Source organism: Rana temporaria, chromosome 3, assembly GCF_905171775.1.
Source record: "Rana temporaria chromosome 3, aRanTem1.1, whole genome shotgun sequence".
In the NCBI taxonomy this organism is placed as follows: Eukaryota; Metazoa; Chordata; class Amphibia; order Anura; family Ranidae; genus Rana; species Rana temporaria.
Window position 1 is genome coordinate 458,894,615 of NC_053491.1, and position 144,179 is coordinate 459,038,793.

Sequence of the window (144,179 nt, forward strand, 5' to 3'; positions counted from 1 at the left end):
GCAGAGCGTCGGTGCCCTTCCTTCCCCCCCCCCCCTGCAGAGCGTCGGTGCCCTTCCTCCCCCCCCCCCTGCAGAGCGTCGGTGCCCTTCCTCCCCCCCCCCCTGCAGAGCGTCGGTGCCCTTCCTCCCCCCCTGCAGAGCGTCGGTGCCCTTCCTCCCCCCCCCCTGCAGAGCATCGGTGCCCTTCCTCCCCCCCCCCCTGCAGAGCGTCGGTGCCCTTCCCCCCCCCCCCCCCTGCAGAGCGTCGGTGCCCTTATTACCCCCCCCCTGCAGAGCGTCGGCGCCCTTCCCCCCCCCCCCTTGCAGAGCTTCGGCGCCCTTCCCCCCCCCCCCCTGCAAAGCGTTGGCGCCCTACCCCCCCCCCTGCAGAGCGTTGGCGCCCTACCCTCCAGAGCGTAGGCGACCCCCCCCCTCTCTAGAGCGTAGGCACCCTTCCCTCCCCCCCCCCCCCCCTGCAGAGCGTAGGCGCCCTTGCCTCCCCCCCTCCGGAGAGCGTCGGCGCCCTTCCTTCATCCCCCCCCTGCAGAGCGTCGGCGCCCTTCCCTCCTCCCCCCCTCTGCAGAGCGTAGGGGCCCTTCCTTCCTCCCCCCCCCCTGCAGAGCGTCGGCGCCCTTCCCTCCTCCCCCCCTCTGCAGAGCGTAGGCGCTTTCCTCCCCCCCCCCCCGCAGAGCGGCGGCGCCCTTCCCTCCTCCCCCCCCGCAGAGCGTCGGCGCCCTTCCCTCCTCCCCCCCCCGCAGAGCGTCGCGCCCTCCCCCCCCCTGCAGAGCGTCGGTGCCCCCCCCCCCTGCAGAGCATCGGTGCCCTTCCTCCCCCCCCCCCCTGCAGAGCGTCGGTGCCCTTCCTTCCTCCACCCCCTGCAGAGCGTCGGTACCCTTCCTCCCCCCCCCCCCCCCCTGCAGAGCGTCGGTGCCCTTCCTCCCCCCCCCCCCGCAGAGCGTCGGTGCCCTTCCTCCCCCCCCCCCGCAGAGCGTCGGTGCCCGCCCTTCCTTCCCCCCTGCAGAGCTTCGGCGCCCTTCCTCCCCCCCCCTTGCAGAGCTTCGGCGCCCTTCCTCCCCCCCCATCAGAGCGTTGGCCCCCCCCCCCTGCAGAGCGTAGGCGACCCCCCCCCCCCCTCTAGAGCGTAGGCACCCTTCCCTCCCCCCCCCCCTGCAGAGCGTAGGGGCCCTTCCTTCCTCCCCCCCCCCCCTGCAGAGCGTAGGCGCCCTTCCCTCCTCCCCCCCTCTGCAGAGTGTAGGCGCTTTCCTCCCCCCCCCCCCCCCCCGCAGAGCGTCGGCGCCCATCCCTCCTCCCCCCCCGCAGAGCGTCGGCGCCCTTCCCTCCTCCCCCCCCCCCCGCAGAGCGTCGCGCCCTCCCCCCCCCTGCAGAGCATCGGTGCCCTTCCTCCCCCCCCCCCCCCCCCCTGCAGAGCGTCGGTGCCCTTCCTTCCTCCACCACCTGCAGAGCGTCGGTGCCCTTCCTTCCCCCCTGCAGAGCGTCGGTGCCCTTCCTTCCCCCCTGCAGAGCGTCGGTGCCCGCCCTTCCTTCCCCCTGCAGAGCGTCGGTGCCCTTATTACCCCCCCCCCCCCTGCAGAGCGTCGGCGCCCTTCCTCCCCCCCCCCTTGCAGAGCTTCGGCGCCCTTCCCCCTCCCCCCCTGCAAAGCGTTGGCGCCCTACCCTCCCCCCCCCTGCAGAGCGTTGGCGCCCTACCCTCCCCCCCCTGCAGAGCGTAGGCGACCCCCCCCCCCCCTCTAGAGCGTAGGCACCCTTCCCCCCCCCCCCCTGCAGAGCGTAGGCGCCCTTGCCTCCCCCCCCTCCGGAGAGCGTCGGCGCCCTTCCTTCATCCCCCCCTGCAGAGCGTCGGCGCCCTTCCCTCCTCCCCCCCTCTGCAGAGCGTAGGCGCTTCCCCCCCCCCCCCGCAGAGCGGCGGCGCCCTTCCCTCCTCCCCCCCTCTGCAGAGCGTAGGCGCCCTTCCCTCCTCCCCCCCTCTGCAGAGCGTAGGGGCCCTTCCTTCCCCCCCCCCCCCTGCAGAGCGTCGGCGCCCTTCCCTCCTCCCCCCCTCTGCAGAGCGTAGGCGCTTTCCTCCCCCCCCCCCGCAGAGCGGCGGCGCCCTTCCCTCCTCCCCCCCCGCAGAGCGTCGGCGCCCTTCCCCCCCCCCCCCCCCCTGCAGAGCATCGGCGCCCTTCCTTCCTCCCCCCTCTGCAGAGGAGCCTGTGTGTCTGATTTCCACAGACTATGGAATTATGGTCTCTGTGAGTGTTTCTGGTGTTAAATATTAAAAGAAGAACTGTACTTTTATAATCGCCTCTGACCTTCCCCCACCCCTCCAGATACAACCTGCACTAACACCCCTCACCCAACCCAGCCCAGTCCAGCCACCCCTCCAGATACAACCTGCACTAACACCCCTCACCCAACCCAACCCAGTCCAGCCATCCCTCCAGATACAACCTGCACTAACACCCCTCACCCAACCCAGCCCAGCCATCCCTCCAGAACTAACCTAAACCAACACCACCCACATCACACAACCTCCACCATCCTTCCAGATCCAACATGCATGAACACCCAACCCAACCACCCCCTCGGAACTAACCTGCACTAACCTTCCCACCCAACCCAACCACCCCTCCAGAACTAACATGCACTCCAGAAGTAACTTGCACAAACCCCCACCCCACCCCTCAAGAACTAATCTGCACTATCACCCCCATCCACCCCTGTCATCCTTCCGGGACTAACCTGCACAAACACCTCTCCACTCAACCCCCCCACCAGAACTAAGCTACACTAACACTCCCAGCCCTCCGTAATTAACCTGCACTAACGCCTGACCCAATCACCCACCACCACCCCATTAGAACCCAACTTACACTAACACCCCCACCTCACCCACACAACTTAACCACCCCTCCAGAACTAACCTGCACCAACACCCCCACCACCCCAATCGCCTCTCCAGAAGTAACTTTCACAAACACCCACCACCCTTCCAGAACTAACCTGCACCCCAGCCCATCCAACCACCCCACTCCAAGAACTAATCTACACTAATGCCCCCCAACCCACCACAATCACCCTTCCAGAACTAACCTGCACCCCAGCCCATCCAACCACCCCACTCCAAGAACTAATCTACACTAATGCCCCCCAACCCACCACAATCACCCTTCCAGAACTAACCTGCACCCCAGCCCATCCAACCACCCCACTCCAAGAACTAATCTACACTAATGCCCCCCAACCCACCACAATCACCCTTCTAGAACTGAGCTGCAAAAACCCTCCACCCAAACAAACCCAACCACCCCTTTGTCTTTTTAGTTTGACTTGGATTGTTTCATAACACTTTATGGCCCAGATTCTCAGAAAAACGCCTATCTTTAGGCGGGCGTAGCGTATCTCAGATACACTACGCCGCCGTAACTAAGAGCGGCAGGTCCCGTATTCAGAAACATCTTCCGCTCTAAGTTACGGCGGCGTAGTGTATCTGATACGGCGTAAGCCCGTCCAATTCAAACTAGGCTGGTAGGGGGCGTGTTGTATGTAAATGTTATGTGACCCCATGTAAATGACGCTTTTATCGAACGACGCATGCGCGCATGCTCAGTATCACGTTGAATTTTCAAATTAAATTGCGCCTGCTCAATGCCTAGTCGACGTGAACGTAACTTACGTCCAGCCCCATTCAGGGACGACTTACGCAAACAACGTAAAACGTGAAAAATTTGACGCTGTTCCGACGTCCATACTTAACATTGGTACGCCTCATAGAGCAGGGGTAACTTTACGCCCAAAAAAGCCTTACGGAAACGGCATAAAAAAATGCGCCGGCCGAACGTACGTTTGAGAATCGGCGTAACTAGCTCATTACCATATTTGACGTGTAAATCGACGGAAGCGCCATCTAGCGGCCAGAGTAAATATGCAACTTGGATACGACGGCGTAAGAGACTTACGCCGGTCGGATCTAATACAAATCTATGCGTAACTGATTCTAAGAATCCGGCGCATAGATACGACGCCTTACACTCAGAGTTACGACGGGGTATCTGGAGATAGGCCCAGATTCTCATAGGAGTTACGCCGGCGTAAGTGTCTACTCATGCCGTTGGGGACTGCGTCATTTGCTTTTTTAACTTTTTTTCTTGGAGAATTTGCATTTCTTTCTTTTTTACTTTTTTTTTTCCTTTCTTAGACCTCCACACTCACTCAGGGCCTGGAGCGGATCCCGGATCAGCAGGGGTACTTGGTGATTAACGAGGATGGCGTGTTGGCGGTAAATGTGATGACTCTTGGAAAGATTTGGGGAATGGTTACAAGCTCTGTTGGGATTTTATTTGCAGTCCCCGTCTCCTCAGGGAAGATTCGCCCCCCACTTCCTGGTGTGAAGTGTCTCCAGTGGGGAGAAAACAGCCGAAACAGCTGTTTGTTGCAGTTGAAAGACAGAAGGGTTCTCGGCTCTCCTCTCCTCTCCATGTGCAATCGGTGTGAGGAGAGGAATTCCAATAACTGGCACTTCCTATTTACACTGTGATTGGACACAGCTGGTCACATGGTAAAGAGCCCACGTCATAGGCTCTTAAAAACGAATTTCTCCCTCAGTTTAGGCCAATATATAATTTTCTACATATTTTTGGTAAAAAATCGCAATAAGCGAATATTGATCGCTTTGCGCAAAAGTTATAGCTGTGCAAGTATTGTGTGATGTATTCTCTAGGGCCTCTGCTTTAAAAATATATAATGTTTGGGATTTTTTTTTCTTTACATGTAAACAAAAGATTTAACCGCTTCGGCCCCGGAAGATTTTACCCCCTTCCTGACCAGAGCACTTTTTGCGATTCGGCACTGCGTCGCTTTAACTGACAATTGCGCAGTCGTGTGACGTTGTACCTAAACAAAATCTGTATCCTTCCCCCCCCCCCCCCCACAAATAGAGCTTTTTTTGGTGGTATTTGATCACCTCTGCGGTTTTTATTTTTTGCGCTATAAACAAAAGAACAGCAACAATTTTGAAAAAAACACAATATTTTTAACTTCCTAGTGGCCACAGGGCGAAGAGACATAACATTACGTAGTTTCACCGTAGTTGCCGCAGTAAAACTGCCGCGGCTGGTCGACAAGTGGTTAAACACAGCACCTTGCAAAAGTATTCATACCCCTTGAAATTTTCCACATTTTGTCATGTTACAACCCAGTGGCGGCTGGTGCTCAAAATATTTGGGGGGGCGCACCACTGTGCCATGCCATCAAACGCAGCCACTGTGCCATCAATTGTCACCACTGTGCCCATTGTCACCACTGTGCCCATTGATGCCACTGTGCATGTCACTGTGCCCTTTAATTGTCGCCACTGTGCCCTTTGTCGCCACTGTGCCCTTTGTCGCCACTGTGCCCTTTGTCACCACTGTACCCATTGATGCCTCTGTGCCCTTTGTCACCTCTGTGCCCATTGTCGCCGCTGTGCCCTGTAAAATGCACTTACCTTTCTGCTTCCATGTCCCTCAATGTCTTCTCCCGCCCTCGATGACGCTTCAGCCAATCAGGTTACCAATAACCAGAATCGGTGAACCTGATTGGCTGAGACGGCCGTCAGTCTTTTCCAAGGAACGCACAGCCATACGTTCCCTAAATAAGCATCCGGGAGACAAGGGCTGTACTCGGAAAGCCTATCAGTGCCGCTATTTGCGAGAGCCAGAGGGGGCCGCGCTGCAGTTAGTATTAGTAAAAACAATATAATTTTACGAAAAAAAAAAATCTTAAAGGGCCCGTTTTTTTTTTGTTTTTTTTTTTGTGACTACAGGAGGGGGGGCGACGCCCGAGCGCCCCCTATGGATGGGCTGCCACTATTACAACCAGAAATGTAAATGTATTTTATTGGGATTTTATGTGATAGACCAACACAAAGTGGCTCATAATTGTGAAGTGGAAGGAAAATTATAAATGGTTTTCAGCATTTTTTACAAATAAATATGTGAAAAGCCAAACTTTTCAGAAACTTGTAAAAAATGTGGAAAACCATTTATCATTTTCCTTCCACTTCACAATAGGGGTGCAACGGATCAAAAAACTCACGGTTCGGATCGTTCCTCGGATCAGGAGTCACGAATCAAATCATTTTTCGGATCGGCAAAAAATAAATAAAAAAAATTCTCCCCCACTGTAATATCCACATCTCCTCCTCCCCCCCCCCCCCCCCCACTTGAATATCCACATCTCCCCCCCACTGTTCACCTCACCCCCCCACCAAATATAGTACCCCCTCGGTGCAGACCTCCCCCCTCCTCTCCGTACAGAGACCCACCCTCCAGGTAGTACCGACAGACACTCTCCCCCCCCCCCCCCCCTCAGGTAGTACAGACACTCCCAGCGTGTGTCCCACGAGTGCGGGCTCCTCCTCTGTAGGTGTAAACAGAGGAGGGCCGCCGCCAGGTTTACCAAGATGGAGCTAGGCCGAAGCCGCGGCCTTTCCTAATGTTATTCCTGCGGCTCCGGAGGTAGGCCGAAGCCGCGGCCATAACGTTAGGAAAGGCCGCGGCTTCGGCCTAGCTCCGGAGCCGCGGCCATAACGTTAGGAAAGGCCGCGGCTTCGGCCTAGCTCCGGAGCCGCGGCCATAACAAAGAGAGGCCGCGGCTTCCGCCTAGCTTCCGGAGCCACGGCAATCCGCGGATCACAGTGGTGTTCCGATCCAAAGGGGGTGACCCGTTCGGATCACGGATCAACTGTGATCCGTTGCACCCCTACTTCACAATGATGTGCCACTTTGTGTTGGTCTGTCACATAAAATCCCAATAAAATACATTTATGTTTTTGGTTGTAACATGACAGAATGTGGAAAATTTCAAGGGGTATGAATACTTTTTCATGGCACTGTATACTGCTTTTTGTATTGTTGTTCTGTGTATGTTCTTTGTGTACAGCTGTGCTGTTTACATCTTCATTAGCGAGAATCTAATGTTGGTTGATCTTTCTCCATGCAGAGTGCCGGTGATCTAGAGAACGATGAGCACATTGCCAGTGTGATCCGGGAGATGGTGACGGCGGCGTGCAGCTTCCGGGGTCTCGGGGACCAGGTGCCATTTAAACGCATGAGCAGTGAGTAACCCGGGTGCTGATAACTGGGACTCGGGGGGGTTCCCTTGGTGTTCCATGATGATACAACACACCCTTTGTTTTCTCTCCTGCACAGTTGTGTTCGGTGAGCACTCCTTCTTCGTCACCGTCTCCGGACAAAAGATCTACGTGGTGAAGAGACACAATGTTGTTCGTGAACCAATCGTTGTTTGATCCCTTGTGACCACGCCCTCTGCGTTATTTTTTTTTTTATACATACTGGACTGAGCCCCGGTGAAGAGATGGTCGTTGTGGGAAGTGCTGCTTTCAGATTGTAAACAGAGGTCTCTCTGCTAACCTGTTTGTAAATACTGTGTTTCCCCGAAAGTAAGCCCGGGTCTTATATTAATTATGCCAACAAAAGACACAGTAGGGCTTATTTTCGGGGTAGGTCTTACCATGTAATGTGCTGTCTTCTCTCCCCCTCTCCCTCCCTGCCCGACAGGAATCCCCAGTGTAAACTGAGATAAAATGCTTGTAAAATCCTATAATACACTCTATTACAGTATTATATAATGTACAAAGTGTATGTTTCTGTAATATAATTGTGCCAAATACCTTCGTTATAGCGTCGCTCTCTGCTTCTGTTACCCGCCGGAGCTCTCTTCCCCCGCAATTATATTACAGAAACACACACATTGTACATTATATACCACTGTAATAGAGTGGATTATAGGATTTTACAGCATTTTTAACTAGGGCTTATTTTCAGGGTAGGGCTTATATTTGGGGAAACAGGGTAGTAAAGTTTTTTTTCTTTTTCTAGCAGATATTGGAGTGGATTACCTAAAAGCAAATGGACTGTGCACTCTGCAAGTGCAATTGCACGCTACAAAGTGCAGCTGCTCCAGAGCTTAGTAAATGAGAAGTATTGCCTACTTCCACCATCCAATCATCTGCAAGCAAAACTGCTATATATTTTTTTCCTAGCATGTGATTGGGTATTCTTTGCAAAGTGAAGCTTCATCTCATTTATTAAAGTTTTTTTTTTTTTTTTTTTATGTCACAATGTAGAGTATAAGATTTCCTATCATCTGTGCCCAGTCTTGCCACACAGAGTTAATCCAGCTCTGAGCAATCCTCTTTTATTGTTCAGTGAAAATTAAGACTTCCAGATAAAAACCTGTCTAAATAAAAAGTAATTTCCTCTCTCCTTGCTTTGAGTGACAGGTTATTTAAATATCTAGCTTAGACATGTTTATCATATGTTATGTTTATCATAATATGAGGTGATCCACAGTATAAAAAGTGAGAAATCCACCCCTCCCCCCACATAATACATCCTGGTAATATACAATGACCTGTGGATCACCTCATATTATGATAAACATAACCTAACATGTCCAAGCTAGATATGTAAATAACCTGTCACTCAAAGCAAGGAGAGAGGAAAGGACTTTGTATTTAGACAGGTTTTTTATCTGGAAGTCTGTTAATTTTCACTGAACAATAAAAGAGGATTGCTCAGAGCTGGATTAACTCTGTGTGGCAAGACTGGGCACAGATGATAGGAAATATTATTCTCTACATTGTGACATCAATGGTTTACATCCACTTTAAGTTCTGGAGCAACTGCACTTGCAAAGTGTTCAGCCTGTTTGCCTTTAGTAAACCAACCCTAAAACCGGTGCCCGTTCCCTCTTGGCAGCGATTTTTCAGGTGCAGTTGATGGGGAAGCTTCTTTTTTTTCGTGGTTGGCAGTCTTGTTTAAAGGGGTTCTAATTTTTTTTCCTAAATATCTTCCTTTACCTTAGTGCAGTCCTCCTTCACTTACCTCATCCTTCCATTTTGCTTTTAAATGTCCTTATTTCTTCTGAGAAATCCTCACTTCCTGTTCTTCTGTCTGCAACTCCACACCGTAATGCAAGGCTTTCTCCCTGGTGTGGAGTGTCATCCTCTCCCTTGAGGGGGGAGGGGGCGAGCAGGAGAGTCAGGACGCCCACTAACACACAGCTCCTTTCTCTATCTGCAAAGTAGAGAGTGTCCTGACTTGCCTGCTCGTCCCCTCCCCCCTCAAGAGGCTTTCTCCCTGGTGTGGAGTGTCGTGCTCGCCTCCTTCCTTGGACTACAGGAGAGTCAGGACGCCCACTAACACACAGCTCCTTTCTCTATCTGCAATGTAGAGAGCATCCTGACTCTCCTGTAGTCCAAGGGAGGGGGCAAGCACGACACTCCACACCAGGGAGAAAGCCTCGCATTACTGTGTGGAGTTACAGACAGAAGAACAGGAAGTGAGGATTTCTCAGAAGAAATAAGGACATTTAAAAGCAAAATGGAAGGATGAGGTAAGTGAAGGAGGACTGCACTAAGGTAAAGGAAGCTATTTAGGGGGGGGGGGGGGGGGGGAATTGTACCTTTACAACCCCTTTAAGGGCAATAATGATATAATAGTGAATAGAGCTGGGCTCATGCGTGTTTGGATCTCAATCGGAAACCCATGGACCCCCCCCCGTCCGGGAACTTGTCGCCTGTATTGGGCCAATTATCTGTGCCCCTGCCCTGCAGCCGCATGTATACAAGGGATGCCTTAGATCAGTGATGGCGAACCTTGGCACCTCAGATGTTTTGGAACTACATTTCCCATGATGCTCAGGCACTCTGCAGTGTAGATGAGCATCATGGGAAATGTAGTTCCAAAACATCTGGGGTGCCGAGGTTCACCATCACTGCCTTAGATGCTGATGATTAGCCCAGTATAGTGAGAGCTTGCTGGCTCGGGTGGGTTTGGACTAGGATCCGAGCCCAGCCTGAGCTCATTCCTAATAACAATAGAGAAGAGCTTTCTGCTACAACATTGTCAAGGGACAACTTGCATCTCTGTTTCAAGTTGCAATCTGGAGCCGAGAACCAAACGCAACCCAGTGTACTTTATTCCTTACATAGACAGTGGCTTTAGGGATGCGGCCTAACCCGTATAGAGATTGCAATGGTAGATTTACTCGGCCAGCAAGATCTTACTTTTGTGAATATTGCTTTATTTAAAAAAAAAAATAAGAAATTTCCGCTGCGCTTGTTAAAAGCGGGCATTGCACTTTCATAGAATAAAGAAAATGTTAACATGTTTGATGTTTTATTTCTGCCAGGGGAAGTTTATTAAAGGGGCTAGAGTCAGAGATCTACACTAGGGGCCAGATCCACAGACATGAGCGTATATTTGTGCGGGCGTAGCGTATCTTCTTTACGCCGCCGCAACTTAGAGAGGCGGCGTCGCGTAAATGGGCCGGCGTAAGGGCGCGGAATTCAAATGATGAACAGGGGGGCGTGTTTTATGTAAAACAAGCTTGACCCCATGTAAATTAAATTACGCCCGCTCAATGCCTAGACTACGTGAACGTAATTTACTCAAAGCCCTATTCGCGAACGTTTTACGCAAACGACTTGCACGACGGAAAATTCTACGCCGGCCCGACGTCCATACTTAACATTGCGTACGCCTCATAGAGCAGGGGTAACGTTATGCCGAAAAAGGCCTTACGGAAACTACGTAAAAAAAAAAGCATACGCGTATCTAGCTAATTTGCATACTCGATGCGGAATTCGACGGAAGCGCCACTTAGCGGCCGGCGTAAATATGCACCTTAGATCCGACGGCGTACTAAGACGTACGCCAGTCGGATCTAGCCCAGCTTCAGGCGTATCTTGTTTTGTGGATACAAAACAAAGAGACGCCGGAGCAACCTAGAAGTTACGCGGCGTATCAATAGATACGCCAGCGTAACTTCTTTGTGGATCTGGCCCTATATTACCAAAAGTATTGGGATGCCTGCCTTTTACATGCACTTTAATGGCATCCCAGTCTTAAAGTGGATGTAAAGCCACTCTCATCCTTTCTAAAATACTGCCATAGTGCTGATCTATAAGGATATAGACGCCTCCTGCATGTATCCTCACCTGTCACATGTCTTCCCTCTGTCTGCTATAAGAACTGAAAAACTGCAGATTCTGTGGGTGGATCTGTTGTCTGGAGCTCGGTGGGTGGAGTTGTGATGTCAGTAGACTCCCCGCCCTCCTCTACACTCCCTTTGTCGACATACATTTTCTCCTGTGTATTCCTTACACTAAATTCTGCTATGATCACTAACATCCAGTCAAAATCCAGAAAAGTAATCACATGACTTTAGAAAAGGAGTGGGGGTGGGAATTAAAAAATAATGCCTGTCTCCAGGCTAGTGCATGAGATATGTAAATAACCTGTCACTCACAGCAAGGGGGCGGAACAGACTAAGGTTTTTCTCTGTAAGTCCTGTTTTATTTCACTGAACAATAAGAGGATTGCTCAGAGCTGGATTAACTCTGTGTGGCAAGACTGGGCACAGATGATAGGAAATCTTATACTGAACATTGTGACATAAAAAATTTTTTTGGGTTTACATCCACTTTAAAAAAGTTGTAAAGGAAACATTTTTTTTTCCCTAAAATTAATGTCTGCAAGGTAGACAGACAGAATAGTGTAATGATTCTGTTAAAAAACAAGTAAATACCTATTAAATTCCTTCATCTATATCACCTCCTGCGTTCTAGTTTCTGTTCTCTCATTCACTTCCTGGTTTGCGGCGCTCGTTCATGTAACAACTACATTTCCCAGTATGAATTGCGGCACACCCAGTAATTCACACCTCTTTGAAGTCTCTAACACGTAGAGAGCGTCCTGCCACACAGATGTAGTTCCCAGGAGGGGGCGAGCACGTCACTGACCACCGCAGTAAACCCTCCCGTCACGGTGGTCAGTAACAATCAGACAAGCAGGAAGTGAACAGAACAGAGAAGAAATAGAGCAACTTCTAAACAAAAACGAACAATGAGGAAGTGAAAAGAGGAATGTCTGCAGGTAAAGGATCCTTATTATGAAAAAAAAAAATTCCTTTCCAACCCCTTTAAGCCTTGTGGACACGATCGGATTTGTCCGATGGAAATCCGTGGAATTTTGTGCGAAGGGCGTTGGCCGTGAACTTGTTCTGCATACAGACGGCAGAACTTTTTTAGCCAAAATACACAAAATTACGTGTTTTTTTTTTTTCTGCTTTTTAGCGCCACCCTTTGGGCAAGTTTGGAGAATGCGTGTTTGTACTTTGGACTTAAGTTCGACGGACTTGTGTACACATGATCAGATAATCTGACGGAACACATTTGTTGTCGGAAAATTTGCGATCATGACCATCCAACATTTGTTGTCGGAAATTCCGACAACAATTGTCCGGTGGAGCATACAGACGGTCGGATTATCCGTCAAAAACCCTGCCATCACACATTTGTTGTCGGAAAATCTGATTGTGTGTACGGGCCTTTAGTCTGTAGGGTTCAATATTGAGTTGGCCCCACCCTTTGCGGCTATAACAGTTTCAACTCTTCTGGGAAGGCTGTCCACCAGGTTTAGGAGTGTGTCTATGGGAATGTTTGACCGTTCTTCCAGAAGAGCATTTGTCAGGTACTGATGTTGAATGAGAAGGCCTGGCTCGCAGTCTCCACTCTAATTCATTCCAAAGGTGATCTATTGAGTTGAGGTCAGGACTCTGTGCAGGCCAGTCAAGTTCCTTCACCCCAGACTCGCTCATCCATATCTTTATGGACCTTGCTTTGTGCACTGGTGCGCAGTCATGTTGAAATTGGAAGCCAAAATGTCTTGGTATGCTGACACCTGAAGGCTCCATGCACACTGAAGCTGATAAACTGCAGTTTGTTGGCATTTTGGCTTTTTTTTTTTTAAGAAGCCCATAAACTGAACTCTATGTTAGCCTATGAGTCCATGCACACGTGGAAGTTTTTTAGTGTTAATGAGCAGTGGAGTTTATGGGCTTTTTTCTGAACGCCAGAAATTTGCTTTCAAAGTGTTGTTTTTCAGCGCCAAAAAACGCTGGTAAACGCTCAAATGCAGCTCGCCAGCATTTTTTTAGCGTTTTTTTATCCATTTAAAAAAAAAAAAAAAAAAAAGCTAATAAACGCTATTGCAAAAACGCTAAAAAACGTTGAAAGGCTCCCTGCAAAGCTGCTAGCTTTTTTTTTTTAGCTTCCAGTGTGCATGAAGCCTAAGAGTTCCCGTCACTGGAACTAAGGGGACAAGCCCAACCCCACACCGGAATTTAGAAAGAGAACATGCTCAGAATCAAGTCGACGCATGCGCCGAAGCATTGAAATTCATTTTCCTAGGCTCGTCATAGTGTTGTACGTCACCGCGTTCTTGGCGGTTGGAATTTGGTGTGACAGTGTGTATGCAAGACAGCTTGAAGGGAATTCCGTCTGAGTTTATCCGTACAGAAACACACACATTGTACATTATATACTACTGTAATAGAGTGTATTAAAGGATTTTACAAGCATTTTAACTCCGTTCACACTGGGGATTCCTGACAGGCAGGGAGGGAGAGGGGGGGAGAAGACAGCAGTAGGTAAGACCTACCCCGAAAATAAGCTCTACTAGGTCTTTTGTTGCCAAAATAATATAAGCCCCGGGCTTATTTTCGGGGAAACGCGGTAGCCCAGTGGTCATCAACCCTATCCTCAGGGCCCACTAACAGGCCAGGTTTTATGTATTACTTTGGGGAAATACAGACTAGAATACTGCAATCACTGAGCAGCAAATGATATCACCTGTGATGTATTTTGGTTATCTTGCAAACCTGGCCTGTTAGTGGGCCCTGAAGACAGGGTTGATGGCCACTGTCCTAGAGCATGAAATATCCACTTGAAGACTGCAATATATATGATTACGTTGTGGCTTTTAAAGTGGAGTTCCAGGCTAAAGTGCAACAAGGCCTTAAACAATAGAGCATCCTACACCCCCTCATTTTTGGATATCTTTATTTTTATCATTTTTTTGGTACCTTTTGTGTTATTTTCCTGCTGGACTTCCATCCTACCTTGCTGCGGTGGGGTACGTAATTTCCGCAATTCCATTGAGCCCTCCTCCTTCCCCCCTGCTGCCTTCTGGGGCCGGTGCCTGTCCTAGAAGATGACAGGACCATTCAGTAAGCGCAACACGACTCGTGCACGTGCAGTGGGAAACCGGCTGAGAAATCTGTTTCCCTTACTAGCAATGCCGGTGATCTGACGATATGGTTCCGGCTATCGAGATGGTTCCTGTAAGGACTGCGCAGGCGCAATCCTTGCCGACGGAAATCACCGAACCTCCAGGGCGATGTGGAATTTGAGGTAAGTGGCCAGTTGGCCTCACGTGTTCGCTCGGCCTCCTGGCTCTTTTTTTTAACATTCTCCAATCCACGGGGATGTTAAGGAATGAGCCTGGATGCCTGCCGAGGTTTCGGAGATTTCCGTCGGCAAGGATTGCGTCTGCGCAGTCCTTACAGGAACCATCTCGATAGGGGAACCATACCGACAAGTCACCGGCACCTACACCCGAAGCTGATGTATGGCTCGGTTGGGGTGCCGACGTTGCGGGATCCCTGGACAGGTAAGTGTCCATTAAAAGTTAGCAGCTGCAGTATTTGTAGCTGCTGACTTTTAAATGTTTTTTTTTTTTTTATAGAGGCTGAAACTCCACTTTAAGTAGTATTCTGGGAGGATCATCTGGGTATTGTCTTTGCTGCCGGCGATTGTCTTTTTTTGTAAAAGCAATCCTAGCGGCTAATTAGCCTCTGAATTGCTTTTACAGACGGCGGTAGTTGTTGCCTCCCCCCATCCCATCCGCTAGTGTCTCAGAGTTTTCTGTCTCACCGAAGAACCCAGTCCTTCTACCAGCTTATCATAGAGCTTTTTGAGGATCAGAAGGTCCCTGATCAGCTCTATGGTATAGAAACCGGTGTTGCATCAGATTAGGTATTGGAAGTGACATTCTGTCAGCTGCATACTTACTAAGGGCAGGGCAGGTTTGCTAATCTGCGATGGATTGAAAGCTGCATATGAGAGGATGGTTGTCATCTAAATGACAATATTTTTCATAACTGAATAAGCAACTCAAATGTATATCTTTTGTAAAAAATCCGCTTCGACTCGTCGGTCACCCCGTTTCATCATGTGACAGTGTGCAGGCCTGGTAACTGGCTACTCAAGCCTGAACACTGCATAACTGGAGAAGGTTTAGATGCTCTGAAATACCCAGAAGCTCTATTTTGTAGAGGCCGTGGCAGGGAAATATTTTTCTTTTGAAGTATAAGTGTCTCTCGCACCTCATCTCTGCCCCACCTTGTCGCAGCAATCGGGCAACACAGAAGAAAACAGGACTTCTCCGCCAAATCCTGTACATCTCCGTGCAGAGGCTCATCTCTTCTCCCCCCCTACCTTAGCAGTCGGCACCAGAACACCTACTCCAGATCCTGTGCCTTTCTGTGCACCCACAGCACTCCCTCACCTCCACCTCTCCAGCTCTCAGCAGACTCCGGCTGCTCATTCCAGACCCTGCACTTTCTGCTTCCCAGCAGCAGCAGCAAAAGGTAAGGGGGTGCACTGTGATGTAAGGGAAAGTGGGAGGGACTTGACTTCTGATGGTGGGGGACTCTTGACATCTGTTGTTGGGGGCGGGATACTCTGGACATCTAAACGGCCCTTTAAAGGCAACCATAATGCTGATGCAGTCCATGATGAAATTGAGGTTGACGCCCCTGGCTTAAAGTGGTTGTTAACCACTTAACGCCCGCCGCATGACTATTTATGTCCGCAAAATGGCACGGACAGGCAGATGGGCGTATATATACGTCCTTGCCTTTCCGCGGGTCGGGGGTCCGATCGGGACCCCCCACGCGGCGGGCGGCTTACCTCGGGGAGCGATCCGGGACGACGGCGCGGCTATTTGCTTATAGCCGCTCCGTCGCGATCGCTCCCCGGAGCTGAAGAACGGGAAGAGCCGTATGTAAACACGGCTTCCCCGTGCTTCACTGTGGCGGCGCATCGATCGTGTCACCCCCTTTATAGGGGAGACCCAATCGATGACATCAGACCTACAGCCACACCCCCCTACTGTTGTAAACACACACTAGGTGAAGCCTAACACGTTCAGCGCCCCCTGTGGTTGACTCCCAAACTGCAACTGTCATTTTCACAATAAAGAATGCAATTTAAATGCATTTTTTGCTGTGAAAATGACAATGGTCCCAAAAATGTGTCAAAATTGTCCGAAGTGTCCGCCATAATGTCACAGTCACGAAAAAAATCGCTGATCGCCGCCATTAGTAGTAAAAAAAAAAAAAAAAATTAATAAAAATGCAATAAAAATATCCCCTATTTTGTAAACGCTAATAATTTTGCGCAAACCAATTGATAAACACTTATTGCGATTTTTTTTTACCAAAAATAGGTAGAAGAATACGTATCGGCCTAAACTGAGGAAATTTTTTTTTTATATATGTTTTTGGGGGATATTTATTATAGCAAAAAGTAAAAAATATTGCATTTTTTTCAAAATTGTCGCTCTATTTTTGTTTATAGCGCAAAAAATAAAAACCGCAGAGGTGATCAAATACCACCAAAAGAAAGCTCTATTTGTGGGGAAAAAAGGACGCCAATTTTGTTTGGGAGCCACGTCGCACAACCGCACAATTGTATGTTAAAGCGACGCAGTGCCGAATCGCAAAACCTGGCCTGGGCATTTAGCTGCCTAAAGGTCCGGGGCTTAAGTGGTTAAGCCACTCTAACCTGTATACACCATCAGAACTGCCTCCTATTGTAGTATGCCCCCTCTGTGTGTGATTTAAAAAATATACGCTGCAAATACCTAATTTCACTGCCGAGATTGCGATCACATGACTGGCCAGCTTTCTCCTTTTCTCCTCTGAGAGAGGCAGTGGGGGGGACTGAGATTCCTCTGCTGTCAGTCTGGAGGGGAGGAGGAGAGAGCTGGCTGGTCATGTGTTTGCAATCTCAGCTCTTAAATTAGGTATTTACAGCATTTATATAAATCTATATATTAGTCATTCATAGAGGGGGACACTGCAATAGGAGGCAGTACTAATGGTGTATACAGGTTAATATTATGAGAGCAGCAGGAGGAGGGGAAGGGGCAGCTCCCACACAGAGAGGGGAGGAGGACATAGGGAGCAGATAGCAGGCTGCTAATGACAGAGGCACATAAACTGACCACGGTGTCTGATGTCAGCAGCCATGATACATTGTGGTCAGTTTACAGAGGGGTGGGTAGAAAATGGCAGGATCAGCCAGGTTTTTTTTAAGGCATTAAAGGGGGCCAAATGACACAGGACAAGCACTATATCATATAACAAGGAGCAGGATCAAATTTTTGGGGTTAACAAATGCTTTAAGCAACCTACCTTCCCATGCACGATCTGACAGTATACCATCAGGTACCGCACACCGTGGATGCCTCCCTTCTTCGTAGAGTGTTGTAAGCCAGTGTTTCTCAACTCCAGTACTTAAAGCGGGAGTTCACCCATAAAACATTTTTTCCCCTTAGATGGATGCTCGTTTTGTCTAGGGGAATCGGCTAGTTGTTTTAAAATATGAGCCGTACTTACCGTTTTCGAGATGCATCTTCTTCCGTCGCTTCCGGGTATGGGTCTTCGGGAGCGGGCGTTCCTTCTTGATTGACAGTCTTCCGAGAGGCTTCCGACGGTCGCATCCATCGCGTCACTAGTAGCCGAAAGAAGCCGAACGTCGGTGCGGCTCTATACTGCGCCTGCGCACCGACGTTCGGCTTCTTTCGGAAAATCATGGAAAATATGTATTTATTTGGAATCTGCGCTAAGGTAGAATACAAAATATCCTGCCTATGTTTCCGAAGGCCCTCATCTGCCCACAGGGTCTGCAACAAACCTGACCAGAATTGTATGTAGAGTTTTTCTTTATTTTACCCACTTTATTACATTTATATTGGGATCAACTATCTCCAGAAATAAACACAGCCAGACAATTTTCCTTTAAACTTCAGTGTGTATTTTTGCACCTTATTGTTCAAAATAAATTATAAACGCATACAATAAAACATAAAGTGCAACATGGGAAAAACATGTCAGAAACATCCATTTAAAAAAAAACAATGTAAAACCAACATAAAAAAAAAAATGTCCAGTGTAAGCGGATTGGCGGAAAGCACTCAAGTATCAGCAGGAATGTTGGAGTGACAAGTGCAGTGTGCGGCGGCGGCGTGCCAACGCGTACCGGCGACTTGGGACAACACGTGTAGCCGTGCTCTGTGTCCTTTATCCAGTGACAGCCAGGAAAAACAAAAAACAGTACTAAAAACATACAGACCCCAAAAGTTATCCAAGCAGGAATTGATTCACGGCTTTGTGATCGGCAGTGTCTGAAGGAGAAAATGTCGGTTGCCCACAATAACCAATTACCTGGAAGATGGTATTCAAGTCAACATATAGGTTTGGCTAGAGCAGGGGGTCTCCAAACTTTCTAAACAAGGGGCCAGTGTACTGTCCTTCAGACTTTAGGGGAGCCAGACTGTGACCATTGGAAGTAGAAAATGCCCTGACATCAGTGGGAAAAAACAATGCCTCGTCTTTGGTGGAGTCATTGGGAGGAATTGTGTCCCATCATTGAGTCATTGGGAGCAATTGTGTCCCGTCATAGAGAGCAATTGTGTCCCGTCATAGAGAGCAATTGTGTCCCGTCATAGAGAGCAATTGTGTCCCGTCATTGAGAGCAATTGTGTCCCATCATTGGGAGGAATTGTGTCCCATCATTGGGAGGAATTGTGTCCCATCATTGAGAGGAATTGTGTCCCATCATTGAGTCATTGGGAGGAATTGTGTCCCATCATTAAGAGGAAATGTGTCCCATCATTGAGTCATTGGGAGGAAATGTGTCCCATCATTGAGTCATTGGGAGGAAATGCGTCCCATCATGGAGTCATTGGGGGGAAATGTGTCCCATCATTGGGAGGAAATGCGTCCCATCATTGGAAGGAAATGTGTCCCATCATTGAGTCATTGGGAGGAAATGTGTCCCATCATGAAGTCATTGGGAGAAAATGTGTCCCATCATGGAGTCATTGGGAGGAAATGCGTCCCATCATGGAGTCATTGGGAGGAATTGTGTCCCATCATGTAGTCATTGGGAGGAATTTTACCCCATCTTTGGTGGAAGGAATTGCAACCCCATCATTGAGAGGAATTGTTCCCCATCATTGGTCAGATTATGCCCCATTGTTGGCATCAGTGGATAAAATAGTGCCCCAAGGGCCAGATAAAAGCTGGCAAGGGGTCACATCTGGCCCCTGGGCCACAGTTTGGAGATTACTGCGGCTAGAGGGATGACGAGTTAGTCCTTCTTTTGGGTTATTATCTCTGCTGGGGAGATTTCCTCACTTCCTGTACTAGAAATACCTAGAATATTAATGTAGGCTAAACTTGGTGCACCCTCTAAGGATAGTAGAGACAGTGTCACTGTCTGTACAGTTGAGTCTTTGGAGGAATATATGGAGAATTGGGGGAACAAGAACACAACAATGGCTTAAGTGACACCAGAAAGGAAGTGAGAGCATTTCACCCCAGGGGACACAAATAGCTATAAAATCCTGGCAGAAAAACAAACTATACTTTCTTCAAAACAAAGTTTTCTTTGTCTTTCCAGTTTGGGTGAAAATATAGGAGAATATATATATAAAAAATATAGAATTCCATTCTCCCAAGGACACACTAAGAAAATATGTCCCCCAGTTGCTTGAGACTTTAAAGGCAGAAATACTCCAGCTGTTTAAAAGATATTACCGTATATACTCGAGTATAAGCCGACCCGAATATAAGCCGATGACCTAATTTTACCACAAAAACTGGGAAAACTTATTGACGCGAGTATAAGCCTAGGATTCTTGTCGGGGGTCGTGGGCGTCCATTTTTCAAACGTCGCGGCTTCCTCCTGGTCCCGTTCAATGATAGGAGTTTGACACTGTGTTCCGCTACCGCCTATCACGGAGGTCTTCTCATCCTCGGACACTGCAGACACTGTGTTCAGTGTTCCGCCAATCACGGACCTTCTTTCATCCTCGGACAAGAGGACGTTCATGATAGGTGGAACACTGAACACAGTGTCTACTGGGAAAGTCTGAGGATGAGAGGACCTCCGTGATAGGCGGTAGCGGAGGAAGCCGCAACTTCTAAAAAAAACAGACGCCTGCGACCCGACAGGTACACTGACTCGAGTATAAGCCGAGGGGGCTATTTTATACTCGAGTATATACGGTACATTCCCCTAAGGACACTAAGCTAAATTGAGGGTGTGGGGTGAGTTAAAGCCTCAAGGGGGCTGGTCTTCAGTTTTCTATGTGCCTGATGTTGATTTCTCCTGTAGGTGGCAGCGCAACCCACCTGAGAGATATTTGCATATAGGTAAACCTATAATTAGGCTTACCTATATGTACTGAAAATATCTCCTGAACGTGCGCCGTTCAGGAGATATTGCATGTAAACTGCGCTGATGATGTCATCGGCACAAGCGTGAGCCGTTTCTTCTCCAGCGGGTGCCGTGACTGGCAGCTCCCATGCGCATGTGCAGGAGTGACATCACGTGGCTCTGGTCAGTCACAGAACCAGAGGCCTTGGCCCCCAGAAAGAAGAGGGGTGCAGATTCAATGCTTCCCGGGGACATTGCAGGCTTCGTTTGCAGGTAAGTGGCACATAATGTGCTAGTATGCGATTCAATACTTGTGAAAATACTCAGTATCAGCACTGCTACAGGTACCGGTGCAACACTAGTGAGTATAGTTTCACTTTATTGGAAGAATATGACACATCGACAGGGCAGCACAAATGGTTCATTCAAACAGTGTCAGTCATGAAGCCATCGTGAATCATCAAGTCCAAAAATGAAACCTTTTAGACATGTGAATGCCAAGAGAACAATGATCCTTGCCAGCAACTTGGCACTTAGCTATGGAAACATAAAAAAAAAAAATGTTTGCATAGCAAGCTATGGGTTTTAAAGTTAAAAAGAGACCATGCACACTCAGGGCCAGGTGACAGCGTCTTGTAAAAGGGCCCCCCGACCCATTTATACTTGCCTTGCCATCGCCATCTCAAAGCTGATCCCAGAAAGTTGGGTCTATGAGATGAATGATGGGATCTTCCCCTCCCCACCCCCCACTCTGGGACACTGTATTCTGACAGCGGGACCCGCCACTGTCAGAATTCACTCAACAGCTGCTGCAAACGCCAATGTACAAAAGTTTCGTAGCATGTCCCATTTACAGAAGTGGTCTAGTGATCGGTTTTCTGTTGAGCGGGGACAGCTGCATACTAATCAAAGGTTGGGTGGTCTCTGTGGAACCAGCCAAACTTTGATTGGTGTATTGCCAGCTTAGGGGAGGGGGTGACATCAGTCATGTGACAAGCGCTTGGACCTAATGATTGACTGCTAGATCAAAAAGGAGGGGAGGAGGTCAAATGTAGACAATTGTACAATCTGTTTTGCTCTGAATTCTTTTAATGAATTTCAATGAATTCGAAAAGATCCAAATTAACGAAAACCCGTTTGTCTAATTTTTTGAATATTCGTAATTTTGAAAATCTGAAATAATAACTTTAACTATTACGAACTATTAAATGATAGGTATTGGAATTTCCTTTCAAATTTGTCTGTTGGTGAACGTAACGAATACGAATTTATCCGAAGTTATGAATTATCCAAAATAACAAATGCCGCATCGAAACAAATGGAATGAATTAATAATAATAATAAAAAAAATAAGTATTTTATTATTAATTTGTTACGTTCTATTCATTTAGATGCAGCATTCGTTATTTCAGATAATTTGTAACTTCGGATAAATTTTGTATTTGTTACGTTTTCACTAACAGAAAAATTTGAAAGGAAATTCCAATACCTGTTAGTGAACGTAACGAATACAAAATGTATCCGAAATACAAATTAATAATAAAATAATAAATAATAATAATAATAAAAAAATAAGTATTTTATTATTAATTTGTATTTCGGATACATTTTGTATTCGTTACGTTCACTAACAGGTATTGGAATTTCCTTTCAAATTTTTCTGTTAGTGAAAACGTAACGAATACAAAATTTATCCGAAGTTACAAATTATCTGAAATAACGAATGCTGCATCTAAATGAATGGAACGTAACAAATTAATAATAAAATACTTATTTTTTTTATTATTATTTATTAATTCATTCCATTTGTTTCGATGCTGCATTTGTTATTTTGGATAATTCATAACTTCGGATAAATTCGTATTCGTTACTTTCACCAACAGACAAATTTGAAAGGAAATTCCAATACCTATAATTTAATAGTTACCGTATTTATCGGCGTATACCGCGCACTTTTTTGCCCTGAAAATCAGGGCAAAATCGTGGGTGCGCGGTATACGCCGATACCCGCGCCGAGTTTTGAATACTGCGCCGACATATACCGAGCGCAGTACACTCGGGTATAGTCGGGCAGTCTCGGCTCCTTCCGTGCTCACGTCCTGGATGTACAGGACGTCAGCGCGAGAGTTGCCGAGCATTGCCGACAATACACGAGTGTACTGCGCTCTGTATATGTCGGCGCAGTATTCAAACTCGGCGCGGGAAAGGAGCGGGGAGGACGCCGCAGAAGGACGCCGGACCTGACGAAGAGGACACCCGAAGCCGCAGACGGACGCCGGACCCGACGAAGAGGACACCCGAAGCCGCAGACAGACCCGACGAAGAGGACACCCTAAGCCGCAGACGGACGCCGGACCCGACGAGGCCGCCGCGCAAGACACCAAAACTGTAAGTACAAAAAAACTTTTTTTCCACAGGATTCGGGGAAACTTTAGGGGTGCGCGGTATACGCGGGAGCGCGTTATACCGCGATAAATACGGTAGTTCTTTTTTTCTAAATTTTCTTTCTTTTCTCAGATTTTTGAACTTACGAATTGCGATCATAACGAATGACCCGAAAAAATTAAAATAAAATGAAGAAATCAAAAAAATTTTTGGCAGTGCACATGTCTAGTCAAAGGCACCCCCCATACCAGACAGCACATGGTATTGTTGCCAGCTGCAAGAAGCATAGGCAGACGTGGCGAGGGAAGCTGGCAGGATGAGGACAGCTGGATCCTTACCAAGACACTGTCACTTTGCCCTCAATGGGAAGGTGACAGTCTCTGTAAAGAGAACCAGTCTTCAGCATACTAATGTTAAAGGAGTTATAAAGGCAGAAGTTTTTTTTTTATATCTTAATGCATAAGATAAAAAAACCTTCTGTGTGTAGCTCCCCCCTATTTACCTACCTGAGCCCCTTCTCTCTCCAGCAATGTCCACTAACCCCTCAGCCATCCAGGACACGCCTCCTGATTGGCTCCCGCAGCTGTCAAAGTCAGTCAGCCAATCAGGGGAGAGAGGGGGCGTGGCCAAGTCAGGGTTCTGTGTCTAAATGGATACGCAGAGCTGTGACTCGGCTTGAGTGCCCCCCGTAGCAAGCTGCTGGCTGTGGGGGCACTCAGAGGAGGGAGGGGCCGGGAGCAGCAAAGAGGGACCCAAGAAGAGGAGGATCCGGGCTGCTCTGTGCAAAACCAACTGCACAGAGGAGGGAAGTATAACATGTTTGTTATTTAAAAAATTAAAAAAAGAAGACGATGACTTTACAATCACTTTAAGAACACACTGTGGCTAACATGGTCCAATCTCTGTCTTTGCTATTGACTGAAGCAGACCGAGTCATGTCATGTAAATTAGATGTGAAGCTGGTTAATACGGTTTCTGGTGGGAGTCCCATCATTGGCAGGGAAGCCAAGTGCATTCAGCTCTATAATCCCAGAACCAGAATGAAGCCACCTTTGTTTGCCACTGGCTTTTTCATACCCACATGGCAGAGAATTCACTATACTAATATGCTCTCTCATGGAGAGAGGGTTACCAGTGGGGATTGGACGGCACCAGAGTACATAGGACAGGTTCTGTCTGCTCTTAGGAATAGCACATGGCAGAGTGGTTTCCAGGACACCTATCTATTATCAACGACTCTGCTATTATAACACATGGCAGATTGGTTCCCAAAAAAACTATTATCAACTCTGCTATTATAACACATGACAGCAACACATTGCAAACAGCATTTATTACCAGTTTTCATCCCCCAGCCTTGTCCTTGAAGTATCCAGTGCTGTGCTGGTGTTCCGTCAGATTAGGCGACCCGTCAAAACTTGTACTGGAAGAGATGTTCCGTCAAGGCCATCTTGGTACACCCCGCACTCAGCCTACAGTCTGAAGTCGCCAAGCGGACATCTTTTTACGCCCCCCGAAGTCTTGCATTTCACACTTATTTTTACCACTGCATATATCTTGAAATACAATGGGCCAGATTCAGGTAGAAGTGCAGCGGCGTAACGTATCGTAGATACGTTACACCGCCACAAGTGCCTGATTCACAAAGCACTTGCAAAGAAAACCTACGTCGGCGGCCTCCGACGTAAGCCCGCGTAATTTAAATGGGCGTGTGCCATTTAAATTAGGCGCGCTCCCGCGCCGGACCTACTGCGCATGCTCTGTTCCGTAACTCCCGCCGTGCTTTGCGCAAAGTGACGTCATTTTTTAGAACGGCGACGTGCGTAGCGTAATTCCGTATTCCCGGATGGCTTACGCAAACGACGTGAATTTTTAAATTTCAACGCGGGACCGACGGCCATACTTTTTACAGCAATACGATTGTACGTAGCGAACGCGAAAATCCGTCGTGGATCGCCGTAACTCCTAATTTGCATACCCGACGCTGGTTTACAACGCAAACTCCCACCAGCGGCGGCCGCGGTACTGCATTCTAAGATCCGACAGTGTAAAACTATTACACCTGTCGGATCTTAGGGATATCTATGCGTAACTGATTCTATGAATGAGTCGCATAGATACTCTGAGAGATACGACGGAGTATCTGAGATACTCCGTCGTATCTCGACTGTGAATCTGGCCCAATATTTAGAAGTCCTCAACACGGTTTTGATGTTGGATTTTTAAAAGCCGTGGTCTTCTGTCAGATTAGCAAACCTGCTTTTAAAATTCAAAATCAAAAAACAGTCACACAGACTTCTAAATACTGTATTTCACGATATAAGATCACTTTAGTGGTAAAAAAAAAAAAAAAAAGTGTGAAAGGCAAGATTTCAGTGGGTGTAAAAAGATGTCCGCTTGGCGACTTCAGGCTTAATGTGGGCAGGTGCGGGGTGTACCAAGATGGCGGTGACGAAATGTCACTTCCGTTCCGAAATCTGACGGAACACCTGCAGATGACTGTGTCAGCCATCTCCCCTACAGGCAAAAACTTGACACACCAAACTTGCCTGAAGGCATTGGGGGGGTTTAATAAATATACTATTCTAATCACATTCGCAAGAAAAAAAATTCAAATCTTTTCTCTTGTCTAATGGCACAGTGCCACCTGGTGGCTCGTTTATATTCTGCCAGCAGATTGAACTAAGAATCAAGTATTCAGAAAGGGAAGGTTGTCCTTTTTTATCACCTAAGGCTGCATTCACACCTGAACGCGGCGTATTTTACCGTGATTTGCAGCGACAAATTGCGGCGTTTTGTCCCGCGGTTTGCCGCGACAAAACGCTGCGTTTTTTACCGCGGTTTTCGCTGGAGGGGTGATTACACATTGTCGGCTATGGCCGAACGCCGAAGACGCCTGAAAAAAAGGGTCAGGGACTTGTTTTGAGCTTCAGGCGTACAGCGTTTCGGCGTGGAGATGTGAACCATCTCCATAGCCGACAATGTTAAATCACCCCTCCAGCGTATTTCAGGCTGCAATAGCGTCGCCCTACAGGCGACAAAACGCCTAGGTGTGAATGGAGCCTAAGTCTCAAACTTGCAGCCCTCTAGCTGTTCATGACTAACATTTCCCATCATGCCTTGTCATGTCTGAGTTGCAATGCCTCAAGGGACATGCAGTTTCCTCAACAGCTGGAAGGCTGTAGTTTGGAGATCCCTGACCTAAAAAGGCACAGGTGTCAAACTGGCGGCCCTCCAGCTGTTCAGGAACTACATTTCCCATCATGCCTTGTCATGTCTGAGTTGCAATGCCTCATGGGACGTGTAGTTTCCTCAACAGCTGGAAGGCTGTAGTTTGGAGATCCCTGACCTAAAGGCACAGGTGTCAAACTGGCGGCCCTCCAGCTGTTGCAAAACTACAAGTCCCATGAGGCATTGCAAGGCTACAAGCATGACTTCCACAGGCAGAGGCATGATGGGACTTGTAGTTTTGCAAAAGCTGGAGGGCCGCCAGTTTGAGACCCTTGAAGGGATCTGCTTTCATTATGGACAGTGAAATAGATTTAAGCTGCCAATACAGACCTCATAAAATCCTAGTTGCCCGGAAGTCATTCTGATCCACCAACGTCAATAATTTTACCACTGTAAGAACGCAGCAAATAAAGTCTGAATAAGTTGGTGATCCTGCCAGTAACACACTTCCTGTCTTAGGGTGACAAAGCTCACTGACTGTATTGGATCTATAGAGAGAAACAGAGTTGTCATCCTATGATAGGACTACAATAACACCCTCCTCTCCTCCATAACATTAAAGGGAGGAGCTCTATAGCTCTCAAGATAGCTGGGAACAATGCAGCTGATAAGAGCTTAGGAGAGGAAGTTATCAGCTGACAAGACAGGCATTTCTTGCACTTATTGAACAGATAATAAAAAACACTTCCAAGCGTATATTTAAAACCGGACCAAATAGGAGAAACTCACTGGTAGGGTTTATAAACCCCGTAACTCGGTATAACAGCCAGTCAGCCATGGCAGCCTACATTATTTCACATCTCATTTAAAAGTAGAGCTATAGGCAAAACTTTTTTTCCCCATTTTGGATAAAACAAAGGAGGGTTATAACTAGGGATGTCCCGATACCGATACTAGTATTGGTACCGATACTGCGCTTTTCCCCGAGTACTTGTACTCGGGGGAAATGCTCCGATGCCTCAGCCGATACCTGGGCAGGCAGGGGAGTTGCAAGTCTTCTTCTCCGTGCCGCTCTTCTCTCCCCCCCGTCCGTGCAGCTCTTCTCTCCCCCCCCCCCGTTCGCGCCGCTCTTCTCTCCCCCCCCCCGTTCGCGCCGCTCTTCTCTCCCCCCCCCCCGTTCGCGCCGCTCTTCTCTCCCCCCCCAGTCCGTGCCGCTCTTCTCTCCCCCCGTCCGTGCCGCTCTTCTCTCCCCCCCCAGTCCGTGCCGCTCTTCTCTCCCCCCCGTCCGTGCCGCTCTTCTCTCCCCCCCCCCGTCCGTGCCGCTCTTCTCTCCCCCCCCCCCGTCCGTGCCGCTCTTCTCTCCCCCCCCCCGTCCGTGCCGCTCTTCTCTCCCCCCCCGTCCGTGCCGCTCTTCTCTCCCCCGTCCGTCCGCGCCGCTCTTCTCCCCCCCCCCAGTCCGTGCCGGTCTTCTCTCCCCCCGTCCGTGCCGCTCTTCTCTCCCCCCCCAGTCCGTGCCGCTCTTCTCTCCCCCCCGTCCGTGCCGCTCTTCTCTCCCCCCCCCCGTCCGTGCCGCTCTTCTCTCCCCCCCCCCCGTCCGTGCCGCTCTTCTCTCCCCCCCGTCCGTGCCGCTCTTTTCTCCCCCCCCGTCCGTGCCGCTCTTCTCTCCCCCGTCCGTCCGCGCCGCTCTTCTCTCCCCCGTCCGTCCGTGCCGCTCTTCTCTCCCCCCCCCGTCCGTGCCGCACTTCTCTCCCCCCCCCGTCCGTGCCGCTCTTCTCTCCCCCCCCCGTCCGTGCCGCTCTTCTCTCCCCCCCCCCGTCCGTGCCGCTCTTCTCTCCCCCCCATCCGCGCCGCTCTTCTCTCCCCCCCGTCCGTGCCACTCTTCTCTTCCCCCCCCGTCCGTGCCGCTCTTCTCTCCCCCCCGTCCGTGCCACTCTTCTCTCCCCCCCCCGTCCGTGCCGCTCTTCTCCCCCCCCCCCATCCGTGCCGCTCTTCTCTCCCCCCCGTCCGTGCCGCTCTCCCCCCTCAATTTGTAGGAGCCGCTAAACCCGACTCCTACCTCCCCCGAATGGACAGAGTCAGTGATCACTGACTCATTCACGTAACTGAGCATCGTAAGCTGTGTTTACGATGCTTCAGTTTATGAATGGAGGAGCTTCCCTCCATTCATTTCAGCTGAGGCTGCAGAGAAAGGGACTGAGAAATCTGTGTCCTTAGTCCCTTTCTCTGTCTTAAAGGGGAGATTTCAGAGGTCTTTTAAGACCCCTGATATCTCACCAAAGACCCCCAACAGGGCTGATAAAAAAATAAATAAAATTGCGATAGATAAATATTTAAAAAAATTAATAAAAAAAAAAAAAAACACACTGACAATTTCACCCCCCCTCCCCCCCAAAAAAAAAATCACTGTAAAAAAAAAAATATATAAAAAAAAAAATACCGCCACTGTCACATGACATTAAAAAAAAGTATCGGTATTCGGTATCGGTGAGTACTTGGAAAAAAAGTATCGGTATTTGTACTCGGTCTCAAAAAAGTGGTATCGGGACAACCCTAGTCATAACCCCGGTCAGATTATTTGTCGCCATCTGTGTCCCACTGGGGAGATTTCCCTTCACTTCCTGTCCCATAGTCAAACAGGAAGTGAGAGGAAATCCTTGGGGACCCCCAGGTCCCCACTGGAAGATTTACCCTCTCTTACTTTTCTGGGGACACCCCAACATTTTGGATTTTCTTTTAAGGATAATGGTAAACAGGATAAATAGAGGAGGGTGAATCTCCATAACGGGGGGCACAGACGGCAATAAAAACCTGACAAGCCTTCTAATCCCTCTCCAAAAAAAAAAGTTTTGCCTTTAGTTATACGTTAAACATACAAAATATGCAACCCCTTGCCTTACATATAGGTGTAACTAAGCTGCAGTACCTAAAACATTCCTGAAGGTGGCAGAATAATCCCTTTTCCAGTGTTTGAAGGGATTGTGTCACAGAACACAGATGCCTCATGACTATCCCTTTAAGAGGTTCATTTGTTACTTATAATTCCTAAGTAAACTTCCAGTGAAAACGACTATTATTATATATCCATACGTTTTAGTGGTTTCATAGTCAAAGCGGAGTTCCACTCAGAAATAGAACTTCCACTGATCGGATTCCTCCCCCCTCCAGGGTCATATTTGGCACCTTTCAGGGGGGGAGGGGGAGTGGATACCTGTCAAATCCAGGTATCTGCTCCCACTTCTGAGCATAGATCGACGCACAACTACGCAATGTAATCGAACGCAAAAACCCCCGGGACCCTTTCAAAAACAGCACCCAAACCAACCCGGACATGTGTGAACCGTCTCCATTGGGAGTCGCTCCCATTCACTTGTTATGCAAATTGGATGTGGCTAAAAAAAAAACGCATCCATCTGTGATTGGACAAAGGGATATTGTGATGTTCATACGCCCTTTGTCCAATCACAGAACGCCTTGCATCTTTGAAAAGCGGTTTTCTCAATGGAGACACTACACTGTGAGCAACCCGCTGTGATTAGAGGCTGCGTGTAAAGCCTCGTACACACAATCGCATTTTCTGACGGGAATTGTGTGAGGACAGGCTGTTGGCGGAAAATCCGACCGTTGGACAATTGTTGTTGGATTTTCTGGACAAATGTTGGCTGGCAGGCATTAAAATTTTCCGCAAACAACGGTCTGCGCGTGTCCGTCAGACAAAAGTCCAAGGTACAAACAAGCATGCTCGAAAACAATGCTCACCACAACACAACATTAGCAGAAGGCGCCCAAAGGGTGGCGCTAATGAGCTGAAAAAACATGTAGGGCTAGATTCAGGTAGCTGCGCCCCTTCTTACGGCGGCGCAGCAGAAGGTGCCCAAAGGGTGGCGCTAATGAGCTGAAAAAACACGTAGGGCTAGATTCAGGTAGCTGCGCCCCTTCTTACGGCGGCACCGCGTATCGTATTTACGCTACGCCGCCGCAACTTACAGGAGCAAGTGCAGTATTCACAAAGCACTTGCTCCGTAAGTTGCGGTGGCGTAGCGTAAATGGGGCCGGCGTAAGCCCGCGTAATTCAAATGTGGAAGGGGGGCGCGTGTTTTATGCTAATATGTGATGACCTGAAGTGATTGACGTGTTTTACGACCGGCGCATGCGCCGTCCGTGTACATATCCCAGTGTGCATTGCTTCAAATGACGCCGCAAGGACGTCATTGGTTTAGACGTGAACGTAAATTACGTCCAGCCCTATTCGCGAACGACTTACGCAAACGATGCAAAAAAATTAAAATTTCGAAGCGGGAACGACGTCCATACTTAACATTGGCTGCGCCACCTAATAGCAGGAGCAACGTTACGCCGAAAAAGCCTTACGCAAACGACGTAAAAAACTACCGCCGGGCGCACGTACGTTTGTGAATCGGCGTAACTAGGTAATTTGCATACTCTACGCTGAAAACAACGGAAGCGCCACCTAGCGGCCAGCGTGAGAATGCACCCTAAGATTCTGAATACAGAAAGAAGATACGCCGGCGCAGCTTTGAATTTACGCGGCGTATCTATGGATACGCCGGCGTAAATCGTTGCTGAATCTAGCCCGTAGTTTTGTGTTTGTTGGCCAACAATTGTGTGCCGTTTGTATGCAATACAAGTTCACAGCCAAAGCCCTTTGGACAAAAGTCCTACGCTTTGTCTGCGGAAAATCCGATATGTATGTACCAGGCTTTAGTAACACTGGGGTAGATTCAGAGAGCAATTGCGTCTGCGTAACCATAGTTACGCAGTGCAATTGCTTACTTGCGCCGGCGTATCGAATGCTCCTGATTCAGGAACCTCGATACGCCGACTGCAGCCTAAGATATGCCTGGCATAAGGCTCTTATGCCGTCATATCTTAGGCTGCATGCTTACGCAGGCCGCTAGGTAGCGTTCCCGTAGTGGTCAGCGTAGAGTATGCAAATTGCATACTAACGCCGATTCACAACCGTATGCGCGCCCTGCGTACGCAGTTTACGTCGTTTGCGTATGTCAGTTTTTGCGTAAGGCTGCCCATGCTATTAGCAGGGGCAGCCAATGCTACGTATACCCGTCGTTCCCGCGTCACGTTTTTGAAAAATTACGTTGTTTGCGTAAGTGAATCGTGAATGGCGCTGGACGCCATTCACGTTCACTTTGAAGCAAATGACGTCCTTGCGACGTCATTTACCGCAATGCACGTCGGGAAAGTTTCCCGACGGAGCATGCGCACTACGTTCGGCGCGGGAACGCGCCTAGTTTAAATGATCCACGCCCCCTATGGGATCATTTAAATTGCGCACTCTTACGCCGGGCATTTTTCAGGAGCGCCCACGCAATTTACGGAGCTACTGCTCCGTGAATCAAGCGTAGCGCAGGAAATTTACGGAGGCGCAGCGGCAAAACGGTACGCTGCGCCTCCGTAAGAAATGGGCAAATGTACCTGAATCTACTCAAACATCATTAAGACGTACCTAACTGATGCCCCAATCAAGTTTTTGCACACACTTTTAAAAATGATTGTTTTTTGGCATAAAATGTAGTTCCCCACGCGGGCCACCAAGATTTTTTTTTTTTACCATTAGTTCCCCACACGGGTCACCAAAAAAAAAAGTACCATTAGTACGCGCTCTCATGCAGTTTGGGTTACAGTACTTGTGGTCTACAAACATTTCCCGCAACCAGCTGCCTTTCTATTTTTGCTTTAAGAAACAGAACTTTTCGATTGGCCCTTTCATACAAAGGATTTTTTTTTTCTACGCACCCTTTTGGCCAAGGCATTTTTTTTTTCCCTGCAGAAACCGTTACAGCTAAAAATGGCTAGTCTCTAAGTGCAAGACGAAAAACGGTAATTGGCGCAACTGGAAAACATTTGAGATCTGTGTCTGAAATGCCTGGTTAAAAACAAAAACAAAAAAAAAACAGCAAAAAAATGTAAACATAAAAAAAACCTGAATGTACGAGAGAGATGGTGGCAAAGAGAAAGGGATACAGTCCGTTCTCCCATCTCATTTCCTAGATCACATGGGGTGAGTCACTGACCCCATTTGTACGTTAAGCTCCTCGCATTCCATTCTTTGGTCCCAATGTCCCACCCACACAAGCTTCCCAAAGCTCCATCTGCACTACCAGTTGTTTGGCTTCAGTTACCCACCCCCGACAGCCTGCGTTTTTTTTTTTGTATTTTTTTTGCTCCCCCCGATCCCTCCCACCCCAAAGGCTGTGTCTGTTTGCTTTTTTTTTTTCTCCCTGCGCACACAGCCTGCGTTTGGCCCCAAGATCCCCCATTTGCTTAGGCCACTGGTGGCCCCCATCCAACCCAAGCTCTATTTGGCCCTGCTGGGCCCGAGATGTTTGGCCCCTTAATTTCCCATCCAGGAGAGGCTCTGTGTGGCTCCAATCTCCCGTCCAGTACAGGCTTGTTTGGTGTATGTCCTTTCTCCATCCCAAGCGTTTGTTTGGTTCCCCGAGTTTAGGAGGTTCCACTTCTGCTTGGCAGCTTTGGCAGAGGTCACTGCACTGGGTTAACCACCAGAACTTTGCACTGGCGCTTGGCTATTTTATCCAGCGATAGGGTGGCCCGCTCGGGTGGCAGGTAGAGGGGGCGGCCCAAGGGGGATCCTACAGGTGGAGTGATTGCGCGACGCTCCATAACGCTCCCGGTTCTATACAAAGAGAGAAAGAGGCGTGTTACTGGCCAGATCACCAGGTGCAAAAAAAGGCAAAGAAAAGAAAACAAATGCAGCCATCAAATCTAATTATTGGTAAGCTGTAATATATTACATTTTGGTTTTTATACTGCTATAAACATTTATACATAAAACAAATGAGAGTACCCATTCCTATAACTGTCCTGTACATGTTCAAGTCATAAAAAAAAAATAGCAGCCTAACGATTTTTTCCTAAAGCTTTAATATGCAGCCATTTATAGCCATCCTAATATGGATAGGATCACAAGTTTTTTTGTTTTCACGATAAAGCTGCTGACGAGTAGACATCTTGTAGAGCCTCAGTCGGGTACACACTAAGTGGTTGTAAATTCAGAAGTTTTTTTTATCTTAACTGGTTGTCGACCAGCCGCCGTCGTTTTACGGCGGCAGGTCGGCTCCCCTGCGCGAGAGCACGTAGCTATACGTCGGCTCTCGCGCAGGCCACTAGGCCCTGGCCCCCCGACTCCCGTGCCCGGCGGGCGCGATCGCCGCCGGGCACACGCGATCGCTCGTTACAGAGCGGGGACCGGGAGCTGTGTGTGTAAACACACAGCTCCCGGTCCTGTCAGGGGGAGAAATGCTGATCTTCCGTTCATACAATGTGTGAACAGAAGATCAGTAATTTCCCCTAGTGAGTCCACCCCCCCTACAATTAGAACACACCCAGGGAACATACTTAACCCCTTCCCCGCCCCCTAGTGTTAACCCCTTCACTGCCAGTGGCACTTTTATAGTAATCCAATGCATTTTTATAGCACTGATCGCTATAAAAATGCCAATGGTCCCAAAAATGTGTCAAGTGTCCGCCATAATGTCGCAGTACCGAAGAGAAAAAAAAAAAAAAAAATCGCTGATCGCTGCCATTACTAGTAAAAAAAAAGTTTTTAATAAAAATACCCCCTATTTTGTAAACGCTATAACTTTTGCGCAAACCAATCAATAAACGCTTATTGCGATTTTTTTATTTTTTTTACGAAAAATATGTAGAAGAATACGTATCAGCCTAAACTGAGGAAAAAAAATTTTTTTTATATATTTTTGGGGGATATTTATTAGAGCAAAAAGTAAAAAATATTCATTTTTTTCAAAATTGTCGCTCTATTTTTGTTTATAGCGCAAAAACTAGAAACCGCAGAGGTGATCAAATACCACCAAAAGAAAGCTCTATTTGTGGGGAAAAAAAGACGCCAATTTTGTTTGGGAGCCACGTCGCACGACCGCGCAATTGTCAGTTAAAGCGGCACAGTGCCGGAAGCTGAAATTTCACCTGGGCAAGAGGGGGGTATATGTGCCCAGTAAGCAAGTGGTTAATGAGTAACACCGAACCATAAAGCAGTTGGATTCCTCACCGGATCAGCTGACCGCGAGGAGGCTGCTGGTGAGAGAAAGACTGGGATCTCCCAAGAGCACCCCCTGCCTGCTGTCTCTCCAGATCCCTAAGTGCCGGACTGCTGGGACTACTTCTTCTTGAAACAGGACGAGCGTCTGGAGGAGCCTGGGACACACTGGCTGTGAACTGCAGCTTCAGCTTCATATGTTGGCTCAGCTAGAAGAAGAAAACAGAAGAGAAATCAAAAGTCTAGTTGAAGTGGTCATGGTAATTGTATATTATTTCCACCATTGCAGTCAAATTTGAGAAAACCCCAATATACAGGATGTTTGTTATGTGTTCCCACTCACACAGCATACCCATTTTTTTTTTTTTAATATATTTGTTACTGTAACGGTCAGGGGTTAACGCAGTTTACGATATTCCATTCCACCAACCCAAGACAGCTTATCGACACTCCACAATCCAGCAGACGAACATGGCCCATAGGATTCCCCAGAAAACGAGACACACAGCTCTGTTCTCTGGTTCAAAACGGATAGATTTTAATGACAAACTCAGGCTCTTTTTATACAGTCAGTAATAAAGTAACAATGGCTTAACTCCACCCACAACATGACACAAGGAGCCCAATACACATCTTTAGTCAGACTTTCTGGCACCGATATAATCCACATGAGCCAATTACTAATCTTTTTATCCAGACAAGGTGACTCCGAGATTAGCTCTTTTCACCTCAATACAATACACATTCCTTTAGTAAACATAAGTCAGACATCTGACCTTTTAGAGTGTGCTAATTCACATTCCACATCTATCATAAATAGAACTTTCACACAATACAGTGTTAATTAGCATCACACAATGAAAAGGTCTTTAGAAGCCAGGCTAAGGCTCGTTTCCATGACAGTAGCAGACTTAATTACCCCCTTAACAGCCTATGTTCCACATTGAATGAATCACTCTCCTATTGACCTGTTGGGTTCAGAATTAACCACCTGTAATATTTCAAGATATCCTGCAATACATTGTGAATTATCATTACTGTCCCATCTCATGTAATTCAAGATATCATTTCTCAGTCATCCTATGCCCCTAGTGGACATAGGATGACCCTAGACACAAGAGTCATTGGTGAAGCTGAAACAGGAGTACCCCACATCCTTCAAGAGCCTCTGGGTCCTACGGGCCATTCCGTTACAGTTACCTTTTAGCAGTTTATTAGGAGAAGGTGTCATTGCTTACTTCAAGATTTTTTTTTAAACAATGTTGGGGTGAGCCTACCCCTAATCTTTCCTCATTAAAGCAGAACTTCACCCAAAAGGGGAAGTCTGCTTGTTTTCCTCTCCCCTATTTAACAACTGGCACTTTTGTTGGGGGGGGCGACGACTGATCAGGTGACCAGCGTGCGGTTACTTGGTCATGCGATGAGCCCTGGGTTCAGCAGGCACCGACCAAGTTTCAGTCTGTGTATTGCAGTCCCTGGTCGGTGGAAGTCAATGGCATCTTCTGTCGAATGGACAAGCTGGAACACTTTTGTTGATCAGTGGCTGCAGTGTATTTTGACAGTGGAGAGTCCCGCAGTCAGAATTCAGAACCATCTGTGGCCAGCTTAACTGCGTTGCTGGTCTGTGCCACTGATGCATTTCAGTGAACTGAGAAGCTTCCTCTACCTCTATAGTTCCGTGCAAGAGAGCACAGGTTAAAATTTCTATGACCCCCCTTCCTCCCAAAGCACTACAGCCACCTAAAAATTCAATGCCAAAATCCTTTACCTTGAACTTTGGCAGAACAGAAAAGACTGTGAAGAACAAGACTGAGCTTATAAGAGAAGAAGTAAGTGTGACTACTAGATTTATGGTAAATTATTAGATTGTAAGCTCTTCTGAGCAGGGCCCTCTTATTCCTCTTGTATTATAACTGTATTGTCTTCCTGCAGGGAGAATACAGTGATTATTGCTAGCAGCTATAGCCATTGGCAATAATAAGCATATAAATCTGACATGCTGGTTGTACTGATGCTGATAAATCCCTGCTGAACTGGCATAGATGCAAACCATCTATGGCTGGTTTAAGTCTCTTAGGTTTAACCACACTTTAAAATGCATGTTAACCACTTCCCGCCCGGCCTAGCAGAATGATGGCCGGGTGGGGGTTCATTTATCCTAACTGGGCGTCAGTCTGACACACCGATCTCGGTAAAAGAGACTGAGGCCCTTTACCACATGATCAGCCGTGTCCAATCACGGCTGATCACGATGTAAATAGGAAGAGCTGATGATCGTCTTTTCCTCTGCGAGTAGAGGAGAGCCGATCGGCTGCTCTCCTGACAGGGGGGGGGGTGGTCTGTGCTGATTGTTTCTCAGCGCAGCCGCCCCTTGGATGCCTGCCCAGGACCACCAGGAATGGCAATTCCACTGGACCACCAGATATGAAAGAAAGAAAGTTACCGCACCAGGTGGATTGTGTGCTGTGACTTGTAGTGCATTTTTCCTTTTTTAAATAAAGACAACCATCAAGGTTTTTTGAAGTGCGGCTGTCCATATTTTCTTTTTCCATTTTGACCACCAGATATGCCACCCTAGACTACCAGGGAAATGCCAATCAGTGCCTAGGCAGCTTCCAATCAGTACCCATCCCCAGTGATGCCTATCAGTGCCCCCCATAAGTATCCATTAGTACAGCCTTTCAGTGCCCACCAGTGCCACCCATGAGCGAGGTGGGGTTCACCGCTCCAGGGAAATCCCAAGTGCAATTGTGGATAAGTCCAGGTGGATGTGGGTGCTGGCAATGCACTAGACAATGGAAAGTAGCAAAGGACGGATGGAGGGCCGCACACCAAAGAACTCTCGAGTTGTCTTTATTGAAGGAACATGAGCAAACACCGCAAATACACAGCAGAAATCAAAAACAGCCGACGCGTTTCACACTTAGTTAGTGCTTATTCATGGCCAGTCCGTCCTTTGCTACTTTCCAGTGCCACCCAGGAGTGCCTATGAATGCCCATCAACCCTGCATATCAGTGCCACCCATCAGTACTGCCTACCAGTGTCCCCCATAAGTACCCATTAGTGCAGTCTTTCAGTGCCCACCAGTGCCACCCATGAGTGCCCATCAACACTGCATATCAGTGCCCACCAGTGCCACCCATGAGTGCCCATCAACACTGCATATCAGTGCCACCCATCAGTACTAATCGTCAATGACCGTGAGTGCCCACCAGTGAAGGAGAAAACCTACTTATTTACAAAATTTTATAAACAGAAACAAAAGAAAAACTTTTTATTTTTTCTAAAATTTTAGGGCCAGATCCTCAAAAGGGATACGCCGGCGTAACTGCTGTTACGCCGTCGTATCCCTGTTCCTAACTATGGAACTGATCCACAGAATCAGTTTTCCATAGTTAGGCAGAAGATCCGACATGTGTAAGGGACTTACACTGCCGGATCTTAGGATGCAGTACCGCATCCGCCGCTGGGGGCATTTTGCGTCGAAATGCCGCCTCGGGTATGCAAATTAGCACTTACGGAGATCCACGAAGCTTTTCAGCTTCGTTTTTTCTCTGTAAGTTTTAGTTTGCAAAACGCAAAATTAGGGCTGCTTTTACAAAGTGTAAACTGTTTACACCTTGTAAAAGCAGACCTTTCTGTCCAGCGACGCGATTTTTTTTTTATTTTGAATTTTTTTTTCGCGCCGTATCTTTTTTTTTTTTCCCCGACGCAACTTTATTGACCCGTCGCAATCCACAAAGCTCGGCGTAACGTAATTTCGCGCTATGCACGTCGGGAAAATGACGTCACGAGCATGCGCAGTACGGCCGGCGCGGTAGCGCGCCTAATTCAAATGGGAATCGCCCCCATGAAAAAAGGAACGCCTTGCGCCGGCGGAATTTAAGTTACACAGCCCAAAATTTCTAGGTAAGTGCTTTGTGGATCGGGCACTTAGGTAGAAATTTTAAGGCAGTGTAACTTAAATGGAAAAAATTAAGTTACGCCGGATCTTTGTGGATTACCCCCTTAGTCTTTTTTTTTTATTTGTGAAGTGATCAAATACCACCAAAAGAAATCTCTATTTGTGGGAACAAAATGATAAAAATTCTGTTACAGTGTAGCATGACCGCGCTATTGTCATTTAAAGTGCGACAGCGCTGAAAGCTGAAAATTCCTGGGCAGGAATGGGGTGCGAGTGCCCGGTATTGAACGGGTTAAAGCAAAACCTGTGCTTCGCCTACTCATTGCGCAGAATAAAATTGTAACTTCCCTGGAACTGAGCAAGCATGTTTATGCAGAAAACTGGCCAGCCACCCGACTAGAATCCATTCCAGTTCCATGGCCACCTTTAACCATTACTATAAAATCAGCCTCGATAGTCCGGGTTACAGTTGGTTAATTCCAATGCCCACAGAAGCCAGATGCCCTTCCTCCGTAGACAAAGAATGAGTCATGAGATAATTGCAGACAATCTCTGGAATAATGAATCGTCTGGGAATATTAACAGTATGTCTTATGTTTTCATCAATGCGGAGGAGAGGAGAGGGTCATACACTGTACTATACAAGCACTTATCTCTTCACCGCACACACCGTCTCCCATAATGACAGGGTAGGCGCAGCGCTGGGGGACGGCAGGCTGAAGGTCAGACAAAGATTTTTTTATTTATTCCCCCCCCCCCCCCCCATCAGCAACAGATAACCTGTCTTCAGTCACAGGGGAATTGTGGGCTTTGGCACAGCTATGCATTACAAATGAACAGCAGGGCAGGGGAAGAGCTCTGTGTTGGACAAAATCAGCTTCAGTTCAAAGTGAATACCAAAGCAGAAAAGAAGGCGCTTCTAAGTGCAGTAATAAAACACTTTAACCACTTAACCCCCGGACCATATTGCTGGTCAAAGACCAGAGCACTATTTGCGTTTCAGCACTGCGTCGCTTTAACTGACAATTGCGCGGTCGTGCGACGTGGCTCCCAAACAAAATTGGCGTCCTTTTTTCCCCACAAATAGAGCTTTCTTTTGGTGGTATTTGATCACCTCTGCGGTTTTTATTTTTTGCGCAATAAACAAAAATAGAGCGACAATTTTGAAAAAAAATGAATATTTTTTACTTTTTGCTGTAATAAAATATCTCCCAAAAATATATAAAAAAAAGTTTTTTTCCTCAGTTTAGGCTGATACGTATTCTTCTACATATTTTTCATAAAAATTTTTTTTAAAAAAATCGCAATAAGCGTTTATTGATTGGTTTGCGCAAAAGTTATAGCGTTTACAAAATAGAGGGTATTTTTATGGCATTTTTATTAATATCTTTTTTTACTAGTAATGGCGGCGATCAGCGTTTTTTTTTTTTTTGGTACTGCGACATTATGGCGGACACTTTTGACACATTTTTGGGACCATTGGCATTTTTATAGCGATCAGTGCTATAAAAATGCATTGGATTACTATAAAAATGCCACTGGCAGTGAAGGGGTTAACACTAGGGGGCGGGGAAGGGGTTAAGCATGTTCCCTGGGTGTGTTCTAACCGTAGGGGGGGGTGGCCTCACTAGGGGAAATTACTGATCTTCTGTTCATACATTGTATGAACAGAAGATCAGCATTTCTCCCCCTGACAGGACCGGGAGCTGTGTGTTTACACACACAGCTCCCGGTCCCCGCTCTGTAACGAGCGATCGGGTGTGCCCGGCGGCGATCGCTCCCGCCGGGCATGCGCACGGGAGCGCGCACGTGCCCCTAGTGGCCTGCGCGAGAGCCGACGTATAGCTACGTGCTCTCGCGCAGAGGAGCCGACTTCCCGCCGTAAAACGACGGCGGCTGGTCGGCAAGTTAATGACAAGGAAGGGTTAAAAACACTTACAAGATGGAAGTGAAAAACAGGGATATCAATGAATCCATAACGTCCAGCGGGATGCCTCCTGGGAGTAAGACAGCTGCAGGTGGAAGTTTCAGCCGACCAGCGATGGTAAATACGGTCTCTCTGATCCAAGATAGAGGGCTTTGCTGTCAGGATTAGCATGGAATCCAGGCAACCCAGGAAGAGACGTCAGAGTGGACGGCACATGTTTTGGAGCATGCCTAGTCGCTCCTTCTTCAAACCAATCGTTGGTTTGATTGGTTTGAAGAAGGAGCATGCTCCGAAACATGTAACGGCCACTCCATTTTGGATCAGAAAGACCGCATTTACCACCGCTGGTCGGCTGGAACTTCCACCTGCAGCTGTCTTACTCGCAGGAGGCATCCTGCTGGACGTCATGATTCATGGCGTGTTTTTCACTTCCATCTTATAAGTGTTTTTAACCCTTCCTTGTCATTAAAGTGCTTTAAAAGCGCTAGCAGGGATTAAAAGCGCCCCGCTAACAGCCAAAAAGCGCAGCTTAACCACTTCCCTACCGCGTCATTGTGAAATGACGGCGGCAGGAACCCCTCCTCGATCCAGGAGGACGTCATGTGACGTCCTGGGCTTTGCGGGTGGATATCTGAATGATGCCTGCAGCTAGAGGCATCATTCAGATATCCTTCTCTTGTGCCGGCGATTCTGCACAACGTAAGAACGATCATAGCGGCGATTCCGCCGCTAGATCGTTCTTACAGGCGGCGGGAGGGGACATCCCTCCCCTCCCGCCGCCATCCGGTGCTTCTCCGGGCTCTCCCGTGCCATCGGGGGCCCGGAGAACGAATCGTCCGGCGCTGGCAGGAAGCATAGAGATGACTGGTGACCAGATGGTCACCAGTCATCTCTATGACCGTTGGAGGACCCGGGCGCGATGTGATGACGTCACGCCCGGGTCCCCGTAAGTAAACAAAGCCGCAATTGCGGCTGCTAAGCAACAGCAAGCATGAGATCGGTGAATTTTTTTTCACCGATTTCATGCTTTCCAGCCTGGAGGAGAGATGTGGGGTCTTATTGAACCCGCATCTCTCCATAAAGAGGACCTGTTACACACATTCCTATTACATGGGATGTTTACATTCCTTGTAATAGGAATAAAAGTGATAATAAAAAAAATAAAATAAAAAAAAAAAGTGTAAAAAAAGAAATAAATATGTAAAAAAAAAAAAGAAATAAATATTTTTTTTAACGCCCCTGTCCCCAGTAGCTCGCGCGCAGAAGCGAACGCACACGCAAGTCCCGCCGACATATGTAAACGCCGTTTAAACCACATATGTGAAGTATCGCCGCGTGCGTTAGAGTGCCAGCAACAATTCTAGCACTAGATCTCCTCTGTAAATCTAAACTGGTAACCTGTAAAAAATTTCAAAGCGTTGCCTATGGAGATTTTTAAGTACCGAAGTTTGGCGCAATTCCATGAGTGTGCGCAATTTTAAAGCGTGACATGTTAGGTATCTATTTACTCGGTGTAACATCATATTTCATATTTTACAAAAAAATTGGGCTAACTTTACTGTTTTGTTATTTTTTTAAATTATGAAACAATTTTTTTCCAAAAAAAAAGGCGTTTGAAAAATTATTGCGCAAATACCGTGCAAGACAAAACGTTTCAATGACCGTCGTTTTATTCCCTAGGGTGTCTGCTAAAAAAACATATATAATGTTTGGGGGTTCTGCGTAATTTTCTAGCAAAAAAATTATGATTTGTACAAGTAGGAGAGAAGTGCCAGAATAGGCCTGGTATGGATGTGTATAACTGCCCTGTATGGAAGTGGTTAACTGACAATTGCGCGGTCGTGCGACGTGGCTCCCAAACAAAATTGGCGTCCATTTTTCCCACAAATGGAGCTTTCTTTTGGTGGTATTTGATCATTTCTGCGGTTTCTAGTTTTTGCACTATAAACAAAAATAGAGCGGCAATTTTGAAAAAAAATAATATTTTTTACTTTTTGCTATAATAAATATCCCCAAAAAATATATATAAAAAAAAGTTTTTTTCCCTCAGTTTAGGCCGATACGTATTCTTCTACATATTTTTCGTAAAAAAAAAAAAAAAAATCGCAATAAGCGTTTGATTGGTTTGCGCAAAAATTATAGCATTTACAAAATAGAGGGTATTTTTATGGCATTTTTATTAATATCTTTTTTTACTAGTAATGGCGGCGATCAGTGATTTTTTTTTCGGTACTGCGACATTATGGCGGACACTCTTGACACATTTTTAGGACCATTGGCATTTTTATAGCGATCAGTGCTATAAAAATGCATTGGATTAATATAAAAATGCCACTGGCAGTGAAGGGGTTAACACTAGGGAAGGGGTTAAGCATGTTCCCTGGGTGTGTTCTAACTGTAGGGGGGGTGGCCTCACTAGGGGAAATGACTGATCTTCCGTTCATACATTGTATGAACAGAAGATCAGCATTTCTCCCCCTGACAGGACCGGGAGCTGTGTGTTTGCACACACAGCTCCCGATCCCCGCTCTGTAACGAGCGATCGCGTGTGCCCGGCGGCGATTGCTCCCGCCGGGCACGCGCACGGGAGTAGGGGGCGCGCACGAGCCCCTAGTGGCCTGCACGAGAGCTGACGTATAGCTACGTGGTCTCGCGCAGGGGAGCCGACTTGCCGCTGTAAAACGACGGCGGCTGGTCGGCAAGTTGTTAATGACAAGGAAGGGTTAAAAACACTTACAAGATGGAAGTGAAAAACAGGGATATCAATGAATCCATAACGTCCAGCGGGATGCCTCCTGGGAGTAAGACAGCTGCAGGTGGAAGTTTCAGCCGACCAGCGGTGGTAAATACGGTCTTTCTGATCCAAGATGAAGGGCTGTGCTGTCAGGATTAGCATGGAATCCAGGCAACCCAGGAAGAGACGTCGGAGTGGACGGCACATGTTTTGCAGCATGCCTAGTCGCTCCTTCTTCAAACCAATCGTTGGTTCGATTGGTTTGAAGAAGGAGTGACTGGGCATGCTCCGAAACATGTATTGGCCACTCCATTTTGGATCAGAAAGACCGTATTTACCACCGCTGATCAGCTGGAACTTCCACCTGCAGCGGTCTTACTCCCAGGAGGCATCCCGCTGGACGTTATGGATTCATTGATATCCCTGTTTTTCACTTCCATCTTATTAGTGTTTTTAACCCTTCCTTGTCATTAAAGTGCTTTAAAAGCGCCCCGCTAACAGCCAAAAAGCGCAGCTTAAACACTTGCCGCCCGCCAATGACAGATTGACGTCGGCAAAGTGGTTTCAATATCCTGAGTGGAAGTCGTGGACCCGGGGGCGCGCATCGCGGCGATCGTTGTTGCAGGGTGTCAGACTGACACCCCGCAACACCGATCTAGGTAAAGAGTCTCTCACTGAGACTCTTTACCACGTGATCAGCCGTGTCCAATCATGGCTGATCACGATGTAAACAGAAAAAGCCGGTAATCGGTTTTTCCTCACTCGCGTCTGTCAGACGCGAGTAGAGGAGAGCCGATCGGCTGCTCCTCTGACAGTGGGGGTTTGTGCTGATCGATTATCAGCACAGCCCCCCCGAGGATGCCCACAGGACCACCAGGGATGCCACTAGACCACCAGGGATGCAAAACCAAAACACAGGTATATGCCACCCTAGACCACCAGGGATGACAATGACACAAATAATGGATGCCAATCAGTGCCCGCAATGGATGCCAATCAGTGCCCACAATGGGCATCACTAATTGGCAGGCATTGTTTGGCACTGATTGGCATCCATTAGTACAACACATACGATAGTGCCACCTATCAGTGCACATCTATGCCCATCTGTGCCACCTACCAGTGCCCATCCATGCCGCCTACCAGTGCCCATCCGTGCCGCCTATCCGTGCCGCCTATCCGTGCCGCACATTAGTGCCCATCAATGCCACCACATCAGTGCCACCTCATCGGTGCCCATCAGTGCCGCACCATCAGTGCCCATCAGTGAAGGAGAAAACATACTTATTTACAATGTTTTATAACAGAAACAAAAAAAAACTTTTTTTTTCTAAATTTTCGGTCATTTTTTTATTTATTTTTTGCAGAAAATAAAAATCCCAGAGGTGATCAAATACCACCAAAAGAAAGCTCTATTTGTGGGAACAAAATGATACAAATTTAGTTTGGGTACAGTGTAGCACGATCGTGCAATTGTCAAAGTGCAACAGCACTGAAAGCTAAAAATTGGTCTGGGCGGGAAGGTGTATAAGTGCCTTGTATAAAAGTGGTTAAACAGCGACAACCTATCCCCCGCCACAGGGTGCTTGTAAGGGTACTTTTACACCAGGGCAGGGATACGTTGGCGGTATAGCGCCGCTAGCTTTACTGTCATTTTAGCAGCACTATTTGGCCGCTAGCAGGGCGCTTTTAACCTCTGCCAGCGGCCAAAGAGTGTTAAAATTGCCTGTGTTTTGCGGTGCTGCTCATTCATTTTAATGGGCAGGGTGTTTTGGGATGGGTGCATACAATGCTCCCAAACCACCCCAAAGATGCTGCTTGCAAGACTTTTTTCCCCCCATCCCGCAACTGCACAGCCCCAGTGTGAAAGCACATTTGGGCTTTCACACTGGGGAGGCACGAGAGGCGCTTTACAGGCCCTATTTTTAGCGCTAAGATGCCTGAAAAAGTCCCTTAGTGTGAAAGGGGTCTAAGAGACTCAAGGATACTATTAACAGAGATGCAGAACCTATTTAACCACTTAAGACCCGGACCAAAATACAGCTAAAGGACCTTGCCCCTTTTTGCGATTCGGCACTGCGTCGCTTCAACTGACAATTGCGCGGTCATGTGACGTGGCTCCCAAACAAAATTGGCATCCTTTTTTTCCCACAAATAGAGCTTTCTTTTGGTGGTATTTGATCACCTCTGCGGTTTTAATTTTTTGCGCTATAAACAAAAATAGAGCGACAATTTTGAAAAAATTCTATATTTTTTACTTTTTGCTATAATAAATATTCCCCAAAAATATATAAAAAACATATTTTTTTCCTCAGTTTAGGCCGATACGTATTCTTCTACATATTTTTGTTAAAAAAAAAAATCGCAATAAGCGTTTATCGGTTGGTTTGCGCAAAATTTATAGCGTTTACAAAATAGGGGATAGTTTTATTTCATTTTTATAAAAAAATTTTTTTTACTACTAATGGCGGCGATCAGCGATTTTTTTTCGTGACTGCGACATTATGGCGGACACTTCGGACAATTTTGACACATTTTTGGGACCATTGTCATTTTCACAGCAAAAAATGCATTGTTTATTGTGGAAATGACAGTTCCAGTTTGGGAGTTAACCACAGGGGGCGCTGAAGGAGTTATGTGTCGCCTAATGTGTGTTTACAACTGTAGGGGGGTGTGGCTGTAGGAGTGACGCCATCGATTGTGTCTCCCTATAAAAGAAATCACACGATCGTTGCAGCCGCCACAGTGAAGAACGGGGAAGCCGTGTTTACACGCGGCTCTCCCCGTTCTTCAGCTCCGGGGACCAATCGCGGGAGCCCAGCGGCGATCAGGTCCGCGGGTCCCGGAGCTTCGGACCGGGTCGCCCGCGACCCACGGCTGGGTACATGTACAGGACGTACCTGTACGTACATGTGCCCAGCCGTGCCATTCTGCTGATGTATATGTGCAGGAGGCGGTCCTTAAGTGGTTAATTACACATTAGGCTATAAAGAAAAAAATCTGGAACATGCTTCATGGTACAGATCCACATACTATGCACACCAGCCTGCTTCTACAAGCTTTGGGCTTGTGTTGATGGCATTCATGTAACTTCAGTTTCAGACAGTTCTGAGATCATTCAAAGTTTCTTGACAGGTGAAGCTGACCTGCAGATGATCTCCTTCAAGTGGGTTTTGCAATCCATAGACTCGGATGGGGATGCAAAACCTGCTTGAAGTGAACAAAATCCCAATGACTCTTAGATAAAACAAACTCACAAGATTATTACAGTTCCCTGCTGCTCACCTCAAACAAGCCGGCTTTTAAAGCCATGAAGGTGACACCGATCGTCACTGAGCTGCCTTTCCGACAGAATCCCAGACTATTAATTGGAGTGTAACACACCATGGCCTCCTGGGCGCCCTGCGTCATACGTCGCTCCTCTTCCGACAAGCACCGACCTGTGGAAGGCCAGACATTTAGCAAATCCTTATGCACTACATGTCTCTCTCCTCTTACTGGCTCCTTTTTACTCACCACCTGCTGCTGTGTTGACGTCCGGCGACCACACCAGTCGGACAGCTAGGAAGTCCTGCAGGTCATTCAGCAGAGTGTAGGTGACACGAAACGTAGAGTGCGCCTGAACTGGAGAGTCACAGCGAGCGGTCATGACAAACCGCGGTCTCTCCAGCCGAATACTTGGGAGCCTGGAAGAAAAGGGTAACACTGATCGCATATTGTAGTTACTGCCCAGAACAGTCTACCTGGCGGGTTTGAGAACTTACTTGTAGTGGGTGTAAATCCCAGATGTATGTGGCAGTTTCGAGGTTGACCAGTGAACTATAGCAACTAACGGAACCTCCAAACCCTAACAAAATAAAAAGGAGAAAAAAAATTACCTAACTGAGGTGACATAGACAGCAAGAGAGACTGTGAAAGACATACAGGCAGGCAGGTGCGTACAGGGGTCGCCATGGTGACCCAGACCCCCTGTACATCTGGATAGGAGGGCGGCTGCATGTAGAGGAACCGATCCCTCCATGCAGCCACTAAGATATCCTCTCCCTCCCAAAGATATTTAGCGGCTGCAAGAGGGAAATGGAGAGCATCGGCTCCGCCACATGCCGCTCCCACCACCTCCCTATGCCTGTTCTTCCACCCTGGGGCTCCTGTGTCCTTCCCTGACACCCCCCCCCCCCCACGGTGCTGCTGAATTTCCCGCTCACACCTCCCGCTGGCTACTGCGGGGGATCTGTCAGGATGGAGAGCGAGGAAGGAGCTGGTAAATGTGTTATTTACCGGTCCTTCCTTGTCTTAATAGATAGAGTCAGTGATCCATACCGATACACTGTGTTTACTATGCCTCAGTTTATGAATGAACAGGAAGCTCTGTGCAGAGCTATTCCTGTTCATTCATTCTGTGCAGCTGAGGCTGCAGAGAAAGTGACTGAAAAATCTGTCCTCTGTCCCCTTTTCTGTCTCAAAAGTGAGACTACAGGGGGTCTGTTTAGACTGATATTTCACCAAAGTCTCCCAATGGAGGATTGTAAAAATAAAAATAAATGGTAAACAATTATGAAAAATAAATAAATAAAATAAAAAAACTACCGACACCAGTGGCGGTGCATTGCCACGAAATGAGATTTGCCATCGGATGAGATGGTCCGCCTCCATCACATCCTATTGGCTCACTCCTGTCACGTGACATATTTAAACGTCAAGTATCGACGCGAACATCAGTCTCAGCTAGGCTATCATAGGGAGAGGATCTCCTCTCCCTGTGATAGCTGAAGCTGCACGGAGCTATTTGCGTAGTGCTGCGCCTGCGCACTACTACTTTACCTGCACCCGATGCTCTACTTTCTGTCCCCCGTTCCCTGAGCCTTAACGGGGGACGGGGAGTAGAGCTGCGGGCGCGGGGTGTAGTTAGCGCTGGCGGGAGGCACGCTGACAGCGCTATCGGGCATTGGGATCCCGATAGCGCTGTGGATCTATCGCGCTCGCGGGGAGGCATGACAGCGCTATCGGGCAGAGGGATCCCGATATCGCTGTAGATCCCGAAGTGACATTGTAATAAAGGAGAACATTTATTAGCCTAGTAAATGTATGAACTTCTGTGGCCCGATTCCGCTCTCGGAATCGGGCCACAGAGGCCATGTAAGCTCCGTGCACCAGCTCCGTGCAGCTTCAGCTATCACAGGGAGAGGAGATCCTCTCCCTATGATAGCCTAGCTGAGACTGATGTTCGCGTCGATACTTCACGTTTAAATATGTCACGTGACAGGAGTGAGCCAATAGGATGTGATGGAGGCGGACCATCTCATCTGATGGCAAATCTCATTTCGTGGCAATGCAGCGGAACTACCAGGGTCGCACTTGTAACTGGGCTCTGGCGTTCCGCCACCGCGGGGGGAACCCAAGACGGCAGGAGGGTGGGCCTGCTGCGGGACCATAATATAAGGGTCCCACAATAGGAGTAAAGGGCCCGGGATCAGTGCAAAGGGCCCTTCATTATTTCCCACCCTTCCCGGGGCCCTAAAGGTTCTGCATACAGGTGAATAAATCTGAGCTTAATACAACACATTTTCAACAGCAATGACTTCCAGGAGAGAGATTTTTTTTTTTTAGAAAATCTTTATAAAAAAAAAAAAAAAAAAACACAACCCACATCATCCCAGCCAAAACCTCTTAAATTTGTGAACTACAGGCACAATTTATATTATATAATATATATTTATTTTAGAGATCAATAGATCCAGACACTGCCGTCATGTCAGAACTTAATTAAAGCGGTGTTTCACCCTAAAAACTAATTTCTAGCATGCCATCAAGCATACTAGCGCGAGCTACAGTATGCCTTTCTTTTATTTTTTGGCGCCGTACTTACGGTTTACTGCCGTAGTGAAGTTTCAGACTCCCCGCGGCGAATGGGCGTTCCTATGCACAGGGAAGATGATTGACGGCCGGCTATGGCACGTCACGCTGCCCGAAGATAGCCAAAATAGGACTTGCCTCTTCACGGCGCTATACGGCGACTGCGCATGACAGCGGAGCTAACTGCGCAGGCGCTGTGAAGAGGCAAGTCCTATTTTGGCTATCTTCGGGCAGCGTGACGCACCATAGCCGGCCGTCAATCATCTTCCTGTGCATAGGAACGCCCATTCCCCGCGGGGAGTCTGAAACTTCACTACGGCAATAAACCGTAAGTACGGCGCCAAAAAATAAAAGAAAGGCATACTGTAGATCGCGCTAGTATGCTTGATGGCATGCTAGGAAAAAAAAATTTTTTTTTTAGGGTGAACCCCCGCTTTAAATTGGAGTTCCATTTAAAGGGTTACCTTTTCATAAAAAAAATTGAAAGGTAAGCCAACACTCTACAACAGGGGTAGGCAACCTGGGGCCCTCCAGCTGTTTCAGAACTACAAGTCCCAGCATGCCTCTGGGAATAATGGTAACTGCCAGCCTTGCAATGCCTCATGGGAAATGTAGTTCTGCAACTGGAGGGCTACTGGTTGCCTACCCCTGCTCAACAACCTTTGTACCCCGTTTCCCACTGTACGTTCCTCTGTGGGTGATGAGCTGTCAGTACCCACCCAGCCAGTGTAGCAGTCCAAGGATTTGAAATCCCTGCTCTTCCCCATCTTCTTTCTGCAGGAATTCAAGGACAGATCAGAGCGATTCTCTTTCTTGGCACTGACCAATCAAAATCACTGTGATCCATCACGGAAGCCCTGCAGAAAGAAGAACGGGGATTTCAAATGCCTGGACTGCTACACAAGTGTGGGCACCGACAGCTCATCACCTATGGATACAAGTACTGCAGGGATGAGTAGGGAGGGTGTAGGGTGTTGGCTCACCTTGTCATTTTTTTTCTGAAAAGGTGAACTTGCACTTTAACTTCCTCCTACTTCATTAAAACTAACAAATGAATAAATGCATTTAAATGCCTGTTGTATTTTCCGTCTCACCTCTTTGGCATCCTCAGGGGGGCGCTCTCTTGCCTGCAGCTGGAACAGGAAGTTGTGCTCCTCCAGGGAGCAGAGCATGCTGGGTAACTGGGAAGAGCAGCTGTGCAGTCGCAGGAATGAGGCCATACTGACGTCTCCTGACTGGTGACTGTAGACAGAGAAGAAGTCATGTTAAGTGTATGTTACCCATCCAAAAAATACCATTCTGTATATATCTGTGTGTATATTCATAAAGCTGTCAATCTTCTGTAGCTGATCCTGCCAGTTCTTCTTGGGTTTAATATGACCACGCCAAGCATGGAAGCAAATCTGTGAAGGCGTGGTCAGTTTGCATCCCTGGGATTGCTAGTAGAAGCATGGAGGAAGCATGGTGTGCCGGATTCTCCCGGTGTCAGTTTGCCGTCACGCTGCTGTGCCGTGAATTATCAGTCTACTGGATGCCATACAGGAGTCTGGCGCACTAAGCATAACGTTTTGAGAGTTTTTCCAGGCGTTTGTTTGCACATTATTTAATTTTTTTAGCAATTTTAAAAAGTTTTTGAGCTTTTGAATTTTTTTTTTTTTTTATTAGCCAATACAGAAAAATATAAAAATCGGTTTCATCAATTGTTTGATATGCTTTGTTTTTCAGGTTTCACATTCACTTTTTTTTTTTTTTTTTTTTTTTTTAAGGGGTAAAAGGTTATGGTTAGAGGTGAATTTATTTATTTTATATTATTTATGCATTTACTTATTTATTTAGTTAGATTAGGATTAGGTTTAGGGGTTATTAGTGTTTAGGTTTAGGATTAGAGGTCAATCGGATTAGTGTTATTTTATTTATTTATTTTTATAATTATTTGTTTTTATTTTATATATTATTTGTGATTAATATTCATTTATGTATTTTATTAAAAAAATATATATATTTATTGCGATTTTTATTTTTATTATTGCATTTGAGCAGAAAAAAGCTGAGAAACGCTTGGTTCACACTGCTGTGAATTCAAAACTGCGCGCTTTAACCGCGATTTCAGGTAATGACAATCTATAGAGCTGAATTCGCATCACACACAGATCAAACTCGCACAGGACCCTTTTTTCCCCTCAGCTTAGATTCGCACTGCACTAATGGAAAACAAAGTTATTTTAGTGAGTTGCGAATTTGAGAAATCGCAACGGCTCAAATTCGCAATAGAATTCGCAGCAGTGTGAACCGGGCCTTAACCCCCTTAGCGGTATTCCCGAGCGTGACTCTGGGTTGTTTTTCAATGCAAAAATCGGTAACCCCGAGTCACGCTGGGGGTAGATGTGCAGAGCCTGCAGCGCGCGCTGGCTTACATTTTCCAGGCAGGGTTACTGTACTTACCTTGTCCCTGAATCCAGCGATGCATCCCCGCTGTGTGAGCGAGCGGCGTCCTCCATTCGACTCACACAGTGCCCGCGTGCCGCGATCTCCGTTCCTGCAACGTTACGACGCACGGGAGCGGGAGAACGGCGGCAAATTCAAAAAAGTAAACAAACACATTACAACAGTATACTGTAATCTTATAGATTACAGTACTGTATTGTAAAAAATACACACCCCCTTGTCCCTAGTGGTCTGCCCAGTGTCCTACATGTACTGTTATATAAAAAAACTATTCTTTCCTGCCTGCAAACTGTAGATTGTCCATAGCAACCAAAAGTGTCACTTTATGTCAAAAATGGTTTTAGAGCAGCTAGAAAACAGCGATAATAAATTATAATCACTTGCAGAATTGTGCGATAGCGATTTGTGGGGAAATTCGTCATAAAAAAATAAAAGTAATGACAGCGACAATTCTGCAACTGAGCAAATTTCTGTGATTTTGATTTGATTACATTATTGAATAATTTTTATTATAATTATATTATTTGTTATAATATTTATAGCTATTTATTATATTATAATTTTATGATTTTGTGTTTCAAACTTTATTATACCCGGGATGCCTATTAGACTCTTGTTTGGTCAGATTTAAGCGAGTTATTCCTAAGAATTGCAGGCCTACAGTATAAAACGCAGAATTTCCATGCAAAATAATTGTACCGCTTTTGGTACGTAATTCCAGACAGAATCATACCGCCAGGGAGGTTAAACAACAACCTTCAAAAAACGCACCAACCTACCCGCTGCAAGCAACAACAAAAAAGCTGCAGAACTTTTTCAACTTTTAGGCGACTTGTAGTGGAGGTGTGAACCATCTCCCTAGAGATAATTGATTTTTTTTTCTCCGACGACGTTTTGGAGCTTTAAGCTACAAAACGCTGAGATGTGAATGGGGGCCCAACAGTCAGTCTGTGAGCCCCCGCTCACACACCGTGCGACTTGTCATGCGGTTGCATCACAAGTCGCACCCTAATGTCCGCATTGGAAGCGGTCAAATCGGTTTGACTCAGACCCTGTCGGCGTCGCACAGATTTTGAAAGTAGTTCCTGCACTATTTTTTGCAAGTTCAGGTGTGACTTGCACAGACTTATGTGCATCAAGTCTCACAGATGTCTTCCAAGTCGCACCGGAAGTAACACTGAAATGCTATGTGCAAAACAATAAGGATATGGACAGCCGCACTCCAGTAACTTGAAAAAAGACGTGCCCTTTATTGGGTACAGGAAAAAATGCACTACAGGTATCAGCACACAGTGGGATAAACAGCTGACGCGCTTTCGCATTGAGTGTCAATGCTTAATCAACACTGAAATGCTACTTTGAATTTGAACTAGTATGATTTCAATGTCGAGGTGTAAAAAGAGAGTGTCAAAGGATGTCAATCTCTTTATCCTCACCCACAGCCTGAGGAAGCCTCTGACTCATGGAGCTCAAGACATGTGATGTCAGTGCGAGGAGCCGAGCGTGGATTTGAGTATCCACCCGCAGTCCCCAGGGCTAGGAGGAAAGGATAGGACACAGTGGCTTCCTTAAAGTGATTGTAAAGTCTTGTTTTTTCCCCTCATAAAAATAACAAACCTGTTATACTTACCTCCTCTGTGTAATGCTTTTCCACAGAGCAGCCCAGATCCTCCTCTTCTTGGGTCCCTCTCTCATGTTCAGTGCCCCCACAGCAAGCAAGCAAGCATGCTATGTGGGCACCCGAGCCAAGTCACAGCTCACTGTGTCCATTCACACACGGAGCCCTGACCCGGACCCGCACCCTCTCTCCCTTGATTGGCTAGCTGGCGTTGATTCACAGCTGCGACAGCCAATGGCGCAGATCAGGAGGGAGAATCTCGGACTGTTGAGACACTCATGGACATCGCTGGACAGAGAGGGACATCAGGTAAGTGTTAGAGGGGCTGAGGGGAGGCTGTTACACACAGAAGGCTTTTTATCTTAAAGGGGTTGTAAAGGTAAAAGTTTTTTCACCTTAATGTATCCTATGCATTAAGGTGAAAAAACATCCGATGGTACCGCCCCCCCCCCCCCCGAACCCCCATTTTACTTACCTGACCCCTCAAAAGTCCCACGCGCGTCCACGTGATCCTCTTCTGTTCCCAGCCTGGCCGTTGATTGGCTAGGCTGGACGGATTGATAGCAGCGCAGCCATTGGCTGGCGCTGCTGTCAATCACAGCGGATGACACGGTGTGCCGGGGGGCAGGGCCGAGTGATACAGTCGGCGGCTATGCCCGCCGCTGTGTCACGGAAGTGCGCTCGCAAAAGCTTTTCACCATGCGATTCAGAAAGGACCAAATGATCGCCGTCGTATCTATGCACTGATTCATATAGGCAGTTACGCCTGAATTTTGGCCAAGATACGACCAACGTAAGTCTCTTACGCCGTCGTATCTTGGGTGCATATTTACGCTGGCCGCTAGGGGCGCTTCCGTAGACTTACGCGTCGAATATGCAAATGACCTAGATACGCCGATTCAGAAACGTACTTGCGCCCGTCGGGATTTAGCTACGCCGTTTACGTAAGGCGTCGGTCTGGCGTAACTTTACCCCTCATAAAGCAGGGGGTAAGTCATGTTAAGGTATGGACGTCGTAAACAGCGTGGTATTTTACATCGTTTGCATAAGTCGTACGTGAATGGGGCTGGGCGTATGTTACATTCACGTCGACAAAGCATTGAGCGACGTATCTTAGGGAGTATTTGCGACGTGACTCGATCGGTTCGATCGTTCAATCAGCCATGCATTTACATGGGTCACGCTTCATTACAATACAACACGCCCACTGCCTTGCTACTTTGAATTACGCAGGCTTACGCCTGAGAGCAAGTGCTTTCTGAATACAGTACTTGCCTCTCAATGTTACATCGGCGTAGCGCATAGGAGAGGCGTTACGCCCGCTCAAAGATACGACAATGTATCTGAATCGCGGCCTATTTATTTACTTTTAGTAAACAATGTGTTAGTGCGGAGGATTCCTCCATCCACCTCGATTGTGCGGAGGATTCCTCCATCCACCTCGATTGTGCGGAGGATTCCTCCATCCACCTCGATTGTGCGGAGGATTCCTCCATCCACCTCGACTGTGTGGAGGATTCCTCCATCCACCTCGACTGTGCGGAGGATTCCTCCATCCACCTCGATTGTGTGGAGGATTCCTCCATCCACCTCGACTGTGCGGAGGATTCCTCCATCCACCTCGACTGTGCGGAGGATTCCTCCATCCACCTCGACTGTGTGGATGGGAAAATCTGTTTGTTTTTTGGCACTTGATCCTTCTATGTCCAGCTTAAAAGCCAACACACTCTCCTCCTCTAGTAAATCAGGGTCAGGATTCAGATTCTTGTCCATTCTTTACCTATTCTCCTTTAACATACTGCAGTGTGTATTATACAGTGTGCAAACATGAACTTCTCACTTACCAGACATTGTCCACCAGCAGTACGGAACCATCCGGCATGACAGGAAGGTAACTGGCGTTGAAATTGGGGAGTATCCGTACATCCCGAATACAGAGGTCGTCCTGAGAGGAAGTGTTGAGCACTGAGAGGGGAAGAAAGATGGAGGGAGGGTGAGGGCAGCTGTATCACCTACTTCTTTGTTCACTGTGCCCTCTTCTCCCAGATCTCACCTTTCAGACCTGTAAGATGTTTCCCGGACACGTTGAACTGTCGGCACCTGAGGGTGGGAGGTGGGAGCACGGTGAGGAGGGTACTCACTGCCAGAGAGAAGAGAAGTCACTCAGAGAGGGGGACAGAGCAACTACTGGTTATCAAAGGGAAAGGGATTAGTGGAAGAGCTAAAAGGAAAACTAGAACATCTTAGGTAGACACATAAAACGTTATCCATATAAAGTAGTGGGGAAAATAATCATCCATCCCCTGCAGATTTTGTAAGTTTGCCCACTTACAAAGAATGAAGGGTCTATCGTAGGGGTCTCAAACTGGGTGGCCCTCCTGCTGTTGCGAAACTACAAGTCCCATCATGCCTCTGCTTGTAACTGTCAGCCTCGCAATGCCTCATGGGACTTGTAGTTTCGCAACAGCTGAAGGGCCGTCAGTTTGAGACCCCTGGTTTATAATTTTTATCATAGGTGTATTTTAAATGATAGAGACAGAATAAAAAAAATACAAAATGTTATAAATTGAGTTGCAGTTCAGTGAGTAAAAAAAAGTATTCGATCCCCAAGCAAAACATATCTTGGTACTTGGTGGAGAAACCCTTGTTGTCAAGCACAGAGGTCAGACGTTTCTTGTAGTTGGTCAACAGATTTGCACATCTCAGGAGGGACTTTGGTCCACTCTTCTTTACAGATCTTCTCTAAATCCTGAAGGTTTCTTGGCAACTCAAAGTTTCAGCTCCCTCCATACATTTTCTATAGGATTAAGGTCCGAAGACTGGCTAGGCCACTCTATGACCGCAATGTGCTTCTTCTTGAGCCACTGCTTTGTTGCCTTGGTGGTATGTTTTGGGTCATTGTCATGCTGGAGGACCCATCCATGACCCATCTTCAGTGTTCTGACTGAGGGAAGAAGGTTCTCATCCAAGATTTTACAATACCGTATTTGCCGGCATATAAGACGACCCCCTAATTTTCCAGCTAAAATGTTGGTTTTGGGATATACTCACTGTATAAGACGACCCCTCACTGTGCCATCATACATGTCTCACTGTGCCATCATACATGTCTCACTGCGCATCTATACATGCCTCACTGTGCCATCTATACATGCCTCACTGTGCCATCTATACATGCCTCACCGTGCCATCATACATGCCTCACCGTGCCATCATACATGCCTCACTGTGCCATCATACATGCCTCACTGTGCCATCATACATGCCTCACTGTGCCATCATACATGCCTCACTGTGCCATTATACATGCCTCACTGTGCCATTATACATGCCTCACTGTGCCATCTATACATGCCTCACTGTGCCATCTATACATGCCTCACTGTGCCATCTATACATGCTTCACTTTGCCATCTATACATGCCTCACTGTGCCATTCCATTACATGCCTCACTGTGCCATTCCATTTCCTTGCCTCGACGATCTCCCTACCTTCTCCTGTTTGGCAGGCTGTTCGCGATAGGCGGAACACTAATTTTCCCAGCAGAGCCTCTGTTCAATGTTCCGCCTATCACCGCATGTCCTCTGTCTGAGGATGAAAAGGCTCCGTGATAGGCGGAACACTGAACAGAGGCTCTGCTCTGAAAATTTGTGTTCCGCCTATCACGGAACAGTCAGAGGAGGAGGCGCGGCTTTTGAAATAATGGATGGCCCGCTGTCTGACAGACAGGGTACCCGGCGTATAAGACGACCCCCGACTTTTGGGGCATGATTTTAGATGCAAAAAGTCGTCTTATACGCCGGAAAATACGGTACATGGCCCCGTCCATTGACCCCTCAATGTGGCAAGTTGGCCCGTACGTTTAGCAAAGAAACGGCCCCAATCCCCAAAGCATACTGCTTCCCACCTCCGTGCTTGAATGAAGGGATGATGTTCCATTACGGTCATAGTCAGCATTTTTTCTTCCTCCAAACACGGCGAGTCAAGTTAATGCCAAAGAGCTCAATTATAGCCTCATCTGACCACAGCGCTTTCTCCCAATCCTTCTCTGAATCATTTGGATGTTCATTGGCAAACTTCAGACGAGTCTGTACATGTGCTTTCTTGAGAAGGGGGACCTTGCAGGTGCTGCAGGGTTTAAATCCATGGCGGCGTATTGTGTTACTAATGGTTTGTTTGGTGATTGTGGTCCCAACCGCCTTGAGATCATTCACAAGCTCCTCCCGTGTAGTTCTGGGCTGATCCCTCACTTTTCTCATGATTATCTTTACCCCATGGGGGGAAATCTTGCATGGAGCTCCAGACTGAAGGTTAGGGATGTCCCGATACTAGTATCGGGACCGGTACCGATACCGAGCATTTCCCGAGTACTTGTAATCGGCTGAAATGCTCCGATGCTTCACCCGATACCTGGGCAGTCAGGTATCGTGTGGTGGGGGGAGCTACAAGTCTTCTCCTGGCCGTTCTCCCTCCGTGCTGTCTTCTTCCTCTCATTCCCGCTCTCCCCCCGTGCTTTCTTGTCCCCCTCCGTGCCGCTCCTCCCCCGTGCTTTCTTGTCCCCCTCCGTGCCGCTCCCCCCCCCGTGCTTTCTTGTCCCCCTCCGTGCCGCTCCCCCCCCCCGTGCTTTCTTGTCCCCCTCCGTGCCGCTCCCCCCCCCCGTGCTTTCTTGTCCCCCTCCGTGCCGCTCCCCCCCCGTGCTTTCTTGTCCCCCTCTGTGCCGCTCTCCCCCCGTGCGTTCTTGTCCCCCCTCCGTGCCGCTCTCCCCCCTCAATCTGTCAGGATGGAGAGCTAAACCCGGCTCCTACCTTTTCCGAATGGACAGTGTCAGTGATCACTGACTCTGTCCATTCACATAACTGAGCATCGTAAACTGTGTTTACGATGCTTCAGTTTATGAATGGAGAGAAACTTCTCGCTATTCATTTCAGCTGAGGCTGCAGAGAAAGGGACTGGGGAATCTGTGTCCTTAGTGCCTTTCTCTGTCCTAAAGGGGAGATGTCAGAGGTCTGTTAAGACCCCTGATATCTCACCAAAGCCCCCCAACAGGGCGGATTAAAAAAAAAAAAAAAAATTGCAATAATTTAAAAAAAAAAAATGTAAATAATAACAATAAAAAAAAAAAAAAAAAACACACTGACAATCCACTACCCCCCCCTCTAAAAAAATAAAAAAAAAATAGTAAAAAAAAAAATTGTGTAAAAAAAAATAAAAAAAATAAAAACACCACTGTCACATGACATTAAAAAAAAGTATCGGTATTCGGTATCGGCGAGTACTTGAAAGAGTTTCGGTACTTGTACTCGGTCTCAAAAAAGTGGTATCGGGACAACCCTACTGAAGGTGATTGATGGTTATTTTGTATTTCTTCCATTTACGAATAATCGCTCCAAGTTGTCACCTTCTCACCAAGCTTCTTGCTGGTGGTCTTGTAGCCCATTCCAGCCTTGTGTAGGTCTACAATCTTGTCTCTGAAGTCCTTTGACAGCTCTTTGGTCTTGCCCGTGATGGTGAGGTTTAAATGGAAGAAAGATTCCATAGACATGTGTCTATAACGAGTTGTCGTTAGGAGAAACTTCTTTAATTGACAGGCCTAATCTGTGTACCACATGAGCACCTACTTTAGCCAGTCTATGGGAGCCAGAATTATTGTTGGTTGGTAGAGGATCAAATACTTATTTTACTCACCTGCAACTCAATTTATAACATTTGTATCGTGTTTTTTTCTGGATTTTTGGTTGATATTCTGGGGGTAATCCACAAAGATCCGGCGTAACTTATTTTTTTCCATTTAAGTTACACTGCCTTAAAATTTCTACCCAAGTGCCCGATCCACAAAGCACTTACCTAAAAATTTTGGGCTGTGTAACTTAAATTCCGCCGGCGCAAGGCGTTCCTATTTTCATGGGGGCGATTCCCATTTAAATTAGGCGCGCTCCCGCGCCGGCCGTACTGCGCATGCTCGTGACGTCATTTTCCCGACGTGCATAGCGCGAAATTACGTTACGCCGAGCTTTGTGGATTGCGACGGGTCAATAAAGTTGCGTCGGGAAAAAAAAAGATACGGCGCGAAAAAAAAAATTCTAAATAAAAAAAAAATTGCGTCGCTGGACAGAAAGGTCTGTTTTTACAAGGTGTAAACAGTTTACACTTTGTAAAAGCAGCCCTAATTTTGCGTTTGCAAACTAAAACTTACGAAGAAAAAACGAAGCTTAAAAGCTTTGTGGATCTCCGTAAGTGCTAATTTTCATGCCCCCAGCGGCGGATGCGGTACTGCATCCTAAGATCCGGCAGTGTAAGTCCCTTACACATGCCGGATCTTCTGCCTAACTATGGAAAACTGATTCTGTGGATCAGTTCCATAGTTAGGAACAGGGATACGACGGCGTAACAGCGGTTACGCCGTCGTATCCCTTTTGTGGATCTGGCCCTCTGTCTCTATCATTTAAAATGCACCTATGTTAAAACATCCCCTTCCACTCTTGTGAAACATTTCAGCACCTAGTTAGCCGCTAGGATTGCTTTTACAAGAGAGCCGACCACCGGCTCTATAAAAAAATAAATAAAAAAAATAACTGCAGGAATCATCCCGGTAAAACCACTTGAAGTCCAGTGATGTACAAGTACATCCCTGGTCGGCAAGTGTTAATATAAAGATAGCCCCATCTGTAAGTTCAGGTATTTTCCAAATGTACCCCTAAATCTCCTTCTCTCCCTCCATTACTGCTGGAAATCACAAATCTTGTATTTAACCACTTAAGACCCGGACCATTATGCAAGTTAAGGACGAGGCCCCTTTTTGTGATTCGGCACTGCATCGCTTTAACTGACAATTGCACGGTCGTGCGACATGGCTCCCAAACAAAATTGGCGTCCTTTTTTTCCCACAAATAGAGCTTTCTTTTGGTGGTATTTGATCACCTCTGCGGTTTTTATTTTTTGCACTATAAACAAAAAAATAAAGGGACAATTTTGAAAAAAATGCAATATTTTTAACTATTTGCTATAATAAATATCCCCCAAAAATATATAAAAATAACGTATTTTTTTCCTCAGTTTAGGCCGATACGTATTCTTCTACCTATTTTTGGTAAAAAAAGAAATCGCAAAAAGCGTTTATCGATTGGTTTGCGCAAAAAATTTATAGTGTTTACAAATCAGGGGATAGTTTTATTGCATTTTTATTAATAATTTTTTTTTTTTTACTACTAATGGCGGCGAACAGCGATTTTTTTCGTGACTGCGACATTATGGTGGACACATCGGACAATTTTGACACACTTTTGGGACCAATGTCATTTTCACAGCAAAAAGCGCTATGAAAATGCATTGTTTACTGTGAAAATGACAATTGCAGTTTAGGAGTTAACCACTAGAGGGCACTGTAGGTGTTAAGTGTGTTTCTAACAGTAGGGGGGCGGGGCTGGACGTGTGACGTCATTGATCGTCTTTCCCTATATCAGGGAACAGACGATCAGTGACACTGCCACAACGAAGAACAGGGAAGGTGTGTTTACACACACCTCTCCCCGTTCTTCAGCTCCGGCGACCGATCGAAGGACACCGGCGCAGGCACGGCGCAGGCACGGTCACGGAGCTTCGGACCGGGTCGCAAACGCGACCCCACGGCTGGGCTTAAGGAATCACGTACGGGTACGTGATTGTGCCCAGCTGTGCCATTCTTCCGTTAGGCGGTCCTTAAGTGGTTAAATACTAATCAATGCAATAAACAAAAAAAACAAAAAAAAACTTCCATGTAAATATATGAAAAAGTTATATTAAAACTACAACCATGAAAATCTTATGACTTGAAATGCATACTTATTGAATATATCCCATATAGTTTTCCTTTAACCTGTACAGAACATACAGCGATCTCTCTCGCATAGACTGACAGGAAATGAAGACGTTAGTAGGTTAGTTTGAAGTAATTGTATCCAGCTGTGTTCTCCTTATTGCAGTTTCACTTCTTTAGGGCCTTAAACTGGACACACAAGCTCTTAAAGTTATGAAGAATGTGAAAAGAAACCAGAAAAAAAAAATAATCACAGGAACCCCATATGAATATAAGGAAAGCAAACGTCATGCAGAGAGTGCCACTGACCGTAATTAAATGCAGGACCACATTGTGCAACTGCCCCCCATCCCTAAACATGTATCATTCTGCGCCCTCTCACCATCACTCAATGGGGGTTGATTTACTAAAACTGGAGAGGGCAATATCTGGTGTAGCTGTGCATGGGAACCAATCAGCTTCTAACTTCAGTTTGTCCAATAAAGCTTTGACAAAAAAAAAAAAATGGAAGTCGATTGTTTTCTCTGCAGAGCTCCACCAGATTTTCTACTCTCCAGTTTTGGTTTCTCTGCAGAGCTCCACCAGATTTTCTACTCTCCAGTTTTGGTTTCTCTGCAGAGCTCCACCAGATTTTCTACTCTCCAGTTTTGGTTTCTCTGCAGAGCTCCACCAGATTTTCTACTCTCCAGTTTTGGTTTCTCTGCAGAGCTCCACCAGATTTTGCACTCTCCAGTTTTGGTTTCTCTGCAGAGCTCCACCAGATTTTGAACTCTCCAGTTTTAGTAAATCAGCCCTCATGCTGAGCATAGGATTAAAAAAAAAAAAAAAAGGGGGGGGGTCACTTACAGTCAAAATGGCACGTGACAGTGATCAGTAGATCCAGAGATATTAGGCAGCTGAATCACAAGTTTTCCTGTAAAATTCAAGCTTGGCCACGTGCTCTCCTTATCCTGAACCCTGATATTGGCTCTTAAAGTGATTGTAAGGTTTTGTTTTTTTATTTTAAATTCATTGGATTTGATTAACAGCGGTGGGAGCCAATAGCTGCGATGCGATGCGATCAATCTATCCAATCAAGAGCCGAGACAACGGGCAGAGGAAGAGTGCGTCTCCTGTGGGGAAATACAGGACTCAGGTGAGTAAAATGGGGGGGGGGGGGGGCATTGCTGGGGGGCCGGTCAAATAGCAAATGCACAGATGTGCTGAAGGGTTCTATGGCAGAGCCCTTCCCCACATCTGCATATACACAGGTGACATCCTGCACATGCACATAGATGGCAAAGTCTGCTGACTTCCCTAACAGGTGTTTTTATGCATGTGTGGAAAACCCTGCATGTCTACAGATGGTCAGAGAAACCCGTGCGTGCACAGGTAAAATAATCACTGGAGGAGAGGCTTTAATATGATCAGCAGACTCATCAACCAATAAAGAGGCTTTGTAAAAAAAAAAAAAAAAAAAAAAAAAGGGATGGGGAAATGCTTACAGATAGCAATTCAGGATTTGCTATAAATCCAGCTGCCTAATTCTCTGGATCTGCTAATTGTTTTGATATGTCATTTTCATGAATATGCATTTTTCATAATATGCTCATTAGAATTTGTCCATTTATGTGCCGTGTTTATTTTCACAGGTCAACTTGTGACAAGTTTAATTCTCCTATATAAAGATTCTTAAGGTCACCTTGAGCCTTGAACGTGGCCTGTTCTTCTCGGAAAATTTGACCTGGGTTAGAATTGAGCAGAAGGGAGCGATACCCGAGAGCTTTCACCCGCGGCTGTTCTGTGTCTCGCTTCCAGACCGTCACTACAATCTGAAAGATAGAGAGAGAGAAAAGTGATAACGACCTCCAATGTTAACAGCAGGGGGGGCGGGGGCAGAGGAGTCAACAGCGAGGGGGGGGGGGACAGAGGAGAGGAGTCAACAGCGGGGGGGGGCCAGAGGAGAGGAGGCGACAGCGGGGGGGGACAGAGGAGAGGAGTCGACAGCGGGGGGGACAGAGGAGAGGAGTCGACAGCGGGGGGGACAGAGGAGAGGAGTCGACAGCGGGGGGGGACAGAGGAGAGGAGTCGACAGCGGGGGGGGACAGAGGCGAGGAGTCGACAGCGGGGGGACAGAGGCGAGGAGGCGACAGCGGGGGGACAGAGGCGAGGAGTCGACAGCGGGGGGACAGAGGCGAGGAGTCGACAGCGGGGGGACAGAGGCGAGGAGTCGACAGCGGGGGGACAGAGGCGAGGAGTCGACAGCGGGGGGACAGAGGCGAGGAGTCAACAGCGGGGGGGGACAGAGGAGGTGAGTCAACAGCGGGGGGGGGCCCAGAGGAGAGGAGTCAACAGCGGGGGGGGGCCCAGAGGAGAGGAGTCAACAGCGGGGGGGGGCCCAGAGGAGAGGAGTCAACAGCGGGGGGGGGGGGCCCAGAGGAGAGGAGTCAACAGCGGGGGGGGGCAGAGGAGAGGAGTCAACAGCGGGGGGGGCCAGAGAAGAGGAGTCAACAGCGGGGGGGGCCAGAGGAGAGGAGTCAACAGCGGGGGGGCCCAGAGGAGAGGAGTCAACAGCCGGGGGGGGCCAGAGGAGAGGAGTCAACTGCGGGGGGGGGGCAGAGGAGAGGAGTCAACAGCAGGGGGGGCGAGAGGAGTCAACAGCGGGGAGGGCCAGAGGAGAGGAGTCAACAGCGAGGGAGGGGGGGCAGAGCAGAGGAGTCAACAGCGGGGGAGGGGGGGCAGAGGAGAGGAGTCAACAGCGGGGGAGGGGGGCAGAGGAGAGGAGACAACAGCGGGGGGGGGGGGGGCAGAGGAGAGGAGACAACAGCGGGGGGGGGGCAGAGGAGAGGAGTCAAAAGCGGGGGGGCAGAGGAGAGGAGTCAAAAGCGGGGGGGGCAGAGGAGAGGAGTCAACAGCGGGGGGGGAGATGAGAGGAGTCAACAGCGGGTCAGAGGATTTAAATCAAACCCACCCTGCTGCAGACATAGTTTGTGACCTAGCAGAACGTTTAAGGCCACTTTCACACTGCCACACTGCAATTTTGCTGCGATTTCAGGAAATGCCTGTGTAAACTTGAGGTCCGTGGACCTCAACTCGCATGAAAGTAGTACAGGGACTACTTTGAAGTCGGCATGACTTGAAGTCGTACATATATTGTTATTGCACGTACTTGTATAGCGATGTCAATTTACGCAGCGCTTTAGATAAATATTGTACAATCACCTCAGTCCCTACCCTCAAGGAGCTTACAACCTAAGGTCTGTAACTCACCTCCATATACTAGGAGCAATTTAGACAGGATCCAATTAACCTACCAGCATATATGAATGGTTATGATTGGAAATCATGGGGAACGACTTGTCGTGTGACTTTGCAGCCTCAGGTCGCACAAGTGTGAAAGGGGCCTTAGAATTGTTGGAGGAAACCTGAGACATAAGAGGGAACACGGCAGGAGAACAGACTTTGTAAAGATAGCTGTCAATGCTGGAAATTCAACCAAGTACCGTATATACTCGAGTATAAGCCGAGGTACCTAATTTTTCCCTAAAAAACTGGGAAAACTTAGTGACTCGAGTATAAGCCTAGGGTGAGAATGCAGCAGCCACTGTAAGCGGAAAAGAGGGTCAACAATGCCCATTTGCGAACCTCACTGTGCTCATTTGCACGTCTCACTGTGCCCGAGTCAGTTTACCTGAAATTTGACAGGCTGCAGGCGTCTATTCATTGTTAGGTGGCGCTCCTGTTTGTATACGCGACGAATATGCAAATGAGGAGATCTGCTGATTAAGAAACGAACGCCCGCCGCTTTTTTTTTACGTCGTTTGCGTTCGGCTTTTTCCGGTGGATAGTTACCCCTGCTATATGCGGCGTATCCTATGTTAAGTATGGCCGTCGTTCCCGCGCCGAGTTTTGAATTTTTTACGTCGTTTGCGTAAGTCGGTCGCGAATACGGATCGGCGTAATTTACGTACACGTCGAAACCAATGATGTCCTAGCGACGTCATTTGGAGCAATGCACGCTGGGAAATTTAGCCGGCGGCGCATGCGCAGTACGATCGGCGCGGGGACGCGCCTGATTTAAATAGTAAACTCCCTCTAGCCGCGATCCGCTGGCGCAACTTTAGAGGCAAGTGCTTTCTGAATACAGCACTTGCCTCAAAAACTTGCGCTGGCGGATCGTAAATAAGATAGATTACGCGAATCTAAAAATCCGCTGGTCTATCTGAATCTACCCCAGAGTCTGCTGGGAAACGCCTACCACGGAAGGGACCAGGAGAAAGCCGCGACTTTTAGCCACTTAAGACCCGGACCTTTAGGCAGCTAAAGGACCTGACCAGTTTTTGCGATTCGGCACTGCGTCGCTTTAACTGACAATTGCGCGGTCGTGCGACGTGGCTCCCAAACAAAATTGGCGTCCTTTTTTCCTATAAATAAATAGAGCTTTCGTTTGGTGGTATTTGATCACCTCTGCGTTTACAATAAAGGGGATAGTTTTATTGCATTTTTATTAATTTTTTTTTTTTTTTTACTACTAAAGGCGGTGATCATCGATTTTTTTTACGTGACTGCGACATTATGGCGGACACTTCGGACAATTTTGACACATTTTTGGGACCATTGGCATTTTCAAAGCAACAAATGCATTGTTTACTGTGAAAATGACAATTGCAGTTTGGGAGTTAACCACAAGGGTGCGGTGAACGGGTTAAGTGTGACCTCATTTGTGGTTCTAACTGTAGGGGTGCGGTTGTAGGTGTGACGTCATCGATTGTGTTTCCCTATAAAAGGGATCACACGTTCGATGACCGCGCCACAGTGAATAACGGGGAAGCTGTGTTTACACATGGCTCTCCCCGTTCTTCAGCTCCGGGGACCGATCGCGGGACTCCAGCTGCGATCGGGTCCGTGAAGCTTCGGACCGGGTCGCGTGCACGCGCCGATGGCGTGCGTGACCCCACAGCTGGGCTTAACCACTTAACGCCCGCCGCACGACTATTTACGTCCGCAAAATGGCACGGACAGGCAGAAGGGCGTATATATACGTCCTTGCCTTCTAGCGGGTGGGGGGTCCGATCGGCACCCCCCCGCTGCGTGCGGCCTCCCGCGGGGAGCGATCCGGGACGACGGCGCGGCTATTCGTTTATAGCCGCTCCGTCGCGATCGCTCCCCGGAGCTGAAGAACGGGGAGAGCCGTATGTAAACACGGCTTCCCCGTGCTTCACTGTGGCGGCGTATCGATTGAGTGATCCCTTTTATAGGGAGACTCGATCGATGACGTCACACCTACAGCCCACCCCCCTACAGTTGTAAACAACCCTAACTCCTTCAGCGCCCCCTGTGGTTAACTCCCAAACTGCAACTGTCATTTTCACAATAAACAATGCAATTTAAATGCATTTTTTGCTGTGAAAATGACAATGGTCCCAAAAATGTGTCAAAATTATCCGAAGTGTCCACCATAATGTCGCAGTCACGAAAAAAATCGCTGATCACCGCCAATAGTAGTAAAAAAAAAATTTTTTTTTATAAAAATGCAAAAAAACTATCCCCTATTTTGTAAACGCTATAAATTTTGCGCAAACCAATCGATAAACACTTATTGCGTTTTTTTTTTACCATAAATATGTTGAAGAATACGTATCGGCCTAAACTGAGGAAAAAAAATGTTTTTATATATGTTTTTGGGGGATATTTATTATAGCAAAAAGTAAAAAATATAGAATTTTTTTCAAAATTGTCGCTCTATTTTTGTTTATAGCGCAAAAAATAAAAACCGCAGATGTGATCAAATACCACCAAAAGAAAGCTCTATTTGTGGGGAAAAAAGGACGCCAATTTTGTTTGGGAGCCACGTCGCACGACCGCGCAATTGTCTGTTAAAGCGACGCAGTGCCGAATTGTAAAAACGCCTTTGGGCATTTAGCAGCATATTGGTCCGGGGCTTAAGTGGTTAAAGAGCCACGTAAATGTACGTACCCAGTCGTGCCATTCTGCTGACGTATATCGGTGTGAAGGGGTCCTTAACCACTAGCCGACCAGCCACCGTCATTATACGGCGGCAGGTCGGCTCTCCTGGGCGAGAGCCCATAGCTATACGTCCTATCGTATAGCCGCCACTAGGGGGCGCGTGCGCGCCGCCACGCGATCGCTCGGTACAGAGCGGGGAACGGGAGCTGTGTGTGTAAACACACAGCTCTCGTTCCTGTCAGCAGGGGAAATGCTGATTTTCTGTTCATACAATGTATGAACAGAAGATCAGTGTTTCCCCTAGTGAGGCCACCCCCACCCCCCCCACAGTAAGAACACACCCAGGCATACTTAACCCCTCCCCCCCCCCCTAGTGTTAACCCCTTCACTGCCAGTGGCATTTTTATAGTAATCTAATGCATTTTTATAGCACTGATCGCTATAAAAATGCCAATGGTCCCAAAAATGTGTCAAAAATGTCCGAAGTGTCCGCCATAATGTCGCAATACCGAAAAAAAAATCGCTGATCGCCGCCATTACTAGTAAAAAAAATATTAATAAAAATGCCATAAAAATACCCCCTATTTTGTAAACGCTATAACTTTTGCGCAAACCAATCAATAAACGCTTATTGCGATTTTTTTTACGAAAAATATGTAGAAGAATACGTATCGGCCTAAACTGAGGAAAAAAAAAGTTTTTTTATATTTTTTGGGGGATATTTATTACAGCAAAAAGTAAAAAATATTAATTTTTTTTTAAATTGTCGCTCTATTTTTGTTTATAGCGCAAAAAATAAAAACCGCAGAGGTGATCAAATACCACCAAAAGAAAGCTCTATTTGTGGGAAAAAAAGGACGCCAATTTTGTTTGGGAGCCACGTCGCACGACCGCGCAATTGTCAGTTAAAGCGGCGCAGTCCCGAATCGCAAAAAGTCCTCTGGTCTTTGGGCAGCAATATGTTCCGGGGGTTAAGTAGTTAAGTGGTTAAACAATGGACGCTCGCAGCCCTTCAGGTACACTGACTCGAGTATAATCCGAGGGGGGGGTGGGGAAGGTTTATTTCTACAAGATTTTCTATTGGTAATACCCAACGGACTATACAGGTCAGGACACCAAACCTCACTAATTCAAGATTTACCTTGGCTTTAACGGTTGTTGGCGGCAGACGGTCCAAAGACACAGAGAGGGGGAAGATGACCTCATCGCTGGACACAACGGGATCTGTGACTGGGGTCTGAGGAAAGAAAAGAAATTCCGATCATTAGAGGAAAGCAACAAGATTAAAACAAAATCTCCCCGGGCTGGATATGATAGGACGGGAGGGGGGGGGGGACACAGTATGACTGGAGGTGCTGGGTATGATAGGATGGGGGGGTGGGGGGGGTATGATTTGTAGATAGCCCGCACACTGCCCATTATCTAGATCTAAATTGGTCCCATTTCTGGCCAATCACAGAGGGTCTCTAGGTAGGTGTTGGTAGGAGATGATAGTCAGCAGACATGGAGCTCCCGATACGACGCACCACTGCAGGCAGATAGCAGAAGGAGCCGCAGGGAAAATACGCATCGGACTGGAGACAGATTACTAAGCAAGACGATGGAAGACAGGCCAGCGAAAAGGAAAGCTGACACAGCAAAGCGGAAGCCAACAGAAAATGTGAATTATTCATTAATGGATGGAAAAGGAAAACTACAATGGGGGGAGGGGGAACAGAACGAGGACTAAAGAGATCCCATCAATGATATTTCATTTGCCAAAGAATGATGCCAGGAATGGGTTTAGGGTATTGCCATTACTCCATCAGTCCCGCTCCCGACTGCATCCAGCCCACAATACTCCGCTGTGCACTGCACAATAAACTGGGCATGTGCAGAAGAGTGACAGAGTCTCTTTAAACCACTTAAATACCGGACACCTACACATATGTAGAATGTGGTCCGGTGGCTACGCCCATATGCAGCATTGACGGGCACCCATAGGCTAACGCCCATATGCAGCATTGAGGGGCACCCATAGGCTACGCCCATATGCAGCATGACGGGCACCCATAGGCTACGCCCTATGCAGCATGGACGGGCACCCATAGGCTACGCCCATATGCAGCATGGACAGGCACCCATAGGTACGCCCATATGCAGCATGGACAGGCACCCATAGGCTACGCCCATATGCAGCATGGATGGGCACCCAAAGGGTACGCCCATATGCAGCATGGACGGGCACCCATAGGCTACGCCCATATGCAGCATGGACGGGCACCCATAGGCTACGCCCATATGCACCATGGACGGGCACCGATAGGCTACGCCCATATGCACCATGGACGGGCACCGATAGGCTACGCCCATATGCACCATGGACGGGCACCGATAGGCTACGCCCATATGCAGCATGGACGGGCACCGATAGGCTACGCCCATATGCAGCATGGACGGGCACCCATAGGCTACGCCCATATGCAGCATGGACGGGCACCGATAGGCTACGCCCATATGCAGCATGGACGGGCACCGATAGGCTACGCCCATATGCAGCATGGACGGGCACCCATAGGCTACGCCGATCGGCTCTCCCTGTCAAGCGCGATTACCGGCACTTCCTGGTTCACGCTGTGATTGGTCACAGCTGATCACATCGTAAAGAGCCTTAGTCAGAAGCTCTTTACCATGATCGGAGATGCGGCGTGTTAGAGTGACACCCCCCCCAATTGCCACATTCCCCCCCGCGGGCGTGCGATCGTGGCTTATCCTGCTGAACATCAGTTATCCTGCTGATAACTGAACCACTTCCCGGCCGTCATTCTGCTATAGGCCGGGCGGGAAGTGGTTAAAGCGGTATTAAACCCAAAACTTAAAATATTGCAGCTTAACAGTAGAGGTGGTGGCTGCATTCATTTTCTTTTCCCCTCTGTTTTCACCTGGTAATCTGGCCAGTAACACCCCTCCTGTATTAGAGTGCCTTCACTCTAGAGGAAAGAGCACCTTTGAACAGCAAAACTGGGGGGCGATTTTGCAGATTTAAATACACTAACAAATTGAAGGCAAACTCCAGCTCAAACTGCAGTTACAGCAACAGCCCCCCCCCCCCTTTCTAGTTTTACATGAATAAATAAAAGCTGATCATTGTAAGTAGAGATGACCAACATTTCAGTGGCTAAAACATATTGGCCGAAAATGGTGTAATGGATAGAGAAAAAGGTTGCCGTTATTGACGCCGAAAAACGCATTGCGATTTTACTGTGCTTATGAAAAATACATCATAGGTCATGTGACTCAAAAACCGCATCAAAAAGAAAACACGGGAGCGTTCTTGCTGCATTTCAATGGGCAGGTGCATTTTTGGTGTCGTGCTTGCCCCCTCCCTTGGACTACAGGAGAGTCAGGACGCCCACTAACACACAGCTCCTTTCTCTATCTGCAAAGTAGAGAGCGTCCTGGCTCTCCTGTAGTCCAAGGGAGGGGGCGAGCACGACACTCCACACCAGGGAGAAAGCCTCGCATTACTGTGTGGAGTTCCAAACAGAAGAACAGGAAGTGAGGATTTCTCAGAAGAAATAAGGACATTTGAAAGCAAAATGGAAGGATGAGTTCTGTTCATGAGTGTCTCAGCAGACCGAGCTTCTCTTTCAGATAAAAGTGGTCTCTGTGGCGGATTCGCCGCAAGATCACTTACATCGGGGGCGGGAGAGGGCCCCTCCTGACGCTTACTGGAGCCGTCGGTAGCACCAGAGACGATCAAACCCTGTGTGAGACTGGATGCTGAGTGAGGGAATGATGCCCCCTGCTTGGCTCCATACCATTGGATGACAGAAGCGCCGTCTAACGTCATTTCCGCCCATTCGTGTTTAAAAGGGATTTTTTGGGGTTTTCAAAAAAAAAAAAGACGACATTATTGCATTTAAGTGTAAATATGAGATCTGAGGTCTTTTTGACCCCAGATCTCACATTTAAAGAGGAAGTAAACCCTAATGGGTTTTACTTTCCCTTTAGCTCACTGCTGCAGCCTGCAAATGAAAAGCATAATGGACTAGTATGCATCACATACTAGCCCATTATGTGCCACTTACCTGCAAAAGAATCCAACGATGTCCCCAGAGTAGGCATTGTCCATCTTCTGTCTTCTCTTCCTTCCGGGACACGAACTCCGGCGCTGTGCGCGTGCGGGAGCAAAAATTCACGGCACAGGCTGGGGAAGAAACGGCACTTAGTTTTGTTTCTTCCCCGCGCATGCGCAGTGAAGAATTTCAGCGGACTACAAGTGAAATATCTCCTAAACGGCGCACGTTTAGGAGATATTTCCACTACCTATAGGCAAGCCTTATTATAGGCAGAAGTCAACAAAAAGGGTTTACAAGCACTTTAAGAGGACCTGTCATGCTTTTTTCTATTACAAGGGATATTTGCATTCCTTGTAATAGGAATAAAAAGTGACCCAATTTATTTTTTTTAAAAAGGACAGTGTCAAAAAAAATTAAAATATTTAAAGTGCCCCGTCCCACCCGCATATGAAAACGGTGTTTAAACCACACATGAGGTATCGCCGCGATCGTTTGAGTGGGAGCAATAATTCTAGCTCCAGACCTCCGCTAATCCAAAACTGGTAACCTGTAGAAATTTTGTAAGTGTCACCTATTTTTAAGGATCGAAGTTTGTCGCCATTCCACAAGCGAGCACAACTTGATAGCGTGACATGTTGGGTATCAATTTACTCGGTGTAACATTAATCTTTCCCAATATAAAAAATAAAATAAAAAATTGGGCTGACTTTACTGTCGTCTTATTTTTTTCCCCATTCAAAAAAGTGTATTTTGGGGGAGGAGGGGAGAGACCCCCCCCCCCCCCTCTGTTTTTTTTTTTTTTATGAGTAGGTTGTTTTGGGGGAAGGATTTGTGGAAGGGGGGGGGAACAAATGTATAGAACTTAGATAAAGGAATATGATTTTTATCATGTGTATCTGTTTATACCGGTTTATATAAAAAAATAAAATAAAGAAATACAAATAAAAGAGAGAGGACAAAAAGGTGTGTATTTTTCCCCCAACAAAAGTGTATTTTTTCCCCCCAAAAATGTGTATCCCCCCCCCCCAAATGTTGTACCGGTAATCCCCCCCCCCAAAATAATGTGTATTTTTCCCCAAAAAAAAAATTGTATTTCCCCCCCCCCCAAAAAATGTGTACCCCCCCAAAAAAAGTGTATTTTTTCCCCCGATTTTTTTCCCCTCCCCCCCCCAATTTTTTTTATTTTTCTCCCCAAAAATAATATTTTTCCCCCAAAGAATTGTATTTCCCCCCCAAAATTTTTTATTTTTCCCCAAAAAATGCGCTTGCAAAGACCGAAGCGCAAATATGGTGTAACAAAGTAATGCAACGACTACCATTTTACTCTCTATAAAAAAATGAAAAACTAATAATAATTTATTATATATATATATATATATATTATATATATACTATATATATATATTATATATATATATATATATATATATATTTATATATATATATATATATATATATATTATATATATATATATATATATATATATATATAATATATATATATATATATATATATATATATAATATATATAATATATATATATAATATAAAAATTCTCGTTGGAGGTTCTAAGTAAATTTTCTAGCAAAAAAATAAATAAAAAATTTAACTTGTAAACACCAAGTCTGAAAAATAGGCTTGGTCCTTAACTAGTTAATTTAAAATGTTTACCACTATACTATACAAATTAGTCCAGAGAGTCGACATGGGGAAAAAAAAAAAACCCTACACAATTTTTAAAAGTATTTACAAAAATCTAAAGCTAAATGTGTTCTGTTCATATGCAGCCACATCCCTCTGCTGTGAAAACCATGAGCGCGCTCTGTTGCCAGCAGATGACGTCAGAAACCTCATCATTGCTAAAAGCCACATAATTAGTTGAATGGCGTCAACAGCGTGCAATACGCATGACCTCAAAAACAAACACGCCGCATGATCTCAGTATACAGATTCCTGTATCTGGAAGGTCCCAGTGTGTATCATGAAGGTCGAGGAGCAGGATCCAACATTACAGGCCGTCCCCGGGGGTCCGGCTCCCAGGGATTTACCAATTCGGATGCACTGCTTCTATTGTTGTATAGAAGACAATGAAGGAAATGACTGAATAATTGATTACAGGATCAATAATAATAAACGAGTTAAAGATTATGTAAACCCACCATTTTCCTATCCCGATATGTGGCTGTTGTACCATGTACTTTCCTTTGTGTGAAATCCCTGGTGTTCCTGCAGTCCTTCTGCTTCCTATTAAAAACTGACCACACTAAGCAGGAGAGCACGCTGTGGTCAGTTTTCTAGCTGTGCTGAGAACTCAGCCTGCTCTCCTCCAATGGTCAGACTTGTCCTGAACACCACCCCCTCCCAGCTAATCACTTGGAAGATCAGTGTGCTGTGGTTTCTCCCTCTCCCAGCTCCTTTGCAGCTGAGAACAGAGAAAATGTGATCACTTATAAAAAAGGAGGAGAAGAAAGGTATTTATGTTTTTTTATTTCTTCACATTAATGTATTGGGCCGGATTCAGAGAGATTGGCGTATCTCTGTGCGGGCGTAGCGCATCTCATATGCGCTACGCCGACGTAACCTAGAGAGGCAAGTACAGTATTCACAAAGCACTTGCTCCCTAAGTTACGGCGGCGTAACGTAAATGGGCCGGCGTAAGCCCGCGTAATTCAAAGTAGGCTGGTAGTGGGCGTGTTGTATTATAATGAATAGTGACCCCATGTAAATGAAGCGCCATACGAACGGCGCATGCTCAAAATGACGTCGAATTTACGCCCTAAGATACGACGGCTCAATGGCAACGACGTGAATGTAACCTACGCCCAGCCCCATTCACGTAAACGACGTAAAAACATACGCTTGTTCCGACGTCCATACTTTGCATTACCTGCTCCTCATATAGCAGGGGTAACTTTACGCCTGACGTAAGGCCTTACGTAAACGGCGTTAGCTAAATCTGACGGGCGCAAGTACGTTCGTGAATCGGCGAATCTAGGTCATTTGCATATTCGAGGTGTAAATCTACAGAAGCGCCCCTAGCGGCCAGCATAAATATGCACCCAAGATACGATGGCATAAGGAGGACTTACGTTGGTGTATCTTGCAAAATGCTGGCGTATCTCAGTTCTGAATACGCGTATAGATACGACAGCGCACATTTGGACTTACGACGGCGTATCTGTAGATACGCCGTCGTAAGTCCTTTCTGAATACGGCCCTTTATCTTTAATTTCTATTTTGGACAATTTTATGTTCTCCACTTTGTGGGAACAGTTTGGGGACGGCCCCCTTCCTGTTCCAAAAATGACTGCGCACCAGTGCACAAAGCAAGGTCCTTAAAGGACATGGATGAGCGAGGTTGGGGTGGGAGGAACTTGACTGGCCTGCACAGAGTACTGACTCAACCGAGAGAACAGAGGTAGGCAACCTCCGCCCTCCAGCTGTGGTGAAACTACAAATCCCATCATGCCTCTGCCCTCTATGAGTATGCCTGCGATTGTCAGGGTCTTGCCTTGTCTCGTGGGATTATAGTTCCACACCAGCTGGAGGGGCGAGGTTGCCTACCGCTGCGATAGAACACCTGAATTGGAGCGGAGAACTGCGAGACAGACCTTCATGTCCAACATCAGTGCCTGACCCTCACAAATGCTCTTCTGGAAGAATGGTCAAACATTCCCATAGACACACTCCTAAACCTTGTGGACAGCCTTCCCAGAAAGAGTTGAACTGTTTATAGCTGCAAAGGAGGGCCAACTCAAATATTGAACCCTACGGACGAAAACTAGGGTGCCATTAACCAGTTCCCGACCCCCGCATGTACATATACGCTCCACAATAAGGCACGTACAGGCACATGGGCGTACATGTACGTCCTTGCCTTTTAGCGGGTGGGGGGTCCGATCGGGACCCCCCCCCGCTACCAATGCGGAGGTCAGGTCCGCTCGGGGAGCGATCCGGGACCACGGCGAGGTATTTGTTTATAGCCGCTCCGTCGCGATCGCTCCCCGGAGCTGAAGAACGGGGAGAGCCGTATGTAAACACGGCTTCCCCGTGCTTCACTTGGCGGCGCATCGATCGTGTCATCCCCTTTATAGGGAGACACAATCGATGACGTCATTCCTACAGCCACACCCCCCCTACAGTTGTAAACACACACTAGGTGCACCCTAACTCCTACAGCGCCACCTGTGGTTAACTCCCAAACTGCAACTGTCATTTTCACAATAAAGAATGCAATTTAATGCATTTTTTGCTGTGAAAATGACAATGGTCCCAAAAAATGTGTCAAAATTGTCCGAAGTGTCCGCCATAATGTCGCAGTCACGAAAAAAATTGCTGATCGCCGCCATTAGTAGTAAAAAATAAAAATTGCAATAAAAACTATCCCCTATTTTGTAAACGCTATAAATTTTGCGCAAACAATCGATAAAACGCTTATTGCGATTTTTTTTTTACTAAAAATAGGTAGAAGAATACGTATCGGCCTAAACTGAGGAAAAAAAACGGACGTTACTTACCGGTAACGGTTGTTTCTATGAACCTTCCAGGACGGCCACCGAGAGATGATGGCTCCTCCCCACAGGAAACACAATCACTTAAACAATTTAAAGTCCCCACCCTTCCCCTTGATCCTCAGTATGAATTAGAGTAGTCCTGAACTGGTTCACAAGGGACATTGTTCCGTATAGGTACTTACCACCTAGCGTTTAGCTTATCTTTTCCCTCCACATAGGGCGGGGAAGTAGGCCTGCCGTCCTGGAGGTTCATAGAAACACCGTTACGGTAAAGTAACGTCCGTTTTCTCTCATCACCTTCCAGGACGGCACCCGAGAGGATAGACGAGATAACCAACAGGCCCTTACATTAGGGTGGGACCCTTGCCTGCAAGGTCTTTTGCTAGATGTCAGAATCTGATTTTATTTCACCACTTCCACTTCCTAGTGTGTGATGAGGGTATCCTAGCTGGATCATGAAAATGACCTGCAGGTCTGCTCCACCTATGCTCCTGTCTCCTCTTTGGATGCAGAGTCTAGGTGGCACGTGCTCTCTAAAGAAAAAATTCTGAGAGCTTGAGTATTCTTTAGGATAGAAAGGTTGGCTGCGCCAATATTCTAGCCATCGTGGTTGATAGTGTCTTCAAAAGCTGCATATGACCATCCAAAGTTTAGTCAGAGATTTGTTCTGTGAAACAAAGACCTACTTTGATCAACCCAGAAAAAAGAAAAAACAAAACATGTGGTTTAAGCCACTAGTCTGTACAGGAGAATGGTTTAGAAAGAAACAGGGTCTCCCGACGTACAATCCTTGTGGGTCCCCCTTTTTTTTGTTTGCCAAAGTCCTGGTGAAACAAGGAAATAAACCCCACTCAAGGATACTAGATTAAGGGAAGTCTATTCCCTTCACTCAAATGACTGGACAGGTATGTGACCAAGCAGGGCGTTTGGTGTGCTCCTGCACTCCCTTCAGTCCACCTGTCCACCTCCATTCATTGGAATGCATGTGACTTTATAGCGAGGACACTTATTGGTCAGTGTCTGGACCACAGGATACCTTGGCGTGGCTCGTTCGTGCGTCCGCTATTACGCGTGGACAGACTCCTGTCTCCAACGTACACTGCTAGACGGACAAAAACAGCTGCTCTGCAAGCCGGTTGACAAGCAGGTCCCATCCTGGTCATTCCCATTTCTGGGTTCCTTCCCATCTGAATACCGACATGTCAGATGTGAGATTGTTCTATATCCCTAGGACCTTATAACCCTGCGAGTCGATCATTAACTACGCAGAAAGGAGCCTGTTACGAAATTGCGAGTAACCACTGCATTCATTGGTATATAACAGAAAAGAACAAAGGTGTCGGGGAAAGAAACTTTTCACCGCCCCCCGCGTATAATATGCAGATACATTTTACCCTATAATCTCAGGGTAAACCCATGAGTGCCACACGCCAACAGAATTCAGTATTCTGTAAAAATCCAGTGTTTGAGGTCATGATCCACTCCCACGCACCAAGGAGTGTTAAGTTAAGCAGATCCCTACCACAGGGACCCAATGCCATAGTGGAGTAAAAGATGAATATTGGTTATTCATATCCAGTTCGTCCGAGGGGAGGGTGACATGAAGGACATACACTGAGCTATAAAGCTCGGATCGGATCGGGAGGAAACAGTCAGAAAGAATCCTGATGCTGAATTTTTTAGGCAAACAGCCCCTAACAGCGTAACCCCTTTCCTACTAAAAAGAACCTACTAGGTGATTTTATGGACCTCCTTCCAGTGTCCTATAACCCTACTGGGTTCAGGGTCTAGGGAATGTCCCTGGATGCCTAGAAGTAAAGGCCCGCAATCAGAAATCCTGTTCCCTTCCATGTGAATGGAAAAATAAGGTCTGAAATAAAGTGACCGAAATGCCTTCCCCTGACCAAAATGTCCCCAGATATACAGGTCCTAGATCTTGTATTTCGAAGGACAGCAAGATCAGCCTTAATATGGAAAGACAGATAGACACCCCCAGCCGCCACTGCTGTGTTTTCTGATATACTGACACCTGTAGAATAGAGAAGACACAACCAACCTTAGGTGTGTATTTCTCATATGTAGTAAGATACATATAACCTAAGCCCAGAGAAAGGACAGAAGCTCCAAGTGTGAGCTTCTGATGCTTAATAGGTTTATAGGTCCTGTATCCAACAGAGAGGGCCACTAGCCAATATGGTGTTTTTTTTTGTTTTTTTTTTCTGAGTAATAAACAACGCAGAGGACACAGGACACCTTCTACTGCTGTGTTTTATTTATGTGCAGCGACCCCAAGGTAATAGATTCAGGACAGGAGGACAAGAACCACTATAGTGTTGTCTATTCCTGACTGACCGCAGTACGGTCTTCCAATCAACAGAAAATAATACAAGCACCTATAGTATATCTCTGATGATCATAGAAAAAAACAAACAGTCGCATGGCCAGTATGACCAAAGGACATATGCGGCCTCAACCGTGTATTGCTGGTGTTATACTCCTGCAGTCATAACTAGCAGAGAGTGGTATTAGCATACTTCAGATAAAACAATAGGGTATAGGACAAGGGACCGAAATGTTACAGACAGTAACATTGTGTATTCCAACACCCACAGTCATATACCTGATAGAAACGTCACTAGCAAGAAAAACTCAATGCTGTGCGTTTCTGGATAGTAACAGTATACCGTCCTGAACCCACAATACCAGTTGTGCATATTTTGATTAGAAAAAACTTGGAAAGTTTATATGACCAACAGCATGTTGTCAGCAACCCAATGTGTTACTTAATGCAACCTTGTCGGGTCATCTAATCAACAGAAATGTCACTAGCAAAAAAGGACCCTTAAAGCAGTGCATATCTGAATTTATAAATATCCTTAACAATAATACAATGCTATGCGTTTCTAATCAGCAAAATTGCATAGTCATATAACCAGCAGAAGTGTCGCTATCAGTACTCAGCATCATGCGTTTCTGATAAGTAATAGTGTACCAACATGTAACCTCCAGAAATTTTTACCAACAGTAACTCAGTGTGGTATGTTTCTGAATAACCATAGTGTGCGGTTTATATATAGAGGTGTCACCGACAAATCAATGTCATGCTTTTTTGATAAGCAATAATATACATGCATGTATCCGACAGAAATTACACCGACAGTAACTCAATGTGGTATGTTTCTGAATAACAATAGTGTGCGAATATAGCATAGAGGCGTCACCACCATTCAGTGTTATGCGTTTGATAAGGAACAGAGTACCGTTATCTAATCAATTTTAGGCATTTCTGGTGAGTCATAAGATATCCTTGATCATCAGTCTACATATATACACACACACACACAAATATATATATATATATATATATATATATATATATATATATATATATATATATATATATATATATATATATATACACACATACACACACATATATCTCAGAAATGACCAAGATAAACCCATGTTGTGCATTTCTGATGTGCGGACTGACCAACGCTCTATCCTAGCATAACCTGAGTTTCAGATATTGATCCTCATCCCAGTGAAGGAACATGGTAGTTCCAACTACTGGAAATCCGAGGTTGTGTGACTATACCACAATAGTGGTAGCTGCTATTCTGCTATTGCAAAGGTCTGAGTAGGTGTAGCTGGTCCACACACAGGTGGGAGCTAGTCCAAGCCTTTAAGGTCTTAACGAGCACAGACTCAGAAATCAATTAGGTCTCTCATGAAGAGGTGACCATAGTCTCAGGCTGGAGGCAATCAGACACCTGTATGGCTGATTTTCATAGCTTTAACACAGGGGTTTGTACCAGAGAAACTCCCCAATTAAGGGTTGCAGGCTAGCATTTTATGCTTCTCACACCACCTAAATGGTTTGTTGCCTGAGCCACAAGAGGTTTAGATTAACTCTAACACACTGACAGATATACCAGCAGTTGTAAGGAGAAGTGATCGGTTGGAACTTGGGAGATATTTGTAACCAATAAACAACCCCCACAAGGGTAATAAACCCACTAGTATGCCCCCTGTTGGGCCTATCCTAAGAGTTTAGGCGGTCAGTTTTTTGGCTAAAAAACCTAACTGCACCCTTGTGATCTGCCTGTCAGATTCATGGCAGGCTGGCCCTAACTGGATTGAGCCTTGCTCAGCCCCCTTTTATGAGATTATTCTAGGGATTTTATAATCTCCTCAGAGGCCTGTATTTGCCTGCAGGAGTCCAACCAGACCCTCTAGGGTGAATGGCTCCTGTTTAGCTTGGCTTACATATCCTCCCTGTCCTCCCTTAAGCTTCCTCTACCTGGACTAGAGGGAATGACTGTGAGGGCGGGGGAAGGGCACTAGGTTCCGTTCGGACGAGGCCTTCTTGGGAGGATATGTCTTCTCTAGGGATAAGCTCCTCTATGTCAGACCTTAAGTTACGGACTGCCTGGCGGCTTCATGGAAAGTTTTTCCTTTCTCTGCCAAGTTATGAGGAGCTATGCCCTGTAGCGGTAGGAGGACTGTTTATTTGGGGTCTCCTGGATCCGCTGGGGGGTTTTTGCAAGACAAGAGATATATATATATATATGCATAATATTACTTTGTCCTCCCCCAGGACTGCAGGTTTGTACTGGGGAGGTGAAAGGGTGAGAAGTAAAAACCAGTCCTGTGCTGGCTGGCTGGCCCCAGAGACTCAGACCCTGAAGACCAGGACTCTCACTCCCTTTCCTCCTCCCTTTCCAAGGGGGAATGTACTCACTGCGCCCCCGACCTGGATCTGCCCTGCAGTCACATTTGCCTTCATCTCCTCCTGTCCATGAGGAGGTTTGGCTGGGTCCCCCGGCTGTCGGTACCTCTTGTAAGGGCTATCCGCAAGCCGACCCTTCCACCGCCATGCTTCTCTCCGGCGTCCCTTCCGGGGTTGCGCTGTGAGGCAAAAGCCCCACCTTCACTCAGACGAGGCTTGGAGCGCCCATGTTTCCAAAAGTAGGAAGCAGTACCCGGGAAGAGAGAGCCTCTTCAAATGGCGGCGTTTCTTCTGCACCCTAGCGATGGCAAGCCTCCCGCAGCTCAGAGCGCTGGTGCACGCCTGGGGCGACTGTGAGTTAGACCCGAAGGCCTACAGGTTAGTTCAGCCCTCCCCGGCCTCCCTAAGACCTGTCTCAACAGGGGTACCTTCGACCCTCCCCGGTCTCTAGGTTTTCAAACAAAACAAACGTGACGATGTGTTCGGAGAAACACAATCAATACTGAGGATCAAGGGGAAGGGTGGGGACTTTTAAATTGTTAAGTGATTGTGTTTCCTGTGGGGAGGAGCCATCATCTCTCGGGTGCCGTCCTGGAAGGTGATGAGAGAAAATGTTTTTATATATGTTTTTGGGGGATATTTATTACAGCAAAAAGTAAAAAATATTGCATTTTTTTCAAAATTGTCGCTCTATTTTTGTTTATAGCGCAAAAAACTAAAAACCGCAGATGTGATCAAATACCACCAAAAGAAAGCTCTATTTGTGGGGAAAAAAGGACGCCAATTTTGTTTGGGAGCCACGTCGCACGACCGCGCAAATGTCTGTTAAAGCGACGCAGTCCCGAACTGTAAAAACACCTTGGGTCTTTTGGCTGCATATTGGTCCGGGGCTTAACTGGTTAAATAAAGGCAGGCGTCCCAATACTTTTGATAATACATTTCTTGTGTTTTTTTGCATAGGAGTCTCCAGAAGCATTGCTGCACATCCCCTGCTCCTGCAGACTCTTCTTCCAGCTCCCTGTATGTGCAGAGGTGGAAAAAGCGTCACTAGACTACAAATGTAGGGATTGCTGCACTTGTATTACACAGAGAACTACAAATCCGTTCGCCTCTGTGGCAGTTGGAACTTGTGGTTCACTCCTTTACAGAACTCCGTAAATAAAGAACGTGGCTGTGCCCCACACAGTCGTGCCGATGTCAAAAGTGACAGTGGCTGCGGGGGAAAACTATGTGCCGTCACTTCTGCTTGGCACCATGCTACACCCTAAATGTAATATTTTGCAGCTTACCAATCAATAGATGTGGTGCCAATACTGAGTATCGGTACAAATGGACCGATACTTGAAACCGATACTTCCAAGCTTGGTTCTTTCAGCTGTCAGTGGGTCTTGTTGACAGCTGAAGTGTTAAAAAAAAAGTCTTGTATTTGGCGCTGTCAAAAAAATAATCATCTGCAGATCAAAGGGATGAACAAGTGTTCCTCTGTTTAACCCCTTATTAACCACTTCAGCCCCGGACCATTTTGCTGGCCAATGACCGGGCCACGTTTTGTGATTCGGCACTGCGTCGTTTTAACCACTTAAAACCCGGACCTTTAGGCAGCTAAAGGACCTGGCCAGTTTTTGCAATTCGGCACTGCGTCGCTTTAACTGACAATTGCGCGGTCGAGCGACGTGGCTCCTAAACAAAATTGGCGTCCTTTTTTTTCCACAAATAGAGCGTTGTTTTGATCACCGGTTTTTATTTTTTGCGCTATAAACAAAAATAGAGAGACAATTTTGAAAAAAAAAATGAATATTTTTTACTTTTTGTTGTAATAAATATTGCCCAAAAATATATATATAAAAAAATAAAATTTCCTCAGTTTAGGCCGATACGTATTCTTCTTCATATTTTCGGTAAAAAAAAAAAAAAAAAAAAAATCGCAACAAGCGTTTATTGATTGGCTTGCGCAAAAGTTATAGCGTCTACAAAATAGGGGATAGTTTTATGGCATTTTTATTAATATTTTTTTTTTACTAGTAATGGCAGCGATCAGCGATTTTTATCTTGACTGCGACATTATGGCGGACACATCGGACACTTTTGACACTATTTTGGGACCATTGTCATTTTTACAGCGAGCAGTGCTATAAAAATGCACTGATTACTGTAAAAATGACACTGGCAGTGAAAGGGGTTAAGCATTTCCTAGGGAGTGAATACTACTGTGTGGGGGCGTGGCTTGGTGTGCGACGTCACCGATCGTCGTTCCCTACGACAGGGAACAGACGATCAGCGACAGTCTGACTAGGAAGAACGGGGAGAGGTTTCTTTACACTTACCTCTCCCCGTTCTTCAGCTCTGTGACCCGATCGCGGGAACACCGGCAGCGACCCACGGCTGGGCTATTAAAGGGCAACGTACCTGTACGTGCTTATGCCCAGCCGTGCCGCTCTGCTGACGTATATGGTCGTGCGGCGGTCCTTAGGTGGTTAATTTATAAATAACTTTAAAGCGGGGTTCCAACCACAATTAGCATTTTTTAAATGTATGTCCTTTCATCCTGCGTTTTTATAATAGAAATCTGGTCACTAAGGGCCAGATTCTCAGTCAGTGGTGTATCTTTGCCCGGGCGTAACGTATCCGATTTACGTTACGCCTCCGCAACTTAGACGGGCAAGTGCTGTATCCTCAAAGCACTTGCTCCGTAAGTTGCGCCGGCGTATCGTAAATCGGCCGGCGTAAGCCCGCCTAATTCAAATTTGGATCGGGGGGCGTGTTTTATGTAAAACTACTGTGACCCGACGTGATTGACGTTTTTGCGGAACGGCGCATGCGCCGTCCGTGGAATTTCCCAGTGTGCATTGCTCCAAAGTACCCCGCAAGGACGTCATTGGTTTCGACGTGAACGTAAATGACGTCCAGCCCCATTCACGGACGACTTACGCAAACGACGTAACTTTTTCAAATTTCGACGCGGGAACGACGGCCATACTTAACATTGGTACGCCACACTTATGCCTCATATAGCAGGGGCAACTATACGCCGGGAAAAGCCTAACGTAAACATCGTAACTTTACTGCGTCGGCCGCGCGTACGTTCGGGAATTCGCGTATCTAGCTAATTTGCATACTCAGCGTGGAATTCGACGGAAGCGCCACCTAGCGGTCAACAAAAAAATGCAGTTAAGATCCGATGGCGTAAGAGACTTACGCCTGTCGGATCTAATGGATATCTATGCGTAACTGATTCTAAGAATCAGGCGCATAGATACGACGGGTCTGATTAGGATTTACGACTGCGTACATGGCGCTGCGCCGTCGTAAGTCCTTTCAGAATCTGACCCTTACTATTTTCCAATCCGCCGCCGCTCCGCATAGTTTTATAAACTATCTATTTTGAATAACTATGTCCACACCGTTGTCGTTTTGCTTGTGGGCATTGTGAAGCCCACAAACACTTACTTCCTGGAAGTCTTGGATGGGGAGTGATAATTGGGCACTGCATCCTGGGAAATGATGACACACATTTCCCAGGAGCATTAGAGGGAGATGATGTCCGGATCCTAGGTGATTCCAAAGGCATATTTCGTGGGACCGCATAGCAACAGGCATTTCCAGATGAGTAAAAAACATTTTTTTTTTATTTTTTTTATGAGCACAATAGTGATTTTTTTTTTTTGGGATGGAAACTCCACTTTAAAGTCCTTTTTACCATTGCTGACAGCGGAAGTGAAAACAGAACAGTTGTGGGTATCGGTAATTGGTATACTTCCTGTTCGGCTATGGGACAGGAAGTGAAGGGAGATCTCCACAATACAATACAGAAGGAGAAAAAAAAATCTGACAGGGGTTATAACCAGTGGCGGCTGATTCTCAATATGTTGGGGGTGGCAAACAAACCCTCCCCCCCCCCTCACTCGAGCCGCTGCCAATGCCGACCCTCACTCGCCACCGCCGAACCCCCCCATGGAAGACACAGGGGAAGGCAGCCCTACCTAAGGAGGCAGATGAGAGATGACTAGGATCCGGGGGTAGGGCTGCTGCTCCAGCTTGCGGAGAAAAGAGCTGGGGCTTCTCCTCCCGACCACACAGGAAGTACCGTATTTATCGGCGTATACCGCGCACTTTTTTCCCCTTAAAATAAGGAGAAAATCGTGGGTGCGCAATATGCGCCGATCCCCGCTTCCCGCGCTGTGTTTGAACGCCGCCGACATTAACCGAGCGCAGTACACTCCGGTACACTCGGCCAGGCTCGACTCCCCTCGCGGTCACGCCCTGTGCCGCCTCCTAGCTTTTATGCGAGAGGAGCCGAGCGTGCCTGAGTGTACTGCGCTCAGTATATGTATATGACGGCGGCGTTCAAACACAGCGCGGGAAGCAGGGATCGACTCAGAAACAGCGCGGGAGAAGCGGGGAGGACACCACCAGGGCCGCAGACGGACGCCGGACCGGACGCCGGGCAAGACACCGACTAGGGGCATTCAAACTGTAAGTATTTTATTTTTTTCAGGAAATTTCCCTTCCAGATTGGGGGTGCGTGCTATACGCCGGGGCGCGCTATACGAAGATAAATACGGTAAGTCTCGGGACCTGCTTCCTGATTGGCCCAGGAGAAGAAAAAGGAAGACAATGTAATTCCCTATTGACACACAACTGGGTGGGCTCAGGGCTTTAAAACTGTCCCACAACAAAATGTGTCTTGTCCGATTATCCGATCGTGTGTACAGAAGTCCGTCAGACAAAACTCCAAAGTACAAACACGCATGCTCCGAACCAATGCCAACTCAACATTAGCAGAAGTTGCCCAAAGAGTGGCGCTAAAGAGCGGAAAAACTAGGTCGTTTTGTGTATGTTGGCTGAAAAAGTTCTGCCGTCTGTATGCAGAACAAGTTCACGGCCAACGCTCTTTGCACAATATTCCATGAATTTGTCCGATGGAAATCCGATCGTGTGCACGAGGCTTTACTCTATGCAAAATAAAAAAAACAAAAAAGGTTCTGCCTATAGGTATACATTAAATTGTGTGTGAAGATTCTCAGGAGGAATGTGAGAAAGAACACAATCATAGATGAAGGTTCTCTAGGTGAGGCACCTTAGACAAAAGGGCCATTATAAAGCGTCAGGCCCGTGAACACAGGAATTTTGCCTGGGGATGCATATTTCTGTATTCAGCAGACACCCCCGTGACAGAACGAGATCACCAGAATAATAACCAGAGGCCAGGAAAACCCATCCCAGCCCCCAGGTGTCTGATGTGACAGGGAGCCATCCAACCACAGTCCTCTGCTCCTGAAGAATCGCCACTTCTGGAATGCAATCACTTCAAAGAAGATCCATCGACCACAAATACCTACAGGGGTTGTAAAGGTAATTTTTTCTCCCTAAATAGCTTCCTTTACCTCAGTGCAGTCCTCCTTCACTTACCTCATCCTTCCATTTTGCTTTTCAATGTCCTTATTTCTTCTGAGAATTACTCACTTCCTGTTCTTCTGTCTGTAACTCCACACAGTAATGTGAGGCTTTCTCCCTGGTGTGGAGTGTCGTGCTCGCCCCTTCCTTGGATTACAGGAGAGTCAGGACGCTCATTGCAGATAGAGAAAGGAGCTGTGTGTTAGTGGGTGTCCTGACTCTCCTGTAGTCCAAGGGAGGGGGCGAGCACGACACTCCACACCAGGGAGAAAGCCTCGCATTACTGTGTGGAGTTACAGACAGAAGACCAGGAAGTGAGGATTTCTCAGAAGAAATAAGGACATTTAAAAGCAAAATGGAAGGATGAGGTAAGTGAAGGAGGACTGCACTAAGGTAAAGGAAGCTATTTAGGGAAAATAAATTGTACCTTTACAACCCCTTTAACCAGTTCCCGACCTCCTCATGTACATTTACGTCAGCAGAATGGCACGGACAGGCACATGTACGTACCTGTACGTCCTCTGCTAGACGTGGGTGGGGGGTCCGATCGGGACCCCCCCCCGGTACATGCGGAGGTCGGGTCCGCTCGGGGAGCGATCCGGGACGACGGCGCGGCTATTTGTTTTTAGCCGCTCCGTCGCGATCGCTCCCCGGAGCTGAAGAACGGGGAGAGCCGTGTGTAAACACGGTTTCCCCGTGCTTCACTGTGGCGGCGCATTGATCGGGTGATCCCCTTTATAGGGGAGATCCGATCGATGATGTCATTCCTACAGCCACACCCCCCTACACTAGTAAACACACACACAGTGATCCCTAAATGTTACAGCGCCCCCTTGTGGTTAACTCCCAAACTGCAACTGTCATTTTCACAATAAAGAATGAAATTTAAATGCATTTTTTGCTGTGAAAATGACAATGGTCCCAAAAATGTGTCAAAATAGTCCGAAGTGTCCGCCATAATGTCGCAGTCACGAAAAAAATCGCTGATCGCCGCCAATAGTAGTAAAAAAACAAATAATTAATAAAAATGCAATAAAACTATCCCCTATTTTGTAAACGCTATAAATTTTGCGCAAACCAATCGATAAACACTTATTGCGATTTTTTTTACCAAAAATAGGTAGAAGAATACGTATTGGCCTAAACTGAGGAAAAAAAACATTTTTATATATGTTTTTGGGGGATATTTATTATAGCAAAAAGTAAAAAATATAGATTTTTTTTAAAAATTGTCGCTCTATTTTTGTTTATAGCGCAAAAAAAAAAAAACCGCAGAGGTGATCAAATACCACCAAAAGAAAGCTCTATTTGTGGGAAAAAAAGGACGCCAATTTTGTTTGGGAGCCACGTTGCACGACCGCGCAATTGTCTGTTAAAGCGACGCAGTGCCGAATCGCAAAACCTGGCCTGGGCATTTAGCTGCCTAAAGGTCCGGGGCTTAAGTGGTTAAGAAGCCATCAATGAAAGTCATTTTATACTGACAAATTCTCTTACTGCCGGTTATTCCTTTAATATAATAAAGGTACAGGGAAGGGTGAAGGTATGACAAGGACACAATGGAGTTGATTTACTACAACCGGAGAGTTCAAAATCTGGGGCCGCTGTTTATGGTAGCCAATCAGATTCTAACTTCAGATTGTTCAATTAAAAGTGTAAACTCTGCTTATCTGCTCCCCCCCAGTGCCACGTTTGGCACCTTTCATGTACCTGTCCCCACTTCTGGGAGACCTGGGGGCGAGGAGATGCGGTATAGTCCCCCGGAAGTTTGCCCCCCCCCCTCCTTCCCCCACTGTCGGATCAGTCACAAAACGCAGCGTGCTTCGCGCATGCGCAGTAGGGAACCGGCTGTGAAGCCGCAAGGCAATGGCGGCTTCACAGCCGGCAAGGCAATGGCGGCAACAAGAGCGGATTGGAAACATCGGCTGGGGTGCCGACATTGCTGAATTAGGACAGGTGTCCTAATATTAAAAGTCAGCAGCTATAGTATTTGTACCTGCTGACTTAAAGTGATACTATAGGTTCAGTTTTTTTTTTTTTTTTTTAAATAACTAAACACGTCATACTTACCTCCACTCTGCAGTTCGTTTTTTACAGAGTGGCCCCGATCCTCCTGTTATGGGGTCCCACTGCGGCTCTCGCGGCTCCTCCCGCAATAAATAACCCCCTCTGGGAAGCTCTCTCCCGAGGGGGTTACCTTGCGGGAGCACTCCCAAGTCATTCATCCGCCGAGTGTATGACTCGACCCCACCCCGCGTCATTGGATCTGATTGACAGCAGCGGGAGCCGATGGCTGCGCTGCTATCAATCTATCCAATCAAGAGGCAGGAACCCAAAATGGAACCTCCGCTTTTCCGAACCCTCCCGTGTCACATTTGGCAACTTCCAGGGGGGAAGGGGTGCAGATACCTGTATAAAACAGGTATTTGCACCACTTGCGGGTATAGAATTCCACGGAAGTCCCGCCCCTTCGTGTCACCCCCCCTCCCCCTCCCGCTGTGTTCTGGGAATCACACGGCTCACAGAACACAGCGGGGGTCAGTGAGCATGGCGCAGCGCGACTCGTGCATGAGCAGTAGGGAACCGGGCAGTGAAGTCGCAGCGCTTCACTTTCCGATTCCTTCACCGAGGATGGCGGCGGCTCGGCTTCGGCTGGCCGATCTGGACAGGCAAATGTCAATTTTTTAAAAGTCAGCAGCTGCAGTATTTGTAGCTGCTAGCTTTAGAAAAAAAAAAAAAAAAAAAAAAGAGATTCCGGTGAACCTTGGCTTTAAGGTGGAAAAAAACAAAACACAAAAAAAACAAAGGTTTACAACCCTTTTAAGACAAAGGCATAATGAGCTAGTATGCATCGTATACTAGCTCATTATGAAATACTTGCTTTAGAACTAAGCCCCCACAATGTCGCCCAGCCACTGGGTTAACGTTAAGGAGATATTCATTTTACCTACAGGTAACCTTATAATACGGCTTACTTGTAGGTAAAAAAATAGAAATAAAAAATATCACAAAAGTGGGCAATACAACCACCTTAAGCTTTGACAAAAAATACAAAAAACTGGAAGCCGATTGATTTTATGGAGAGCTGCACCTCCAGATTTAGGCTCCATTCACACCTAGGCGTTCCGGATCGCAGGTGGAATCACCACGATTCTGCCCGCGATTCCTAAGTCCCCATTCACACCTAGGCGTTTTGTCGCCTGTAGTGTGACGCCGCTGCCGCCAGAGGGCTGGAAACACATTTCCCTCTATGGAGATGGTTCACATCTCCACGCCGAACGCCGTACGCCTGTCGCCTGCCGCCTGAAAAAAGGTCCCAGACCTTTTTTTCAGGCGGCTTTCGGCGTTCGGGAACCATCTCCATAGAGGGGCACATCCTAGGGGCACATCTAGGCGGACAATCGCGGCGTTTTGTCGCCGCAAAACGCGGTACAAAACGCCGCTATTTGCCGCCGCAATTCGTGGGACAAAACGCTGCGATTTCGTCCGCCTAGATGTGAATGGAGCCTAAATCGCTGTGGGATGCGCTTGCAATCCCGTTACGTTCAATGGCACCCCAATCATGGCTTGATTTTGCAGTGTTGGTCACCCGACAAATCGCGGCCAAATCGTGCAAACAAAAATCGCAGGATGCCTGTCGTCCAAAAAGAAGATCGGGAATGCCTAGGTGTGAATGGAGACTTAGTAAATCAATCAGTAAATGACTTGTAGGGGGAAGGGCGACAGGTAGGACAAGGAGGTGCCGACATGTACAGGTGTGATTAGAACAAGCTGACCTACAGAATATGGGGAAGGTGACGGGTATGACAAGGATACGCCAACATGTATGGCGGTGGGGGGTGACAGGTATGACAAGGACACAACGACATGTATAAGGGGGAGGGGGGTGACGGGTATGACAAGGACACAACGACATGTATAAGGGGGAGGGGGGTGACGGGTATGACAAGGACACAACGACATGTATGGGGTGACAGGTATGACAAGGACACAACGACATGTTTTTGGGGGGGGGGGGGGGGGGAGTGACAGGTATGACAAGGATACGCCAACATGTATGGGGGGGGGGGGGGTGGGGTGACAGGTATGACACAAGGACACAACGACATGTATGACAAGGACACAACGACATGTATGGGGGGGGGGTGACAGGTATGACAAGGACACAACGACATGTATATGACAGGTATGACAAGGACACAACGACATGTATGGGGGGGGGGGGGTGGGGTGACAGGTATGACAAGGACACAACGACATGTATGGGGGGGGGTGACAGGTATGACAAGGACACAACGACATGTATGGGGGGGGGGGTGACAGGTATGACAAGGACACAACGACATGTATGGGGGGGGGGGGTGACAGGTATGACAAGGACACAACGACATGTATGGGGGGGGGGGGGGTGACAGGTATGACAAGGACACAACGACATGTATGGGGGGGGGTGACAGGTATGACAAGGACACAACGACATGTATGGGGGGGGGGGGTGACAGGTATGACAAGGACACAACGACATGTATGGGGGTGGGGGGTGACAGGTATGACAAGGACACAACGACATGTATGGGGGTGGGGGGGGGACAGGTATGACAAGGACACAACGACATGTATGGGGGGGGGTGACAGGTATGACAAGGACACAACGACATGTATGGGGGGGGGGGGGGTGACAGGTATGACAAGGACACAACGACATGTATGGGGGGGGGGTGACAGGTATGACAAGGACACAACGACATGTATGGGGGGGGGGGGGTGACAGGTATGACAAGGACACAACGACATGTATGGGGGTGGGGGGGTGACAGGTATGACAAGGACACAACGACATGTATGGGGGGGGGGGTGACAGGTATGACAAGGACACAACGACATGTATGGGGGGGGGGGTGACAGGTATGACAAGGACACAACCACATTTATGTGTGGTGGGGTTTCTTTGTTTGACAAGGACACAACGACATGTATGGGGGGGGGTGGGGTTTGACAGGTATGACAAGGACACAACGACATGTATGGGGGGGGGTGGGGTTTGACAGGTATGACAAGGACACAACGACATGTATGGGGGGTGGTGGGGTTTGACAGGTATGACAAGGACACAACGACATGTATGGGAGGGGGGTGGGGTTTGACAGGTATGACAAGGACACAACGACATGTATGGGGGGGGGGGTGACAGGTATGACAAGGACACAACGACATGTATGGGGGGGGGGGGTGACAGGTATGACAAGGACACAACGACATGTATGAGGGGGGGTGACAGGTATGACAAGGACACAACGACATGTATGGGGGTGGGGGGGGGGACAGGTATGACAAGGACACAACGACATGTATGGGGGGGGGGTGACAGGTATGACAAGGACACAACGACATGTATGGGGGGGGGGTGACAGGTATGACAAGGACACAACGACATGTATGGGGGGGGGTGACAGGTATGACAAGGACACAACAACATGTATGGGGGGGGGACAGGTATGACAAGGACACAACGACATGTAAGGGGGGGGGGGGGGTGACAGGTATGACAAGGACACAACGACTTGTATGGGGGGGGGGGGTGACAGGTATGACAAGGACACAACGACATGTATGGGGGGGGGTGGGGTGGGGTGACAGGTATGACAAGGACACAACGACATGTATGGGGGGGGGGGGGGGTGGGGTGGGGTGACAGGTATGACAAGGACACAACGACATGTATGGGGGGGGGGGGGGGGGGGTGACAGGTATGACAAGGACACAACGACATGTATGGGGGGGGTGACAGGTATGACAAGGACACAACGACATGTATGGGGGGGGGGTGGGGTGACAGGTATGACAAGGACACAACGACATGTATGGGGGGGGGGGGGGTGACAGGTATGACAAGGACACAACGACATGTATGGGGGGGGGGGGGTGACAGGTATGACAAGGACACAACGACATGTATGAGGGGGGGTGACAGGTATGACAAGGACACAACGACATGTATGGGGGTGGCGGGGGGGTGACAGGTATGACAAGGACACAACGACATGTATGGGGGGGGGGTGACAGGTATGACAAGGACACAACGACTTGTATGGGGGGGGGGGGGGTGACAGGTATGACAAGGACACAACGACATGTATGGGGGGGGGGGGGGTGGGGTGACAGGTATGACAAGGACACAACGACATGTATGGGGGGGGGTGGGGTGACAGGTATGACAAGGACACAACGACATGTATGGGGGGGGGGGGGGTGACAGGTATGACAAGGACACAACGACATGTATGGGGGGGGGGGGGGGTGACAGGTATGACAAGGACACAACGACATGTATGGGGGTGGGGGGTGACAGGTATGACAAGGACACAACGACATGTATGGGGGGGGGGGTGGGGTGACAGGTATGACAAGGACACAACGACATGTATGGGGGGGGGGGGGGTTTGACAGGTATGACAAGGACACAACGACATGTATGGGGGGGGGGTGGGGTTTGACAGGTATGACAAGGACACAACGACATGTATGGGAGGGGGGTGGGGTTTGACAGGTATGACAAGGACACAACGACATGTATGGGGGGGGGGGGGTGACAGGTATGACAAGGACACAACGACATGTATGGGGGGGGGGGTGACAGGTATGACAAGGACACAACGACATGTATGAGGGGGGGTGACAGGTATGACAAGGACACAACGACATGTATGGGGGTGGGGGGGGTGACAGGTATGACAAGGACACAACGACATGTATGGGGGGGGGTGACAGGTATGACAAGGACACAACGACATGTATGGGGGGGGGGGGGGACAGGTATGACAAGGACACAACAACATGTATGGGGGGGGGGTGACAGGTATGACAAGGACACAACGACATGTATGGGGGGGGGGGGGGTGACAGGTATGACAAGGACACAACGACTTGTATGGGGGGGGGGGGGGGGACAGGTATGACAAGGACACAACGACATGTATGGGGGGGGGGGGGGGGGGTGACAGGTATGACAAGGACACAACGACATGTATGGGGGGGGTGGTGGGGTGGGGTGACAGGTATGACAAGGACACAACGACATGTATGGGGGGGGGGGGGGGGTGACAGGTATGACAAGGACACAACGACATGTATGGGGGGGGGTGACAGGTATGACAAGGACACAACGACATGTATGGGGGGGGGGTGACAGGTATGACAAGGACACAACGACATGTATGGGGGGGGGGGGGTGACAGGTATGACAAGGACACAACGACATGTATGGGGGTGGGGGGTGACAGGTATGACAAGGACACAACGACATGTATGGGGGGGGGGGGGGGGGACAGGTATGACAAGGACACAACGACATGTATGGGGGGGGGGGGGGGGGTGACAGGTATGACAAGGACACAACGACATGTATGGGGGTGGGGGGTGACAGGTATGACAAGGACACAACGACATGTATGAGGGGGGGTGACAGGTATGACAAGGACACAACGACTTGTATGGGGGGGGGGGGTGACAGGTATGACAAGGACACAACGACATGTATGGGGGGGGGGTGGGGTGACAGGTATGACAAGGACACAACGACATGTATGGGGGGGGGGGTGGGGTGACAGGTATGACAAGGACACAACGACATGTATATGACAGGTATGACAAGGACACAACGACATGTATGGGGGGGGTGGGGTGACAGGTATGACAAGGACACAACGACATGTATGGGGGGGTGGGGTGACAGGTATGACAAGGACACAACGACATGTATGGGGGGGGGTGACAGGTATGACAAGGACACAACGACATGTATGGGGGGGGGTGACAGGTATGACAAGGACACAACGACATGTATGGGGGGGTGGGGTGACAGGTATGACAAGGACACAACGACATGTATGGGGGGGGTGACAGGTATGACAAGGACACAACGACATGTATGGGGGGGGGTGACAGGTATGACAAGGACACAACGACATGTATGGGGGGGGGGGGGTGACAGGTATGACAAGGACACAACGACATGTATGGGGGGGGGGGTGACAGGTATGACAAGGACACAACGACATGTATGGGGGGGGGGGGTGACAGGTATGACAAGGACACAACGACTTGTATGGGGGGGGGGGTGGGGTGACAGGTATGACAAGGACACAACGACATGTATGGGGGGGGGGGGTGGGGTGACAGGTATGACAAGGACACAACGACTTGTATGGGGGGGGGGGTGGGGTGACAGGTATGACAAGGACACAACGACATGTATGGGGGGGGGGGGGGGGGTGGGGTGACAGGTATGACAAGGACACAACGACTTGTATGGGGGGGGGGGGGTGACAGTGGGATAACAGAGAAGATGGAAGTAACAGGTCATTGCATGTCTCTCTCTCCCCTGCAGTCAGCCCTAGATAACAGACAGTGACGGGGGAGGGGGGCAAAGTGACAGCGATGACCGCTTCTCTTTCTCAGTTTCCTGCCAAGCTTGAAGAGGAAGGGTAACAGGCACGGATGACAGGTTCTCTTTCTCACCCGATAACAGAGCAACACCAGGGTTCTACAACACACTGGGGATGATTTACTAAAGGCATATATACCGTGTACTGCAAGTGCACTTACTCCAGAGCTTAGTAAATGAGGTAAAACTTCACTTTGCAAAGAATAACCAATCACGTGCAAGGAAAAAAATGTAGAAAAAAAAAAAAGCAGTTTGTTTGTACATGGTTGGATGATTGAAATCAGCAGAGCTTCCCCTCACATCTACAGCAAGCGCACAGTATATTTGTCTTTAGTAAATCCACCTCACTGTCATGCTAGACAGCACAAACATAATGAAAGGTTCAGCTTTGTATGCAAATACATAAGAAGCCACTCTGATGTGAACAGACATAATGATGGCAGCTTCTCCTAGTATCCGGCTCTAAGGAGGGGGAGGTATGAGGTGCACTGATGGGTTCTCCTTCTTAGACTGTGGCGGATATGAGTAAAGATAAGCAGTGACAGAAAATGACAGGTCCTCTTAGTATCAGGCTCTATAGGGAAGGTGTGAGGAATGACATGCAGTGACAGGTTCTCTTAGTGTCAGTCTCTATAGGGAAGGTGTGAGGAATGACATGCAGTGACAGGTTCTCTTAGTATCAGTCTCTATAGGGAAGGTGTGAAGAATGACATGCAGTGACAGGTTCTCTTAGTATCAGTCTCTATAGGGAAGGTGTGAGGAATGACATGCAGTGACAGGTTCTCTTAGTGTCAGTCTCTATAGGGAAGGTATGAAGAATGACATGCAGTGACAGGTTCTCTTAGTGTCAGTCTCTATAGGGAAGGTGTGAGGAATGACATGCAGTGACAGGTTCTCTTAGTGTCAGTCTCTATAGGGAAGGTGTGAGGAATGACATGCAGTGACAGGTTCTCTTAGTGTCAGTCTCTATAGGGAAGGTGTGAGGAATGACATGCAGTGACAGGTTCTCTTAGTGTCAGTCTCTATAGGGAAGGTGTGAGGAATGACATGCAGTGACAGGTCCTCTTAGTATCAGTCTCTATAGGGAAGGTGTGAGGAATGACATGCAGTGACAGGTTCTCTTAGTATCAGTCTCTATAGGGAAGGTGTGAGGAATGACATGCAGTGACAGGTTCTCTTAGTGTCAGTCTCTATAGGGAAGGTATGAGGAATGACATGCAGTGACAGGTTCTCTTAGTATCAGTCTCTATAGGGAAGGTGTGAGGAATGACATGCAGTGACAGGTTCTCTTAGTGTCAGTCTCTATAGGGAAGGTGTGAGGAATGACATGCAGTGACAGGTTCTCTTAGTGTCAGTCTCTATAGGGAAGGTGTGAGAAATGAAATGCAGTGACAGGTTCTCTTAGTGTCAGTCTCTATAGGGAAGGTGTGAGGAATGACATGCAGTGACAGGTTCTCTTAGTGTCAGTCTCTATAGGGAAGGTGTGAGGAATGACATGCAGTGACAGGTTCTCTTAGTGTCAGTCTCTATAGGGAAGGTGTGAGGAATGACATGCAGTGACAGGTTCTCTTAGTGTCAGTCTCTATAGGGAAGGTATGAGGAATGACATGCAGTGACAGGTTCTCTTAGTGTCAGTCTCTATAGGGAAGGTGTGAGGAATGACATGCAGTGACAGGTTCTCTTAGTGTCAGTCTCTATAGGGAAGGTGTGAGGAATGACATGCAGTGACAGGTTCTCTTAGTGTCAGTCTCTATAGGGAAGGTGTGAGGAATGACATGCAGTGACAGGTTCTCTTAGTGTCAGTCTCTATAGGGAAGGTATGAAGAATGACATGCAGTGACAGGTTCTCTTAGTGTCAGTCTCTATAGGGAAGGTGTGAGGAATGACATGCAGTGACAGGTTCTCTTAGTGTCAGTCTCTATAGGGAAGGTGTGAGGAATGACATGCAGTGACAGGTTCTCTTAGTGTCAGTCTCTATAGGGAAGGTGTGAGGAATGACATGCAATGACAGGTTCTCTTAGTGTCAGTCTCTATAGGGAAGGTGTGAGGAATGACATGCAATGACAGGTTCTCTTAGTGTCAGTCTCTATAGGGAAGGTGTGAGGAATGACATGCAGTGACAGGTTCTCTTAGTGCCAGTCTCTATAGGGAAGGTATGAAGAATGACATGCAGTGACAGGTTCTCTTAGTGTCAGTCTCTATAGGGAAGGTGTGAGGAATGACATGCAGTGACAGGTTCTCTTAGTATCAGTCTCTATAGGGAAGGTGTGAGGAATGACATGCAGTGACAGGTTCTCTTAGTGTCAGTCTCTATAGGGAAGGTGTGAGGAATGACATGCAGTGACAGGTTCTCTTAGTATCAGTCTCTATAGGGAAGGTGTGAGGAATGACATGCAGTGACAGGTTCTCTTAGTATCAGTCTCTATAGGGAAGGTGTGAGGAATGACATGCAGTGACAGGTTCTCTTAGTGTCAGTCTCTATAGGGAAGGTGTGAGGAATGACATGCAGTGACAGGTTCTCTTAGTGTCAGTCTCTATAGGGAAGGTATGAGGAATGACATGCAGTGACAGGTTCTCTTAGTATCAGTCTCTATAGGGAAGGTATGAGGAATGACATGCAGTGACAGGTTCTCTTAGTGTCAGTCTCTATAGGGAAGGTGTGAGGAATGACATGCAGTGACAGGTTCTCTTAGTATCAGTCTCTATAGGGAAGGTGTGAGGAATGACATGCAGTGACAGGTTCTCTTAGTGTCAGTCTCTATAGGGAAGGTGTGAGGAATGACATGCAGTGACAGGTTCTCTTAGTATCAGTCTCTATAGGGAAGGTGTGAGGAATGACATGCAGTGACAGGTTCTCTTAGTGTCAGTCTCTATAGGGAAGGTGTGAGGAATGACATGCAGTGACAGGTTCTCTTAGTGTCAGTCTCTATAGGGAAGGTATGAGGAATGACATGCAGTGACAGGTTCTCTTAGTGTCAGTCTCTATAGGGAAGGTATGAGGAATGACATGCAGTGACAGGTTCTCTTAGTGTCAGTCTCTATAGGGAAGGTATGAGGAATGACATGCAGTGACAGGTTCTCTTAGTGTCAGTCTCTATAGGGAAGGTATGAGGAATGACATGCAGTGACAGGTTCTCTTAGTGTCAGTCTCTATAGGGAAGGTATGAGGAATGACATGCAGTGACAGGTTCTCTTAGTATCAGTCTCTATAGGGAAGGTATGAGGAATGACATGCAGTGACAGGTTCTCTTAGTGTCAGTCTCTATAGGGAAGGTATGAGGAATGACATGCAGTGACAGGTTCTCTTAGTGTCAGTCTCTATAGGGAAGGTGTGAGGAATGACATGCAGTGACAAGTCTTCTAGGTGTCATTCTTTATAATGGGGGGGGGGGGGGTAGAAGGTATATGACAGCTCCTCGTAGTCTCTATGGGAAAGGTATGGGGGGGGGGTATTATACAATGACAGGTATGGGGGTATATTATGCTCTCTATGGTATGGTATGGGAGGCATATTATCTCCCCCCTCCATGCTCTCTATGGTATGGGGGGTTTATGATACAATGACAGCTCCCCCCCCCCTGCATGCTCTCTATGGTATGGGGGTATATTATCCGCTCTATGGTATGGGGGGGTATATTATCTGCTCTATGGTATGGGGGGGTATATTATCCTCTCTATTGTATGGTGGGGGGGGGGGGGGTTATATTATCCTCTCTATGGTATGGGAGGTATGTTATTCTCTTTTACCCCTCTATGGTATGGGAGGTATAATAATACAATGTCTCTCTCGCCTCTCACCCCTCTATGGTATATTATTCTCTCTCACCCCTCCAGGGACATAGTAAAAAGGAATGACAGAAAGGACTGCCCATAGACTTTAACAAGGAGATGGAATGCTCTCTATGGTATGGGGGGTATATAATACAATGACAGCTCCTCTCCCCCCTCCATGGCATGTTCTCTATGGTATGGGGGGGTATATAATAATACAATGACTGCTCCTCTCACCCCTCCATGCTCTCTATGGTACTAATACAATGACAGCTCCCCTCAACCCTCCATGCTCTCTATGGTATGGGAGGTATAATATTCTCTCTCACCCTCCTTGCTCTCTATGGTAATAATACAATGACAGCTCCTCTCACCCCCCCCCCCCATGCTCTCTATGGTATGGGGGTATATCATAATACAATGTCTCTCTCGGTCTCTCACCCCTCCATGCTCTCTATGGTAATAATACAATGACAGCTCCTCTCACCCCTCCATGCTCTCTATGGTAATAACACAATGACAGCTCCTCTCACCCCTCCATGCTCTCTATGGTAATAACACAATGACAGCTCCTCTCACCCCTCCATGCTCTCTATGGTAATAACACAATGACAGCTCCTCTCACCCCTCCATGCTCTCTGTGGTAATAATACAATGACAGCTCCTCTCACCCCGCCATGCTCTCTATGGTAATAACACAATGACAGCTCCTCTCACCCCTCCATGCTCTCTATGGTAATAATACAATGACAGCTCCTCTCACCCCTCCATGCTCTCTGTGGTAATAATACAATGACAGCTCCTCTCACCCCGCCATGCTCTCTATGGTAATAATACAATGACAGGTCTTCTCACCCCGCCATGCTCTCTATGGTAATAATACAATGACAGGTCTTCTCACCCCGCCATGCTCTCTATGGTAATAATACAATGACAGGTCTTCTCACCCCTCCATGCTCTCTATGGTAATAACACAATGACAGCTCCTCTCACCCTCCATGCTCTCTATGGTAATAATACAATGACAGCTCCTCTCACCCCTCCATGCTCTCTATGGTAATAACACAATGACAGCTCCTCTCACCCCTCCATGCTCTCTATGGTAATAACACAATGACAGCTCCTCTCACCCCGCCATGCTCTCTATGGTAATAATACAATGACAGCTCCTCTCACCCCTCCATGCTCTCTATGGTAATAACACAATGACAGCTCCTCTCACCCTCCATGCTCTCTATGGTAATAATACAATGACAGCTCCTCTCACCCTCCATGCTCTCTGTGGTAATAACACAATGACAGCTCTTCTTACCCCTCCATGCTCTCTATGGTAATAACACAATGACAGCTCCTCTCACCCCGCCATGCTCTCTATGGTAATAATACAATGACAGGTCTTCTCACCCCGCCATGCTCTCTATGGTAATAATACAATGACAGGTCTTCTCACCCCGCCATGCTCTCTATGGTAATAATACAATGACAGGTCTTCTCACCCCGCCATGCTCTCTATGGTAATAATACAATGACAGCTCCTCTCACCCCTCCATGCTCTCTGTGGTAATAATACAATGACAGCTCCTCTCACCCCGCCATGCTCTCTATGGTAATAACACAATGACAGCTCCTCTCACCCTCCATGCTCTCTATGGTAATAATACAATGACAGCTCCTCTCACCCCTCCATGCTCTCTATGGTAATAACACAATGACAGCTCCTCTCACCCCTCCATGCTCTCTATGGTAATAACACAATGACAGCTCCTCTCACCCCGCCATGCTCTCTATGGTAATAATACAATGACAGCTCCTCTCACCCCTCCATGCTCTCTATGGTAATAACACAATGACAGCTCCTCTCACCCTCCATGCTCTCTATGGTAATAACACAATGACAGCTCTTCTTACCCCTCCATGCTCTCTATGGTAATAACACAATGACAGCTCCTCTCACCCCGCCATGCTCTCTATGGTAATAATACAATGACAGGTCTTCTCACCCCGCCATGCTCTCTATGGTAATAATACAATGACAGGTCTTCTCACCCCGCCATGCTCTCTATGGTAATAATACAATGACAGCTCCTCTCACCCCTCCATGCTCTCTATGGTAATAACACAATGACAGCTCCTCTCACCCCTCCGTGCTCTCTATGGTAATAATACAATGACAGGTCTTCTCACCCCGCCATGCTCTCTATGGTAATAACACAATGACAGGTCTTCTCACCCCTCCATGCTCTCTATGGTAATAACACAATGACAGCTCCTCTCACCCCGCCATGCTCTCTATGGTAATAATACAATGACAGCTCCTCTCACCCTCCATGTTCTCTATGGTAATAACACAATGACAGCTCTTCTCACCCCTCCATGCTCTCTATGGTAATAACACAATGACAGCTCCTCTCACCCCGCCATGCTCTCTATGGTAATAATACAATGACAGCTCCTCTCACCCCTCCATGCTCTCTATGGTAATAACACAATGACAGCTCCTCTCACCCTCCATGCTCTCTATGGTAATAACACAATGACAGCTCTTCTTACCCCTCCATGCTCTCTATGGTAATAACACAATGACAGCTCCTCTCACCCCGCCATGCTCTCTATGGTAATAATACAATGACAGGTCTTCTCACCCCGCCATGCTCTCTATGGTAATAATACAATGACAGGTCTTCTCACCCCGCCATGCTCTCTATGGTAATAATACAATGACAGCTCCTCTCACCCCTCCATGCTCTCTGTGGTAATAATACAATGACAGCTCCTCTCACCCCGCCATGCTCTCTATGGTAATAATACAATGACAGGTCTTCTCACCCCGCCATGCTCTCTATGGTAATAATACAATGACAGGTCTTCTCACCCCGCCATGCTCTCTATGGTAATAACACAATGACAGCTCCTCTCACCCTCCATGCTCTCTATGGTAATAATACAATGACAGCTCCTCTCACCCCTCCATGCTCTCTATGGTAATAACACAATGACAGCTCCTCTCACCCCTCCATGCTCTCTATGGTAATAACACAATGACAGCTCCTCTCACCCCGCCATGCTCTCTATGGTAATAACACAATGACAGCTCTTCTTACCCCTCCATGCTCTCTATGGTAATAATACAATGACAGCTCCTCTCACCCCTCCATGCTCTCTATGGTAATAACACAATGACAGCTCTTCTCAGTTCTTACCCCTCCATGCTCTCTATGGTAATAACACAATGACAGGTCTTCTCACCCCTCCATGCTCTCTATGGTAATAACACAATGACAGCTCCTCTCACCCCTCCATGCTCTCTATGGTAATAACACAATGACAGCTCCTCTCACCCCTCCATGCTCTCTATGGTAATAACACAATGACAGCTCCTCTCACCCCTCCATGCTCCCCGGCGGCTTGCTGTGCCGGTTGTTGCTGTTGGCTGATGATGGCCCGGCAGTGTCGGTAGGTCCTCCCCGTTGCGGTGTCCCCGCCGTTGTCCTCGTCCTCCTCGTCCGCCTCTTCCTCCCCCGGACACACACTGGCCAGGGCGGAGAGTGAGGCGGCCAGCGGCGCCCAGGAAGAAGAGGCCTCACTCCCCGGACTGTCCTGAGCCGCCTCCCCCCTCAGGCGCAGCACCAGCAGGAAGCGGAGGGTCTCGCCCAGGTAGAGGTGGTTCCGGCGGGGCAGGGTGCGGTACCGGCCCGGCAGGTCTGAGGGGAGAAGCGGACAGGCCGGGAAGATCATGGAATAATCGCACTGCGACTCCATGATGAGAGATCCCCCGGCCCAGGCCAGAGCGAGCGAGCGCCGACACGCCGAGCGTCACCCCCGGCAACAGGCCGGAGCAGAGGAGCGCCGAGACGACGAGCAGGAGCCTAGAGCTCGGAGCGAGGGAGCGTCGCCTGGCAGCGGCGGAGGATGCTGGGTATCCTAGCAACTAGCTCTGACTGATGCTCTGCAGAGGTAACCTAGCAACAGAGCCGAGCACCAGCAACTAACCCTGACTGATCCAGGGTATCCTAGAGACAGGGTAACCTAGCAACAGGACATCCCTGAAGCCCGGAAGCCAGAGAAAAGGTGACCCATGGTATCTATACTATATAGATCAAGTGATCCTGGAGATCCCATCCATAGGGACTAAGAGGTTCAGAGTTACTTAGCATCAGGGACTACGTTATCTGGGACATCCTAGAGACAAGGTAACCTAGCAACAGGACATCCCTGAAGTGGAAGCCCGGAAGCCAGAGAAAGGGTGACCCATGGTATCTATACTATATAGATCAAGTGATCCTGGAGATCCCATCCATAGGGACCAAGAGGTTCAGAGTTACTTAGCATCAGGGATTACGTTATCTGGGACATCCTAGCAGAAAGATTGATAGATCCACGGTAACTCGGCAACCAGGACTGACTGATCCCCGGATATGTCCTAAACCTGCATGGTAAGCCTTATTATAGGTTTACCCAGGGCCGGCCTTTGGGGTGTGCGAGCTGTGCGGCCGCACAGGGCGCCATGGGCAACAGGGGCGCCGTGCGGCCATCACAGCTCGCAGAATGTGAGTCGCAGTCAGTTACTCACATGATCCGACTCCTACGAGTCACAGCAGCAGCCGCTGCCAGGCCCCCCTGCCCTGGGACTGGGTGAAGAGCAACGTATCAGCTGCGGCACCTAAAACAAAATGGCTGCTGCCGGCCCCGACAGGCACACTGCGCATGCGCCGCCGTTTCTCGGGAAAACCTGAAAACGCTTGGCTATTCTCGGGCAGAGAGCGCATGCGCAGTGGCCTCTAAGCGCCAGGCGGCGCCATTTTTAAATGCAAAGTCGCACCGTCCACCGAAAGGTAAGTCACACTGAGCCCCTGGCCTTGCATGCATCAAAGTATTTACTTTTTATAGCCAGCCTACACACAGAAGGGGAGGAGGATATAAGGGACCTCTTTGTGTATGTTTAGGTGACCAGGGGGCGAGGGGTGAAGATGGGGGGGCGCCACAGGATTAGCTCGCACAGGGCGCCTGAACACCTAAGGCCGCCCCTGGGTTTACCTGTAGCATAAAGCAGTTGTAAAGGGTTTACAACCACTTTAAGTGATCCAGGGTAACCTAGTGACAGGGATGACGTGCCACAGGATAACCCAGCAACAAATATGGTAAGGTTTAGGATCTTCTAGAACAGTGGCTCTCAATCTAAGTCCTAAAGTACCCCCAACAGGCCATGTTTTGGAAACTTCCCTTTAGACAAAATAGCTCTTATCAATACCATGTCATTGATATTGATTTAAAGCAGCTGTGCAAAGTAAAGGAAAACCTGAAAACATGGCCCGTTGGGGTGTACTGGAGGACTGAGGTTGAGGACCACTGTTCTAGAATACAGACATTAAGTGGTCCATGGTAACATAGCAACAGGGATTACAGGGATATCCTAGCAACTAGGATTGAGTGATCCAGAGTAACTTAGCAACAGGGATAAAGTGCTACAGGATATCCTAGCAACAAGGATCGAGTGATCCAGAGTAACTTAGCAACAGGGATAAAGTGCTACAGGATATCCTAGCAACAAGGATCGAGTGATCCAGAGTAACTTAGCAACAGGGATAAAGTGCTACAGGATGTCTTAGAAACAAGGATCGAGTGATCCAGAGTAACCTAGTAACAGGGATGACGTGCCACAGGATAATCCAGCAACAAGGATCGAGTGATCCAGAGTAACTTAGCAACGGGGATAAAGTGCTACAGGATATCCTAGCAACAAGGATCAAGTGATCCAGAGTAACTTAGCAATGGGGATAAAGTTCTACAGGATATCCTAGCAACAAGGATCGAGTGATCCAGAGTAACTTAGCAACGGGGATAAAGTGCTACAGGATATCCTAGCAACAAGGATCGAGTGATCCAGAGTAAGACCCCTTTCACACTGGGGCGTTTTTCGGGCGTTTTTTAGGCGCTTTGGCGTTTAAAAAAAGCCTGTAAAGCGCCTGAAAGAAGCCTCATCTGCAATCCCAATGTGAAAGCCCAAGTGCTTTCAGAGGCCTTTCACACTGCCAGCGCCCGAAAAACGCTGGTAAAGCGCTGCTAAGACCCCTTTCACACTGAGGCGCTTTTCAGGCGCTTTGGCGTTAAAAAAAGCTTCCTCAATGGGAAGGGGGCTTTAGGAGCGGTGTATTAACCGCTCCTAAAGCGCTGCAAAGAAGCTGCATGCAGGACTTTTTTTGACGCCCTGCCAGCTCAGCGCCTCAGTGTGAAAGCACTCAGGCTTTCACATTGGGATTGCAGATGCAGCTTCTTTCAGGCGCTTTTTTTTAACGCTAAGACCACTTTCACACTGGGGTGTTTTTCAGGCGCTTTAGTGTGAAAGCACTCGAGCTTTCACATTGGGATTGCAGATGCAGCTTCTTTCAGGCGTTTTACAGGCGCTTTTTTTAACGCTAAAGCGCTTGAAAAATGCCCCAGTGTGAAAGGGCCCTAACTTAGCAAAGGGGATAAAGTGCTACAGGATGTCTTAGAAACAAGGATCGAGTGATCCAGAGTAACCTAGCAACAATGATAAAGTGCTACAGGATATCCTAGCAACAAGGATCGAGTGATCCAGAGTAACTTAGCAAAGGGGATAAAGTGCTACAGGATGTCTTAGAAACAAGGATCGAGTGATCCAGAGTAACCTAGCAACAAGGATAAAGTGCTACAGGATATCCTAGCAACAAGGATCGAGTGATCCAGAGTAACTTAGCAAAGGGGATAAAGTGCTACAGGATGTCTTAGAAACAAGGATCGAGTGATCCAGAGTAACCTAGCAACAAGGATAAAGTGCTACAGGATATCCTAGCAACAAGGATTGAGTGATCCAGAGTAACTTAGCAACAGGTATGACGTGCCACAGGATAATCCAGCAACAAGTATGGTAAGGTTTAGGATCTTCCAGAATACAGAAACTAAGTGGTCCATGGTAACATAGCATCAGATATTAAGTGAAACTAAACCCTCCTATACTTTTCAGCCAAGGAAGCCGCCATCATAACCTCTATTTGATTTGCAACTGCGATGAAGCTGCACATGTGATCAGTTATTTGTTGGTTTGGTTGAGAGCACAAGCAACGTGACAGTTAGCATTCCCGGCATGCTGGTGATATAACTGTTTTTTTAAACTGTTAAATCAGTTTGTTTATGCTGGCCATACACTATACGAAAAATCGGCCCAACCCATTTTCGAAAAACAAACATTCGGCCGTGAGCACAAACGATCGTGCCATCATGTAATGACCGATTAATCGCTTGCTGGACATAAAGCAATACATTTTTTGTTCGTTTTGTTCGTTTTTTTACATATACCTTGCGCAGACAGTTCGGACGTATGCAAAGGTATGCAAGAAATAATGTCCAAGTAGCCCAATTAATTCAAGAAAGAGACAAAGTGGTCCATGGCATCCCAGCAACAAGGACTTACTAGTCCATTGTGTTCTAGCGAAACAGATTAAATTCACAGAGCATCAAGAACTAAGGAATTAACAATATTTGAGCAACTGGAACTGATCCAGGGTAAATCAACATTCCAAAGTAAGCTAGAAACATAGACCCATCCACCCAGGCTGTCCTATCTACAGGGACTAATTCACCAAGTGTGACATTGTGATCATGTATAACATAACAACAGGGACTGACTGACCAAGGCAGGGTATCCTATTGGCAGGATCCAGGGATAGGATGCCAAGAGTTTCCTTATGAGGCCTCGTACACACGATCAGTCCAAACCGATGAAAACGGACTGAAGTTTAGTTTCATCGGTCCAAACCGACCGTGTGTACGCCCCATCAGTCTGTAGTCCTTCAGTCCAGAAACAGAGAACTTACTTTAAAATTGGACCGATGGACGCCTGACTGATAGGTCAAAACCGATGGTTAGTACGCAAAAGCATTGGTTCCAAACCCGGGCATGCTCAGAATCAAGTCGACGCATGCTTGGAAGCATTGAACTTAATTTTTTTCAGCACGTCGTTGTGTTTTACGTCACCGCATTGGACTCGATCGGTTTTTGAACTGATGGTGTGGAGGCACATCAGACCATCAGTCAGCTTCATCAGTGAACCGATGAAACTGAACTTCAGTCCGTTTTCATCAGTTTGGACTGATCGTGTGTACAGGGCCTAACTGAGTCGGACTGATCAATGATATCCTAATGCCGCATACACAGGATCGGAAATTCCGACAAGAAAAGCTCGATGGAGCTTTTGGTCGGAAATTCTGATCGTGTGTAGGCCCCATCTGACTTTTTCTGTCGGAATTTTCAACAGCAAAAAATTGAGAGCTGGTTCTCAATTTTTCAGACGGGAATGCAATTCCGATGCACAAAAAAACACACATGCTCGGAATCAATTAGACGCACAAATTATTAAACTTTATTTTTCGCGGCTCGTTGTAGTGTTGTACATCACCGTGTTCTTGACGGTTGGAATTTCAGACAACATTTGTGTGACCGTGTGTATGCAACACAAGTTTGAGCCAAAATTCAGTCGGAAAAAAATCCACGTTTTTCTTGTCGGAATTTCCGATCGCGTGTACGCGGCATAACAAATACTGACCGGGTGCTCTAGAGCAGTGGTTCTCAATCCTGTCCTCAAGTACCCCCAACAGGCCATGTTTGCAGGTTTTCCTTTATCTTGCACAGGTGCTTTAAATCAGTCAATGGCTTGGTATTTTGGACAGCTATTTTATCTAATGGAAATTCCCAAAACATGGCCTGTTGGGGGTACTTGAGGACAGGGATAAGAACCACTGCTCTAGAGCAGGGATCTCCAAACTATGGTCCTCCAGTTGTTCAGGAACTACAATTGCCATCATGTCTAGTCATGTCTGTGAATGTCAGAGTTTTGCAATGCCTCATGGGAAGTGTATTTCTGCAACAGCTGGAGGGCCGTAGTTTGGAGATCCCTGATCTAGAGCATTCTAGATACAGAAACTGGGAAGCCTAAAGTGGAGTTCAACCCGGACTTTTATTTTTATTTGCAAAAATCCTTTTTTATACTTACCAGAAATAGCGATTGCTATGTGGAAGTCCATAATCTGCCTCTTCATCGTCCGCGGTGGGTCTTCTTCCTCTGTCCTCCTGCGGTGTCTTCCTGTGAATGGGGTGCGCTGCCTTCTGGGAACTGTGTGTACCCCAGAGAGCAGCCGGCTCATTTACAAAGAGCCGCTCGGCTCGCGCATGCACAGTAGGAAATGGGCAGTGAAGCCTCACGGCTTCACTGCCTGTTTCCCTTACTGAGGATGGCGGCGCCGGGAGCTGCTAGCATCGAGGGTTTGGACTCGGGGCAGCTGACATCGCGGGCGAGTAGGACAGGTAAGTGTCCTTATTAAAAGTCAGCAGCTACAGTGTTTGTAGTTGCTGACTTTAAAAAGAAATTGCGGGTGGAACCCCACTTTAACGAGATAGACGTATTGACCGAGCCAGTGTCCATGCAACTGGATCTAGGAGATCTGTAATATCCTAGCAGTGTAACCTAGCGAAAAGAATAAAAAATAAAAAAACACACAGACTTGCAAAAAAAAAAACACAATTGGCTAAGTGATCTAGACATGAAGGGGTCTAGAGTCACAATGTCACAAGCATTCATCCAGGATTCACACATTATCGTTGTATTTTTTCTAATAATACCGTATATACTCGAGTATAAGCCACGGCACCTAATTTTACCACAAAAAAACTGGGAAAACTTATTGACTCGAGTATAAGCCTAGGGTGTCCATCTGCATGCCTCACTGTGTCCATGCCTCACTGTGTCCATCCCTCACTGTGCCCATGCCTCACTGTGTCCATGCCTCACTGTCACTGTGCCCATGCCTCAATGTGCCCAATCTCCCTACCTGATCTCCAGCGCTGTGTGACTAGACCAGGGGTCTCCAAACTTTCTAAACAAAGGGCCAGCTTACTGTCCTTCAGACTGTAGGGGGGTCGGAAGTGTTGGTGGGAGGAATAGTACCCCATCGTTGGTGTCAGTGGGAGGAATAGTACCCCATCGTTGGTGTCAGTGGGAGGAATAGTACCCCATCATTGGTGTTGTGGGAGGAATAGTACCCCATCATTGGTGTTGTGGGAGGAATAGTACCCTATCATTGGTGTCAGTGGGAGGAATAGTACCCCATCGTTGGTGTCAGTGGGAGGAATAGTACCCCATCATTGGTGTTGTGGGAGGAATAGTTCCCCATCATTGGTGTTGTGGGAGGAATAGTACCCCATCATTGGTGTCAGTGGGAGGAATAGTGCCCTAATGTTGGTGTCAGTGGGAGGAATAGTACCCCATCGTTGGTGTCAGTGGGAAGAATAGTACCCCATCGTTGGTGTCAGTGGGAGGAATAGTACCCCATCGTTGGTGTCAGTGGGAGGAATAGTGTCCCATCATTGGTATCAGTGGGAGGAATAGTACCCCATCGTTGGTGTCAGTGGGAGGAATAGTATCCCATCATTGGTATCAGTGGGAGGAATAGTATCCCATCATTGGTATCAGTGGGAGGAATAGTATCCCATCATTGGTGTCAGTGGGAGGAATAGTACCCCATCGTTGGTGTCAGTGGGAGGAATAGTGCCCCATCATTGGTATCAGTGGGAGGAATAGTACCCCACCATTGGTGTCGTGGGAGGAAAAGTACCCCATCATTGGTGTCAGTGGGAGGAATAGTGCCCTAATGTTGGTGTCAGTGGGAGGAATAGTGTCCCATTATTGGTGTCAGTGGGAGGAATAGTGTCCCATCATTGGTGTCAGTGGGAGGAATAGTGTCCAATCATTGGTGTCAGTGGGAGGAATAGTGTCCCATCATTGGTGTCAGTGGGAGGAATAGTGTCTTGTATCAGTGAGAGGAACACTGCCCTGAGGGCCAGATAAAAGCAAGCAAAGGGCTGCATTTGGCCCCCGGGCCGCAGTTTGGAGACCCCTGGACTAGACTGACGTTTAACATGGGAGTCTATGGAAGGGGTTTGAAAATTCGGTGCTCCCCGGCCGTAGATCCCCTGGACAATAAACTTTGTACACTTATAGATGAAGAGGGGGGCTACATGTGTGCCAAGTTTGGGGTCCAGGGGACCTATGGCTGGCCAGGATCAGGCGCACAAAGTTGAAGATGGACACAGACTCGAGTATAAGCCGAGGGGGGAATTTTCAGCACAAACGAAAATGTGCTGAAAAACTCGGCTTATACTCGAGTATATAGTTTTCCTATGATGGACAGCAAGATCTAATGCAGTAAATTTTGTGATCAAAATATTTCAGAAAATGATACCACATTTTGGACACTAGATGGAGCTGATGATCATAGGAAGTTTTATCATTAGTGGAGGGGGGGTTCATGCAGGCTGGACAGATGCTTCTGACATTCATCTAACAATTTAAATAAACCCAACCCCCTTTCACCCGTCACAGACCAGTCTTTATCCTCCTCGATTACTTGCAATCAGCCAGGTGCCAAAGCCCTGGAATCCTCTCTTGCTCCATTGTAATCCACCATCGAAATATCGGGCCACGCGCCGAAGACGTTCAGCTCCAGCCAAGGTTTATTGCCGTAACAGATCACCACTCACTCCCACCCAAAGCCACTCCCCCAGCATGTTTCATCCACAACACTACTTAAAGCGGGAGTTCACTCATTTATTAAAAAAAAAAATTTTCCCCCTTAGATTCCTGCTCGTTCGGTCTAGGGGAATCGGCTATTTGTTTTAAAATATGATCCGTACTTACCGTTTTCGAGATGCATCTTCTCCGTCGCTCCCGGGTATGGGTCTTCGGGAGCGCGCGTTCCTTCTTGATTGACAGTCTTCCGAGAGGCTTCCGACGGTCGCATCCATCGCGTCACTCGTAGCCGAAAGAAGCCGAACGTCGGTGCGGCTCTATACTGCGCCTGCGCACCGACGTTCGGCTTCTTTCGGAAAATCGTGACGCGATGGATGCGACCGTCGGAAGCCTCTCGGAAGACTGTCAATCAAGAAGGAACGCCCATTCCCGCAGCCCATACCCGGAAGCGACGGAGAGGATGCATCTCGTAAACGGGTAAGTACTGCACATATTTTAAAACCAATAGCCGATTCCCCTAGTAAAAACGAGCAGGAATCTAAGGCCGAGTACTCACGATCAAACATGTCCGATGAAACCGGTCCGCGTCCTGCATTTTCTTTTTGACCGCTAGGTGGCGCTTCCATCGAATTCCGCGTTGAGTATGCAAATTAGCTAGATACGCGAATTCCCGAACGTACGCGCGGCCGACGCAGTAAAGTTACGATGTTTACGTTAGGCTTTTCCCGGCGATATAGTTGCCCCTGCTATATGAGGCGCAGCCAATGTTAAGTATGGCCGTTGTTCCCGCGTCGAAATTTGAAAAAGTTACGTCGTTTGCGTAAGTCGTCCGTGAATGGGGCTGGACGTCATTTACGTTCACGTCGAAACCAATGACGTCTTTGCGGCGTACTTTGGAGCAATGCACACTGGTAAATTCCACGGACGGCGCATGCACCGTTACGCAAAAACGTCAATCACGTCGGGTCACAGTAGTTTTACATAAAACACGCCCCCCTGATCCAAATTTGTATTAGGCGTGCTTACGCCGGCCGATTTACGCTACACCGCCACAACTTACGGAGCAAGTGCTTTGAGAATACAGCACTTGCCCGTGTAAGTTGCGGAGGCGTAACGTAAAGCGGATACGTTACGCCCGCACAAAATTACGCCGCTGGATGAGAATCTGGGCCAGAGTGTACAATTCCAGAACAGGAGAGGACCAAAAGGGAGGACAGCAGTAGTTAAAATTTAGAGTAGAGCTAAAGTTTACATATAAAAATAAAAATAGCAGCCCACTAAGTATAGAAAAGTAAGAAGCAGATGCAAAATACTTGCCTGTCCAGCGCAGTCCAGCAATTCTTCTCCCCGCCGGTGAGAGTCACGTGACCCAAATTCTGGCATTTGCTTATACGATCGTAGCCAAAAAAGAACGGAGGGAATGACGTTCAGGCACAGCTGGTCAATCGGCGGCTCTCCCTAAACGCATATTTTCCTCTTCAGCTCTTGGTCGACTTTGGTATGTTATCTGGTGTATTCACTAGATATTATGGCCCAGATTCTCAAAGGCGTTACGACGGCGCAACACCATTTGCGCCGTTGTAACTCCTCATCTGGCCCCGGGTATCTATGCGACTGATTCTTAGAATCAGTTACGCATAGATACCCATTAGATCTGACAGGCGTAAGGCTGTTACGCTGTCAGATCTTAAAAGCAATTTTTTTTCCCGCCGCTAGGTGTCCCATCGTCGTTTTCCCCGTCGTCTATGCAAATGAGGTAATTACGCGAGATTCCCGAACATACGCGCGGTCGACGCTGAGAATTTACGTCGTTTCCGTAGCGTACGTGACGCGTAAGGTTGCCCCTGCTATTAGGAGGGGCAACCAATGTCAAGTATGGCCATCGTTCCCGCGTCGAATTAAAAAAAAAATACGTCGTTTGCGTAAGACGTCCGTGAATAGCGCTGGACGCCATTTACGTAAACGTCTAAGCAAATGACGTCGGGGCGACGTCATTTAGCGCAATGCACGTCGGGTAATTTACCCGACGGAGCATGCGCAGTACGCTCGGCGCGGGAGCGCGCCTAATTTAAATGGTGCCCGCCCCATTTGAATTGGGCGGGCTTGCGCCGAGCGATTTAACGATACACCGCCGCAAGTTTACAGGTAAGTGTTCTGAGAATCAGGCTGTAAACCTGCGGCGGTGTAACGTAAATCACATACGTTACGCTGCCCAGGAGCAACGTAAATGTATGAGAATCTGGGCCTTCTTTTTTATTATGAGATGTAGGAATACCTAGGCTGAGCATTACTAGTTCCTTCCAAGTAGATGTACAACGTTCCTTTGTAACTCTGGCTTAAAAAGAGAAAGACCGCTGTAGGGTTCAGCTGCACTGTGTGTAATGGCTAGTTGGTGGTCTATATCGGCTATTTTCAACCAGGGTACCTAGGCCCCCTGGGGTACATTGAGGTTTATTCAGGGGTGCCTTGAAAATGCCCCAAAATTGTATACAAACAGGTTTCCATTGTACACCATTACAGCCAGTGGCGGTTCGTCCATAGAGGGCGCTGGAGCGCCGCCCCCTCTGGCTCTCACCGCCACTGGGGTAGATTCAGGTACTGCTGCGCACTCTTACGGAGGCGCAGCGTTCCGTTTTTACGCTACGCCTCCGTAAATTACTGGCGCTACGCTTGATTCAGGAAGCAGTAGCTCCGTAATTTGCGGAGGCGTTCCGTAAAAGTGGCCGGCGTAAGCGCGCGTAATTTAAATGATCCCGTAGGGGGCGTGGATCATTTAAATTAGGCGCATGCTCCGTCGGGAAACTTTCCCGACGAGCATTGCGGTAAATGACGTCGCAAGGGCGTTATTTGCTTCAACGTGAACGTAAATGGCGTCCAGCGCCATTCACGATTCACTTACGCAAACGACGTAATTTTTAAAAATCGCGACGCGGGAACGACGGGTATTCGTAGCATTGGCTGCCCCTGCTAATAGCATGGGCAGCCTTACGCAGAAAACGACGAACGCAAACGACGTAAAATGCGTACGCAGGGCGCGCGTAGGGTTGTGAATCGGCGTGAGTATGCAATTTGCATACTCTACGCTGACCACTACGGGAACGCCACCTAGCGGCCATCGTAAGAATGCAGCCTACGATACGACGGCATAAGAGCCTTATGCCAGTCATATCCTTGGCTGCAGTCGGCGTAACAAGCTTTCTGAATACAGAAAAGTCGTTACGCCGGCGCAACTAAGCAATTGCGCTGCGTAACTATGGTTACGCAGACGCAATTGCTTACTGAATCCACCCCACTGAGTCTAATAACATAGATTCATGCATTGCACGAATCTATGTTATTGTCGCCACTGCGCTGTTCTATTCAGATGGCCGGACATGAGGCGCCGACCATCTGAATAGCGGCAGCTGGTTGGCTGTACGGAAGTGCCTATCAGAGCCAGCGGCCCTCGGGTCCCCGGAAGCTTATCCTCGGAAACGCATGGGGGTGCGTTCCTTGGATAAGACTGACAGGCATCTCAGCCAATCAGGTTGGCCGGTTCTGGCTACCGGTAACCTGATTGGCTGAATCGTCATCGAGGGCGGGAGAAGACGTCAAGGACGTGGATGGCTGACTCCAGTAAAGGTAAGTGCCGGGCGGGGGAAAGGGGCATGTATTATGTTTTATTCATCTCATATTATGCGGCAGCTCTTCAAAAATGGCATTAGAACCACAAAGTTACAATAACAGTCACCCGCACAATAGGGCAACAATCTCACATCTGTATAGCTGGCATGCAATCTGGCGGTATTTTGGGGCAATCTGGCGGCATTTTAGGGGCAAACTGGCAGCAATTAATGGGCATAGGGGCAACTATGGCATGGCACAGTGGCGACAATTGATGGGCACAGTGGCGACCATGGCATGGCACAGTGGCGACAATTGATGGGCACAGTGGCGACCATGGCATGGCACAGTGGTGACAATGGCATGGCACAGTGGTTGCGTTTGGCATGGCACAGTGGCGACAATTGATGGGCACAGTGGCGACCATGGCATGGCACAGTGGTGACAATGGCATGGCACAGTGGCTGCGTTTGGCATGGCACAGTGGCGACAATTGATGGGCACAGTGGCTGCGTTGGATGGCATGGCACAGTGGCCACAATTTTATGGCACAGTGGCTGCGTTTGATGGGCACAGTGAGGCTGCAATTGACGTTTTTTTTTTTTCGTTTGTTTGCGCCCCCCCAAAAATGTTGAGTACCAGCCGCCACTGATTACAACCTTCTACCCGCCAACCTCCTAACGACCAATCATCGGCTGATAACGAGGATGTCAGCTGCCTTCATAGTATCATTGCAACAAAGAGAAAAAGCGTCACATCCAGAGATAACGAAAAATGTGGTTTATTGTAGAGTTGAAGGTTTAAAAAACATGACACACGCGGGATCCACACTGTTCAGCAGACGCGTTTCACACAACGTGCTTAATCATTCAAGCAATGATTAAGCACATTGTGTGAAACGCGTCTGCTGAACAGTGTGGATCCCTCGTGTGTCATGTTTTTTAAACGTTTGATTCTACAAAAAACCAACATATTTTTCTTCATCTCTGGATGTGTCGCTTCGTCTCTTTGTTGCGTGGATTTTCCAGGTTGCGGACCGCGGCAGGCACCCAGTCTTGTTGCCACAGTTGTATCAAGAGACTTTTAATTTGCAGACAGCCTTGGAGCTGTGTACACTCCCTTTGCATATTATCATTGTTTGTCCCTCCCTTGTCTCTCTCCATCAGCTTTGGGGACTCATTAGCTAATTGATGGAGAAAAATTGAGGACTTACCCCCCCCCCCCTTTACATCAGCCCCCCCTCACTTTACATTAGTCTCCTTCCCTACACATCACAGCCCCTCCTTTACTTCACATTCCCACCTTTACATCAGTGTTCTCAACAGCTCTTCATATCATAATAGTCCCGACTCATTTTCATTAGTGTCCTCAGTCCCTACCTTCACATTACAGCCCTGCCTTTACATCACAGTCCCCCCTTCACATCGCAGTCCCCCCTTTACATCAGTGTTCTTAACAGCCCTTCACAATATAGTCCCCCCTCCTTTACATTAGTGTCCTCAGTCCCTACCTTCACATCACCGTCCCTCCTTTACATCACAGTTCCCCCTTTACATCACAGTCCCCCCTTTACATCACAGTTCCCATTTACATCACAGTCCCCCCTTTACATCACAGTTCCCCCTTTACATCACAGTTCCCCCTTTACATCAGTGTTCTCAACAGCCCTCCACAATATAGTCCCCCCTCATTTACATTAGTGTGCTCAGTCCCTACCTTCACATCACAGTCCCCTCTTTACATCAGAGTTCCCCCTTTACATCACAGTCCCCCCTTTACATCACAGTTCCCCCTTTACATCACAGTCCCCCCTTTACATCATTGTTCTCAACAGCCCTTCACAATATAGCCCCCCTCCTTTACATTAGTGTCCTCAGGCCCTACCTTCACATCACAGTCCCCTGTTTACATCAGTGTTCTCAATAGCCTTACACAATATAGTCACAGTCCCTCCTTTACATCACAGTACCCCCTTTACATCACAGTCCCCCCTTTACATTACAGTTCCCGCTTTACATCACAGTTCCCCCTTTACATCACAGTCCCCCCTTTACATTACAGTTCCCGCTTTACATCACAGTTCCCCCTTCACATCACAGTCCCCCCTTTACATCAGTGTTCTCAATAGCCTTCCACAATATAGTTCCCCTTCCTTCACCTTGGTGTCCTCAGTCACTACCTTCACATCACAGTCCCTCCTTTACATCACAGTTCCCCCTTTACATTACAGTTCCCGCTTTACATCACAGTTCCCCCTTTACATCACAGTTCCCCCTTTACATCACAGTTCCCCCTTTACATCAGTGTTCTCAACAGCCCTTCACAATAAAGTTCCCCCTCATTTACATTAGTGCCCTCAGTCCCTACCTTCATATCACAGTCCCCCCTTTACATCAGTGTTCTTAACAGCCCTTCACAATATAGTCCCCCTCCTTTTCATTAGTGTCCTCAGTCCCTACCTTCACATCACAGCCCCTCCTTTACATCGCACCCCCCCCCCCTTTACAACAGTGTTCTCAACAGCCCTAAATTAGTGTCCTTAGTCCCCTCCTTCACATCACAGCCCCTTTCTTCACATCACAGTCACCCCTTTAAATCACAGACCTCCCCTTCCCACTACATATCTCGCATGACATCAAGCCCCTCCTTTACATCAGTTCTCCCTTCACATCATAGTCCCCCCCTTTTACATCACAGTCCACTTCACATCAAAGCCCCGTCCCTTTACATCAAACCCCTCCTTTCATATTAGTGTCCTACCTCAAACCCCCCTTCATTATAGTCCTACCTTATACAGCAGGGCAGAGGATGGAAGGCACAGCAGGTCTAGACGGAGGGTGGGAGCTGTCCAACTTTTCATGTTAACAAATGGGTGACTGGTTGCTAGCCCCCCCCCCCCCCCATTCCCCCCTTCATACCAAATCCCCCTTACATTGCGGCCCCCCTTTTACATCAGTATCCTCACTTCCCCCTTTACATCCCAGTCCCCCCCCCCCTTTACATCACAATCCACTTGACCTAAGAGCCTCCCTTTTGCATTATAGTCCCCTTCACAATCCAAGCCCTCCTTTCATATCAGTGTCCCCAGCCCCCTTTACATCAAACCCCCTTCTTTTTACAGTCCTACCTTATACAGTTGGGCAGAGGACGGGAGCCATGGCAGGTCTAGATGGAGGGTGGAAGCTGCGCAACTTTTTCATGTTATAGAAATGGGTTGCCTCATGGTTTAATCAGAGGTAGGGGTGGGTGCCATCATCCTAAAAAATCAGAGGGTGGGAGCTGCCCAAATTTTTATGTTAACAAATGGGTGACTGGTTACTAGCACCACCCTACGTCCTTCACATCACATTCCACGCTTTACACCAAATCCCCCCTTACATCGCGGCCTCCCTTTTACATCAGTGTCCTCACTTCCCCCTTCACATCACAGCCCCCCCCCCTTTACATCACAATCCACTTCACATAACAGCCTCCCTTTTGCATTATAGTCCCCCTCACAATCCAGGGGTGACACTGATGGGCAGCACTGATGGGAGGCACCGATGAGAGACACTGATGGGAGGCACTGACTGGCATATCTTATGGGAACTGATTGGTGGCACTTATGGGCACTGATTGGTTGCACTGATGGGCACTGCTGGGGCTTTCCTTTAATCAGAGCACCATTGAACCCACTTTCTCTGAGCCCAGGTAATGCTGGACCTGCCTCCAGGATTTGACTGGACAGTTAAACGGAGAAGCAGCACAGTGATGATCTCACTTCTCACTATGCTCTCCCATCCTAATAGCATGCTTCTTATCAGCATGTGAACCGATTGGCTCATTGTACTGCTTCTTTCTTTCACACTCCACCCCTGCTGTACAGGGAGTACTAGAGGGTGGTACCAGGTAGAATCAGGGCTGTACTGGGACAAAAATGTGGCCCTGGACTTCATCCAGACTGGCCCACTTTAAAAGGTCTCTCCCATGGTGGCCGGACAACTCCCGCACCCCCCCCCCCCCCAGGCCACTCAAGCCCCCTCTCCCCCTTCACTAGCCACTAGCTGTTTTATTTTATTAGAGTAGAATGGCTGGTACTGGTACTCTTATAGGCAGTACCAGTGGGGAAGCTAGACATTATGTCACCCGGGGAAAACAATCAGTTCGGTGTCCCCCCTTATGGGACAAGATTAGGCAGAAGTGAGAAACTCCCAGGCCATAGCTGTTGATTCAGCTGTCTGTCCCCTCCCCCATGCTCCCCTGGTCCTCCCCTGCTTCTTTGTTCCCCCCGGGTGAACGCTGTGGGGAGGGAGAGGAGGTGAGCGCTGCAGGAAGGGAGAGACAAAGGAGCGGAGGGGGGGCGGCGGCCCGCTGTCACTGAAGCCGGCCCACCGAGCCACCGGCCCACCGGGAAACTCCCTGTAGACCCAATGGTCAGTCCATCCCTGGGTAGAATTCAGATACTTGCATTGCTTGTACAATGTCAATGTCAGATCTCGAATGCAAACACATGTTTTTTAAAGAAGAAGTAGCATACTCCTCTTTCTGGTGGCCCGTGTCTCCTACCCTCCCTTTGTGGTGAAAGAGATTAATTTCCTGTCCCAAGACAGGGGAAGCTTGTACTGCTTTACCGGCTCAGACAGGAAATTAATCTCTTTCATTTTGGCGCCCCACGTTGGGCGCCAAAATGAAAGAGTTTAATTTCCTGTCCCAAGACAGGGGAAGCTTGTACTGCTTTACCGGCTCAGACACTATAGCAAGAAATGCACACACACTGCTTTCCTTGGTTGCCAGAGTAGAAAGAGAGAGAGGAAGTCCTCTCACTATAGTTTTATTAGCCACATGAAATCACAAGACATGCATTTGATTGGTTCACATTATACATCCACACCCATCGACCCTCCCAATCACCCACTGCCCCACCCCTCACCCTCCCATTCACACGCCCCCCTGTGAGCACATGTCCAAGTCTTTGTTTAATACTAAAACACAGGGATTCCCGGCCAGCTTTGCAAGGGTTTTCTCCTCAAACCCATGTAAACTTATAGGAAAAGAGTAGGAGGAGAATTTAGCATAAACAGCTCTTTTGTTACGAGATACAAAGTTCCTTCAGCCATTCAAAATACAAGGCTTTCCTTTCAAAAGTCAAAACAGTCCCGAGACATAAATTCTTTTGGTGGGAGGAAGCCAGGAAGGGGACAGTCTTTTGTCCTTCAAATGCTGAGTCTGTTACTTTAACCACTTAAGGATCGGACCAATATGCTGCTAAATGACCCAAGGGGTTTTTACAATTCGGCACTGCGTCGCTTTAACTGACAATTCCGTGGTCGTGCGACGTGGCTCCCAAACAAAATTGACGTCCTTTTTTCCCCACAAATAGAGCTTTCTTTTGGTGGTATTTGATCAATTTTTATTTTTTGCTCTATAAACAAAAATAGAGTGACAATTTTGAAAAAAATGCAATATTTTTTACTTTTTGCTATAATAAATATCCCCCAAAAACATATATAAATTTTTTTTTCCTCAGTTTAGGCCGATACGTATTCTTCTACCTATTTTTGGTAAAAAAAACGCAATAAGCGTTTATCGATTGGTTTGCGCAAAATTTATAGCGTTTACAAAATAGGTGATAGTTTTATTATTATAATTTTTTTTTACTACTAATGGCGGCGATCAGCGATTTTTTCGTGACTGCAACATTATGGCGGATACTTCGGACAATTTTGACACATTTTTGGGACCATTGTCATTTTCACAGCAAAAAATGCATTTAAATTGCATTGTTTATTGTGAAAATGACAGTTGCAGTTTGGGAGTTAACCACAGGGGGCGCTGTAGGAGTTAGGGTTCACCTAGTGTGTGTTTACAACTGTAGGGGGGTGTGGCTGTAGGTCTGACGTCATCGATCGTGTCTCCCTATAAAAGGGATCACTCGATCGATGCAGCCGCCACAGTGAAGCACGGGGAAGCCGTGTTTACATACGACTCTCCCCGTTCTTCAGCTCCGGGGCGGCTAGAAACGAATAGCTCGTCCCGGATCGCTCCTGAAGCCACGGGAACCGCCGCATGTACCGGGGGGGGGGTCCCGATCGGACCCCCGACCCACGTCTAGGCAGGGACGTACAGGTACGCCATTCTGCCGACGTATATGTAAATGCGGTGGTCCGGAAGTGGTTAAAACAATATCTGATATAAAATCCTCAAGGAAAATAAACACTTATTGTGATAAATATTTCTCACACATGCATATAATGAATATAAAAACAATATAACAACATAAAAAGATATAAAAAGAAATTAAAGGAATATAAAAGAAAAGAAAACATTTCTGTGGTTCTAATAACAAAAATTAGACTTAACATAAAATAGGAATTTTAGTATAATCTATCACAGTGGCAGCGCTGTAACCTCCACCAGTCTCCTTGGCATTTAACACTTCCAGAAGTGTCAGATACCCACGTCCCCCACTGCTCACGTTGGTTCCATCCTCCAATCCCGGGTACTGTAGTGACGTAGGGCGGGGTAGGAGGATGAAATCACAGTGACAGGGGACAAAGTCATCCAATGGAGACGGCAGGACTGGAAGGGAGTGAAGATAGGAGACGTGCCACCAGAGAGCTCACTCTCAGAATTCTTCTATGACAGGTAGCTGCTGCTTTCATTTAGAGAACGATCGAGGTCTCTTTAAATGAAATGAAAAGTTTGATTGACTAACCAACTTGATTAAAACTATCTTTCCAGGACACCTGAGGTCTCTTCGCCAGGCGTGGCCTCTCTTCCTGAAGGCCTCATTGTGTGGAGGAACTGGCAGCAAACTGACATTTGTCAGCACCCTTTACTTAAGGAGTCAGAGGCACGCAGCAGCGGATTACTTATTAACCAGCTTTAGAATAGAAGAGCATTTACCTGCCTAGCATTCCATTATCTGGAATAGCAGATTTTCAGAAGGCTTACCTTTCTTTCTCTGTGTATTACACAAGGATTCCGATAACATTCACACATTTATTTTATTTCACAATCTATTTCTGTTATGTAGGTTGCTTGGCTTCCTATTTGTGCCTCATTTTGTAACAATTCCCTCTGTCACTCTTCTTCTCCCCCAGTTATACTTTTTTTTGCTTTGATGTATAAACCTCTTTAACCACTTTACCACCGGGCCAATTCTGGCACTTCTCTCCTTCATGTAAAAATCACAATTTGTTTGCTAGAAAATTAATCAGAACCCCCAAACATTATATATATATATATATTTTTTAGCAGACACCATAGGGAATAAAATGGCGGTCATTGCAACTTTTTTTCTCACACGGTATTTGCGCAATAATTTTTCAAACGCCTTTTTTTGGGAAAAAAAAAAACGGTTTCATGAATTAAAGAATTACAAAACAGTAAATTTAACCCAATTTTTTTGTATAATGTGAAAGACGATGTTACGCCGAGTAAATAGATACCTAACATGTCACGCTTTAAAATTGCGCACACTCATGGAATGGCGCCAAACTTCGGTACTTAAAAATCTCCATAGATAGTTTAACATTTTTTACAGGTTACTATTTTCGAGTTTTAGAGGAGTTACATGTGGGGTTTGAACGGCGTTTACATATGTGGGCGGGACCTGCATGCGTGTTCACTTCTGCGAGAGATAACGGGAACAGGGGCGTTTTGAAAAAAATATTTTTTACATTTTATTTTTATTTTACTTAAAAAAATATATTTTTACACTTTCTTTTACATTTTTTTTTGTAAACATCCCTTGTAATAGGAATGTGTGTGACAGGTCCTCTTTATGGAGAGATGTGGGTTCAACAAGACCCCACATCTCTCCTCCAGGCTTACAAGCATGAAATCAGTGGGAAAAAAAATCACGATCACATGCCGACAGACGTGATTGCGGCTTTGTTTACTTCCGGGTACCGGGCGTGACGTCATAACGTCACGCCCGGGCCTCTGACGGTCATAGAGATGACTGGTCATCTCTATGCTTTACAGCAGCGCGACCGGTTCCCTCTCCGGGCCCCCGATGGCTCGGGAGAGCCCGGAGAAGCACCGGATGGCGGCAGGAGGGGGGGACGTCCCCTCCCGCTGCCTATAAGAACGATCAAGCGGCGGGACCGCCGCTTTGATTGTTCTTATCGTGCACAGAATCGGCGGCTGAAGACGGCAATGTCTGAATGATGCCTGTAGCTGCACCCATCATTCAGATATCACCGCACAAAGCGTCCTCGGTCGTCAAGAGGTTAACAAATTAAGCTCCCGGACCATAGAGAACCTGCATTTAATGGGTTTTTTATTCCAGAATTTTTCAGCTTGTTTGTGCCCCCCCAAAAATTTTGAGCACCAACTGCCACTGCACGGCAGTGTGAACTGGGGCTGACTTTGTCATTAACTAAGACAAGGATAAGCAAACTCGGCACTCCAGCTGTGATCAAACTACAAATCCCATCATGGCTCTGAAAGTCAGGTCTGTGGCTGTCAGAGCCTTGCAATGCTTCCTGGGACTTGTAGTTCCACAACAATTGGAGTGCCGAGACTACCCCTAACTTAAAGTGGTTGTAAAGCTTCTTTTTTTTTTGTGGTAAAATAACAAACATGCCTATACTTACCTGCTCTGTGCAATGCTTTTGCACAAACTAGCCCCAATCCTCTTCTTCTGGGGTCCCCCGCTGGTGCTCCAGGCCCCTCCTCCTCCTCCTCATCGGGGGCTCCCACGCAAAGACTGCGTCCATTGACAGACAGTGAGACTCAGCCCCGCCCCCCCTCCTGTGTCACAGGATTTGACAGTGGATCAATCAAAGAATGTGCTGTCATCCTTCTAGCTTTGCTTTTTCAACTATAAATTTCTACTTTACATAACAGCAATGTACAGAAATATGAAGATATAAATAATTATTGATCAGGGAACTGCCCATCATCATTTTTTTTATTAAAGTAAAAGGTAAAAAGCTAAGAGATTTAATTGCTGCAGATCAAAAAGTCTGAGTCAGCTTGATGTAAGGTACTAAATCACCGCAGGACGGCCCCACTCCCAATACATTCCTGAGATTGCAGTTTAGGGAGAAGGAGCAGAAAGGACAGAGCTTTTGTGGCTATCAGATTACAGAGCTGTGTAATTCACCCCTGCAGGGCTCATAGCTGTGGAAACACATGCTGAGGGTCTTCTGAGGGGTCAGAGGGGAAAAACAGGGTAATCAGATGAATAGATTGCTGGGCTCTTATGCATTCTGACAATTGAGACAATCGTATTTCCAGAGAAAGAGTATCTTGGGGGGACTCTGCTCCTTTCACTGTCTGATTCTCCTCTCCTGAGATACACCCTGCTGCTGGAGGACTCTGCTCCTTCCATTTCTGATTCTCCTCTTCTGAGATACTCCGTGCTGCTGGGGGACTCTGCTCCTTCCACTTCTGATTCTCCTCTTCTCAGATACTCTGTGCTGCTGGAGGACTCTGCTCCTTCCACTTCTGATTCTCCTCTTCTGAGATACTCCCTGCTGCTGGAGGACTCTGCTCCTTCCACTTCTGATTCTCCTCTTCTGAGATACTCCGTGCTGCTGGGGGACTCTGCTCCTTCCATTTCTGATTCTCTTCTTCTGAGATACTCCCTGCTGCTGGAGGACTCTGCTCCTTCCACTTCTGATTCTCCTCTCCTGAGATACTCCCTGCTGCTGAAGGACTCTGCTCCTTCTACTTCTGATTCTCCTCTCCTGAGATACTCTGTGCTTCTGGGGGACTCTGCTCCTTCCACTTCTGATTCTCCTCCTCTGAGATATTCTGTGGTGCTGAAGGACTCTGCTCCTTCAACTTCTGATTCCCCTCTTCTGAGATACTCTGTGCTGATGGAGGACTCTGCTCCTTCCACTTCTGATTCTCCTCTTCTGAGATATTCTGTGCTGCTGGAGGACTCTGCTCCTTCCACTTCTGATTCTCCTCTTCTGAGATACTCCGTGCTGCTGAAAGACTCTGCTCCTTCCACATCTGATTCTCCTCTTCTGAGATACTCCCTGCTGCTGAAGGACTCTGTTCCTTCCACTTCTGATTCCCCTCTTCTGGGATACTCTGTGCTGATGGAGGACTCTGCTCCTTCCACTTTTGATTCTCCTCTCCTGAGATACTCCCTGCTGCTGGAGGACTCTGCTCCTTCCACTTCTGATTTTCTTCTTCTGAGATACTCCGTGCTGTTGGAGGACTCTGCTTATTCCACTTCTGATTCTCCTCTTCTGAGATGCTCCGTGCTGTTGGAGGACTCTGCTCCTTCCACTTCTGATTCTCCTCTTCTGAGATTCTCCGTGCTGAAGAACTCTGCTCCTTCCACTTCTGATTCTCCTCTTCTGAGATACTCCGTACTGCTGGAGGACTCTGCTCCTTCCACTTCTGATTCTCCTCTTCTGAGATACTCTGTGCTGCTGAAGTACTCTGCTCCTTCCACTTCTGATTCTCCTCTCCTGAGATACTCCCTGCTGCTGAAGGACTCTGCTCCTTCCACTTCTGATTCTCCTCTCCTGAGATACTCCCTGCTGCTGGAGGACTCTGCTCCTTTCACTTCTGATTCTCCTCTTCTCAGATACTCCGTGCTGCTGGAGCACTCTGCTCCTTCCATTTCTGATTCTCCTCTTCTGAGATACTCCCTGCTGCTGGAGGACTCTGCTCCTTCCACTTCTGATTCTCCTCTTCTGAGATACTCTGTGCTGCTGAAGTACTCTGCTCCTTCCACTTCTGATTCTCCTCTCCTGAGATACTCCCTGCTGCTGAAGGACTCTGCTGCTTCCACTTCTGATTCTCCTCTTCTAAAATACTCTGTGCTGCTGAGGGACTCTGCTCCTTCCACTTCTGATTCTCCTCTTCTGAGATACTCCGTACAGCTGGAGGACTCTGCTTCCACTTCTGATTCCCCTCTTCTGGGATACTCTGTGCTGATGGAGGACTCTGCTCCTTCCACTTCTGATTCTCCTCTTCTCAGATACTCCGTGCTGCTGGAGGACTCTGCTCCTTCCACTTCTGATTCTCCTCTTCTGAGATACTGTCACGTACCTAGTTGGAGGTGTAATTGATAAGAGGGTTTCCCTTGCGACTGAGCATCGAGCACCCCTGGAGTTGAGAACAAGACTCAAAGAAGCACAAGTGCCATTTAGGTAGGTTGCTTGCAGAGGTGTCTACTGGATAGCGATCAGCTGGTCTGTCAGGACTGATGGCAGAACCACTGTTGCCCTTGGAGATCTAGCTAGCAAGACCAAGGCAGCGACCACAAGTGAGGTGGTGCCAGTGGCAGGAGAGAGGTCAGACTGGCAGAACCAGACTGAAGAAGCATAGTCAGGATGGAAGCCAAGGTTATACACGGAGAGACTAGCCAGGGGATAGGCAGGAGCGTGGTCAGGGACAGAGCTGAGGTTTGCATTTATCTCAGGAATGGCAGCAGGCAGGTTTTTTCACGTACAGTGAGGCAAAGACTTTTGGAGGATGGCCTGGTGTCAAGAAGGGCAGCAAAAATGCCACTTTTTTTCCAGGAAAAACAACGTCGGAGCCAGACTGATATTATGCCAAAGTTACAGGGATTGGACGGCTGAGGACTGGGGTAAAGTCATTTTCTCTGATGAATCCCTTTTCCGATTGTTTGGGGTATCCAGAAAAAAATGCCTTTTCCAGCATGATGGATCACCTTGCCATAAGGCAAAAGTCATAACTAAGTGGTTTGGGGAACAAAACATCAACATTTTGGGTCCATGGTCAGGAAACTCCCCAGACCTTAATCCCATTGAGAACTCGTGGTCAATCCTCAATAGGTGAGTGAGCAAAAAAACACCCCACAGAAGCCAAGAAGTTGATTGCCAGCATTCCGGGGGGAATTGCAGAGGGTTGAAAAAGAAGAGTCAACACTGCAAATAAAGATTTTTTGCATAAACTTAATGTAATTGTCAATAAAAGCCTTTGACACTTATGAAATGCTTGTAATTATACTTAAAGCGGAGTTCCACCCAAAAATGGAACTTCCGCTTAACCCACTCCTCGCCCCCTTACATGCCACATTTGGCATGTAATTTTTTTTGGGGGGGGAGTGGGGGCTTCAGGAGAAGGGGACTTCCTGTCCCACTTCCTCCTTCCGCCGAGGGGCTGGTAAGGCGAATAGCTTAATCGCCTTACTGCGGCCCTTCCCTGTAGCCGATCGCCTGTCCAATCGGACGGCGCAGTGCCGCTCGCGCATGCGCAGTGGCGCTCGTGCATGCGCAGTGGGTGCCCGGCCGTGAAGCCGAAAGCTGTCACGGCCGGGTGCCCACACTTGGAATGAAGACGCCAGCCGGAGAGGGGGGGAGAGGAGCGGAGCCCCGGCCGGCGCGAGGCTGGAACCGTGGAGCAGGTAAGTGTCTGTTTATTAAAAGCCAGCAGCTACACTTATTGTAGCTGCTGACTTTTAATAAACATAAAAAAAGGCTGGAACTCCCCTTTAAGAATACAATAGTAGCATCTGCCAGAAAGATCTAAAAATACTGAAGCAGCAGCCTTTGTGAAAATTTATATTTGTGTCATTGTCAAAACTTTTGGCAACAAAGTCAAGTCTTCTTCTTCCTCTCCTGCCGCGAGTTGCTAAAGTCAGAAGAAAAAAAAAGTCACAAGTCGCTAAAGGTGGGAGGGGTGTCAGACAAAAACGGTATAAATAAAAAAAAAAAAACGGGGGGGGGGGGGGACCTGCCGCAAGTTTCTAAAGGTGGGGGGGGGTCACCCTTACAGGTGTAATGCCTGTACCTCCCTGATGGCGGCCCTGCTTATTGGTATTTAGAGACTGGAAGAATGGCTACTCAAGGTTCGGTGGTAGGAACATGCTGTCCATAATCAGTTTGTATCGCGGTCGCAGTTAGGCGGCTTGCAATGAGCTGTCGTAGATGGACAGATATGTCTCAGCTTGTTCTAAAGAATTCCATCTGTCATCAGCTTGTTCTGTTTAAGATAAACATGCTTAGAAATTTGTTTTGAAGATCTGTCCATGAGAAACTAAAATTACTGCTGACGCCAACATGCATTATACTGTTTACTTGAAAAGGGTCTGCCGGTGACTTGTCGGTATGGTTCCCCTATCGAGATGTTTCCTGTAAGGACTGCGCAGGCGCAATCCTTGCCGACGGAAATCTCCGAACCTCGGCCGGCATCCAGGCTCATTCCTTAACACACCCGTGGATTGGAGGATGTTAAAAAAAGAGCCAGGAGGCCGACTGGCCTCTTACCTCAAATTCCACGTCGCCCTGGAGGTTCGGTGATTTCCGTCGGCAAGGATTGCGCCTGCGCAGTCCTTACAGGAACCATCTCGATAGCCGGAACCATATCGTCAGATCACCGGCAGTCCCTGGCAATCTCTCTGCAGTCTCTGACCGTCTTCTCTATGTGGAATATTATCTGTAGCACTTTGGTAGGGATGAGCTTGGGTCTGGGCCGGCGTTATTAACATACTATATGGTCAATGCCATTGGGGGCAGCACAGTGGCTAAGTGGTTAGTGCTTCCACCTAGCAGCCCTAGGTTTCTTGGTTTGAATGCCAACCATGGCACTACCTGCCTGCAGTTTGCATGTTCTCCCTGTGCCCGCGTGGGTTCCTCCAGGACTCCAAAGACACACTGGTAGGATAAGTGGCTCCTGTCTAAATTGTATTAGGTAGATTCAGAGAGAAAGGCTTAAACTTGCGGCGGCGTAGCTTAGCGTGTTTAGGCTACGCCGCCGTAAGTTAGCTAGGCAAGTGCATGATTCTCAGTGTACTTGCCTGCTAATATACGGCGGCGTAGCCTAAAGCGGGCGGGCGTAAGGGCGCCAAATTCAAATGTGTGGAAGGGGGCGTGTTTAATGTTAATAAGGCTTGACCTCACGTTTTTGACATATTTTTGTTACTGCGCATGCGCCAGGTGCCTACATTTCCCAGTGTGCATTGCGGCTAAGTACGCCGCACGGGCCTATTGATTTCGACGTGGACGTAAACGACGTAAATCGCTATTCGCGGACGACTTACGCAAACGACGTAAAAATTTCGAATCTCGCGGCGGGAACGGCGGCCATACTTTAACATTGCTATTCCACCTAATAGATGGAATAACTTTAGGCCTGATAATGCCTTACGGAAACGTCGTAAATCTACTGCGGCGGCCGGGCGTACGTTCGTGAATCGGCGTATCAACTCATTTACATATTCTACGCCGACCGCAATGGAAGCGCCACCTAGCAGCCATCCGAAATATTGCAATCTAAGATAGGACGGCACAAGCCGTCGTATCTTAGATATGTTTAAGCGTATCTCTGTTTGAGAATACAGTTAAACATAAGTCGGCGTAGATTCTGAGTTAGGTCGGCTTATCTACTGATAAGCCGACCTAACTCTTACTGAATCTACCTATATGTCTGGATGAGAGTCAGGGACCTTAGATTGTAAGCTCCTTGAGGGTAGGGGGGTTGATGTGAATGTACCATATATATGTGTAAAGCGCTGGGTAAATTTACAGCATTATATTATCAGTACCCCTGGAACAATTCTGATACGGCCATATTAGGTGGATGATATCAAGAGCATCAATTCTCTTGTGTATATGCAGCTGCGGGGCAGGAATTGCCTGTGCTACAACTGATTGTGGCAGCTTTCTTCCAGATTTGGATGATCATGGGTTAAGACCGAACCCACGTGCATTTCTACACTTTGGTGACATCTGAGGGGTGGCAGATGAGGTACCCGATATTTATTAAGTTGACCAACACTATTGTATAATATAAGTTACATTTAGGAAGTAGGGATGGCACCAGAGGCATAACTATAACCTTCAGGGCCCTGGTGCATAGAACCATGAAGGGCCCTCCTGACCCCCGACCGGGGGCCCTTTCTGCTGATCCTGGGGCCCTTTACTCCTGCTGTGAGACCCTTTATTACAGTCCCGGGGACCCTTTCACATGTCCTGCCCCCCACAGTGGCCGAATACCAGGGCTCGGTCGCATGTTTGACCTTTGGGACCCTGGTAGTTAATAGTTTTTTTCTAAATTTTTGTTATTTTATTTTTCACCATTTTATGTTTTTTTTTTTATTGTTTGTTACTATTTTATTTTTTACCTTTACATTGGGAGGTGTAACCCAGCAGCAGTCATGCAAAGGGTTACACAACCGGCGTATTTTACGTTGGACGTGTGTCTGGCTGGGCGTAGGTTACGTTCTCGCCGTACGTAGTTTAGGGAGTTGTTCGGACGTGGTTGTGAGCATGCGCAGAGGAATGCGTCCACATCACGGCGCATGCGCAGTTCGTTATACGTATCTGTCTGGCGCTAAGCCCATCATTTGCATGGGGTCACGCCTCATTTTCATGGCTCACGCCCACTTCCACCTACGCCAGCGTACGCCTTCGAAGCCCAGCGCAGTTTTGGGAGCACTGGCTTTGTGAATTCCATGCATGCCTCTCTGCGCTGCGTTGGCGTAGTGTATATTGTTTGCGCTACGGCGGCGTAATGTGCGCCCGCTCTTTGTGAATCTGGGCCTGAGTGTTCACTACATGGATAGGACCATACATTGATAGATTGAATACACCTTATGTACACACGACCATTATTCATGTCATGGAAGAAAATTTAAGTTTTTCTCGACGTGATTCCTCTGAAGCCTGCCTTGCATCCACACGATTGTGAAAAAAAATGCTTGCGAAAAGCGCGGTGACGTACAACACGTACGACGGCACTATAAAGGGGAAGTTCCATTCGAATGGCGCCACCCTTTGGCTTGCTTTCGTGTTACCGTGTGTTAGTAAAAGTTTGGTGAGAGACGTTACAGCGTGACGAATGTGCTGTCTCCATTACGAACGCTAGTTTTACCAGAACGAGCGCTCCCGTCAAACTTGCTTCTGAGCATGCGTGTTTTTTCCCCCTCGTTAAAGCCCACACACGACCGTTTTTCACAACGTGAAATAGAACGACATGAAAACGACGAGAAAAAATAGAGCATGTTCTACATTTTAATGGCCATTTTTCTCGTCGAGAAAAATGCTCTGGAGCCTACACACAATCGTTTTTCACGACCAATTTAACCACTTGACCACCAGGCACGTAAACCCACTTAATAACCAGACCAATTGTCAGCGTTTGGTGCTCTTACAATTTGAATGACAATTACTTAGTCATACAACATTGTACCCAAATGAATTTTTCGTCCTTTTTTTCACACAAATAGAGCTTTCTTTTCGTGGTATTTAATTACCGTAGGGTTTTTTATTTTTTTGTGCTTTAAGAAAAAAAAGACTGAAAATTCTGTAAAAAAAATGAAAATTTCTTTGTTTCTGTTATAAAATTTGGCAAATTTTGTATTTTTTCTTCATTCTAATGTGAAAGATGAAGTTACGCCGAGTAAATAGATACCCAACATGTCACCCTTCAAAATTGCACACGCTCGTGGAATGGCGCCAAACTTCGCTACTTAAAAATCCCCATAGGCGACATTGCAGGGTATTGTGGGGTATTGCAGAGTATTGTGGGGTATTGCAGAGTATTGTGGGATATTGCAGAGTATTGTGGGATATTGCAGAGTATTGTGGTGTATTGCAGAGTATTGTGGGGTATTGCAGAGTATTGTGGTGTATTGCAGAGTATTGTGGGGTATTGCAGAGTATCGTGGGGTATTGCACAGTTTGGTTATGTTGCAGAGTATTGTTATGGGGCAGGGATGGCTGAGCAGGGATGGATGGCTGGATCTGTGACTGCATTTGTCACAGATCCAGCCCACAGCACTCGTGCTGCATCCGCTCTCTCCCCTCTCCTCTCACACTGTACCGTTCGGTACAGAGAGGGGAGGGAGGAACCGGCGTCATCACATGACGCCGGTTTGTTTACAAGTGATCGCTCCGTCATTGGACGGAGCAATCACGTGATAAACCGCCGCTATCAGCGGCGATTTACCGTGATCCGTGATGCGGACCCGGCGGTCACGGACATTCCCGTGTGCGCACCCCAGGGGGACGTCCTCCGAGAGTTAAGGAACCGCCTTGTAGACATCTTTCGTCTATAGGGCGTGATTAAGTGGGTAAAAACGGTCGTGTGTACGCGGCATTACAGATTCTCCCATCCATACTATCTGCGGTTGGATGAAGCCCTTCTGCTGGGCTACTGTATTCTGACAGCTGCTTTTTGGCCAACAATTTTTTCGCCTGGCTCTTTCTATTTTTATAGCGATGTTGGGTGGGAAGAGGGCTACCCATGACCTTTGGGAAGCGAATGTATTGTTACTTATATGAGACAACAGTGGACTTTGTGTAACCTTGTCTGTAAATCCCTTGTATATAGGTGGGGTCATCATTCTGCACAGCACACGTCCAGCTTGCCATGAGTTCAGGGGGAAAGATCTCATGATGTAATGAGTTTATACTATTATTTATAAAGGATTTTCATTTTACAGTCCTAGCGATGTTTTAAAGAGACCCTGTCACCAACTCACTTAAAAACTGCAGGTAAAAGCATAGAAAATATAAAGTATTTTAAATGCCTGCTTGCCGACTAGAGATGTGCACGATGGACGCCGCGCAAGACACCAAGGGCCAGATTCTTGTAGAATCTGCGGCGGCGTAGCAAAAGCCATTTACACTACGCCGCCGCAAATTACTGGAGCAAGTGCCGTATTCTCCAAGCACTTGCTCCGTAATTTGCGTCGGCGTAGTGTAATTGGCCCGGCGTAAGGCCGCGTAATTCAAAGGGGGCGGCTTGTATTTAAATTAAGCGCACCCCCGCGCCGATCGAACTGCGCATGCGCCGGGCGGAAAAAAGCCCAGTGCGCATGCTCCAGCTCACAACGGAAAACGTCAATGACGCCGACGTGAGCGTCATTGACGTAAAGTAGTTTTTGCGAACGACTTACGAAAACTACGTAAACGACGGAAAAAGCCACGCTGACCCGACGCCATACTTAACATGGCATACGACGGACCTCATTATAGCAGGGGCAAGTTTGCGCTTACGGAAACGTCATAAAATCACTGCGTCGTGCACGCGTACGTTCGGGAATCTCGCGTAACTAGCTAATTTGCATAGACGACGGGGAAAACGACGATGCGACACCTAGCGGCAGGAAAAAAAAATTGCATTTAAGATCTGACAGCGTAAGAGCCTTACGCCTGTCAGATCTAATGGGTATCTATGCGTAACTGATTCTAAGAATCAGTCGCATAGATACCCTGGGCCAGATTAGGACTTACGACGGCGCAAATGGTGTTGCGCCGTCGTAACGCCTTTGAGAATCTGGCCCCAAAGCTATAAGTACTAAAAAAAATTTTTACAGGAATTGCGGGTCCACATTAGGGGTGCGCGCTATACGCTGGAGCGCGCAATACCCCGATTAATACGGTATATAAATCCTGTATTATTATAATAATAATAATAATTAAAAAAAAGTTCTACATTGACCAACTTCTGGACATCCCATAGCTTCCTATTCCTATCCAATACTATCCCTACATAAAATAACTGGGAAAAGAGCCCTTAAAGGGGTTGTAAAGGTAATTCTTTTCCCTAAATAGCTTCCTTTACCTTAGTGCAGACCTCCTTCATTTACCTCATCCTTCCATTTTGCTTTTAAATGAGGCTTTCTCCCTGGTGTGGAGTGTCGTGCTCGCCCCCTCCCTTGGACTACTGGAGAGTCAGGACGCTCTCTATATTGCAGATAGAGAAAGGAGCTGTGTGTTAGTGGGCGTCCTGACTCTCCTGTAGTCCAAGGGAGGGGGCGAGCACGACACTCCACACCAGGGAGAAAGCCTCGCATTACTGTGTGGAGTTACAGACAGAAGAACAGGAAGTGAGGATTTCTCAGAAGAAATAAAGACATTTAAAAGCAAAATCAAAGGATGAGGTAAGTGAAGGAGGACTGCACTAAGGTAAAGGAAGCTATTTAGGGAAAAAAATTACCTTTACAACCCCTTTAAACTGTTTTTCCAACTACGTGTGACTGCTGAAAATGCATGTTGCCTGACTGTGCAGACAAAGGGGTACCCAAAATTCAGTGGCTCCTGAGGGAGTAGTGCTACATCAGTTACTGCTCTAAAAGAAGTATGCAGATCAGGATCTTTACTCTGAATGCTTGTTCCAGGTCAGTGACTGAGAAAAAAAACAAATACTGTGGAACCTCGGATTACGATCATAATCCGTTCAAGGTCAATGGAAATTAAAATAATTTGTTCCACATTGACTTCAATGGCATGCAATACCGCATGCGGCCAGAGGCGGGGGGCGCCAGAGAGCCTCAGAAACGGCTGAAAAGAGGACACCTCGGAAAGACTTTGTTCCTGAGATTTGCCGAGGTTAGCCATGCTATCTTCGGGCCTTTCCATGCATTTCCATGCTCTGCTCGGCTCCGGCGCCCCCCCCCCACCTCAGGCCAAACGTGGTACTGCACAATGCTTTGGCCTGAATCCTGCTCATATTGCGAGGCAACACTCGCAAACCGAGTTACGATTTTTAAAAATACAGTGCTCGTGTATTGCGGAACGCTCGTTAACCGTGTTACTCGCAATCCGAGGTTCTACTGTAGTAGCCAGAGAGCGCCAGGCATCTAGCATTTTCAGGAGGAAGTCAGCAGCCCAGCATTTGTTTATTTGTAGTTGGTACTGACAGTAAAATATTAGATCTTCTTTTCCTGAGGTCAGGACTAGGGTTGTCCCGATACCACTTTTTTAGGACTGAGTACAAGTACCGATACTTTTTTTCAAGTAGTCGCCGATACCGAATACCGATACTTTTTTTAAATGTGTCCCCAAATGCAGCCATGTCCCCCCACAGATGCAGCCATGTCCCCCCACAGATGCAGCCATGTATCCCCCCCATGCAGCCATGTCTCCCCCCATGCAGCCATGTCTCCCCCCCATCCAGCCATGTCTCCCCCCATGTAGCCATGTATCCCCCCCATCCAGCCATGTCTCCCCCCATGCAGCCATGTATCCCCCCATCCAGCCATTGTCTCCCCCCATGCAGCCATGTCTCCCCCCATGTAGCCATGTATCCCCCCCATCCAGCCATGTCTCCCCCCATGCAGCCATGTATCCCCCCATCCAGCCATTGTCTCCCCCCATGCAGCAATGTATCCCCCCATCCAGCCATGTCTCCCCCCATGCAGCCATGTATCCCCCCATCCAGCCATTGTCTCCCCCCATGCAGCAATGTATCCCCCCATCCAGCCATTGTCACCCCCCATGCAGCCATGTATCCCCCCATCCAGCCATGTCTCCCCCCATGTAGCAATGTATCCCCCCATCCAGCCATTGTCACCCCCCATGCAGCCATGTATCCCCCCATCCAGCCATTGTCTCCCCCCGTGTATCCCCCCCATCCAGTCATTGTCTCCCCCTATGCAGCCATGTATCCCCCCCATCCAGCCATTGTCTCCCCCCATCCAGCCATTGTCTCCCCCCATGCAGCCATGTATCCCCCCATCCAGCCATTGTCTCCCCCCATCCAGCCATTGTCTCCCCCCATGCATCAATGTATCCCCCCATCCAGCCATTGTCTCCCCCCATGCAGCCTTTGACCCCCCCCTATCCAGCCATTGTCTCCCCCCCATCCAGCCATTGTCTCCCCCCATGCAGCCATGTATCCCCCCATCCAGCCATTGTCTCCCCCCATGCAGCCATGTATCCCCCCATCCAGCCATTGTCTCCCCCCATGTATCCCCCCCATCCAGCCATTGTCTCCCCCCATGCAGCCATGTATCCCCCCATCCAGCCATTGTCTCCCCCCAAGCAGCCATTGTCTCCCCCCATCCAGCCATTGTCTCCCCCCATCCAGCCATTGTCTCCCCCCATCCAGCCATTGTCTCCCCCCATGCAGCCATGTATCCCCCCATCCAGCCATTGTCTCCCCCCATCCAGCCATTGTCTCCCCCCATGCATCCATGTATCCCCCCATCCAGCCATTGTCTCCCCCCATGCAGCCATGTCCCGCTTACCTGCATCCCCGCTGCCGCCGACTGTGTAATACGCCGGGAACATTACAACTTTGAATCGCTGTAATGATTGGCGCCGCGCTGCGTATAGACACTCCCCCTTGCTCGGGATTGGACAGTTCACCCGAGCGAGGGGGAGTGTCTATGCGCGGTGCGAATCATTACAGCTATTCAAAGCTGTAATGTTCCCGGCGTATTACACAGTCGGCGGTAGCGGGGATGCGGCGAACGGCGGCGGGATGCGGCGTCACGGCGACGGCATGGGGGGGAGGGGGTACCGTTGTATTCTATTTTGGTATCGGGGGTATTTGCGGGAGTACGAGTACTCCCGCAAATACTCGGAATCGGTCCCGATACCGATACTAGTATCGGTATCGGGACAACCCTAGTCAGGACAGAGGGTGCGGATGGCTGACCACAGATAGGGTCATAAGGATATATTGATTGACGCTTTCTTGCCTAAATTCATAGCATGAGCAAGAACCCTTTAAACTTTTTTTTTTCACCTTTGATGTGTATGGAGATAAATAAATTTTAAAGCGTAAAATGCGCTAATGTGCAAACCCATATGATTGTGATTTTTTTTTTATCCCAGGGCATTGGGGGGTGAATAGACCCAGTGAATGTGTTTGCCCTCCAGTATAAGGGTATGCCGTTACCAGTTATTCATATTTCACTTGTCTTTTTGTTTTCCAGGCACTGGACACGTAACTTGCACCAAGGGTAAGTGAGCTGATAAAAATTAAATTGACCATACAAAAAAAAAAACTTCTTTGGCCCGTACGGGGATCGAACCCGCGACCTTGGCGTTATTAGCACCACGCTCTAACCAACTGAGCTAACCGGCCGTGTGATCACATGTTCAAAAAACATTTTTTTTTTCTGTGATGAAAGCGCACAGGTGACACTTTCTCTCACGCCCAGCAAAGTATACTCTTTCATCTATGCTCCGAGTGATAAGGGCCTGGTATGAATTTTAAGGGGATCCCCCATGCCTTTTTTTAACCTTTTTCATTCCGGGCCAATTATGGCATTTCTGTCCTACATGTAAAAAACATATTTTTTTTTGCTAGAAAATGACTTAGAACCCCTATATATATATTAGTGCTGTCAAACGATTACAATTTTTAATCGCGATTAATCGCATTGATGTCATAGTTAACTCACGATTAATCTATCTAATTTATGACGAATTTCCCCACAAATATCGCACAATTCTGCAAGTGATTATAATTTATGACGAATTTCCCCGCAAATCGCTATCGCACAATTCTGCAAGTGATTATAATTTATGATCGCTGTTTTCTAGCTGATCTAAAACCATTTTTGACATAAAGGGACACTTTTGGACAATCTACAGTTTTCAGGCAGAAAGAATAGTTTTTATTATATAAAAGTACATGTAGGGCACTGGGCAGACCACTAGGGACAAGGGGGGTGTGTATTTTTTACATACAGTACTGTAATCTATAAGATTACAGTATACTGTGTGTATTGTGTTTGTTTACTTTTTTGAATTTGGTGCCGTTCTCCGCTCCCGTGCGTCGTAACGTCGCAGGGAACGGAGATCGGCGGCACACAGACACTGTGAATCGAGCGAGGAGGACCCGCCGAGCGAGGAGGACCCGCCGAGCGAGGAGGACCCGCTCGATCACACAGCGGGGTGGCATCGCCGATCACACAGCGGGGTGGCATCGCTGGATCCAGGGACAAGGTGAGTAACTTGCCTGTGAATCCAGCGAGAAGGTAAGCCGCGCCGCGCCGCTGCACACTCTGCACGTCCACCCCGAGCGCTCCCGCGTTAATCGCGCGATAAAAATATTGACGGCGTTAACATGGGTTTGCGTTAACGCCGTTAATATCGCGTTTAACGCACAGCCCTAATATATATATATATATATATATATATACCGTATTTATCGGCGTATACCACGCACTTTTTTCCCCTTAAAATCAGGGGAAAAACGCGAGAGGAGCCGAGCGCCGCAGCGTAGAGCCGAGTGGAGCTGAGCAGAGAGCCGAGCCAAGTGTACTACGCACTCGGCCACGCCCGCAGCCACGCGAGAGGAGCCGAACACACAGGAAATCCGGCTCCTCTCGGCGCCAAATCCAAAACAAACACCGCTGCAACCCCGGGCAAGGTGCGGATAGACTGGACGGACCCCGCGAGGAAGCCGCAGATGGACATCTACAAAAATGTAATTTTTTTTTCCCCCAAAAATACCTTCCAAAGTTTGGGGTAAGCGTTATACGCCTGTGCGCGGTATACCCCGATAAATATGGTATATATATATATATATATATATATATATATATATATACAGTAAAACCTTGGATTGCGAGCATAATTCGTTCCGGAAGCATGCTTGTAATCCAAAGCACTTGTATATCAAAGCAACTTTTCCCATAAGAAATAATGGAAACTTAAATGATTCCTTCCACAACCATTTATTCATAGGTCCTTCAGTTTATAGTCCTTATATAAAAAGATTATAGCAATGTGATAGGTTGTGTAACCATAAAATGTCCATCCACCAATGGAAGCCTCCACAAGGGAATTAGACGCAAAATCCAGCAGGAGCTACAGAGTATAAAAGAGAAGAGAGGCGCCTCTAAGTGTAGCAATATGGTTACATTTAATGAAGGTACAACATTTAGCAACTCACATGGTTGATTATTAAAAGAGGCACATCTAAGTATGCAGGCATCCGGTGTAAAGCGATTCACTTAGACCATCATCCTCACCGCCGGCTCTCACCGCTATCTGTCTGCAATCGTGATCGGGAAGACTACCCTGCAGTAGAGGGATCTGAAAGCGAGGCTTGAACTGCTCGTGGAAGGGACGACATCAATGGCGGTGAGGAGGACGGTCTATGTGGACAGCTTTACCCCAGATGCCTGCATACTTAGATGTTTAATCATCAACCATGTGAGTTTCTAAATGTTGTACCTTAGAGGCGCCTCTCTTCTGTTTTATACTCAGTTGTGACATGACGCTGCTCTTATATCTCATATACTCACTAAAGTTGTAAACAAATAAATATTTTTAGCTGAATTTCAACTTTAAGTATAGTTCTTGGTGTGTGTGTCATGCATAGAATAACAATTTGTTTTTTCAATAACTGGAAAAAACTGCATTAGGCTTCTTTTCGGGTGATTCATGCTCACTTGTTATATGTAGAATAAAGAAGCAATGAACAGCCTAATTTCTCAGCCATGATTATTGCGGATGATGAGACATAAGTGGATTGTTCTAAGCAAACTAACATCTAAAAGCACTTTGACAATTTGCATAAAAAAATAAATAAAAAAAAATTAGAGATGTGCACGATTGTAAAATATATATATATATATTTTTGGATTCAATTGCTATGCCTCGTATACACGATCACAATTCCCGAAGAGAAAAGTGCGATGTGAGCTTTTTGTCGCGGATTCTGACCGTGTGTAGGCTCCATCACACTTTTTCTGTGAGGATTCCGGCCAAGAAAAGATTGAGAGCAGGATCTCAATTTTTGTGACAGGAGAAATTCCTATCGGGAATCACGATCGTCTGTATGCAATTACGACGCGAAAAAAACGTGCATGCTCAGAATCAAGCAGAATAGCCAAACTGCCTATTGAACTTCATTGATCTCGGCTCATCGTATTTGTTGTACGTCACCGCGTGTGTCATGCCTTTGGCCTACAAGGAAATGCAGTAATATCTTCTGGACTTGTAATTCAAATATTGTCCACTAGATGTTACTCTTAACAAAGGACTGTTGATGGGCAGTGTTCTATGGTAATGTACATTTCCTGTTGTGTTACTGAAAACTGTCTTCGCTTCCTATCACCACTCTTTCATCTCTTTTCCACTGGACAGTCCACATGGAGTCAGCTATGCCTTCACCACATGTTTCCTAGGTCTTGATCCTCCTGGGACAGCATCGCTGGTATGATAAAGACTGTTTATCTATATGCCTAGTAGACATCTGTTTGTGTTCATATAATTCTTATATGTTCATTTATGTGTTTATCTCTAGTTTCACCATTATTCATACGCATCTTATATGGCCACCTCCTGTTCATCTTAATAAAGATCCAAAGTTACAGACAGTCTGGTTATTTAGGATGCAAGGTTTAAGCTGTATGTTGAGCTACATACACGCCTGTCAGAACCTGTACTCACCGAGACCGAGATGCTGAGGGCGGCTCACCTTTGCGACCCTGTGCAGACCACTCCCTGGAGTTGGGACAGAGGAGGGACGGCACAAGGAGGCACCGGTGCCGGGAGCTGGTAGGCAGACTTGGTGCAGCTGACAGAAGCAGGGCAGGTGCAGAAGACTGGAGACAAGCGTTGGTCAGGCAGGAACTGGTAGGTAAGTCCGGTAGGGTCCACAGGAGATGAAGGCAAATCCGAGTCACAGGCTGAGGGTTAAGAGCAGTAGAGTTCAGAGGGAGTCCATAAGAGCAAGCCAAGGTCAAGGGGCAGGAGACAACAGCAATCCAGGTAACGTTAGCCAAAGGGTCAGAGGTTCCAGGTGAGAGGAGAGTCGTCAGGAATTCCGGGTCAAAACAGGCAGGTACGGCAACAGGTAAACACATGCTGAAGACAAGCCAGCAACTTGTTCAGGGGATGAGGCCAGTTTAAATAGGAGAGTCAGTCCTCTGATTGGCCACAGAGCTGTCACGTGCACGGCCGTGCGCGCGTCCACGCACACGGCGCGCCGCTGTACCGCGCATGTGCGGGAGCTCAATGGAGCCGGGAATGGAGCCCTGACAACGCCAGGGGCAAACGTGTAGCGAGAACAGAACAGCGTTCTTGACGGATGGAATTTCGTCCATGATTAGTGTGACCGTGTGTATGCAAGACAAGTTTCGGAATTAATTTCATATATTCGGATTCATTTTGCATGTTCGTTCACAATCGAATCCATATCATTCCAAAAGGGTTCACATACTTTTTATTGCAACTGTACATCTTTGTCTTAAATTTTCATATTCTCTGTTGCAACACTGATCCTCCTTCTGGCCAATCGGAAAGTGGGTCTGATACCTGTCACCCGATTGACTGAAAGGACTGGCAAACCTATTGGACACCTAGGAGGAGGTGCACAGCAGACACAAGGAAAGAAGAGCCGCTGGCCGATCCCTGGATGCCCAATTGCCGCTGCTACCTGGTGCCCCGATCCCAGCCCTTCCTCGGATGCTTCATCCCCGACGCTGTCTGGTCCCCCGATCCCAGCCCCTCCCCGGTTGCCTGATCCCTGTTGCTGCCTGGTGCCCTGATCTCAGCCCCTCCTTGGAATCCTGATCCCTGTTGCTGCCTGGTCCCCCGATCCCAGTCCCTCCTCGGACGACCAATCCCACTGCTTGATGCTCCAATCCCAGCCCCTCCTCAGATGCCGGATCTCCGCCGCTGCCTGATCCCCCGAACCCAGCTCTTCCTCGGATGCCTGATCCCCGACGCTGCCTGGTCCCCTGATCCCAGCCCTTTCTCGGATGCCTGATCCCCGACGCTTCCTGGTCCCCCGATCCCAGCCCCTCCTCGGATGCCTGATCCCTGTTGCTGCCTGGTCCCCCGATCTCAGCCCCTCCTCGTATGTCCGATCCCCGCCACTGCTTGATGCCCGATCCCTGCCGCTCCTTGGATGCCTGCCAATGGCCAATGCCCAGATGGGTTAAGTCCTGGTGGGCTGACCGGCAGACAGCAGGGGGAAATGGGGGGGTTTGAGTTGCTGCGGGGGAGGGGTTTGTTTGTTTGCTCCCCCCCCAAACAAAAAAACATCAGCCGCCACTGCTTCTGGGACACATCAGAGGTCCCAGAAGACTGTGAGACCATTCACAAAATGTACACATGCACAGTAGAGCTGCACGATTCTGGTCAAAATGAGAATCGCGATTCTTTTGCTTAGACTAAAGATCACGATTCTCAAAAACTGAATGCCAGAAACCCCCCCCCCCCCCCAAATAAATAAATAAATAAACCTGTGATTTATCTGAAAATATGAATATATAAAAAACAGACCAGTGATATGTCTATAATGTTAAAGACCATATAACTCCTATGAAAAAAGCAGAATCAAACTTTTATTCTGCTTTTTTTATAGGAGTTATATGGTCTTTAACATTATAGACATATCACTGGTCTCTTTTTTATACATCAGAAGCAGTACCGCCAGCAACCATTGGGTGGCGCATGGATACACAGTTGTACAGATCTGCAAGAGAAGCCCAGGCATCCATCCAGCGGCGCAGGCTGCTGATGTCGGTTCCGATATCCGCGGCATTTGCGTTCCACGCTGGTTACGTGGAACCGGCCATGAAACAGAAGAATCGCGGGTCATCCCGTGGGGAGATCGCGGGCGGGGAGAATCGAGATCACGATTCTCTCCGCGATTAATTGTGCAGCTCTAATGCACAGTGGGAAGCCATCTGTAAAACCGCAAAACTTTGCTGCCGGTTTCTCTTACTTAAAGTGTTACCAAACCCACAACAGTAAAATCAGTCTGTATATGCAGTAATCATGCTTGTTATACTCACTGCGGAACCTAAGGGGTTAATCATTTGCATTGTGTAAAAAGGCTGTTTGATCCTGTCTTCTCTGATCCTCCCCTTCTTCCGCTGTCCCCAATCCTTCTCCTGATAAGACAGAGGTAGTGGAGTCAGGCTGCACATGCTCAGAGTTTTTTTTTCTTGGGAGAGTGCATGTGCATCAGCACAGAGCCAATCAGCACTGTCCAGACAGAGGGTCAGGGGTCCTGCAGCCTCATAGGACAGTCAGAGTAGAATGAAAACTCCTCCTACAAGCTTTAACCAGACACCGGTAGAAGTCACAAGACTGCTACATACCGCTGATGAGAAAAAGTATTTACCAGTTAATATTTATTAAAGTAATTGAATTTCCATGTTTTGTGTACTGTGGGAGACCAGATATAGTAAATTCAGGGAGCTGGGTTTAGTAACACTTTTACATGCCGGCTGCCTGGACCCAAAGCCAGATAGATAATTGGCTCGGGTGAGGACATGGCTGGATCCCTGGACAGGTAATTATCCTTATATATATATATATATCAGAAACATATACCGTATTTATCGGGGTATTGCGCGCTCCGGCGTATAGCGTGCACCCCTAATGTGGACCCGCATTCCTGTAAAAAAAAACATTTTAGTACTTACAGTTTTGGTGTCTTGCGTGGCGTCCATCGGCGGCCTCGTCGGGTCCGGCGTCCGTCTGCGGCTTCGGTGGTGTCCTCCTCGTCGGGTCCGGCGTCCTTCTGCGGTGTCCTCCCCGCTCGATCCCCGCTTCCTGCGCCGAGTTTGAACCACTGCGCCGGCATATACCGAGCGCAGTACACTCGGGTATAGTCGGGCAGGCTCGGCTCCTCTCGCGGTCACGTCCTGTGCGTCCTGTACGTCCAGGACGTGACCGCGAGAGGAGCCGAGCCTGCCCGACTATACCCGAGTGTACTGCGCTCGGTATATGCCCAGGACGTGACCGCGAGAGGAGCCAAGCCTGCCCGACTATACCCGAGTGTACTGCGCTCGGTATATGCCGGCACAGTGATTTAAACTCGGCGCGGGTATTGGCGTGTATCGCGCACCCACGATTTTGCCCTGAATTTCAGGGCAAAAAAGTGCGCCGTATACGCCGATAAATACGGTATATTATAAGTCAGCAGGGGGAGATTGGAGCTTCTGTTAAGACAGGTAAAACCTCGGCTCAACCACTTATTTTTACTGCCTCCCAACCACAAATGTTAACAGGCCCTCAATGTCACATGCATTTGCCTTTCATGCTTTATGATGCCTTATCACACAAAAATATCAATTCACTTGAATAATAAAGCAGGCAGCAATTCTTGTGAAATGCAATCTTTCTATGTCTACAATCAGTATGGAATTCTTCTATCCAGTTTCCCAGCAGCCGGAAACAAAGGACCAGACACAGGACAACCCATGTCATCATATTTTATTCATTTTCCTTTGACGTCAGTACCTTGGCAGTTTCCAGTTATCTGTAAAGCAGTGTCTCTCATACAATCACATTTAATAATAAAATAAAATAAAAGTATAAATTGTGTGTGTTCACTACACACTAAGGGGCAGATCCACAAAGATCTGCCCCGGCGCAGCGTATCTGAGATACGCTACGCCGCCGTAACTTACTTGTTTTGGTTTAAATCCTAAAAGAATTTGCGCCGTAAGTTACGGCGGCGTAGTGTATCTCTCGCGGCGTAACGGTGCCTAATTCAAATCGGCGAGTAGGGGGGCGTGTTTCATTTAAATGAAACCCGTCCCCGCGCCGAACGAACTGCACATGCGCCGTCCCTAAATTTCCCGCCGTGCATTGCTATAAATGACGTCATTATTTTGACGTGGACGTAAATTACGTCCATCCTGATTCACGGACGACTTACGCAAACAAATTATTTTTTTTTTAATTATACGCGGGAACGACGGCCATACTTAACATTGCGTACGCCACCAAATAGCAGGTTTAACTATACGCTGGAAAAAGCCGACTAGAGACGACGTAAAAGAATGCGACGGCCGCTCGTACGTTCGTGGATCGTCGGAAATAGCTAATTTGCATACTCGACGCGGATTACGACGGGAACGCCACCCAGCGGACGCCAAAGAATTGCATCTTAGATCCGAAGGCGTACGAAGGCGTATACCTGTCGGATCTAACACAGATGCCGTCGTATCTTGTTTCGAGGATTCAAACCAAAGATACGACGCGGGAAATTTGTAAGTACGCCGGCGTATCAGTAGATACGCCGGCGTACTCGCTTTGTGGATCTGCCCCCAATAAAAAAAAAAAATACATTTATAAATAGAAAATTTAAAAATAAAACTCCTAGAAAATCTTTATTTTTTTTATACATTTTTTTTATTCTTTATTTAATAAAAAGCATTTAATATTTTACATTCAAACATACAGCTAATATCAATATTCACTATAGCAGAAAAAACCCGAAAAACAAATCTAGTAAAAGAACATGAATGAATAAATGGTCAGGAAAAATAAAAGACTAATGTGGTACATAGCAGTGCAATCCCCCAAACCGAAATTAACGTATAGATTAGACGTGGTCATAATAAAAGTAAGTGGAAGTAACAATAACAATTTCAAATAAAAATAAATAAAAAAAGATCAACTGGTCAAAGCCTTTCCCTCGTCTGAGTACTTAAAGTGGATGTAAACCCGATTTTTTATTTTATTTTATTTTTTTTATGTCACAACGTAGAGTATAAAATTTCCTATCATCTGTGCCTAGTCTTGCCACAAATAGTTAATCCAGCTCTGAGCAATCCTCTTTTATTGTTCAGTGAAATAAAACGGACTTACAGAGAAAAACCTTGGTCCGTTCCGCCCCCTTGCTGTGAGTGACAGGTTATTTACATATCTCATGCACTAGCCTGGAGACAGGCATTCTTTTTTAATTCCCACCCCCACTCCTTTTCTGAAGTCATGTGGTTACTTTTCTGGATTTTGACTGGATGTTAGTAATCATGGCAGAATTTAGTGTAAGGAATACATAGGAAAAAATGCATGTTGACAATGGGAGTGTAGAGGTGGGCGGGGAGTCTACTGACATCAGGACTCCACCCACCGAGCTCCAGACAACAGATCCACCCACAGAATCTTCAGTTTTTCAGTTATTATACCAGACAGAGGGGAGACATGTGACAGGTAAGGATACATGCAGGAGGCATCTATATCCTTATAGATCAGCACTATGGCAGTAGTTTAGTAAGGATGAGAGTGGCTTTACATCCACTTTAAAGGTAATTAACCGCTTCAGAACCACCCACCGCATATTTACTGCAGCAGGGCGGCCCAGTTTCCGCAGTGATTGGACACAGCAGAAGCCAATCAGCAGGTCCGGCGGGTCTGGCATGATGTTCGCCAGGACCCTCCAATCATTGACAGGAGAGGCAGAATGGCGGTCTGCCTATGTAAACAAGGCAGGCTGCCATTTTTTTGAGAGAGGAAGATGGAGAACTTGTGTTTCTGCTAAGCAAAAACATGGATCTCTGTCTTTCTCCAGTTAAGCCATCCCCAACACAGTTAGAAATCACTCCCTAGGAGCACACTTAAACCTTTGATTGCCCCTGATGTTAACCCCCTTCCTTGCCAGTGTCATTAGTACAGTGACAGAGCACTGATCACTGTATTAGTGTCACTGATCCCCAAAAAGTGTCACTTAGTGTCCGATTTGTCCACAGTAGAGTCGCAGTTCCACCCAAAAAAAATCACAGATCGCCGCCATTACTAGAAAAAATAAAAATGCTATAAAAATATCCCATAGTTTGTAGACGTGATAACTTTTGCGCAAACCAATCCATAGACGCTTATTGGGATTTTGTTTTACCAAAAATATGTAGAAGAATATCTATTGGTCTAAATTGTTAAAGAAATTTGATTTTGTATATCTTTTTATTGGGTATGTTTTATAGCAGAGAGTCAAAAATATATATATATATATATTTTTTTTTTTTTCAAAATTGTCGGACAGACTGTCCTGTGAGAGGGGAATGTACTGATCCTGTGCTTCTGTTAAGCAGCAACACAGATCTTTACCATCCCCCAGTCAAAGCACCTCCCCCACAGCTAGTAAGCACTCCCTAGGAACACAGTGAACCCTTTGATCGCCCCTGATGTTAGCCACTTTCCTGCCAGTGTCATTAGTACAGTGACAGTGCATATTATTTAGCACTGATCACTGAATTAGTGTCACTGGTCCCCAAAAAGTGTTAGTAGGGTCAGTTAGGTGTTCAATTTGTCTGCCGCGATATCTCAGTCCCACTATAAGTCGCTGATCTCCGCCATTACTAGTAAAAAATAAATAAAAAGTATTCCATTTGTAGACGCTATTACGTTTGTGCAAACCAATCAATATACACTTATTGGGATTTTTTTTTTACCAAAAATATGTAGCAGAATACATATTAGTCTAAACTGGTAAAGGAATTTCATTTTTTTATTGGGTATGTTTTATAGCATAAAGTAAAAAATATATTTTTTTTTTAACATTTTTACTCTTTTTTTTTTCATTTTCTATGGGCACAGA

General features: G+C 47.5%; 2 protein-coding genes and 1 non-coding gene across 3 annotated transcripts in view; 1 reads left to right on the forward strand and 2 right to left on the reverse strand.

Moving 5' to 3' along the window:
• LAMTOR4 (late endosomal/lysosomal adaptor, MAPK and MTOR activator 4) overlaps positions 1–7,473 on the forward strand; it is a 10,147-nt gene extending 2,674 nt beyond the window's left edge. The window contains exons 2-4 of the mRNA XM_040342079.1: positions 4,175–4,255; positions 6,958–7,072; positions 7,167–7,473. Of these exons, the coding sequence (XP_040198013.1) occupies positions 4,175–4,255; positions 6,958–7,072; positions 7,167–7,264 (294 nt within the window). The 3' untranslated portion in view covers positions 7,265–7,473. The remainder of the gene's footprint in view (positions 1–4,174; positions 4,256–6,957; positions 7,073–7,166) is intronic.
• A 24,654-nt stretch (positions 7,474–32,127) lies between these two features.
• On the reverse strand, positions 32,128–100,891 carry TRAPPC14 (trafficking protein particle complex subunit 14). Its single transcript, XM_040346742.1, has 11 exons — positions 100,466–100,891; positions 67,310–67,405; positions 61,904–62,033; positions 54,483–54,569; positions 54,274–54,394; positions 49,461–49,608; positions 46,278–46,360; positions 46,030–46,199; positions 45,799–45,953; positions 33,960–34,156; positions 32,128–32,564 (listed from the first exon to the last, which is right to left on the reverse strand). The coding sequence occupies exons 1-11, from the start codon at positions 100,838–100,840 to the stop codon at positions 32,411–32,413; spliced, it is 1,716 nt and encodes a 571-aa protein (XP_040202676.1). The 5' UTR covers positions 100,841–100,891; the 3' UTR covers positions 32,128–32,410.
• A 32,999-nt stretch (positions 100,892–133,890) lies between these two features.
• On the reverse strand, positions 133,891–133,964 carry TRNAI-AAU. The gene has a single exon. It is a non-coding gene; the product is annotated as a tRNA-Ile (tRNA).
• Positions 133,965–144,179: the final 10,215 nt, after the last annotated feature.

Excerpts from the sequence above, each read along its gene's own strand:
- TRAPPC14 (XM_040346742.1), bottom strand. The coding sequence starts at position 100,840 with ATGGAGTCGCAGTGCGATTATTCCATGATCTTCCCGGCCTGTCCGCTT. Across the intron at positions 67,406-100,465 it reads CCGCCGGGGAGCATGGAGGG|ACCCCAGTCACAGATCCCGT; the intron begins GTGAGAGGAGCT and ends TTCTTTCCTCAG. Across the intron at positions 54,395-54,482 it reads ACATCTTACAGGTCTGAAAG|TGCTCAACACTTCCTCTCAG; the intron begins GTGAGATCTGGG and ends TTCCCCTCTCAG.